Consider the following 144,179-nt stretch of genomic DNA (forward strand, 5'->3'; position numbering starts at 1 on the left):
CTCATTGAGAATTATATTCCACATTAATAGCTACCTACATAATGAACGTATGAGGCAACTTCTACTTTAACAGCAATCTGATACTATGATAATATCTGCAATTTTTGCAATGTAGATGTTTTTGAAATTATGTAGTCATATTTTACTGAAGAATATACGTGATGTTAATTCATTTGATTGCTATATGGCTTTAAATACCTGCAGTGTAGGTGCCTGTAACACACCTAATATTTTTAACACAATGAGCAGTGTAAATTCCTATTTCTAGTGTGCCTGGTATGAAAGCTATCGCCACTCATTTCCTACTTTTTCTCAATGGGATTTGCTCAAAGAATTTCTACAAGGAAAAAAGGTAAGGAAAGTCATTAATAAACATCGATCCCTTTCAAAGTTTTATTAGTGTTCTATTTAAAAAATCAGTATCCAATGTAATATTGCTGCCATGAGAGAAGGGGAGAAAATCAAACAGGCTTATAAAAATTCTTTACTCCATTTTAAGGGCTCAGCAACTGAGGACAAAACCATCATAATTATTTTATAACAAAAACTCTTGTGATAACAGAATTTTGATTGCTTCTATTGAAAAGGATAACATGAACATTGCCCTGTGACTACAATATCATCTGCAGATTATTTGCATTACATAATAGTACAGGACACGATGATGGTTAATAAAGAAACCTGTCATGACAGAAAGCACAACAGATCTACATGTCTGATGAAGTAGCTAGGATAACAGCCAGCATGGGTTTTGTTAGGAGCTCTCAATCTTTGTATTTCATGTTTGTTTTCTCAAAGCCAATTGTAGGAAACTGCTTTGCATACTCTTCAACATTATGTCGAAGACTTGCAATTTCACCTTGGAAGTGTGAGCTGGTTTGGATCGTGGCATTGAAGTCCTTAAGCTTTGTACCACCTGTGTGATAAACATTTAATTTCTATTGTATCTTATGAAACAATCACCCCATTTAACGCAAGTAATTTCCTCACCTTTTGTTTCAGACTTGACTTGTATCGCTAGTTGAGCAGCACCATCAAAAAATTCTGCTACTTTTGCAAAATCATCCTCTGTAAAGCCTCTAGATGTGAGAGCCGGTGTTCCTGCATGCAGAATTACCAAAAGCTTGTTAATAAGATCGGTCAATAATAATGCATACAGACCAAAAAATAATTCAATGCGAGACATAAACTCAGTTTTCACTATGTCAATAAATGGTTAACGAATCCCTGTAGTTGAATTACAAATAGGATAAGTGCCTTCAGTGTACTGATTACGACTTCCCTCATAAGGTTTCTCATCCCATTTTCATAAAATGCTCACAATGAGAAAACTGTCTTACTGTTGCAACTTGTAAAATGGATAATTTCTGTACGTGGGAAAGAAGAACAAGGTAGCAAGAAGAAAAATTACCTTTTGAAATACTATGGTTAGGACAGAAAAAAAGATACAGTAATTGTATATTTACATTATTATGATTTATAATAACTGAAAAAAAGCATAATTAGATTAAATTATTATGATTTATAATAACTGGAAAAAATCATAATTAGATTAACAGTAAACTCAAAATTATTATTCATGAGAGGCATGTGACATCAAGTTTTAAGATATATTTAAAGATGTAGTAACCATTTTCACAAATCAATATTTGGATATTATTTATCACCTTAGCACTCTATGGTATTCCGCATATTGTTTATTTACGACTGTAATCATTGAAAAGATATACATGTTCCTTGACGTCCAGAAGCAGCTAGATCATTCACATGGATTCTGGAAACATCACCTCTTTAATTAAAGAATTGCCTAGTTTTATAGCTCCCCTAAGATTTATTCACAATTTTATGTGGTGGAATTAAAACATCAAAAATATAATGGATACTGCAATAACTACTGTATTTGGTAACCTTGAAGAACAGAGACATATGGTGATATAAGTTAAGAAAGGAATTGGCTTTCTCCAATAAAGTTTAAAGAGGAGTTGAATGCACCAAATTTTTAAATTATTACCCATGCGAATTCCACCAGGAACCATAGCAGAAATATCTCCTGGAACTGTGTTTTTATTGGCTGCAATATGAACCAATTCCAGGACTCTTTCAACCCTGGAACCATCAATTCCCTGTAATTCACAAGAAGATAACAATTTGGTACTTCAACATAAAAGAACATGCAGTAAATGAATCTTTACAAAGAGCAAGTGAGAGCTGCAACTAAATTTTACCTCAGAGAAAAGAAATTTAAAAAGGCATGTGCAACATAAAAAAAGAGACTAAGATAATTAGCATATACTGACAAACTTCTTGGATTGTAACTGTGTTTTTGTTTGTTATCATATGGAACAAATAAAATGGTTGGAAAATTTAAGTAATAGATATCAAGTAACCTTTGAATCTCACAAGTGTCCAAAAGCTACATCTCTTTGTTTTTCAAGACCATCCATTAACACTAAGAAAGATCTATTGTATGTACTAGAAACCTTCTTTCAACTAATCTTAAACCAGTGTACTTACCTTACTCTTCAAATTCACCAAGACCAAATGGTTGTCTGTTCCACCAGAAACAAGTTCATACCCTCTTTCACCTAGGCACTGCCATGATGAAATTGATATATGGTTAAGATCAAACAGTATATAATCCTTGGTTATAATGCATTAATTACAGAACTGCATTATCTATTGAAACATACTGAACTTAGTTAAAACCACAATAAGCTCTCCAACAAATTGTAGTTTTCTTGGTGCATACGTAAACACTAAAAGAAGTTGCCAAAAATAATTGTCTTTCTGTGAAATACAGTTTAACAAATGTGTTCTCAGTACATTAACATAAATTCATGTGGTAAAACAGCATACCTTAGCAAAGTGTGAACAATTGCTGAGAACTTGTTCTTGATATAATTTATACTCTGGTGTAGTTGCCTGCATATATTAGTGCATGCACATAAAGTCAGTGTATGGTGAATCTAATTTGAACATGCATTAGGCCACAAACATTACAAATTCTCACTAAACTAACGAATTAGAATGTTTTATAAGTAATGTTATACACTGGAATGAAACAATTTTTTAACTATTTTTCTAACTTGTATTACATGGTTACTGTCCGGTGAAATAGAAAACGCATTGCTATTACCTGCACATCTGTTAACCACAGAAATGTGCTGATCCATCTCTTGTTTAATATGCATATTTAAATATTAAAGGAAATCATGATTGATAGGAGATTTGTAATAATGGCCTGGTAAGATCCATCGTCTTGTACCCTATTAAGCTTAAGGATATCTTTCGTAAAAATATGTGCCAATGTTGCATAATGTAAGTAAATGCATGCCTCTAGTTATGATAAATCTCTCCATAATTATATTACTGACCAAAAAAAAAATTTCTCCCCATAATTCAATGTTAGTCATTCCTTGCATAAGTACATGTGCAATGTATCACAGGCTTTGAGCACAAATGTACCGTTGTAAACACATGACCCATTTCAAAAGGTGATCCCATCTCTTTTCTCTTGCTTTCTAGCTTCATGTTTTTCTTAGTTGTATTTAGCTTGGCAACAATTTTGGATTTATTAGTCTCCGAGATCATAGGGATGGGCAAGTCAAGTCAACGATCCCTAACTTTACATTTAGAATGAAAAAATTATGCAAGGATTGAATCCCAGTGAAAAATACAAGTTTGAGGATTTCCTTTAGAATTCTACCTCTGGGTCAAAGTTCCCTTTCAATCCTTGTAATGGTTGAGATGATGCTTATTTTTTAAATCCACCTTTGAAGTATGAAATTCGAAATTGGGATGCAGAAGACCTTTTTCAAATTGTGAAAATTTAACAAAAATATAAGATTGTGAAATATTGGCAAGGTGTTTGAAATATGAAATTTGTCAAATTGTGATGCGAAAAAATAAGAATTCAATATTTGGAAAAATGCTAAGTGAGGAGAAATCTCACTTAGTACTATTGGATTCCTCAAGCCTCTTCAGCTATATCACTCTTATCATCTTTATGTCTTTGGGCATTTTGGCATTTATCACATCCCCTGTCTATCAAATCATTTAATATTCTGTCTATTTGTTTTTTGATCTATCAATGTATCTGGCTGTTGTGTAGATGAAAACACTAAAACAAGGGACTTGACTGAGGTCTCCAAACAGCCCCAACCAATTTTCGTCTTTTGTGTGTGCACATTTATTGAAAACATTTGACCCCACAAGGGATTGCATGTGTATATGTATTTTATTTTCATTTATATTTGGTATCTAGTATTTGCTATTCCATTTATAACTTTTGGGTTTTGCAAGTTATCTAAAGAATGGAATTGGGTTTTCTCCACATTATGAGTGGTTTTTGTCACTCTTTGTACAAAACTACAGCGCACCGCGCAGATGTTTGTGTGCTGCAATCGCATCCTTGGCCGAGACGCTCAGATTTGGGCAAAAGACTCTTTGTCATCTACACTTACCAATTCTATGATCAAAATCTTTCTTTTTCTTATCTATAGTTAGATATCTTCACCAGTTTAACTACTTGGAGATATCTGAATGTATGTTGTGATCAAAGGCTCACTATTGTCTACACTTTCCATTTCTATAATCATAATCTTTATTTATCTTACCTATACAGATATCTTCTTCACCATTTTAACTAGTTGGAGATATCTAAATGTATGATGTGAAATTGACTCTTAAAGGAACATAGTTTCCTTCTGCGAGGTTATTTTCCTCCATTATTGATACAGCAGCCATAGGTGCATTACTTAGGATAGGGATGTTAGCATGAATGCTGATGATATTCCTATGGGGGAGTATCCTAACATTTGGGAGATCGATAGTATGATCATTAGTTGCATTCATGGTAATGTTTGTCATTGATGTCAACATACTGAAGACTAATAGAGCAGCAAACAGTGTTTGAGGTCGTACGGTTCAAGGATTGCAAATGAGGTCGAGTGCAATTGAGGATATATTCTACAAAATGTCTTGATTCCGTTGGTTAAGAGCGTATGCATAAACTTGAAGACTGGTGTTGATGCGAGTTTTGTATCACTTACATAACATATTAGTAATTGGATATCTAATACGGAGTATCAAGCATACAATTCCTCTCTTGAAAAGTTATTGCTCATGGGATATGAGAATAACTCCAATGTTCCTTACACTTGTGGATACTCCCTCAATTTTATCGATGTGATTTGCTGGTAATCATGTAGGCGGCCTTACGCTATTCATTCAAGGATGACTTGGGCTTTGGTGTGATGATGGAGATGGTGGTTTGGTGTGAATGCTAGATGATGTTGATGAAAAGTGATGGTGGTGGAGGGTGAATGGTTCTTACGACTGGTGTTTTCTAACTCTCTTCTCCTAAGTTCTAAGTCCTAAATTACTTGCTATCCTACTCCTAATCCTATGGATGGAAGACTAGCAAATGGACTAGGATCGAACCTAATGAAAGTTACCTAGCGGCCTCACTTCCACAGGTGCAATGATTCAAAGGAAAGATGAACTAGTTTTCCACGCAAGGCTTCCCAACAAGCCACTAGGATGCTAGTGGTCTAGTATTGATCCCTATCAAACACCTACTAATGCTACCATGCAACTATCCATCTACTTTACTCTTAGCAACTTGAAATGAAATTTGCTTCAACAACTTGAAAAGAAATCTACTCTAACTTTTTGGAAGTGGAAACCATGCAATAATACCAAAGGCCCTTAATCACCATGCAAGTCATAACAATGAGAAAGAAATAGCGAATTTTGGTATTATCTTATGCAACAATTTTCTCCGACCCTTACAAATGAGAGCAAATGGCCTTTTATAGATGCCAAAATTACAACCGACGGTAGAGATCAAAAGCAAAACCGACGATCCAGATTCAGTCCTAAAAACCCTAATTAGGGTTGCCACCCCACCGGTCAATGAGAAGATGCCACCTCGTCAATGGACCAATGAAAAAAGTGTAAAAGTGGCAACCAATGAGAAGGCACCAAAATGACGGCCAATCAAAAATAAACACTTGTCCTATTCTAGAAGAAAGAGAAATTGCCACTTGGGCTTACATCAAATGATCTTCTAATATAACTCTCCCCTTTTCTTTCATTCTTTTAGCTAAGGCAATGAACCTAGCTAATCTTTTGTTGACTTCCTCTATAGGAGGACAAGGTGTGTGCTTTCTCTTGAGCTCCGCCGATTTCATCACGTTGTTTGCTGCTTGTAGTGTCTTCTCATGATCTTTCTCATACTCCTTTGTGAATCCAATGAAAGCATTTAGGGAGGAAAGGGTGCTCAAATGTTTCTTCTTGATGGCAACCTTTCCTAGCTCATCAATCTCAATCCAAGTCTTGTCTCATTGATATCCTCTTCTCCAATATCTTCAAAATCAAGTGCCATCCCAACGTCGCTCATCATGGTTGAAATGGAAGTATCGACGCCTAGGCTGTGATGTGCAACCGCCTTCTGTATATCTTCTTTGCCAAAGGGGATTGTCCTTCCTTTAGTCTGTCCTTTACCCGTATCATGTCTACTGTACCGATATTGGTGTTGGTTATTCGCTTCATTTTTGAGAAGAAAAGTGTTTTGGGCCTCATATCCTCTTTGTCTTTCTTAGTGTCTGTCCCCTTAGGATTCTTGCTTGTACTAACATCCTCCATCTCGTCACCCTATTACGAGATGGTAAAGTGGTGGACAATGAATGCAAGAAGAACCAAGGGAGACAATATCTAGAGAAGAACGAAAGAAGGAAATCAGCTTAATGACCCCTTTCAACTCTAAATGATTTGAAATTACCTTTACCAATAGCCAAGGGAGATTGTCCTTCCTTTAGTCTGTCCTTTACTTGTATCATGTTTACTATACCAACATTGGTATCGGTTATTCGGTTACTGTCCTTGCATTGGGTCGGAGAAAATTGGTGCATAAGATAATACCACAATTTGCTATTTCTTTCTCATTGTTGTGACTTGCATGGTGATTAAGGGCCTTTGGTATTATTGCATGGTTTCCACTTCCAAAAAGTTAGAGTAGATTTCTTTTCAAGTTGTTGAAGCAAATTTCATTTCAAGTTGCTAAGTAAGAGTAAAGTAGATGGATAGTTGCATAGTAGCAATAGTAGGTGTTTGATAGGGATCATCCTAGCGGCTTGTTGGGAAGCCTTTCGTGGCAAACTAGTTCATCTTTCCTTTGAATCATTGCACCTGTGGAAGTGAGGCTGCTGGTTAACTTTCATTAGGTTTGATCCCAGTCCATTTGCTAGTCTTCCATCCATAGGAGTAGGAGTAGGATAGCAAGTAATTTAGGACTTAGAACTTAGGAGAAGAGAGTTAGAAAACACCAGTCGTAAGAACCATTCACCCTCCACCACCATCACTTTCCATCAACATCATCTAGCATTCACACCAAACCACCATCTCCATCATCCCACCAAAGCCCAGGTCATCCTCAAATGAATAGCATAAGGCCGCCTATGTGATTACCAGCAAATCACATCGATAAAACTGAGTGAGTATCCACAAGTGTAAGGAACATTGGAGTTATTCTCATATCCCATGAGCGATAACTTTTCAAGAGAGGAATTGTATGCCTGATACTCCGTATCGGATGTTCAATTACTAATATGTTATGTAAGTGATACAAAACTCGCATCAACAACTGGTAACAGTTATTCCAGATTTACAGAAGACAGTATATAGACAAAGTTCCTAAGAAGTGGTTTCTGGTAATTGGATTATATCTCCTAATAGGGATAGAATTTGGTTGAGCACAGTTAGATGGAGGAAGAGGATATCATCATGATGACATCAATGAGCACGCAAAGTCCAAGGTCACACGTGTGAAAACTGTAAGCCGACAGTGTTATGTAATTAAGAAAAGATGTAATGTAACGTGTATTGTTTTATCTTAATGAGGTCCTATTGTAATTGTAAATTGGGAAAGCCTCAAGGCCGATTCAATAAATTATTTTGAAGACTTCGTATAAAGGAAAGCTGTTTTCCTTGTGATTATGTATGTGATAAATGTAAGAAATGTATTTGAAGTAAGCAGGTGAATTGCAAGTGTGAATTATATGTGAGTAAGCAATCTAAGGGATTCATGTGATGCGAGTTTGCAAATCTGGTATTGAGATCTAAGAAGTATTTGGTGCAGCAAAGGCACAATGATTGAGCGAAGTGATTATATTTGGCAGAGAGTGCTAGTGGACAGTTGATCTTTTGGTATTGTTCTAAAAGGAATAATATTGAGGCCAATTAGGCAATGAGTTCGGTGGTCTTGCCCCTAAAGCTGTTTGGACAGTGGGTCCTTCTGCCTTCCACAACTCCTAACAAGGTTGGAATCTCCTCATAGGGATTCAAAGTCTCCTAATAGGGACTAATATGTACTGAATGTATTTCATTGACTTCTAACAGGGTCCATCCTCTTACAAGGAACTTATATATTAGTACATCATTTTGTGGGTACTATCCCCACCACGGTTTTCCCTCTGATCAAGGATTTCCCTAGTTAACAAATCTGGTGTTATTGTGTATGGTTATCTTCTTGTGGTTATTACACTTGCTGTTTACATGTTTCAGATTTAATAAGGATAACAAAAGTTGTTTTGATTGCATAACTGATTCATCCCGCCCCCCTCCCCCTCTCAGTTATCTTGGTGGACTTTACTTTCTAACAGAAGTGTCTCAACAAACCAGAAGTATAAATGGAGTTCAATTCCTTGGGATTCAATTGAGTAAAAGTAGAAACAACTAAGAAAATGTTGATTTCCCATCCAACATACCCAAAATTAATTTGAAATTTTGCTTTTTAAAATTAAAAGTTGGGGTTGGGACAGTGCCCTCAATAGGGTCATGGGATCGGATCAAGTGGCAACACTCCTTGTGGAGGTTAAGGTGCAACATCCCTCATGAAGGTGTAAGGGTAGTACCCCCAACAACATTTACGCAATCTCAATAATCTCCAAACCCTCCAAAAAATGCTTGGCTTTCAGAGTTTTACATTTGAGCATTCAATATTTTATTTATTTCTGATTTTCAAGATTTTTTTGGCCAAATCTTCCTAGTGGGACTCACCAATTCTAAGACGTGAGATCTTGGGCCTCATTTGGGTCCTCCCACCTTAAGACTCACCTCATCTAGATGAGTTCAAGTGAGTCCGATAACACTGATCCTAACAGTTGATTCCTATACAAAATTATTTCTACAAAGAATAAATCCAGTTTCACATAACTCAACATGATGACCTGACATTTATGTAGGATGAAAAAGAAAAGCATTTTTACCTAATACAAACTAAAATATGAAGTTACATAGAATTGTTGTCCAATTGTGTTTGTTTGCTTATGGGCATTAATAACAACCCAAACATGAGCAGAATGAAACATTGAAAAGAGAAATGCTCAAAATAATCATTAGAATGTTAAACAAGTACGTAAACCAATGCGTAACAATCTATCAGACAAACATGTATGACATTAAAAATAAACTTAGATGTAGATTTCCTAATAAAGTAAAAGAGACTGTATTGAAATAAAATTAAGATTATCCTCACAATAAAAATAAAAATCCAAAATTAAGTATCATAAGAATAACCTGCTTAAGCGCAACAGCTAAACCTGTTATAGTATGATTGTGAGGACCACCTTGAAGACCAGGGAACACAGCTGCATTAATTTTTTCCTCGAAATCATATTTAACCTTCAGTGAAAAGAAAGCACTTTATGTTGTAGCACTTGAAATTTTTAACATTTTTCCTCAAAATAAAAGGAAATAGCATCCATCATTAAATAACTTAACAAAACGAATACATTCCACAATAAAATCAATTTATTAACTGCTTGACCCAATAAATTTATCCCAGTTAATTTTTCTTCATATCTTATACCTCTTGCCCAAGCTTGTTAATTTCCTTGATACCCTTTCTATAAAAGATCATTGCCCCGCGCGGACCACGGAGTGACTTGTGTGTAGTCGTTGTCACTATATCCGCAAATTCAAAAGGAGAAGGTATCACACCAGCTGCAACAAGTCCACTTATATGTGCCATGTCAGCCAACAACACAGCTTTTTGTTTGTCACAGACCTATACAATAAAACAATGACAAGTTATCAAGCAAGCAAAAACTCTAGTAATCAAAAACATCCTTTAGAGATTTTTTTATTTTCCAGAACTTTTCACTACATGGAACTATTTTTAACAGTCAAGTCATCACTGTGATGACCTGTTTCAATGGAAAAATGGAAGACAACTAAAATTGGGGCGAATCCACCCAAAACTTCCATACCTTGCGCATCCGAGCATAGTCATAATGACGTGAATATGCACTAGCTCCAGCAACAATTAATTTAGGTCTGAAGAGGGCTGCACTTTTCTCCAACTACAGATACGCATTCCTTTAATTCACATGTGTGTTGGCATATTCTTTTGACACAAATTCTTGAATCCAAACATATATTATATAGAAGTACCATTATGGATGTCTCTTAAATATAGCTTTCGGGTTTAAAATAAGTGAAGATAAATGAAAAGAATGAAGGATAATAATAATCTTTTAACTTGTCAAATCAATGAAATGCACTCTGACAAAATGCAAGAGACAGAAAATATAACAAAGAGAAGTAAGAAAATAAATGTAATAAAATTAGTTTTCCTTTAAAAATTTAGTTCTGAGAAAATTTTACTACAATATTAAAATCAGTTTTCCTTCTAAACGAGTTGTCCTGAGAAAATTTTGCTCTAATATTAAATTCAGTTTTCCTTCTAAACGAGTTGTCCTGAGAAAATTTTGCTCCAATATTAAATTCAGTTTTAGCAATTACTCGTCAGAAACTTTATGCATAAGAGTGTAAGTGAGAGTCTGAGACCAAGGGAATAAAATCTAAGAATTAAAAGACTTCTAAATAAGTAGTATTAGAGGAAAGATGACTGAACTCCTATTTTCATGCAAGGATTGCAAATTTGTGACAGATTAATAAACATAGAAGAGGCAACAAAGAAAGATTATTCAGAGATAAATGTAATTCCAAAATAGTAACATGTATATGTGATGATAAGACTTCTGAAACAAGTATGCTTTAAAATGAAGGCAAATTTAGCAAGATGTCCAAGAAACTGCCCAATGAGCTGCAACAAAGAAAAACATATGAAAAATGCCTCTTGTAGGAAAAAAGGATCGATCAGTCTAAAGTTTACAAGAGACAGGTTAAAGATGCTACAGTATCAAATGTACTTTTTACACCTACCAATAGAAAATTGAATATCAATGATATTGATGTAATCTCATAGAACAATGAATACTTTCTTGTAACATAAGAATCTCTTTAATGATTTGTTGGGTACATCTAGGTGTCACATGTCATAAGAGTCTAAGGCAAAAACCAATCTGTGTTGTTTCCTACCTTAATTTTTGAAGAGTACTCCTTTTTCATAGGCTGAAAGATTCAAATGGATGTTTATAACATTTCTAGTCCTCATTTTTAAGTTCTGAAAAGTATCTTGATAAGTATATTAGTATTTCCATCGCATTTGCTTCAATATAGAAAGATTCTAGGCTGGTGGTTGTAATAGCATGGTTCAAGGAACCAGCAAATAGAAGGATATCAATTCTGTCAGTGAAAAGGAGTTGGTAATAGCACCCTATAAATCTTGCAACTAAGTAATCCTCCATTGATCCTAAATAAAAAGGGTACTGACAGCCCTGGATTAGTTGCAAAGTAGGATAGGTGTACGATCCATACTACTACTTGTAAAAATAAGGTGAAATTGCACATCTGAATATTTCTAACCAGGCAAGTGGAATCCCTCTGCATATTATCTGCTACCAATGGAAAGTGGAATTCTTAGATTTTCAAAACAAATGGTATGCATGGCCTAAGATTTAGTGATAAGCATTATCACCTTCTTTATTTCATGATCTTGCCAAGATAAGCATCTTCAAGTGAACTTTCAGTCGTGGAGCAATAGTGGGTATTTCATGTAGAGAAACTCGGTTGTAAGGGCTCTTTTAGTTTTAATAGACTGACCATAAGAAACCAGGAGTCTAGAATTCTCAGAGAAGAGGCAGGATTTTATTTTTTAACTCGGCCTTATCCTTTTCTTTCCAAATCTACTCCAGTTCCAACAAATTCAGGCGACTTCCAGAACAACTATCAACAATGAGTTGATGACAAACTTGTCGAAGTGCAGGAATTAGACTACTACATATAGACTGTTAGAACTTAGAATCCTTAAATCCTAAGTTTCTGATATTGTTATGAGCAATGCAATAATCATATTTGAGCTTTAGCTATTTAATTAACATCACTTAAGTCATTTATATCATATTCGCTACATGAAGTTGTAATTTTGACAAAGTCATATGCATGCAATTTACCAACCCATTTTTGCTATCTTTTGTGTTGAGTCATTTTGATTTAAGTATCTCAGACTATTATGATCTATTCTTAGCATGTTTTTACCTCCAACCATGCATTGCCTTAATTTAGCCAAAGCATGCTTGATGGCTAACATCTCCTTATCATATATAGAAAATCATCCTCTATTTCTTTGAGCTTCCTACTCTCAAATGAAATATGGTGTTTTTTCTACATGAGAACAACTCCTATGCCCTCACCTCCATTGCACTCTAACATTGAATGCTGAGAAAAATCTAGGCATATCAAAATTGGATACAAACTCGCGATCTCCTTGAGTTTGTCAAATGCTTGTTCCATTGACATTGTCCAAGTAAAAGACCCTTTCTTGGTCAATTCTATTAATGGTGACTCCGGCTGTGAAAACCCCTTTACAAATCTCCTAAAATTTGTGCACAATCCCACTAATCCTTAAGTGGATCAATGTTTGAAGTGGTGGCCAATCTGCAATAGCATCAATCTTATCCATGTCAACCTTGACCCCCTCTACACTAATCACAAACCCCAAATATAAGATCTCTATCATCTGAAATTTACATTTAAACATTTTTGCATATAATTATTGTGCCTTCAACATTCCTAAGAGCTTATTAATGGGTTTAACATGGCCCTCCTGCCTCTTACTCTAATATTAGAATGCCATCAAAGAAGACAAGTACAAACTTAAGCAACTGCAAGTCGAAAATATGGTTCATGTATGATTAGAAAGTAGCAAGTATATTGGTCAACCCAAATGGCATGACCAAAATCTCATAATGACCATAGTGAAATTTCAATACTGTTTTAAGAATGTGCCCCTACATGACCATAATATGATAGCATCCTAATTGAAAGTCATTCTTCAATAGTAGACTGCCCCATGTAACTCATCAATCTTGGAAATAGGACCCCTGTTCTTAATCGTCTTCCAATTGAGTTCCATGTAGTCAATACACATCTGCATCATCCCATCGTTCTAAACCAGCAACACTTAAAAGCAAAAGGACTAGAGCCAGCATTAATATGCCCCATGTCAAGAAGTTCTTGAATTATCTTCTCCATCTCCTTGTGCCTATTTGAATGATGACAAGGAATGGTGATGATGGGTTTGCCTCCTCAAGCTCAATAACATGCACAAAACCTCATTCATGTGCCCTACCAAGAGGAATGCCACCTAACACTAGACAATGCTTGTCCAATAGTGATTGTATATCAACATGATGACGTCTTTCACTTTTGTCAAGTCTTGGTAGACACAAAAAACTGGGTTGTCCATGCAACATCACCATGCCTTAGAAGAGCCTCTGTCTTCTTCACAGTGAGTACACTTAAGTGTTCCATTCGATATACCCAAAAGTACCACCAATTTCCCATCTACTTTGAGTTTCAATTCTATCATTTGAAAATTTTGCAAATACTTTCCAAGCGAATACAGCCACCAAATCCCTAGTATAACATCTGTCTTTCCAATCCCAACTACTTAAAAATTGTCAATCACTATATGATTTCCCAACATGATGCTCATCTATAATATCTTTTTCATGAAAATCATAGTAAATTCATTTACAACGATTACATTAAACCTATCGAAATCTTCTACCTCAAGGCCCCTCTTTGCCACTAGGCCCTCATCAATGGAGTTTCACACTGTCAATCAAAACAATCTCTCATTGCCCCTGCAAAACTCCTCACTCTACCAGAATTATATCTAGCTGTACCTGGTAATGTAGCAACGGTTACTCATTTTGATCCCTTTGCTTCAATTGTTTCATCTTCATGTTCAATACCCAAGTCATTCTCCTCTTTTTCTTCTTCGCTATCTAAGACAGCCTCTATGTGGTGCACCTCATCACCCCCTAGAAACCTATGTCTTGGCTTCCATGGCTCTTTGCATGAAAAACATAATTTTTCTTCTGTTCATCATCCATGGTTGCTTTCTAGGCCCCTCTTTTTAAAAAGGCTTCTTACCCTTCCTTGGTGAGAACGACTCGGGCTGAAATTTGGTTTTAGGTAGAGAGAAATTCATATTTTACACCCTTTTCATTGCATCCTATAAAGTAGGTGGGTCAAACCCATCCTCAATGTGGTTCTATCAGCCCCTCAATAAAAAACCACAATAAGTCTCCTCTCTGAAACATAATCAAAAGCCTTTGAAGCTCAAATCCATAACTATCATATAAACCGTATGCTTCCACTGTGCTATGTGAAGTCCCCAGCCTCACCATGTCAACCTAGTGACTCAATTTTGTGAAATCACTGAAGAGACAAAATTGCAATAATGAATAAAATATCATACATGGAGAAGTCAGATGTGTTACTAATGATGGTTTAAAGATATTAAACACGAAAGTTAAAACCATTAAGGAAAGAAAAGTAAGCACGTCGGGTTAGCGTAATGATTCAATCAAGAAGATAGAAATTATGCCTTATTCATTCCAAGAAAGACATACTCTAAATGAATATTCAGAATAATGAAAGAAGAAGAATGTTGCCACTTTGACGCCGCCAAATGTTACTCACGGCCATAATTCTCCTCAGGTTGGGAGCAAATCCTCTTGTTAGCTGGATCAAAGGATTTTTTTTAACTTTCTTCCTCAAGAATTCCCTACTTCTCTAAGGATTTGCACCTTTTCAAACTTGTAATTCCTTGTTTTGCTAAGGAATTTCTAACTTCTAATTCATTTGTATCTAAGGATTTTCAATTTGAACTTATGTAATTTCATCAAATTATTCCATTTTTACCCTTGATGATTTTCAGCTCTCACCTTGCAATTTCTTATCTCATCAAGGACAACTTTTGATCCTTATTTCACTAAGGACTTCATGGTGTCGTGGACTTTCAACTTTTGATCATCACCACAATTTATGCAATGACTAAATGAGAAACTTGGCCTAGAGGTGGATTTCCTTCACTCAAACTTGAATTTTGTTAAGTGAGACTCAATCCTTTGAAAATTTCTTCTCTCCAACTCTTGAGCTAGGGCCTCCTGACTTCACTCGCCCATTCCCCAACTGCTAGGAGCATAAGAAACCTGACAAAAATGTTGCAAACCTAAGATCAACTAAACCAAACACAAAGTTACAAAGCAAAAAGAAAAGAGGGGGTCCCCGTTTGCAATGGGGCGTGTGTTTACAACACAATAGGACGTTCAAGGGATGCAACCTTTGGGGCTTGCAAGATGTAAATAGATATCAAATCTGTTCAATCAGTCATCATTCTGAGCATTTTATCTCTTATACATCCAGATTTAGATCTGCTCAATTGAGCAAGTTCCTGATTGGCATAAATCAGTTGCAAGTATATAATTGTAGATCATGGATCGCACTAGTGATTGAAAGTGTATATCAGAAATGGCATCAACTTTTTAGTTGCAAGTTATTATATCAGATCAGACATAGCGACAATATCGCTATATGTGACATCTTTTATACTGCATGTTTTCAGAGTTATATCAAAGACAGCATATTCATATTACTATAAGCAATATCATATCACATTGTTATAATTGACATAGAAAATATCAATTCACTTAGTGCAAACCATATTTTCACTTATAGCATATCTGTTATTGTTCATATCCAGAATAGCAAGTGATATTGTGCATATTCTATTTCTTAGTTCAAGTGCAAGAAATTGAAGTGTGAGAAATTGAAATAATTGTCCCGATATTCTAACTGTCCAAGATATTGCAAGAAACTGAAGTAATTGTCCCACCAATAAGTTATTGCTCGTATTGAGGTTCATCTGTTTAACAAGTTGCATGAACTAAACATTGTAGTAAGTATTCATAAATAAATTCTTCAACTTTTCAATTATAGCATTGCACATACAGCGTGATTAATTTCATTACATGGTCAAATAGGAAACAATGTTCCAAACAAATTGGATCAGTTCACAGAATCAAATATTTCCAATTGATTTTAGAACTAAACTTTGTAGTTATATCTTCTTATAGAAGGAGGTTTGTGATGCACTGTTGGGTCATAGTTAATTGATAGCAGAAACACCAATCATAACTGGAAAAATAATCCACCTTCCATGGAGAACCAAGGCAAGAGATAGGTAATTAATCTCAAAAGTTAGGCATTAAAAAGTATCCAGCATCATCTAATTCTTCAGGTTCAAACTAAAAAGAATGTGACCTTCACCAAGCAGCACTTAATTCGGATGATGAAATGTTTGAATTGCAGCCGTACTTCAATGATGAAACTAATTCACCTAGTACCATTTTCATTAGAAATTGATAGATTATAAGATGTTCTATCCTAGCTATTATGGAGATAGAAGAGGCAAGCTTGGTCCAAGATAAATGAATAAAAGTTGTTTATGCAAAGTTCTATCTGGCTTACCCTCTAGAATATACAGAATAAACCAAGCTGAATGATAAGTCTTTTCATAACAATGAAAGCATTATTTGTGGCAAAAATATGTTTTGCGTGTAATTTACAAATAATCCTAAGGAGATGCCATTTTTTAACAGATTAATCTTCATTTAGATTGCTTCTTGAATTTATTTATCTTTAAGAATCATCTTGGAATTTTGCAAAATTCTAATGGTAAGTCACTAATTTCTTTTACCTCAAATCTTGATTTTTTTTATTTCACTAACCATTTTCTTCATCACTAGACAATTATTGATGCCTCCTTTCATTTTCTTGATATCTAAATCTTTTGACTCAGACTCGGAGCAGTATCTGTAAGTTGCAAATTGTCAAGTGCACATAAATTTCTTCATATGATATCAATAGGGAGGACTGTTTATATCCATTCATCATGTCACCCAGTGTTTTCATCAACGTCTTCAAGAAATCAAGGCATGAAAATGATTAATTTAAGTAGCTTCACTAATACGCTGTGTGTATCTTTTCTTCATCCGTGTTTGATCAACAATTCTTTATGCAACAGCTATTAAAACTGTAGAAATGAGGAATGAAAATCTAAAATACCTGATCATAATCAATATAGCCAGTTGATTCATCCAGTCTATAAGGCATTGTCTCAAAAAATATTGAAACTGCTGATATCTTTTTAGTGTCGGTCTGTTAAGAGCGAAAAAACAAAAGTATCATCCTCAAATAGTCAAAACCCACCAAAATAAGCTTCAGTCCTTAAACCCCATTAGAATAATGTGGAGTTGTAGAGTACATAGATTTGAAAGAAAAAAATAATAGACTCAGCAGATATGTATTGAACATTTTGTGTACTAATCAACTTCAGAGTTCATAAATTCAAATATTCTTTGTGCAAAAAACTCAAGAAAGTTTATCACAATTTAAAGGATTTACTTATTGCATAAAGGTTAAAATGGAAGTGTAAGCATTGAGTGTACTTGTATAAGCTTTGATGCATCCATTATTCAACACACCAAGTGCCGCTCAAAAATTAAAGATTGGTTTCTCGTTGGTCTTGATTGTTATTCAATATCTATTGTTTATTCTTGTAGAAAACTCCTCCTGCAAAGTCCTTATCAAGACCACGTTCTATAGACTCAAGTCATTGAATTTGAAAGTGGATTGAATTAATATATTGCATCTATAGCTATGATAGTAAATAGATAAATAAGTGTTAAGTAGATAAAGTTTTTTAAGTGTTAGACTAATAAATAAATTAGAAGGTTAGTTGTGCAGGAATTTCCCATAGGATTACTTGTTAGGTGGAAAAGCAAAAAGAATAATAGCTTTATAAACCACATATTTGTTATGGTTTATTGATATTTTATTAAATGAAGGAAATGAAAGTTCCTTATATAAATTTACAAAGACAATGTTTCTAAAAGAAACAATCGTGAACTAAAGATGAAAATAGAAACTACCTTATAATCTAAAGACTAACTAAGATGACCATTAAAGAAACATTACAATATTCTAATACCCTCCTTAATGATCATTTAACTACCTTATAGAAGACTATAGATGTCTTGTGGTCATAAGTTCTTTAAACATTTTGCTACTGTTCAGACCGTCCCTAGATCTACAAAATCTTAATGACCAAGAAGCCATCCAATCTGATGTTGGGTAACAAATGTATTACACGCTATAGCTAGAGACACTGAGATGAAACTGAAACAACAATTTTGAGAAAAATCGCCAAACCTTCTTTGCAAATGAGCACTACACCAAAAAACAAATTGCAAGATGATTTACCAAGAACTCTTACAGATGAGCACTAAAACTCAAATACATTGCAAAAAGCCACCAAAAAAAAACTAGACATGATTTTTGAGGTGAAAAATCGACCAAAACTAGACAATAGAATCCAAGATACGGATTAGAGAATACAAAGCTTCATTTTTTGATTAAAAAAAATGTAAAACCCAATAGACAATTTCTAAAGAAAAATTATTTAAACCCAATAGATAATTATTAGCGAAAATTTGTATTAAAACCCAAAAAATAATTTTTCAGGAAAATATTATTAAAACCCACCAGCTAATTTTTGAGGAAAAAAATTATTAAAACCCATCAAAGAAACCTTAATGCAGCAAAACACAAGACTTCGCGTGGTAAAACCGCATATGCAAGCAACATGCAATTACATGCAAATACTTTGCTCAAACCAAGAAATTGCACAATGAAAACCCTCGAAGGCAAACCACAAGATTTACATAAAATACCTCCAACATATTTTATTTTGAAAAACTAAAAAACAAATTTCAGGGAAAATTTCCAGATCAAAAGAGCTCGAATTTTTCTTTAAAAAATCACCGAATTTTATGAGATCTCATTAACCCGCTTTGATACCGTGTTATGGTAAATCAATGTTTTATTAAACAGAGGAGATGAAAGCTCCTTATATAGATTCACAAAGACGATATTTCTAAAAGAAACAATCATAAACTAAAGACATAAACATAAGCTACCTAATAAACTAAAGACTAACTAAGATGACAATTAAAAAAATATTACAATATTCTAATCATATAACATTGTAATTATCCCAAAAAAAATCAACATTTCCTTTTCATTATTGGCTGCAATTGTGGTGTAATCCATTATTGGCTGCAATTGTGGTGTAATTCATGCCTGTGTGCTCTGCCAAATTCAATATGGTTTGAGAGCAGTTGTAAAATGAATCTTGGAGAATATGTAGATTGCATTACCATCATGCAAGGCAAGTGACTGTACAAGGTATGGGTAATGCATTAAAAGGCAGAGTTGTTCTTCATCTTGACACGTCGAACAATTGAATGTTGTTAAGAACCAGGCTGCATCATACACTAGTGTTGTACTTCCAGTATTATGTGTGATTCTCTTTATATAAAGGTGTATGGACAAATGAATAATGTAATATGATTTATATATTATGACAAATGGGCAAATCAATCATAGTGCCAATAGGCAGTTTACTCACACCAAACATAGAACACACAAATATTTTCATTTAATCTACAACAAACCAGCATTTTAATTAATATTGTTCTGTTATTTTGTGAAAGGCACAAATATATTTGCAAGAGATTGAATGGCATGACACAGCCTTTACATTATCTTAGATAAGATGTTTGAGCCTTTTAAGGTATTTTCTAACATATAAAGAGCATTACCATTTAAAATAAGTTTGGAGTAGAGGTGTTTTCTATGCAAGTAGAAGATCTCAATCTTTCCCACAAAAGAGGTCCATTGGACAAGACATTTAAAATGGAAGCGAGAGACATCGCAGATAAATAATTTGTGTTGTATCTATGCCAATGATCTTCCTTTCAACTTGGCAAGGTCATGATATTTGATGGGAAATGGTGGTGGCAATCAATAACGAAGCTCCTAGTTTCACTAGTCCCAGGTATGAAAAGGTGTGGACCACCTTATTGGGAAGAGAGAAAAAATTTGTGGAGTAGTCACTCAAACCAATTAGAGATTCTTGGGTTGAATCAAGAGTATCTTTTGTTTCTAATGGATGGAAAACTATAAAAAATGCTCATTAATAAATGTTATTGTAGTGTCCCCCAAAGGGACAATGTTTTTGAGGGTGGTTGATCGCAAGGAGAAAATCAAACATGCATAGTTCATTTCTAAAATCCTCATTGAGCAAATAGAGATAGTGGGTCACAAAAATGTTGTCCAATCAATATAGACAATGCAAAAAATTGCAAGGCTGTGGGTGTTTTGGTTTAACAAAGATATGAGCACAATTTTCAGACAACACACAGCATACACTCCCTTGACTTTGTGATGCAAGTAATTGACACTCAAATAGAGTGGGTGAAAGAAATATACCAAGAGGGTTAGGAGATCCAAATGTTTTTGACAAACCACCATATGCCAAAAGACATTTTCTGGACTTCCTCAAGGTTGAGATTGTTGAAGGTAAATTTAATCAATTTATTTGACTTTACTTATATCAAGTTTAAAATGAATATAATTTTTTTGTAAATTTTAATGTGTTATTAACATATTTTCTACACGATCCAAGGTTGCTAAAGTCCAATTTGGATTAGATACAATTGTTTTAAGATGACTTCTAAAAGTGCCAGAGGCATTGGGTGTCATGGTTACTAGTAAGCAATGGAGTGTTTGGAAGCAATCAAATTCAAAGAAAACCCAAAAGGTCGGATCATTGATCCTAGATGATATTAGGTGGGCTAGTGTGTAATATGTTTTGAATTCCACCAAGCCTACCAAGAGTATGATTAGGTTTGTTGATACACTTACACCATGTTTGGGGGAAGTCTATGATGGCACAAACTACATGATAGAAAAAATGAAGATCACATAGCACAAAAAGAGAATGACCCTGAAGAAACATTTTTCAAATGGGTGGTAAAAAAGCATCAATCATTGTTGGAACAAGATGAGAACACCATTTGCACCTCCTTGCATATGCATTATCTCCCAAATAGTATAGCATTGCGGTACTTGCTTTGCTACAAATAACTCCACCATATTGAGATAATAAAGTTTCTATTGTGTACAAGTGGGCATTTGCTAGACTCTTCATAGATCTGAAAGTAGTGGATTATGATAGGAGAGATTTTGGCATGGAGATTTTACTCTTGGGTCTGCTGCCTAGGGGACAAAGAGGTCACTCGACCATTCTTTGAGTCACACTAGATCTGTGAGGCCTCATAGAGGGTACACTCGACAACTTCACCCTATCTCCAACAACTCCTTGAGATGGCCCACGGCTCACACACACCTCTGCCTTGGACTGTATCCTTCAGTTATGGTCTACTTCTCTCCTTTGAGGGGTACATAGGTTTCTCTTGGTTTGTCCTTTGGCTTTCTTGTTTGTTGTTTCTATGGACACTATTTGGTGCTCCCGCTGCCAGTTGCAGCCTCCTTGTACACTTTTCAATGCCTTAGACCTGTTTGTGGTCTCTTGTTGGACATTAATAATTTTATCTTATCTTATCTTAGGGAAAGATTGTAGCCCTTGTGATACTAATGACCAATCTGAAGTAAATGCCTGTACATGGCGGTGCCTCAATGATCAAGATTATTTGTTCCTCCAACCTCTTGCAATCAAAGATTCTATCACAACTTCTTTTTTTAACATTTGTATTGTAGACTTTAGTGCTTAACATTCTTTAATTCATTTTGCCTATTTATTCAATTTATGTTGGTTCTCTCCAATTTCAACAGATAGCAAGTTCCTCTACTAAATGAAACTGGAGTAAATATTATGTTATCCACTTAGTAAAACAAAATCAATCAATTGCAAAAAAAGTAGAAGACTTGGTTTATGTTCATTCCAATTTGCATCTTCTATCACATAAGAAAAAACCACTACAAGGATTAGGTCAGCAAAACATTGGGATGTAATTGTTAACTATTTCTATCCCCTTCCTAATTTTTCAATCATTCAAGGTGACAGCCATGTTCACGTTTGTCGAACCATTTATTAATTGCCATGCAAGCCAATAGGGATACGACATAAGACTTTGACTTTTCTTTATATCCCTAAGCCCTTATTTTAATTTTTTTGCATATCGAAGGAAGGATTCTGAGTTGCGACGATGCGAAATACCCTCTTCGCACGGTCACAGGCAGTTAGGGCTTAACCATTGAAGAAACCGCGAAGGCATGACAGTTAACTTCACTGGCTACGCAATTTCGCAACCTGCTAGGCTCATATTCAATTTCAAGTGGCAATGTTGCAATCTTCCCTTGTTCGCACAGTCGCAAGGGATTCAATGCTAACCAGAGTTCAACTGCGAAGCAGTGAAATATATGCAATACACAGTCACAAGAGGTTAAAGGTTAACCAAAGTTTAGGCTGCGATGCAACGATTATATTGGGCGTAGCATCGCAGGGTTAGCATCGAAGTTAATCAATTAAGTTGTGATGGCGCGATGGCGGTTGATCTGACTGTTTTGCATGATTGCAATGGTTATATAAGAGGAGTAAATGACAGTTGTGAGCAAAGAAAATCAAGCAGTCACGATGGCGGTCTTTGTGTCGTCATAGGTATCTAAGCTGTAGTCCATGATTGAGTCGCGACCATGCGAAAGTATGCTAGTAGTTAAGTTCTCAACAATTGCAGGGTCGCAAACATCTTATGCCAACCAGGAAATAAGCTGCAAAAAGGCGACAAAGGCAAGATGACTAATTTTGCATTGCCATACAATTAGAAGATTGTTAAGTCTAAACCAGGGCGATGGTGCGAAGGGCCAATCTCATATCGCTCACAGTGTCACAACAATTAGAGGGATAATGAGGAAAACAAGTTGCAAAGCTACGAATGTAGAGCAGTCCACAGGACAACAAGAAAATAGAAGATTGGGCAAGGTGGCAGAATGCTTCAGTGATATTGGGCCACGTGGAGAGTTTGACAGTTGAACTGATGACATTTCTGATCTAGCGCATCGAAACACTATCAAAAGCAACTCTTTAATCGTGAACTAATTCATGGATCAACTACAACCACCTTTTGATGCTCTCCATGCATGTTTGATACAAAGGGCATTCTATTGTTGCCCTGAATTATTCATTCACTCAACCATGCAGTTATGGTTGCTGTTTCTGTATCTTCGAGGTCAAAATTGGTATGAACGATATGATTTTCCACATATGAGCACACACCCGATCAAATCTTCTTTGGATCAACAGTGATTGTTCTCTGCGAATTTAATGGCAGTAGTTGAACTTTGGCTTAAGGCAGAAGTCTTCTCAATTATGCTTGAACTATAAAGGCAAGTTTTGTAATCTTTCCAAGGGTCAGTCTTTTCTCTGATTCCATAGCAGTTGCATCATATGCTCTGTTACTGTAACTTCCTTTGCCTTTGAATGAATATAATTTCTCTGATGTAGCACATTCTTCCATTAACACGTGCAAAACTTTCTTGTCTTTTGTTGATGTAACGCCTCCATTCTTCAACCGTATGACTGTATCTATCTAGTCTTGAATGATATGGAGTGAAGTTCCTTCCTCATAGCATTTCATTCGTCTTTGATCTACATGTGATTGTTGGATTAAGGCAAAGATCAAATCTGTGTATTTTGAGATTATATTCATGAACAATGCATTTCTAGGCAGAGATAAGACTGAACATACTATTTTGATGTATCACCCCCTCCAGATTAGATTAGGTAGTTTGATTCCCATGATCTCCTTCTCTCTTTTCCCCCTAAGAATAGTTGGGTGCACCTTGATAGTAAGGAAGTTGGCCTTCTCCGAAGACTCAATCTCATTGTTCAAGTCCTGCAACTTGGAGATTGTTTCCATGTTTCACAAGATTGCCTTTAGGTAAAAACTTTAGGCAAGGGTGCAAACTTTTGTGACAACAGTTTTTAGCACACCCAGTGGGACAAATATTGAAGCATTTCTTAAGTCTACTAGTTCACTAGTGCCAAAGAAAAGAACTTCAAGTTCATGCTGAGGCGATAGTGTTGCTCTTAGCATTTCAAGCCTTCAAGGGGCTCTCATTCAAGCACTTGGTGACTCTACTTCTACATTTTGGTTTCAAACCAAAATTGTTGTGATTCATGCCCAAAGCTCAAATAAGGGCATCTTCTTTCATTTTCAAATCCTAGAAGAAAGAGAAATAGATTATCTCTATCACTAGTTAGGAGTTCAGCAGCAACACATACACCAGCTAGATCTCTTCTTACTCCTATCGATAGATCATAGCCTAGGGTACCATCTTTTCATCTAAATAGATCATTGTTCCATATGGCTCTCCCTAGAAATCAAGTTTTTGCCACCTTCAATGGTGGAAGTCCTCTTGTCCTAGCTCAAAGACATGATATCCCAGTAGCTGCTCTCAAAAGCCTACCTGATTTTACTGGTGAAACTTCCATCTCTCCTATAGAGCACATCCAAGAAGTCTCAAATATCTACAATATACATGGTGTTACAGAAGATGATATTGTTGTTAGACTTCTAGGTTCATCTTTAAAAGGAAAAGCCTTACAGTGGTATAGGGGATCACCACACAATTCTATCACTAACTGGGATGAGTTAGGTGAAAGACTTTGTAAACATTTTGAAGATAAAAGTGATCACCTCTCACTTTTAGAACAGCTAATTACCATTAAAAGAGCACCTCATGAATGTATGATAGATTTCAATTACAGATTTCAAAAGACATGGGATAGAATACCTACTGCAGTCAAGCCTACTCCTGGTAATGCTTTTTTGCATTACCTTAGAGCTCTCAATAGTGATATTGCTACCACAGTGCAAACTATGAATGGTGACACTTTGCCTGTTGCATATGAAATTGCCATAAGGGTAGAGAATATCCTAATTCAAGGGGGGAAATTGGCTCCAAGGCCTCCAATGCCTTTCTTCCCAGACATGCCTACTCATCAACCCACAGTAGCCCCTATCCCTACCACTTCCACAAGTCAACCTCTCGCAATAGCCCCAATAGCCTCTACTTCCTACAATGAATTAGGAGAGTTGAAGGACATGATGCAGGCTCTGATGCAAAATATAGACAGGAAGTTGCAAGACCAAGAGAAGAAGCTAGAGGACAACCTCTCAATGATGCAACAGATGAGCAACAAGGTGGTGACCTTGGAAAGGCAACATGCTCAAAACAGCAGGCCTTTTCAGCCTCATTACCAGTATCTCATATATAGGCCACCAAATCAAGGTAGGGGTTATGTTCCACACAACCAAAATAGACCAGGGGGTAGTGCCTCTGCAGCAAATACAAGCACAAATACAATAAGGGCATTAGTTCCTCAAGACAACCTTGCTCATGAATAAGATTTTTGTCCTTGTAATTATTCCTATGGGTGTTGCATATGCCAAAGGATAGAACCATCTCAGGCATTAGTCACACAAGACCATGTAGTGCCAGTCAATCTACTAATGCTTCCCATCTGCAGCAACAAAGTGATTGTTCTTTTATGAACCATCAGCCAGAAGAGCACTGCCATGCTAATCATAATAGCTATGATGTCATTGCTCATAACACCAGAAGCAAAAGGAGAGCTATCGAAAATGCTACACCTCCTCCATCAAATCAGGCTTTAACTATAGATGTTGCTCATCAGCTTCCAGTTACAAATGCACAACCAAATGTTGCTCACCAACAAAAGCAAGATGTCGGCAACAGGAGGTCTACTAAACCTCAAACTGCTCAAATTCAATCAGCAGTTCCTACCAGCCCCAAAGCTCCAGTCAAAGTAGTTGGCACTCCTCTCAACATTGTAGATCAAATGAAGAGGACCAATGTTAGTATTCCTATGTGGGATGTTGTTACTACTATGCCATCATAGTTGGAATTACTCCAACAGGAGTTGAAGAGTATAAAGATGACAAATCAATCAATCAGTGAGGATGGTGCAACAAGCCTAGTGCAACCAACAAAGGAAGGAGACAAAAGTAAGAAAATCAGGCCTCCTCCCTTTTATGTCTCTTTGACTATAGGGGACAAGCTAGTTCATAATTGCATGATAGATTCTCGAGCTAGTAGTTCTGTGATGCCTAAAAGTATAGTTGATCTCCTAGATATTAGGTATGAGCCAATGGTTAGGGATGTCCTTTAATTCGATGGTAGCTCTGTTTAGAGTTGTAGGGATCCTAAAAATGTGGAAATGGCATTACATGCTTGCCTTGGTTGTACTATCACTCAAGACATATCAGTAGCTGAAGTTGAACCTTATTTTGCCATCTGTCTTTTTAGAGACTTCACTGCACAGATAGGTTGTCATATTGCAGCAGATTGGTCCTATATGCTCTTTAGGACAAGATATGGGACTAGAGCTTCTTTAAGGGCAAAGCCTCTGGCCCTTAATCACATAGAGACCTACACACCTAGTCCCATAAACATGAATTGTTTGATTCATGAGATAGATAAGAGGCATAATACATGAACCTACCACTCCCTTAGCAGAGGTGCCTAATTATCTTTTGGATGAATGGGCTACTAAATTTCAGTTTGATCCAGCACAGGAAGCTCTAGAGACAGGCCTTGGCACATACTGTATATTGGAAAAGGGTGCTCCTATTCCTAGTCTCATGAAAACAGAGGACATTGATGGATTATGGAGCATGTTCTTTGATGGCTCAAGAAACAAGAATGGCTCAGGGGCTGGTGTGATGTTGGTCTCCCCTAGTTTGGAGAGGTTTTACTTCTCTTATAGACTCCAATTCAATTGCACCAACAACATAGCAGAATATGAAGCATTGATTCAAGGCCTCCAACTTACTCAGAAGAGGAGAATCAAAGTTTGAAAGGTCTTTGGAGACAGACAACTAAGAAGCCAGAACATCACCAAGAATAATCAGCTCAAATCATATAAACACAGAGTTTGGGATCTACTTGAGGACTTTCAAGAATTCAACATCCAAAGTGTCCCTAGGAGAGATAACAAACATGTTGATAGACTTGCAACAATAGGTGCTCACTATGATGTACTAGAACATGTTGAGGACAAAAGAGATCAACACATCAAACTGGTTGTAAGACCTGCTGTTCCAGACAATCATACCAATTGGCAGGTGTTTGACTCTAATGTACAAATCGTCAACCTTCTGCAAAGTGAAGCAAAATTCTCTGAGCAGAATCAATCCAAGCTACAAGGCCAATATGGTGATCAAATCATGAATCTCAGTTTCAAGTTGCCTAAAGGTCTAATCACCTTAGAAAGTATCTTCAATCCTGATGATCAAGCAAGGAGCAAGGGTCTGAACCTAGCTGCAAATAAAGATGATCATATACCAGTGGCCATTGCTGATGGAAAGACTCTCAGTTTGGGAAAGGTATGCTCTAAGACTAAACAAGAAACTTTTGTTCAATTAAGTCAAGAATTCAATGATGTATTTGCATGGACATACGATGATTTATAAGGTTTTGACCCAAGTTTGTTTCAATACACCATAGACTTGAATAGTGATGCAAAACTTGTCAGACAAAAACAAAGACCAGTCAACCCTAAGATTGAGCCTATGATGAGAAAAGAGCTATCTAAGCTAATAGAGGCTAATATTATTTTTCCTATTAAGCATTCCTCTTGGGTAGCCAACCTTGTTCCTGTTGGGAAGAAGAATGGGGAAGTTAGATTATGTGTAAATATCAAAGACATATAGGGCCTTTCTTAAATATCACCATCCTCTCCCTTCTATGAAGCAAATCTTATCCAAAATCAGTGGCTTTGAAAGATTCTCCTTCTTAGATGGATTCTCAGGTTATAACCAAGTGTTAGTCCAAGAGTCTGATAGATACAAGACTACTTTCACTACTAAATGGGGCACCCATGCCTATAGCAAAATGCCTTTTGGACTAACCAATGCAGGTGCTACTTTCCAAAAAGCAATGGAGATGGCTTTCAAGAGCATGATTGAAAAATTTGTGCTAGTCTACCTTGATGACATAACATTCTACTCCAAGAATGTGGCAAATCATTTTGGTCATCTGAGGCAAGTGTTCATCAAATGCAGAAATATGGTGTCTTTGAATCCAAGCAAGTGTGTGTTTGCCACCAATCAAGGAAAGTTGCTAGGACATATTGTGTCTAAAGATGATTTAACCATTGATGCAAAAAGAACAAAAGCAATCCTTTCTCTTCCACTTCCTCGTCATAAGAAGGGGCTACAAAGCTTCCTTGATAGAATCAACTTTGTAAGAAGATTCATTCCTAAACTTGCTACCATGGTCAAGCCTCTCACAGCCATGTTAAAGAAGAATATGATTTTCACTTGGACAAAGGAGGGGAGAGCCAATTTTCAAGAGATCAAAGCAGCAATAGCATCAGCTCCTACCCTTGTCAACCCCAACTTTGATAAGGATTTCATTCTCTATACACTTGGAGGCAAGTCAAGCATATCAGCTATCATGACACAGTTGAATGATGCAAGTGAAGAACAACCTATAGCCTTTTTTAGTGAAGGGCTAAAGGATTATGAAGATAAATACAGCTATGTGGAAAAGCAAGTTCTTGCTGTTATAAGAGCTTTAAAGGAATTAAGACACTTGTTATCACATAACAAGGTCTAGCTCCTAGTTCCACATGCAAGTGTAAAAAATTTCCTCTTGAACAAGGATATCAATGAGAAAAGAGCTGGATGGATCACCAAAGTCATGAAATATGACATAGATATCAATATCACCAAGCTGGTAAGAGGTAAAGGACTGTGTGAGCAGATGATTTCATCCCAGGAGACAACTGAGGAAGTTGCTCTAGTTATAGAGGATGCAAAACCAGCAGGGGATAAAAATCTGAATCGTTGGATACATGATATGACAACCTTCTTGTTGGGAGGAGGATATCCACAAGGATTAGATAGAGCTAAAAGAAGACAATTAGATTGCAGTCAATTCTTTTGTCCTAGTGGATGGGATTCTTTTCAAATGAGATCTCAATGGAGCCCTTTTAAGGTGCATTAACCCTGATCAAACTGATAGAATGATCAAAGAGTTTCATGATGGCCCTGGTGGTGGCCACTTCTCAACTAGAACAACAACCATGAAGATCATGAAATCTGGTTATTATTGGCCAACTGTGTTCCATGACTGTCATAAATATGTAAGGAAATGTGAGAAGTGTGATTTCTTTTCAAGTAAACAAAGACTAGTAGCTCTTCCCCTTCATCCTATTCAAGTTCATCAACCATTTGCCCAATGGGGGCTAGATTTTATAGGTCCAATCAATCCACCTTCCAGCTCTGGTCACAAGTGGATCTTAGTTGCAACAGACTACTTTACAAGGTGGACAAAAGCAGTAGCTTTGAAGGATGCCACAGAGACTTCAGTAGATTCCTTGATGGAATTGTTACCAGGTTTGGTGTCCCTTCAACAATAATATCAAATAATGTCAAATCCTTTGTTGGAACTCAAATTTGCTCCTGGGCAGCTGACCATGGTATTTATTTAAGCACTTCCTCAAATTACTATCCTCAAGGGAATGGCTTGGCTAAGTCCTCTAACAAAAACCTAATCGGGATTATCAAAAGGACAATTGAGGACAATCAGAGGTGTTGATATTCAAAGTTAAGGACAGCTCTCTAGGCTAATAGGTTTACACCTAAGAGAGCAATTGGGAGCTCACCTTTCATACTAGTATACGGAAGAGAAACAAGGCTTCCTGTTTCACTTGAGTTCCCCTCCCTTGAATTAGCTCATCAGTTCGGGCTAGTTGAAGATGATGCTATGACAATCAGGATGGCAGAATTGATTGAACTAGAAGAAAAGAGACAACAGGCTATGCAGACACTTGAGACACATCAGCAACAGGTCAAAAAGAGTCTTGACAAAAAGGCTAAAGCTAGGGTTTTCAAGGAGGGAGACCTTGTTCTCAAGTGGGATGCAGATAGAGCTAAACCTGGTAGGCACTCCAAATTTGATGCTATGTGGAGTGGCCCTTATGTTATCACCAATTGTAAGGAGGACGACGCTTTTCAGCTATCCAAGCCTAATGGTGATGCTCTACCAATTCCACTTAATGGAATTCACCTTAAACCTTGCTTCTAGAGAAGGTTAAGGTTTCTTGTGTATAGTGAAGTAGTATCCTATTTTTAATAAGTGCACGGGCACAAGCCATCTTCGAGAGATGTCAAGCTTTGAAGTTTTGCAGTTGCAGAAGAGGCAAATTTATGTGCAGATTCAGACAAAATACAGGGTTCATCTTTTGCATAGTAACGAGACTCGCCGTGAGTTCGATGAGTCGTCTGAGTCAACGAGTCAAGTTACCTCAACTGGGTCATGACCCTGGCTCGGCGGGTCAACTCGACTGGGTGACTCAGCTGACTCGCCTAGGTGACTCGGCTGACTCATCTGACTTGGCTGATTTTTATTTTTTTTGCCTTTGTGGTTACGTAATCAATGTATGTTACGTATGTGATCAAATTACCTTCTATTTTATGATGTTATTGTGTCTTTAATCTTTATTCAAGAATGGGTGCATGGAATTAATTTAAATCCAAAAAAATCTCTAAATTTCAAGGGTTTTATCACCTTGTCGAGTCACAGGCGAGTCCGAGCCAGGTCACTAGTCAAGTTACCCTTGTTGAGTTCGAGCCGGGTCCGAGTCTCGTTACTTTGATCTTTTGTGACTCCAACCCAATGGATTGCTTAAAGGTCACTAGTCCATGCTTATCAGGCAAGCACCCCCTTTGAGTCATGTAATAACCCCAATAGGTTATAACTTCTTCAAACACTAAAAATCTTTATACTTCAATTGTTTTGACATTTCGTCAAACACTTTGCAAGCAAAGCTCTGATACCACTGTAATGACCCTCCTCAAATCTGCTCTCAAAAATGTTGATTGAAGGCTCAAAGAATTTTGTCAAACAATTCACATCCAAGGGACATATGACTGATATAGTATTTCAGCTTGCTTTAAATGACTCTTTCTTCAATTTGCATCAATGAGAATCTTGTGCTAGAAGACTCAAAATGGACTACACAATGACCTAACATGAGTGTGCTACTAATTTTGACAATATCCAGTGCATATATATGATCTAAGCATGAGAAATGAACACCTACAGCCAACTGACATTTTTACAAACAGTTGGTATGCAAACTAACTAGCTGATAAATAATGATATTGAATTGCTTAAATGACACCAGCAACTATTATCTTCTTAATTGCAATGAAATTTCTAATACAATGCTCATGAAATATGGCCAAGACTTTGGCATTTACATGGATTACAAAATGACAATGCTGGTATAATGCACACATAGAGCTGAAACTTATAATACCCTAAAAAAACAATACTAACAAAGGAACCTGGTTGTAGATGGCTGTAATAATTTTCTTCAATGCTGCCCCTTCTGCTTTGCTTTTTTTTTAACTGCTTTTTCGGCCTGCTTTTTCGGACTGCTTTTTCGTACCCGCTTTTTCCACCTACTTTTTCAGTTCCGCTTTTTTGGACTTTTTTTTGTATCTGCTTTTTCGGATTGCTACTATGTTGAATCTCAAGACCATATCTTTCAATGGCGTCAAGATTTCCAGCTTGAAGGGATTTCGTCCTTCAAACTATTGAAACATAATCTTCAGAAAATTCCTCAATTTCTTTGATATTTCCAAGCATGAATAAATGAGAGCTATCTTTTAATCCCTTCCTCGCTTGCTCCACGCTTCCGTCTTGCCAATGTGGGATAATACATGAGTTTTAATATTACTTCTTTTTTTCCTTTTACAAAGTCCATGCATGTACTCAAAAGGGGAACTCTTGATTTTTTTATAAAGTGACTTTATAAAATATTTTATAATTCAAGTCACTTTATTAAATTAATTAAATATAAAGTTACCTTTTAATATTTATTTATTTGATAACTTTATAAATAATTAACTTAATACCACTTATTTATTTAATTAAAATAATTAATTAGTCATCCTCATAAAATATTCATTATTTTGGACAACCTAATTAATTAAATTAATTAAATCAAATTGCCTCCAAAATGGGGACATGACAGTCCGCCCTTCCTGAAATTGCTTGTCCCCAAGCAATGGCTGAACAATAAACCAATCAATCCGCCTGGATCCCAAATGTAGTCATGAACTATACCACTGTTAATTAACATAGGCTCCTGCAATATCCTCTGCAATATAACCAAGAGGAATCCATAATCAAATTGATAATTATAGCTCAACCAAACTCCAAAATCACAACTGCCACTGTCAGAAACCCACGAGACACAAACTCTTAGAACATCAGAACCCAAGTAAAGTGGGCAAATCAAACTGCCAACACAGTAAATACCATCAACGCATCCCACTGGCCTATACGGAATGTATAATGCAACTCTGCAACAATGGTGAACGCTCCCGAATGAAACTGTACCAAGTATGGAGAATCCACACACTGTACAACTCCTGCAATCAACACAACTCTGCAGATCATCGGCCACTGTCTCATAACCATAACTCCCATGCATCGCTGATGGTGAAAAGACATCACAAGATAAACAACAAGAAATGGAACCCAAACCAAATTTGTCTGCCATCAACTCCTCAACACAAGGATCAAATGCTAACTGATGTACATACCCTGCAGTATAATGCTGATAAAAAGAACCAACCTCAGTCAACAGCTCACCATGAACAAGTGATACAACCCACTGTGACTGATCACCAGCTAAGTCAGGAGATGTCATAGCTAAAGGAGTAGAATCAACAACAACAACCGCTGAAGCATCACTCCCAAACTCCTGCTCTAAGTCATGTATTATCAAGCTGTCAACCGCAGAACCTATCGCCATGTCATGTCCATCACAACTCTCATCCTGAGGCGTCAAACCGTCCCATAACTGATGACAAGCACTAGGAACCAAAGTACATCTTTGTATCATCATCTCATCAATATGGTCATCAAAGGTAAATTGATGAGCATACCTCACAGTGTAATGCCGATAGAATGCACCAATCCTAGTCAGTGGCTCAGACTGCAATCGATCATTAGCCATGTTGGAACTGACTGCTACCTCCGAAGACATCACCAAGGGAGTAGTATTACTAGCAAGAACCATGCCAACTGCCGGCTCACCAATATCACACATGATCTTTGATACAACATCTCTAGTCTCCGTGCCATCAGTACTAGAGGCCACCACCATGTCAGGCATACCACAACAATCTGCTGCAGCACCCAACTCAACTGATCCTGACTCTAGTGGGAACGAACCCAATATGCCAATGTTAGTATCAAGGATGGATGCATTCCCATCTCCACCGTCTTTGACAATCTCGACCATGGACATCCTCGGATCACCAGACACCACAGCTTGTGACTGTACAGAATCTGGTAAAGACTGCAGCCGCTCTAACTCCACGGTCACCTTGGCCAAATGAAATTGTAACTCCTCGAAAGCCAACTGTGTACTCTCAAGAATCTCAGAAGTCACCTCGAGCTGCTGAGTAAGCTCACTCACCTCATCTTCCTTGGCCAATAATGCTTCGTATGTTGTACTCCCCCACTCCATAAGATAATCTCTGTTGGCTACCAACTGCATATAATTTTGTCTCAGAATCCTGATTGCCTTCCATAAAGAGTGGATCTCTGTCAAGGAAAGGTAACTGCCTCCCTGCTCATCACTAGTAGGAGACCCCCATCCATAAACTGCTAACAACTGGCGAGCAGCATCAAAATGTTCGCACACAATAGCAATGTCTCGCTTGCCAACTCTCAGCTGACTAGACACATGATTGTGCCGATTGGTCGAACTCCTATACTCTATCCCTGGTACACTGTCCAAAGGAGTAACCTCAGAATAGCTATCATCTGTAATACTCAGATCTTGGGACTCTCCTGTAAACTCTGTCATCTCTGAGAAATCATCAACATGTGACCTGACTGTAAAAGAAAATTGAGTCCCTACTATATGCGCTAACTCCCGAACTGAGCTCACCTCAAGACAAAGCTCGTCCACGTCTCTCAGAATCCTAGAGAGCCAACTGAATACACACCAAAGAATTCCGAGTATCCTCTAGCTCATGAGAAAGCCGGTCAACCTCTTCCTCCTTCTTCTTCAATGCATCTAAATAGATCCCTGCAAGATTAAGGAGATGATCACGATCTAAAAGTAGGTGTACGTAACTTACCTTCATTGCCTCCATGCCTTCCTTAATCTGTTGTAAGTCGTCGCAAGAAGAACCTGTTGTGGCTCCTTTCTGTCTCTCCTGCAGTTGAACCATCCAAATGTGATTCTCAATCAATCCATGCATCCTGTCATGATGAGATAAAGTCGCGACAATATTCTTGTCCCCGTCTTCAGCTGGCTTGCCAAACCAAGTGAAGAGCTACTAGCCTCTATCTCATGTGAAGAAGCATCCAACTGTGCCTGATACTCATTTTCTGCAAAGTCCTGAATGCTCACTTTTTGATCAACTGTACTATCCTCAAACATGACAGTATCCTCAACTGCTGTAACTTCATCCAGTCCAATTGTGCTATAATCACTATCATTGTCAATCACGCAATCCGGTGTGTTTGTGATATCACCTTCTGATGCAACTGGCTCAATCTGCACAACATCTGTAACCCCTTCTGCCTGTGAAGATGATGCAGATAAAACATTACCTAAAGATGTGCTAATGTCTCCCTGTATCGAATCAACATGTCTATTAAACTCCTCATACAAGTTTTTGCCTATCATAGGGAAGGTACGATCCTTAGGCCTATCAAAACTTTCAATTAGTCTCTCCTTAAACTCCACATATGAGGTAATGTGTGCATGACCCGTAGTGACCATACCATGATGCCACCACTCGTGTGCTAACCCATCTAGGTGAATTGCTGCATACTTAATAGCTTCTTCCTCAAGCATAGGGTTCATTTGAAAGTATGGGTCAAACCTTTGAACCCAAGCTCTTGCTGTAGACTTCCCCGAGCCATCATAATATGGTAACTGAAGTTTCCCTACTTTCTTTCGTAGCTCATAGCTCTGGTTCCTGTCATGTCCACGTGGCATATGCTTCATCCGCACATCTATATACTCCCTAAAGGTAATTGCAGCAATAAAATCTGGACCTCCGGCTTCCCAATCTCTCCTCAGCTGGTCCTGTATATTAGTGATCTGGGGCTCTAGTACGGGCTGCTCTGGAGTTCTAGGAGGAAATGTGGGAACCATGAGCCTTGAACTCATTGTCCTAGTTTGCTGGGGTGCATGACCGAAATTGTTCCCAACTTGTTCGCCTCTATTATGTATCCCATCTTGATTATTACCACTCTGGTTATTACCATTCTGATTATTTCCTCCACCCACATTAGCATTCAACCCCATTTGACAAGCCATCATCTGCATCATAAGCTCAAATCTCTGACTCTGTTCCTGTGCTCTTTGCTCTGCTGATCGCTGTCCCTGTGCTAAGGTGTCTAATAATTGTAAGAATCTTTCCTTTCCCTGATCTGGACCGGCATTCATTTTGTCAAACATTTTTCTCTCTATCTGGCTATTCCAAATTCCCTATAAGACCTCCACAGGATGGCAGGACTTATAGCTTTGATACCACTGTAATAACCCCAATAGGTTATAACTTCTTCAAACACCAAAAATCTTTATACTTCAGTTGTTTTGACATTTCGTCAAACACTTTGCAAGCAAGCTCTGATACCACTGTAATGACCCTCCTCAAATCTGCTCTCAAAGATGCTGATTGAAGGCTCAAAGAATTTTGTCAAACAATTCACATGCACGGAACATATGACTGATATAGTATTTCAGCTTGCTTTAAATGACTCTTTCTTCAATTTGCATCAATAAGAATCTTGTGCTAGAAGACTCAAAATGGACTACAAAATGACCTAACATGAGTGTGCTACAAATTTTGACAATATTTAGTGCATATATATGATCTAAGCATGAGAAATGAACACCTACAGCCAACTGACATTTTTACAAACAGTTGGTATGCAAACTAACTAGCTGATAAATAATGATATTGAATTGCTTAAATGACACCAGCAACTATTATCTTCTTAATTGCAATGAAATTTCTAATACAATGCTTATGAAATATGGCCAAGACTTTGGCATTTACATGGATTACAAAATGACAATGCTAGTATAATGCACACTTATAGCTGAAACTTATAATACCTTAAAAAAAACAATACTAACAAAGGAACCTGGTTGTAGATGGTTGTAATAATTTTCTTCAATGCTGCCCCTTCTGCTTTGCTTTTTTTTTAACTGCTTTTTCGGCCTGCTTTTTCGAACTGCTTTTTCGTACCTGCTTTTTCCACCTGCTTTTTCGGTTCCGCTTTTTCGGACTGCTTTTTTGTATCTTCTTTTTCGGATTGCTACTATGTTGAATCTCAAGACCATATCTTTCAATGGCGTCAAGATTTCCAGCTTGAAAGGATTTCGTCCTTCAAACTACTGAGACATAATCTTCAGAAAATTCCTCAATTTCTTTGATATTTCCAAGCATGAATAAATGAGAGCTATCCTCTTTCTTTTAATCCCTTCCTCACTTGCTCCATGCTTCCGTCTTGCCAATGTGGGATAATACATGAGTTTTAATATTACTTCTTTTTTTCCTTTTACAAAGTCCATGTATGTACTCAAAAGGGGAACTCTTGACTTTTTTATAAAGTGACTTTATAAAATATTTTATAATTCAAGTCACTTTATTAAATTAATTAAATATAAAGTTATCTTTTAATATTTATTTATTTGATAACTTTATAAATAATTAACTTAATACCACTTATTTATTTAATTAAAATAATTAATTAGTCATCCTCATAAAATATTCATTATTTTGGACAACCTAATTAATTAAATTAATTAAATCAAATTGCCTCCAAAATGGGGACATGACAAGTCACCAGAAATGTTAACCATTTTTGTCCCCCTTCCGAATTTTTCACTTATTCAAGGTGACAGCCATGTTCACGTCTGTTGGACCATTCATTAATTGTCATGCAAGCCAATAGGGATACGACATAAGCCTTTGACTTTTCTTTATATCCCTAAGCCCTTATTTTATTTTATTTTGCATATCAAAGGAAGGATTCTGAGTTGCGACGATGTGAAATACCCTCTTCGCACGGTCGTAGGCACTTAGGGCTTAACAGTTGAAGAGACCGCGAAGGTGCGACACAGTTAACTTCACAAATGATGCAGTTTCACAGCCCATTGGGCTCACATTCAGTTTCAAGTGGCGGTGTCGCGATCTTCCCTTGTTCGCACAGTCGCAAGGGATTCAATGCTAACCAGAGCTCAAACAGCGAAGCAGCAAAATATATGCAATCACACAATCGCAAAAGGTTAAAGGTTAGCCAAGTTTTAGGCTGTGATGTAGCAATTATCTTGGGTGTAGCATCGCTAGGTTAGCATTGAAGTTAATCAATTAAGCTGCAATGGTGCAATGGCGGTTGATCTGACCGTTTCGCATGATCGCAATGGTTATATAAGAGTAAATGAAAGTTGCAAAGTTGCGAGCAAAGAAAATTAGGCAATCGTATCATCGCAAGTATCTAAGTTGTAATCCATGATTGAGTCGCAACCATGTGAAAGGTATGCTAGCAATTAAGTTCTCAATGATCGCAGGGTCGCGGACATTTTATGCCAACCAAGAAATAAACTATGAAAACGCGACAAAGGCAAGATGACTAATTTCGCATTACCGCACGATTAGAAGACCGTTAAGTCTAAACCGCAGTGATGGTGTGAAGGGCCATTCTCATATTGCTCGCAAGGTCGCAACAATTAGAGGGATAATGAGGAAAACAAGTTGCCAAGCCGCGAACGCAAAGCAGTCAACAAGAAGATAGAAGACTAGGCGAGGTGGTAGAATGCTTCGGTGATATTGGGCCACATGGCGAGTTTGACGGTTGAATTGATGACATATTTGATCTAGCGCATCGGAACACTATTAGAAGCGGCTCTTTAATGGCGCACTAATTCTTGGATCGACTGCAACCACCTTTTGATGTTCTCCATGCCTATTTGATACAAAGGACGTTCTATCGCCACCCTAAGTTATTCATTCACTCAACCATGCAGTTATGATCATCGTTTCTATCTCTTTGGGGTCAGAATTGGTATGAAGGATATAATTTTCTGCATATGGGCACAACCCGATTAAATCTTCTTTGGATCGGCAGTGATTGTTCTCTGCGAATTTAATGGCAATAGTTGAACTTTGGCTTAAGGCAGAAGTCTTCTCAATTATGCTTGAACTATAAAGGCAAGTTTTGTAATCTTTCCAAGGGTCGGTCTTTTCTCCGATTCCATAGCAGTTGCATCATATGCTCTGTTACTATAACTTCCTTTTCCTTTGAATATATGTAATTTCTCTTCTATACCACATTCTTCCATTAATACATGTGCAAAACCTTCTTGCCTTTTGTTAATGTAACGCCTCCATTCTTCAACTGTATGACTGTATCTATCTGGTGTTGAATGATATAGAGTGAAGTTCCTTCCTCATAGCGTTTCATTGGTCTCTAATCTACATGTGATTATTGGATTAAGGCAAAGATTGAATCAGTGTATTTTGAGATTATATTCATGACCAGTGCATTTCTAAGCAGAGATAAGACTAAACATACTATTTTGGTGTATCACCCCCTCTAGATTAGATTAGATAGTTTGATTTCCATGCATCTCCTTCTCCCTTTTTCCCCCTAAGAATAGTTAGGTGCACCCTGATAGTAAGGAAGCCGACATTGTTCAAATCCCACAACTTGGAGATTGTTTCCATGTTTCACAAGGTTACCTTTAGGTAAAAACTTTAGGCAAGGGTTCAAACTTTTGTGACAACAATAACCCCTCAGTGTAACAATATGAATGCAACAATTGAAGAGCTTGCTAGAGTTACTATGGATGGTCATGATGACATACTTACACATGATGTGCCTAGTTAAAGTGGCACTGCTTTGAGTTTAAATGATGTCGAACTTGAAGCAAACAATGAAGATCTTGATCTAGACATTTTTGATGGTTGATGAAGATAGGAAACAATTATTATATTTGATTGTCAATTTTGTATTGTAATGATTCTCATTTGAATCTTGAACCTAAGTATACATGATATATATTATATGGCATATGACATGTTTTTGAAATTCTGAACTATTAATTGACATTTAATATTTATCTTTGTCCCTACCATTTTTCCATTCGGCATTGATAAGTGATGAAGTATCATACTATCAAATGTATTTAGTTTTACAATTCTGTATATTTCCTTCAAAAAAAATTGTGTATGTATGTATAGATGTATGGATGTACACAAACCTACATACACGAAGGACAAAAACAATAACCCATGCCGAGATACCAAGTTCTTTTATTTGTTCCCATACCCATACCAGCAACTTAGGTTATAAAGCTTGACATACTATTTTAGCTATAGCCCATGCCTTTTCTGATTAAACCCACACTAGGGTATAAATTAAAAGAAAAAATCCCACTGTGGTTTAAAATTTTACTCCTAGAAGAGATTATCCAAAGTGTAAGAAAAATTAAAATACCCTAATCGCATACAAGAAATGTTAAATCTGTGATTTCTTTGTATTCTTGTAAATGCACAATGAGCCATAGGAAATAATTATATATTTTTATACACAAAAAGAATAATACATAAAAATCACCTTTTAAATAGTTCAGGAAAACTCAAGGAAATGGCATGGGAAATGTGGTGAGTAATTATTTCTAGAGGTTAATTGTAGGTTTTTCAAGTCTAATGCTAGCAACGGACACAATGTAAATTACAACCAATGTCACATGACCCCTCATTTACAAAATTAGCAAGTGCACACAGCTAAAATATGCCCATTTTCCCCCATCTTCTCTTTACAACAATCGTGATGCCAATTAAATCATAAATGCGAAAATACAATCCTGAAAGAATAATTTTGTATTTACCTGGTAACCATGAGACAAGTGGCCTCCATGTGGAAGATCAAGTGCCATGATCCGTTCATGTGGCTTCAATAAAGCGGTGTAAGCTTGAAAATTAGCTGGAGAGCCTGATAATGGTTGCACATTAACTGCAAGAGAGATGAGAAACATGTCAATGCGTGCTTCTAATAAGGCCATAAGCATACAATTAACTCAATATATTTTAACCTGAGTAAAGAAAAACATATGTTGGTAAAAAATGATGATGAGCATATAAGCAAAAAGTGCTAGATATAAAATATTTGAATTTTCATAAATATTCTCCAATGAGGAGCTCGCCCAATTATGATAAATAAATTCACATATTTACAACCCCTTAAAGCAGCAATTAATTCATTTTTCTTTCTCCTGCTATCCTGCGGCATCTTCATGATGAATCAGGAAGTGTGATTCGAAACATGAATGTTAATAATTGCACAGAATCAAATCCATAAACAAGAGCATTATTCCTATGGATTGTGGAAATCTGATAGCTTTAAATTGCCACTTTTTTTCAGGAATATGCATTTCTATTTATCATGGAAAACCCACGCACAAATTGCAGAGCTAGAGCTCTTTTGAATAGTCTTGTTGAAGCCTTTAATTTTCAAACTAAAGAAATAAAAATACAGGACATTAAATGCTCATCATGAATTATATTTAAAAAGGTATGCCAGATAATTGACTATTGGACAAGGTCATTTGAGATATCCTTGATCTCTTAAATCGTTACAGTCCAATGACCTCAAGGACGGGTACAGGGAAGATGTGTAATGGAAAACCGACTTATAATCTCTTAGATTGGATATAAATGGTGGATTAAAAACATGGCAATGCAACAAGGTGTATACAAGGACTAAGGATTTTTGCATTTTCAGGCATGTGAATTGGAAAATGTTTTAGAATACAGAGAAAAGTGTGAAAAAGAAAAAATTGTCGATCTTTCCAATCATAACCATGTAGATAATAACAAATTTTCTTGTAGTTTAAACTTTAATGAATTAATGTCAATAATAAGGCAGACACATGGAGATCAAAACATAAAGCAACCATAAAGAGAAATTTAATAGATGTAGGCATAGATTAAAATATCGCAGATATCTGTGTGTTAAGACATTGTAGCTTCGGTCAGATATTCAAGGAATGAATTATATAACTAATTCTATCACCTCATAGCAGAATTGAAACTCTATCTGCACTTACAAATCTGAGTATATCTATCCTCTCTTAAACATAATTGTATTAGCAGATCAAATCATACGATTGATGAGCCTCTTTGTGATCAGGAAATGATCTATAAGGCTATAGCAGACCAGTGATTTGCCTAGAGCTATATTAGGCAATGTATTAACTAAACAAACTAATGATTACATTAACTAAGTTGTTAAATATAAGTCATGTCATGAGCAGACATGGGATATGTCCACTCCTGACATGCCTTTTGTAATCATGCCTCTTTGAGGTAATATCAATATCAAATCAATCACACCAATAGAGAACATCGAAATCAATAAATGTTCTGCCTTGTTGGGGATCGAATAAACACCAGTTCAGATTCAGACCTCTGAATCTATATTCAATGTTTTTCAATATTGATTTTGTTGACAATTTGGCTAGGTTAGACATTTTGATGTTGTCATTTATGGCAACTTATTAGTCATATAAAATGGGCAGATCAGGAAGATGAAGTTATGGCATGTATTCTTAGAAAATTGTCTAGGTATCATTCAGTTTATTTGGCCGAACAAATAGAGTTTTGGTTGGTGAGCTTCACATGCTTATCATGGACACGTGCGAAATTAGGTATGGCTACCTAACACTATGATGATGACGTATGTGAGTGCACAGGATTGTACGGACTGTACGGACAGAGTTATGGCTAGATTACCAATTATAGCAGTATACAAGCATAACAGAGCATGATAAAGAAATGGGTATTTTGGGTTAAGGAATTATTTTGTTTACAAAGTTTACAAAATAATTACTTGACTAATTAGGGACGAAATCGTAGATGTTAACCCTAAGAAGGCAAAAGTTAATTTTGTATTTTGTAAAGTGTATAAAGGCATAAAGGCTGACTAGGCAGATAATTGTAAATTAGCAAGGTATAAAGGAAAGATTGTGAATGCAAAGTTAAGTGTGTAATCAAGTAATGCAATGCGATATTGATGTAATGGTATGTGATGAGAATTATGATGTATGATCAGAGGAATGCAAATTACATGATGAGCAGCAAGGCAATATCAGATATTGAAGATATCAGCAACAGTGTAAAGAAGTTTCTATATCCATCTCTTTGTATTAAAGGAACTATATTGTACATTGCATGTTTGGGCAGTGGGCTCATCTTGCATACATTTTGTATTTGTATATATCAACTCTTAACAGGGTTGAGACTTTTAACAAGCACCGAGACACTATACGGATGTAATAGACTCGTAACAGAGTCAATATCTTTCACAGGATATTTTTGATTAGTGGATCATTTTGTGGGTACTATCCCCACCGGAGTTTTCCCTTGGCCAAGGTTTCCCTAGTTGAAAATATGGTGTTACGAGTTCTTTTATTGCATGGTTATATTTACTGTTTAGCATAGTTAGTTTACTTTCTTATGCATGTTATAAAGTTGTTAAAGATATTCAATTTTTGGCTAAAGTTTATGAGATACTGATACCCACCACCGCCCCCGCCCCACCCCCCCCCCCCCCCCCGCCCTTCACTATTTCCTATTTCTAACAATTGGTATCAGAGCATAGTTACTCAGAAGAGGCTTAACAGCTTGAGTAAATCCCTATGGATATGGAACAGTTGCAGAAGAACCTAGAAGAAGCTCTTGAGCATATTGATATTCTTATAGAAGAAAGAGATACTTTGAAAGAAAGATATGAATATGCTAAGGATTACATTGGAAGTTGAAAGATAAGATAGATCATCTCAAATCCAAGAAAGAGCTTAAAGATCAAATTAAAGAAAGTGATGAAATTTCTAGACTGAAGAAAGAAAATGAGATCCTAAAACATGAACTTGAGATTACAGATCTAAAGTTGAGCCTGAAGAAAGATGATAGCAAAATTGAGTCAGATTTGAAATTCGCGAATGCAGATCTGAGATCCAACCTCACTAAAGTGACATCTGAGCTAGAGTCTACGAAGTTGCAGTATGCAGAACTTGAGAAGTATAATACTATTGTGAAGGAGAGTTAACCTAGTCTAACCAGTGAGAACATTGATGAACAAATGTCTTTTTAGAGAACTTATGATAAGACTAGTCTTAGATATTTCATTGGAGAAAAGTCAGCTAAGAAATCTGAAGCTAGAAAAGAACTTACTACTGAAATTCATCAACCTATGCAAGATAAAGAAGATCTAAATAAGATTGAGTCAGATCAATCTAATAGTGCACCTAAGGAGGTTGATCAAGTCAAGCAACTTGAACAAGTTGACAAACCTAAAGCAACATGAGCAAGTTGAATCACCTAAAGAAGTGAGATATGAATTCAAAGGTAGATACTATGCATTTAATGAGATTGGTCATATGAAAAGGGATTGCATAGGTAAGTCATTTAAACATGTTAGTAATTTTTATTGGTATAATTGTCATGGCTTTGATCATAGAGCAGCTAATTGTAAGAAACCTAAATTTGATAGTAGTAATACCAATAGTAGAATGTTTAGAGGGACTAACCCTACAGGAAGAATATCTGACGAAGGAAACAATGGAATAAGAAGCAACATTGTGTGTTACAAGTGCAACAACTTTGGACATATTGCCAGAAATTGCAGAGCATCTATTGACCAGCCTGGAGCCAAATTTGGAAATAATGCACCAGTATGCTAGTTATGTAACAACTTTGGTCATATAACAAGATTATGTAGAATGGACATTAGGAACAACACAAGGAATCCAAACTTTAGAAGGAACATGAACAGAAATGCCAGAAGGAATGATAACAACAGTGACAGTCAGAAAGACAATATAAGAGAACATGTAGAAGAATTCAAAGAAGCATCTGTCAAAGCTAAGGATCCATCAAGTTCACATGTAGTGTTGGAAGAGCACTCAAATGAAGTACTTGAAGGCAGATTGAAGTCAACAATTGTATTTGATTCATCTTATTTGAATTAAGCACTTTTATAAAAGATCGGGCATTAGAAAGGTAGAAGGAATGTCAAAGAGCGAGTTAAGATATGCGCAATTAGTATGAGGTAGAATGTGATGTTTTCAAGCTAAGGCTAAGAGCGCAAAGGTTTTGGAGATCGTATGTGATTATACGAAGCAAAACAGGATACTAGTAAAGAATAAACAACTTTTTGCGGATTGCGGATTGCGTATTTGCGCAATTAATGGAGTAGGTAAATGGAAGGCATTTGAGGGTCAAAATTGAGATTTTGAGCATATTTTGAACGTGTGACAAGTTAAGGATTAAATTGAGAGTGAATCCAAGGCAATCAAAGAAACATTAAAGCGAATTCTCCAATAAACCCTATTTCTGTAAATTTGAGGTATTTTACGAATTTCAGAAGTTCAAATTGTGAATTTGAGTTCAGAATTTATAGTAGACATGGATTGAAGTTTGATTCATAATGCTGAGGATGAGGCAAAATCTAAGATGAAGATAAACCCTATTCAACCCTTGGAAGAAGACCCTACATCAGCATTTTTAGTTATCCAAGACAGAGTTTTGTATTTAGAAAACGTTGGCAATTACCTCAAAAGTAAATTTGAGACAGTAGGAGAAAGAAGTGTAACTAAGGAGTTTGACCTAATTTACAACCAAAACATGAACTTTACGAGTGGATATGAGCACCTGGAACAGAATGAGTTAGTTAAGTTCTTGTTTTCACGTGATTTTGACAATGAGGATTGGGCAAAGGTAATACTGAGCAAAATTCGTGATGGACGGTTCTGGTTGGGAGATAATATAGTAGACATATCAGCTGACCTAATTCATGAAGTAACCGGATTGTGTAATGAAGGATCAATGCTAGTGAATGAAAAGAATGTAAAGAAACTTGTGCTACATAATACTAAGTTTGAGTACAATGGAAGAGGAATTGTGATCAGCAAGATTACACAAAATGATGTAAGATTCATATGGAGAATCATGGCATCAAAGATTTGTGTCAGCTCTAGAGAGGATGACATGGCAGTAGGATTCATCCATGCGGCCTATAAGATGTGTGTAGAAAGAGTAAAGGTGAATATGTGTGAAATCTTGAGAGTGCAGTTGATAGAGAACTTTGAAAGAATAAAGAAAGTTAAGAATAGCCAATTCAGATTTAGATCTCTGATAACTTACATGTTTTTCCATTCGATCATTAGATTTCCATTCTTATCTGTGACTGAGTTGCTTAACAATGACAAGCGTACTATTGAGAAGATAATTGACTTGTACAGAAGATATCCTATTGACAAGATTGAGAGCAGTGTGGATCTAGTTGTGAAGACCTTTCAAGCAGAAATGAAGCAGAGGTACAGGATTCCACCCTCAGTTGTAAGAAAGTATAGGAATGACATATGTTTTATGGTTGACACTGACTTTACCTACATAGAGCCAGTTATATATAGAGCCTCTCAGTTATGAGGTCACTGAGGAACAAGTTAAAGGATATGTGAAAGTTATACTGAAATTAGAAAGAGATGAGGAATTCAACAAATTTGGAACCTTTGAGGAGATCATGCAAATGACTAATCAAGCTCAGCTTGAGAAGTCATCAAAGAAGAAGGTAGAGGCCACCATGAAGAAGATCATCGACCCCTGATGAGGCAGCAGCGGTAAGACAGACTATAGCTGGAATGAAGCAAAGTGGACAGAAAGGTATCATGTATGTGCCACCACTTGCAGCAGCGGGACCATCAGAAGGTGTTACAGTTGGAGTACCATCAGCACAGACACCTATTGCACCTTATGCAGCAGTTTCACAGGTACAACCTCAAGCCATACCTGTTGTCACACTTGAAGAAAAAGAAGAAGAAACAGAAGTTATTGAGGTAAGAAAGTCAGCTAGATTAGCTGAGATTAAGTAGGAGCCAACATAACCTTTAAAACATAAAAGAGTAAAGCAAATGGCAATTGGGTGGGGAAAAAGGCAAAATAACTTAAAGACCTTCGAGGGAAAGAAAACGCAAGGTCAGGTAGAGACACCTAAGAAAGCAGAGGAAACTGAGTCAAAAAACGCAGAAAAAGAACAATCAGAGAGTGATCAAAGGAGGAAAGGCTTGGAAGCCTAAAATTGAGAAAATGAATTGCGTGATCATTGATGAAAGTAATTTTGTGTAATTAAACAAATATTACCACTTATACATTGGCATTGAGAAATTAGAGCTTGAGAATGTCATTATTAGACATATGATCCTCTCTAATAAGAAATTTGAAGATATTCAAGATCAAAATCCTAAAAACCTATATGACAAATTAATTAACAGAAAGAGGAGTAATTGATGAAGACACGAAAATTAGAGAAAATATGATAATGAAATTGTGTTAAGTTAAGAATGATGAACATATTGAAAATATAGTGAAGGGTACTAAGCCCTTACTAAGAAACAAGAGAAGAGCAATTTTGATAATGGGAGGAAATTATGAAGAAGTGAACAAGGAAACTGAACAAGCTATTATAAAATTCATGACCTTCACATCAAGCCAAGAATAGGAAGCAGCAGTAACAGTGTCAGAATTAACTCCGCAAGTTACTATAGGTACTGATACCATGCAAGTGGACGGTACAAGAATCACCTTAGACACAGCAGAGGATCCATTTAAGGATTATGGTACAAATGTTGACAATTTGGTCACCTACAAGAATTCAAAAGATGAGGAAGAGAAAAAGAGCAACGACAAAGAAAAAGAAGAGACTTGAAAAAAGGAGAATAAAAGAAGAAAAGAAAAGAAAGGAAGAACAAAAGACGAGAAGAGGAAAGCAAAAGAAGAAAAGAAAAGAGAAGAAGAAAAGATGAAAGAAGAAGAGGAGAAAAAGAAAGAAGCAAGAAGAGGAGAAAAAGAAAGAAGCAAGAAGAGGAGACAAAGAACAAGGAGGAAGAAGGAAGAAGAGAATAAAATGATAGCAGAAGGAAAGAGAAAGGAGGAGGAAGAGAAGAAGGAAAAGGAGGAAGAAGAAAAGAAGGCAAGTGTACCTAGTTCTTCTAGGACACCCTTTACAATATCAGTGCTTACAGGAGCAGATGATGATGATCAAATAGAATTGATCTCACCACTTAGCAAAATTATTGAGAAGAATATGAAAGTGAAGAGTCTGCAAAGTTCACTGATGGAAGTGACAAATAGACCATAGAACACCATATCAGTGCAGATGACAGAGGCAGATCCACAGGACAAAGCAAAAGCAGTAATTCAAGCAGTTGTAAAAACACAAACTCTACATGATGCAACGATATTCAATAAAGTTTGTGACAATTAAGAGGAGACTTGAAGAGTCTTGATGAAAAGATCAAGGAACTAAGGCAATGCCTATCAGAAGGAAAGATAGTATATGGGAAGTGTGTTGGAGCACACACTTTGATCAGGGACATATCAGATGAACTGAGCACCAAATTCGGTGAGTTAGAGGCACTTAAAAATGAAGTACAGAATCCCTCAGCTAAGATCGTTGATCTTGAGAGCAGAATCAGCAAAACTATTAGATGACATCAAGCTTTTGGAGCTACAGAAGGAGATGAAGTTGAAGAGATTTTCTTTGCTAATTGAAGATTGATCTTATACAGAGACAGCTAGAAGAATGCTTGGCAGTTAAGGCATCTATGACAAGTTTGCCTATACAGATTTAGATGCAGTAGAGATAGAATGCTATGCTCCATGTGCAATTTTGAGTGTGGCAGAAGTAGTGAAGGAAAAATGGGACATAGAGCTGACCATGTTGAAACAGAACTTTTATGATTGCATCCCACGGATTTCCAGCCAGCAGCAACCTTGAAGGTAATGCAGCAAAATTTTGACTTGTGCATAGGTGTTGACACATTTGCCATTGATGTCAAAGGGGGAGTGATAAGGAAAATTGTATATATAGACATAAGTAAACAGGAGTTAGAATTATAATCAAAGGAGGAGTTATAATGTAACTAGGGGATATAAGGAAAGATGGTTAATATGTAATGATCCACAATTTAAAATTTTGAAATTTTGTCAAGGCCAATTTTAAGAAGTTTTGTTTTTGAAGACTTAGCCAATTTTGTTGCCATCAATGCCAAAGGGGGAGATTGTTGACAATTTGGCTAGGTTAGACATTTCGATGTTGTTATTTATGGAAAACATATCAGTCATATAAAATGGGCAGATCATGAAGATGAAGTTATGGCATGTATACTTAGAAAACTATCTGAGTATCATACAATTTATCTGGTAGAACAGATAGGGTTTTGGTTGGCGAGCTTCACAGTCTTATCATAGAAACGTGTGAAGTTAGGTACGGCTACCTGACACCATGATGATGATATATGTGAGTGCGCAGGATTGTACAGACTGTACGAGCAGGGTTATGGCTAGATTACCAATTACAACAGTATATAGGCAAAACAGAGCATGATAAAGAAATGGGTATTTTGGGTTAAGGAATTATTTTGTTTATGAAATAATTACTTAAATAATTAAGGACGACATCCTAAATGTTAACCCTAAGAGGGCAAAAGTTAATTTTGTATTTTGTAAAGTGTATAAAGGCATAAAGGTCAACTCGGCAAATAATTGTAAAATAGCAAGGTATAAAGGAAAGATTGTGAATGCGAAGTTAACTGCGTAATCAAGTAATGCAATGCGATATTGATATAATGCTATGTGATGCGAATTCTGATGTATGATCAAAGGAATGCAAATTATGTGATAAGCAACAAGGCAATTATCAAATATTGAAGATATCAGCAACAGTGTAAAGAGGTTTTTGTATCTATCTCTTTGTATTAAAGGAACTATATTGTACATTGCAAGTTTGGGCAGTGGGCTCATCTTGCATACATTTTGTATATGTATATATCAACTCCTAACAAGGTTGAGGCTTCTAACAAGGCCTAGTCCTCTAACAAGGACCAAGACACTATACGGATGTAATAGACTCCTAACAGGGTCAATATCTTTCACAAGATACTTTTGATTAGTGGATCATTTTGTGGGTAGCATCCCCACCGAGGTTTTCCCTTGGCCAAGGTTTCCCTAGTTAACAAAATATGGTGTTATGAGTTCTCTTATTGCATGGTTATGTTTATTGTTCAGCATAGTTAGTTTACTTTCTTATACATGTTATAAAGTTGTTAAAGATATCTAGTTTTGGGCTAAAGTATGTGAAATACTGATTCACCTCCCCCCTCTCAATATTTCCTATTTCTAACAAATTCAGCATAGTCTTCATCATGGTATCAAAGCAAAGCTTGGGATGGGTAGATGAAAAAGAAATTTCTAAGTCCTAAAAAAAAATTGATGTACGTGTTTTGGTGTTCGATGAAGGAATGAGGCTGAAATTTTTTCATCACCTATTCTTGTCAAGCAAGCATACAAGGAGACCTTGTTATTTTAATCAAATATTGAGTGGAGGCATTTTCCTCTATATTATTTTTGTCAAATCCAGCAGATGAAATCGGCAACCACAGAGGTTCCTGGATTCAAGTCTACAGAGGATATCAGCATAATGATTTCGTGGCCACAATATTTAATCAAAATATTTGGTGGTCGTGGCACTAATAAAATGACTCACTGAACACATAGGAGACACAATGAAGTATGCTTTGGAACACATGGTTAAAGTCGACTACCATATCCGATGTGGAAGTTGAAGCCAAATTTGTTCTCAATCATAACATGGTAACATGTCATCGGATGTATATATGGAACAATTTTAAAGTGCTAGCAGTCTGCTAGGTTGAATAAGCGTGTAACTTGTTTTATTGGGTGCAGGTTGCTTGATACCCATTCAATACAAACTGTTTTAAGAATAAGAATAACTAGTCTACATCATGGTATCGAAGTGTGTACTAAGAGACACAACTTTGTTTCGTTAATAAAGGTAAATCAGCAGCAAAAAAGGCTTTAAAGACTTCAATATAGAAGTGATTCACATTGTCGATAGCCTCTACAAATATTGTTACATGAATCAAGATTACTGTTATCTCCAAAATCTGCACCCTAATTTGCGTTAAGTCCTAAAACCCTGAGCAATTTTGGAGAAACATTGGATCAACCAAAAGTTGTGGGTAACCTATGACCCAGTTGAACCTTCGGATTTTAGGCCAATTCCTATCTGATATATTTGATACCTTACTTATGCTAATGGAGACATGAAAACTTGTATTGGAAAGGGTAAAAAGATTAACTTGAACATGAAAAGCCAATAGATAAAAATAAGGTGATACACCAGAACTGATGATGCAAAATCTTGTTATACTTGAAACACAATGAAAGTTTTGACAGATAATCACAAAACCTTAGCTTGGAAGAACTGCTATTTCATATCAATATTTTAAGAGAAGGTTAGAATTTGAAAATATATGAAAGGAAACTAATCACGATCAAATATATCAATAATGAAAACACAACTCAAAACCTATGAAAACAAATATCAGATAAGGAAGATGCAAGACAAGACACAATTCATAAGGTCTATCAACAAAACACAATTGAATAACGTCAATCACCTCAAAGCATACAACCAAGTCCCTCCAAAGCTGATTCCAATGAAAATTGTATTCCAATCAAAGGCCCAAATAACAATATCTCTACATAATAGCTCAGAATAATCCAGAAAAAGATACCAAGGACAAAATCACATAAGCATCCTTCTTCTCTCAAAATCTGAACCCCCTCTTCCAAAACAAGAGGGGGTATATAACAATCTCCCAAAACAATACCACTTTCCATCAAATCAGGAAGTCTGGGTCGAAATAATGAGTTAACTATTTATCAAGAACCCCTAACAGCTCCAAAAATATGTTTCATATATCTCAAACTGAGCCTTGACCAACCATGCATAGAAAAAGTCTAAAAAAGACCCCAAAACTGCCACAAAGAACTCCATAATTGACTCCAAACTCCTGAGTCTGAACTAGGCTTCCAAAAATAGCAACTGAGGCTCCCCCTTGAAATTTGGCTTTAAAAAATGTTAACACCTTCTCAACTGTTTGACACTCCTAGTTAAACTCGATATTACAATGCAACTCTCTTTTATTAAACAAACTCTCCCCTTTTTAACTTACTATTTAATTGCATTTTAAAATTATTATCATTTAGTAGTTGATTTATAATTTATCAACTAAAAATAATAATATTTACAATTTACTTGAAATGCAATAATAATAATTTATTAAAATAATAACATAGACATTAAAAAATAAAATCTATATTACTTATTTTAATAAAATATAAAACACCCTTATTATGCGCATGGACCCGAAATTTTATAGATGGCAATTAAGGAATGCATAAAAATTGGAAGTCGAGAGTCATTTGTTATCTTAAGTTTATGAGAAAGCAAAGGCAAAACACAGCAGGGTTATTTTGAAACCCTAGCCACCATGAATGGCTCAGATCCTGCAATTTCTTAGCTGAAAAACACCATTATCTTGTGATTTTTGCTGCTGTTTAGATGCCAAATCTGTTCTTTTTTGTGGGTTTTCTCTTTTATGGGTTTTTGTTTCACTTATCCATAATTTTAATAATGCAACTTTAGATCTGAATATTGTGTGATAACCTCCAGCAAGTCACTCAAGACAGCATGACAAAATTCTCTTGGAGCACATAATTCGAACCTAAGCAACCTGGGCCATTGAAAAGGTCCACAGCATTTTCTACAAGCTTAAACAGCACCATGGCATGATTACTAACAATTGGTGCAGGTAGCTGCTTCAGCAAATAATGAACCCCAACAGAAAGAAAATGAGCATTTTGAGTTTTGATTGAAAACATTTTTCTGAATACCAAAACATCTAAGAAGATGAATTGTCTTCTCCTGATTTGGATGATAGAAAATGCAATTTACAATCCATTCAATCACAGGTTCCACTAAATGGGCATACATCTTCTTTTCATTGTATGATTTATCTGATGCTTAGATTTCCAGAAAGAATCCTTTGAAATATTGCAGAACAGTCGCCAAGACTGTCAATCAAAAATCCTGCTTTTCTATTTTTTGAACAACAGATACAAAATCAAATTTGAACTGTGTTTCTTTGTAAATAAGCAGCAACTTTTCAAGTTCTGGATATAACCCTTGATTCTTGCTGTGTGAACTTAATCTCTGGAAATTTTGCCATGTGTGCTGGTAATTTCTGATCTGATTTTGCATCTCTTTCTTTTTCTTTTTTTTTACCTCATTTACTTGAATATGCTTCTTTATATTTGGGTTTCTGCTGGAGCTTGTTTGGAATCTGCTGAATAATCAGCCTTCAATCTGAATGATTGTTAATATGCTTCCAAGAAAACTGCAAGTACTGAATTTTCACTTTTTCCTTACATCACTGTGAAACAAAAGGTTTGGAAACTTTTTAGTTTGTCCCTTTAATGTTTCATTTTCTTGATCCTGATATACATATTAATCCCACTTGGCCACGTTTACTCTATTTTCTTCAGTTATTATCAGCAAAAGGTTTCAAATCGAAGTGACTTATCCCTTTAATACTTCTTCTTTTCGTGATTGGCTTCTCTATCTGCTGATGTACGTCTTTATTTTGCTGAGATGAATAGCATGTAGGATGATGAATGTGAGGTGAAGTGAGTTATCAGCATTGCTTAGATCCATCGGATCTAACCTATTCTTTTTTGTGGATGCAAGTATTGGAAGCATGAAAAGGGCAAGATTCAGGACAGCAAAAAGATGGATGCGGATGGATGCCACTCAACCAATCATTATAGGCAATGACTGGTGCCTATGACCTTTTTCTCCTTTTATTCCTCTTTCATGTTACTGATTTCAGTAGAGTACGGATGTATATCAGCATGTGTGAGAGAAATTTACTTTCAGCATCTTCTTTCCATCATGATTTGTTCCATCATACAAACATTGTATATTATTTCAATATGAATTAAATGTTTTCCTTTAATGCATTTCTGAGTATTACTTGAAAGTGATAAGCATGTTGCCAATAGTGGCATGTTGTGATGGTTAAGTTGTTGTGTTGTTATCCTTGCCATCAAGGTTCAAATCTCATGGGGATGAGGTCCCCCGTTTGTGGCCTCACTGGTTCATAGCTCCAGGTCAAAGCGTTTACCCCTCTTTAAAAAATTTTAAAAAAATTTTTAAAAAATTTTAAAAAAAAGAAAAAGTGATAAGCATGTATGTTTTCCTCCATTTGAACATGTGTGAAAATTGAGTAACAATTACTACATACTGTGTATACAAAATTCAATGGAGAATTCGATTTCCCTCTCCCTATGGGTTCTTTTAAAGACATACGTGAAAAATGAGTATTTGGTAAATATTTGGGGAGGGGTTGCACGATTCCAATGAAAAGAAGCGGAAGCAACCATATCAAACTGATATATTCCTAGCAACGTGTCTACAAATATTGGTTCCTAAAGATGGTAACCGCAGTATTAAAATGTTGAGCAATGAGTTTCCCTATGTTCCTGCACATGGATTTGGAGTTTGGCATTGAAATAGCCATAATATGATAGGCGGTTGCTTCTTACCAGTTCTTGAAATATTATATCTGGATTAGGAAAACAATGAAATAATCCATTTCCAATTATTATATGATAGTTGATACATCTTTGATGTCAAACTAGACTTCTGCTAATTCTTATTTATTTGCAAGTATCATTTACAGGAGACAATTCGATATTTTTTATGGAATAAAATAATAATTGAAACTTTGAAGGAGCGATAATTATTTGATGGAGAACATTATCTCAAAAGAGAAGCACGATGTCTATCAAAGAGTTATCTCATATGAGGCAGAACATTGATTCCATCTACGTAGTGCAAGAAGAAAGATGTCCAAGAACAATGCAAATGCATTTGCTAGTGTTGTGTTGAACTTAGTGAGGGAGATATGTCAGTCGCCTAAACTGCCCTTGCTAGTTGGCGAGGTGAACCCGGTCCATATGGAAGGGGTAGACCACATGAGCATTCCACCTGACTGGAAGAAGGCAATGGAAGCCATGGAATGAAGCCACATGGATGAAGTGAGGACAACAATTGGAAAGGTACCTTGACAGTTGGTCAAGTGACGGCAGTGACTCGAAGAGAAGTGAAAGTAGAGTTGGACGAGTCGAGCACTAAAGCGAGAGTGGAGGAGAGTTCATAGTAGGAGGCGAACAACATAACAATAGCTCCTATTATGGACATTGGATATTGGGCACCTCCTATTATACTCACGGCAAGTTGAAGTCTAACCAGCATCGGTAGCTGATGTAGACTCTCAGATTCTAAAATTGATGTCGGATCTGAAAAAGAATGATGTTTTGGGCACTAGTCTTCATTATAGTTGTGAATGTAATGCTTGGAAGCATCAATGTTTATGGAGTTGAACGGAAGATGAAGTAACAAGAATAATTAGGTAGTGTTATGTCAATATAAGCCCTGAGAAATAAAAAATTTGCAGTTCACGTAGGGGGAGAGAACGATTGATGAAGCCACACCAATATAACACGGAAATTTATAGGAGTGTTGTGTGACCATATCTGACTTAGAATATAATAATTCTTCACCCCTCTCCAAACATACGATCTGTTAGATATTAACTTCACTACCTCATACATTACATGAAGCATTTGTCTATATTACACTGAACTGCAAATTACTGCAGCCTGTATGTTGCAAAGGGAATTTGATAAGAGAAATATCAAAGGTTCAAACTGAAGATTTCATTCCTAACGATTGGAAGTTGTACTTTCTACTCGGGGCAAAGTTTTTTTTAAGTAGGGACTGTAAATTGTGATAACTATTGAAAGAGACTCTGTGCAAACATCAAGGGACAATTGGTTGTATGTGGTGATGTTCTTAGATATAGAGGTTGATGACTAATAACTGTTAGAGGTTGATGCATGACATTGAACTGAAAATTCTCTACAAGTTGGAATTTCACATTGTGGGGGGAATCATAACCAATGTTTCATTCCCATTTTAAACATCCTCAAAGGGAAGATGATTCAAAGGAGAGGTGTCTCTCAAACAATCTGAGAGTGTGGTTACTTTACAAATAAAATATTTTAGAAACCTTCATAATGACAACTGGAAACACATATGACGACTCAAATTTTATTTGACAAATATTGATATGAAGGCATTTTTGGATTTTATGTATACGAACCTTCTTTGGAGCAACTTGTATCAAGGATGTTGATGTGCAGATAAGTATATTATATTTGAGTATTACATTGTATTTCTAGATGTACTATAAGTGTTATTATTGCCTTGATCTTTTCCTTTGGGGATGTTGTTGCGGGAAAAAAAGAAAGGTACATTTGAGGGAGCAGCTAGAGGAGCTGATTCAATTGATCTTTGAGGATAAATGGATAGTTAAATGCTTACAGTCAAGGGACTAAGTTAATGGCTGAGACATTTTCAAAGAAGAGGAAAATAGCATTATTTTATAAGCAGTCTTGCATGAGGAGGTCAAGAGGTTGACGAATGTACTAGGAGCTTTAGAAGGAAGCCAAATTAGCATGAATGCCTGATGTAGCCAAATCTAGGGACAAATCCACATTAGATTCACTTGTGTTACAATGGAATCAGACAAGTACATGCGTGTATGGGAAGTTGCTTTTATCAAAATAATAAATCATGTGCCTAATGATGAGTCCATTGGAACAAGAGATTTTCCATGATTGGAGTATATGAACAAGACATGCCTTCGTCACAGAGGGAGCAGCTTAAGGATCTACATTTGTTGGCATCCAATGATATTGATTCAGAGGGAGTTAACCATGATGGGATGGTTTCTCTAACTTTTAGTTGAGGTACATTATCACTGAAGAAAAAATGGCCGACAATGCTCACTAAGCCTCATGCTAGAGAGAAGTTTTGTGTACTTTTGGGACAAGCTTGATATGTTGGAGAATGAAGTCGTAGCTGAAAAAGGAACTTCAACATCAGTGATCTATTATTTGTGTCCTTGCATGTTTCTTCTTTGAGAGAGAAATTTTGAGGTGAAAGTCATTGTTTTCACCCCGTCGATTGAGCCATGATGGATCCACCCTCTAATATGGTTCATGGTGGATGTCATGTGTGTGATGCCATGACATCACTATGTGAGAGAATCCATAATGAATCTATGTAAACTCTTTTGTCATATGTGTGACTCTATGACTTTATAGGCCCCCTGTGTACATTACTAAAAGGTGACAATCTTTCTGATAATGTACAATTGTATTCAACATTGTAAGGTGACGACTTTACAATGTTCACTATCATGACGAATATCATGCTGACTTGATATTCATGGAAATGTCTTTGATAGTTAATATCTCTTGGATGTATTGATGGATATCATGTTGACTTGATATCAATTGTGACTCAATATGTTCTTTATGAAATAATCATGGTGGATATTATGTGACGTAATATCCTTGGACATGCATGATATGTTGTGGTTGACATCATGTGACATGATGTCAGTGCACATACCATAACTAGGAAATAAGAATGTCATGTGACTTGATGTTCTCTATATTCCTTGATATCACGAGTTATGTGATATCTAAATTGAGGTATACTTAGTTATCTTCCCTAGCTAAGAGGGAGTGTTAAGACATTGTAGCTCCGGTCAGTTATTCGGGTGATGAATTATAAGACTATAATTCTATCACCTCATAGCAAATTTGAAACTCTATCTACACTTACAGATTCTGAGTATATCTATCCTCTCTTAAACGTGATTGTATGAGCAGATCAAATCATGCCATTGATGAGCCTCTTTGTGATTGGGAAAATGATCTATAAGGTTATAGCAGATCGGTAATTTGACTAAAGCTATATTAGGCAATGTATTAACTAAACAAACTAATGATTACATTGACTAAGTTGTTAAATATAAAGTCATATCGTGAGCAGACATGAGATATGTCCACTCATGACGTGCCTTTTGTAATCATGCCTATTTGAGGTAATATTAATATCAAATCAGTCAGACCAAGAGAGAACATTGAAATCAATAAATGTTCTGCCTTGTTGGGGATCGAATAAACACTAGTTCAGATTCAGACCTGTGAATCTATATTCAGTAATTTTCAATATTGATTTAGCATAGTCTTCATCACTCTGAAGTTCACTTATTGCGAGAAGATGTGTGGCGTGAGAAGTTACGTAACTTTCTGGCAGGAAAATATTGCAGGAAAATTTCAAAATATTGCAGAGAAACTTGCAAAATATCAGTAATAACTTGATGTTTTATTGCGATAAGTCAGAAACTTATCGCCTGTGGACACATATACACAGCATCAGTCCAAAAAAGGGCAAAACAGAACTTTTTTATTGCAAAAACAGGTTTGGAGAGGACAGAAAGGGTGAACTATTTTGATATTGTACTTGTATTTGCTTATAGTTTTACAAAGGCAATTTTCTATTTTTAGTTTTCTTCAGAGTTTAAACTATCATACTATGGCTACCAACCATCAGCATTCTACATGAGGATGCGGTTTTGTTACCTGTTTGCATTTATATATATCTAGATCAGCTTATTTGTTTTGTTTACTCATTTACCCACTCATTAGATGCATCGTCTTATTGAATTTTGCAAAAAGAAATGCATTTCTAATTGTATTTGAACAGTGTTTTAAGTTCTCGATATTTTCCCGATAAGTTTCAGACTTATCTCTGATATTTCCCAATACCTTGTTTTCTGCCCTTGGTGATAAATTGCCAATAACAATACTTTGAACTATGAATGAACGATATTATTGGGAAATAAATGAGTCCATTCTTGTCATTCACTCCAGCCCAGATCATTCTGACTGCAAGGCAATGGGCCTTTGGAGTAAGGACTATGCTTTGATGCCAAAATGATTAATCAAGATGGAGCAAATGAGAAGCCAGCAAACTTCTAAATATACAAGTCAGACTTCTGCTGGAAAAATTTAGAATTCTCTTAACAGTACTAAGACAGCGCAAGTTCTTGCACAAGTAGTGGGATTCAAATAGAGGGAGGCCTGTAACATGGACTTCGCACCATTTTTTTATTTTCTTAAAATTTGACTAAGCAACTGAAATTGCTGATTGTGAGGATTGAAGAAATTGCACTGTTGAATCTGCACTGGTAATTTTAAAAGTATGCTTACAGAAAATATTCAAAATTTTGGGTATTGATTATTTGAGGTTTTCAATATTGGTTTGTGAAAGCTTCTACCAACGCCAACAAAAAACTTACTAACATACAATTTACTTAAAAACATTTCAAGGTGCCACATCTAGGGAATTGTTAGATGTTTGCACTAGGTTGACAGGCAAACGCTTCATAAGCAACAAGTCCATATAGACATATCAAAACTCTCAATAATCAAAACTATTATTCAACTACTCGCTGAATACTCAGCAAGACACTATGTACTTGAAGTTGCTGGGAAAGAATTTGAGTGAATTTCAATGCCAAAGTCGCACGAAACTCAGAGTCTGTAGGAAAAGCTCGTGCATACCAAGCTTTTTCCAAGCAGAATTTTTGGCCCACCAAGTCCAAGTGCACTAACTATGACCAAATTACTTACCATTAAACCAAAAGTAAGCTAGTAATATTAAGAAACACCATACAGTTGTAGTCTGACATCTGTCAGTGGAAAGCTAAATAAAGAAAGCAAACAAGACTCAACTGTAAGACCAGTACAATTCCATGAGTTTTGGGTGGAGTGTGAATTAACACACAGAATGAAATAGATTTTTAGATTTGAAGACCCTGCTCAAAGCCAAAATTGGGTAGCTACCAACCTCCCCATTTTTCTGGATCCAGCCGAAATGCTTGCAAGGCCCTTTTCTGGCATAATGACTCTGCCATGTCTATAAACCTGTCGTTTTTCCAAAGTAGTTGACAAATATGTTAAACAAATTTATGTGATATGGAATATCGCATAATTTAAGTAATCAAGTTGAAGCATAAGGTATAAAGGCCTCACTCATTTCCTCCATAGTATCTTGCACCAGGATAGCCTTCACTATATTTGTTGGTCATAACTGATCCAACAGCCTGCATGACTGATAATGAAGTAAAGTTCTCTGAAGGAATGAGTTCAAGGCCCTGTAACAGATAATGCAATTATCAGTACTGAGATACAAATCATCTCCTATCTACATGACTTCAAATAATTTGCAACTCTGTCAAGGCCCAAATAATTTTACGGTTAGCAAAATTAAAGATGATATCCAAGTAAAATTTCTACACAGAAAACAGCTTCCAAGTCTTACACAAGCTCAAACTAGTATATACTAATTTGGTCAAACCATCAAAAAAATAAGATTTTACAATGCGAAACATGTGATTACAATTGTTACAGCTAACACCTGAGACATACATACGTTTAGAATGTAGAACTTCCCATCTTGTAACCTGGAAGCTACAAGCACAATAATAAAATGGATGATACATGTTTCATTATCTGTGTCAAATTTAGTTGCAATCTCACTCAAGCATTTGGAATATGTAATTATTAATTTTTAACTAACATTAATAAACATGTTAAATATAATACAATGTTGGAATTTTTCTTACACAGGCATATACTGCTTATGATAATAACATAATAATTAATAGCATCACATTAGTAATATCCAAAAATGTAACTTACACAATTTAAGTCGTAACTATCAATATAACTTCCCTGTGGATGCATAAATAGACCATAGACAGTGTGTGCCACACAATTGTCTCAACTTCTGTGCATTTATTCTTCTGAATTTGGTATCAGAGCAGAAAAGAACTAGACATCAGAAGAATTCAGGAACCATAAAAACTAAAAAGTTAAAACTGTATGTTAAAGGGCCAACAAAAGGAAGAAAATAATGATCCTAGCAGAACTGTCAAAGTAATTGTCATGCAAGGACTGAGTCGAAACCTGTTGAAACAATGTTGAAGGAAGCTGAAATGTTGAAAACTCTGTTGAAGCCAAGTTTCTTTCACAAATAAATACTCTGAAAAAAATGCTGCACGTCTGGAAAGCCCTAACCCTAGCCACATGAAAGAAACCTTAAAGTGGGACTTAGTGTTGTGCATTAAATCTGCTGTCAAATCTGAGATTTTGCCAACTTCAGAACATTCTAAGAAAAACTCAAGTTATTTTATGAATAATTTAAATTTTCCAAATCCCAATTATATATTCTCAAAGTTCCCAAGTCTGAAACTGCATATAAAACCCTAGGTAGAAACTCTAGTTATGGTCAATATTCAATATCTTATTTTGCCTGGAAGCCAGAACTTCACAAGCCAAAATATTAATCTCAAGTCACAAAATACTTGCAATCATTCAAAATAAAAGACGTGATAAAATAATCCTCAAAACCAAAACCAGATCGACTACCTTTTGCTGATTTGGATAACCATCAAAAGGAAGCCCTTCTGCAGTTAAAACTTAAAGTCTCTGATAATTTAAATCCTAAGATCTGAAATGCCACTTCTGCTCATGAACTTTGGGAGAGGTTGAAAAACAAGTACTGAACATCTAAAAAACATCAGTCTAGTTTTTGAAGTTTTTGTACTTATCCACAAAAGTAAGTGTGGGTCATTTTCTATGCATCTTCTTAAGAAGAAAGATCAAATAGATTAGCTTTCCACCATTACCAAAAAGGTAGATGAAGAGGATGGGCTGCTCATATAACCTATAGTCTGTCAACACCATTTGAAACTTTTCTGGAGCCCTTGCATATATTGGTCAGTGTCAAGCTCTCACCTTTGAAAAAGTTGGCTCATTTTTATTGCAAAAAAAATGAGACAATTATAAATGGCAGAATCCAATTGTAGACAATTTTCACAGCACATCCAAATGCCCGGGATGCACTTCTGGGTGGAATCCACAAGGCACCTAGGCGCTTCCTTAGGCATCTGCGGACCCAGCGTCTATTCAGATGCCTTTTTGCAAAAGATAACAACTTAAAGTTAAAGCAAATTATCACATGTGCTGATTAGACTTTTTAAAAAAAAAAATTGCTCCTAAATCCTAAAACGTCCCTAAAAGAGGTCATTCAATCATTTTACATCCCATTTCATTTGCATCTAGGTTCTCTTCTAATTTGGTTCCCATTTCGGCATTTTGAAGGCAAGGTGATTATTTTCAATGAATCACGGGGACTTGCACCCCCTCCCAAACCTTGGAGTACCTGTCCTCCAGACGTCCCCACACCGGGTACTTGGAGTACTTGAATTTTTATTTGATTCTTACTTTTTGAATGTTACTATTTGGTATGTACTATGTTACTATGTTGAATGTTCAATGGTTCAAGTTTGTGTTGCAATTTTTCTCTTTTCAAGTATTTCAATTTGCTATTTTATACTGAAACATCATCATAACTAGCATTTCAAGTTCTATATGTATTGTATACAACACCCCTACTTGCCCCATTGTTCCCTCAACGTCGTCCCTTGGTCGTCCCCCTGCCATCCCGAAATTGAGGCCCATTGTCCCCCCGTCCTGGAAACTCATCTTGACGTACCCTAATGTTGATGTTACATGGATTATTTTCGAAAAGGATCGTTCGTGGGGTGAGAGATAGCTTTCACAAAGGATTTTTAAGCACCTAAGGTAAGCATTTGATCCCATTGTTGACTTCTTTAATGAAATTTTTTGAGAATTTGATGAATGCTTTCAAGTTTGGGAAGAAATTTTTCAAGTTTTTTTCATTCTTTTAAAAAAAATAAAGAAAGAAATTTAGCTATCTATTTTTATATTTTTGTATCATTTTTTTGCACTTGTATGCTTTATGTATATAAACAAATTCTAATTTAAATTTATTTTATTTCCTTTTGTAGCAAGAAATTAGATAGTATTGTACAAGAATGGTTGTCATCAATAGTCAAAGTCCAGTGGGAGGGCAAGGAGCCGATAGTTTCAAAATTGATGTAAGACCTCCTTAATGGAGACATACCACAAGACTATAACAAGTTTCAAAAGGTAGCTCAAATCTTTGGAAGTGTAATTATTGTCAAAGTAACAAAGGCAAAGTATTCAATAGCTCATATTCTCAGGTCAAACTTCATTTTATGGGCCCTGGTGGCCAAGGAATGGGCATGTGCAAAGGCAAAGATGGGAAGGGGATGTCTAATGTACACATAGCTTTATATATAAAAGAGCAAGAAGCTATTGATAAATTGGTTAAAAGATCAAAACAAAGTTCTTATCTACCTCTGTGCAAAAAGAAAACAATGCAATTACCCACTGAACCAAGTGTATCCTCCAAACATCCATTCTTGCAAGTACCCATATTGAAGAGGACAAGGAAGGAGTAGAAATTATTGCCTGCAAAAGAGGTCCATTCAAAAAGGAGGCAACAGAGATTGTTGATCAAGACATTGCACATTGCTTCTATTCCAATGGTCTTCCTTTCAACTTGGTGAGATTACCGCATTGGAAGGAAATAGTGGCAGCCTTCAATAAAGCACCGGCTGAGTACGCAAGTGTCGGGTATGAAAAGGTGTATACACAATTAAATCCTGATAGCAATATCACAGTTTGACTTGTTGTGGAAAATATCTACTACTTATCAATTTATGAGCTTAAGGGGCTTTCTAATGAATGGTTCATAAGGCACAACACTTGGTGAAGGTTTTGCAAATGGGATTGCAAGCAGAGTGGGTTTAACCATGGAGGGAACTCCATAGTTAAGCGCGCTCGAGCTGAAGTAGTACTGGGATGGGTGACCTCCCAAGAAGTCCCTGTGCTTCACCTCTGTGAGCATCACCTAGATTCAATGAGTGATAAGTGTTCTATTTATTCTCATGAGAGATGGATTCAAGTGTGAATAACTACTCATGATATATGGGTCAATGAGTTTGATTCAAAAACTACACAGTTAAATCTTGATAGAAATATCACAATTTGACTTGCTATGGAAAATATCTCCTACTTATCAATTCTTTAATTTGTTTTCATTTTTATGTTTAATTGTGTGAACATTGTCTAGGTTGCAAGTTCTACTGCTGAAAAGAATTGGACTACATGCTCCTTTATCCACTCAATGAAGTGTAACCAATTTGGTTCAAAAAATGTTGAGGACTTGGTTTACATTCATACCGACTTGCATCTTTTATCACATAAGGAGGATCACTACAAGAAAGGAGCAGCCAAGCTTTGGGATGTAGCCCTTGAGTGTGCCAACTTGAATGCAACATTTCAAGATCTTACCACAATCATAGAGGATGATGATAACATCACAACACACAGTGCATCTAGTAAAAGTGGAACCGTTTTGGGTTCAAATGATCTTGAACTTGCAGCAGTCAGAGATGATGAGGATGTAGATTTTATTGAGAATCCTTATGAATCTGAATCTTATTAGTGAATCATGAACTAAAGTTCGATTTTGTAATTCAAATTGCATTGGAATCGTGAACATAGATGTAGATGATATGGCTTATTAAGTTATTAATTATTGAACTTATTTCAATTTGAATATTTGTCAACTATCAAATATGAAATATCTTGATCCATGATGAAGTATCATACTATCAAATGCTTTAATGTTGTACATTTCTTGCATTCCTTTGCATGTAACATATATATATATATCCAAAATAAAAACAAAAAAAGCACGCATTTGTGCACCCAATTCTTGCACCCACATCCACATCCGCACCTAAATTGGTAACTTAGGCTGCAAGAAGTCATGGGATATATATATATAATGCATCCAAAGCCCAAAAAAAGAATCACACATCTGTGCACCCCATTCTTGCACCCACATCTGCATTCGCACCTAAATCAGTAACTTAGGTTGAAAGAAGTCATGGGATCAACTATTGAAGCAAAACAGGGCTCCAAGTGGGAAGAGTATGCTTTTATGATGATGCAAATAGTTGTTGATTCCTTGATTTTGGACCATCTCATTAAATCACCCTCCATAGGGCAAAATGTCAAATTTAATGTTGATGCAAATTCTAAAGATTTTGTTTCACTAAGTGAGAGATCTTATGCAAATGAAGGAAATGAGGCAAGGGTTGTCTTGAACGGTTCCACAAAATTCAAAGTCATGGATGTTATATTTGTTCTAGATCTACACAAAAAGAAAAAAAAATCTATCAATCAAGTTGCATATTGATATAAACCTTGCATTGTTGTGGATTTTGTGGTAAGATGTGCATTGTGACAAATGAAGAATGATTACCCTAAGCAATGGACAAGGTAGGCTATGAAAGCTAGTTGATCCTATCAAGGTATCATTATTGATATGTGTATATTAGTTGTGGAAAATATTGGCATCTCGCGGCATGAGAGATATTGATATCTCAACCTTCAGTCTTTACTATTTAGCAAAACTAAGCACATGTAATTTAGTGTAAGAGTGGCAAAGAACACTCCCCTAAACCAAAGCATAAGGAACGTGTGGAAGATGAGAGGGGGGTATTTCTATTAATGTTGGGAACTCGAAGAATCCACACTACAATAATAGAAAGCAACCAAGGCATGATGACTTGGACCAACAATATAGCTAGGCTATATGTAAATCAAATAAGCAAAAGTTGTGGGTCATGATACCATCAAAGAATATTACCAAATAAGATCGAATATGAATGTATAGGTGATCAAGAATAGCATTAAGTATATGTAAATCTTGGTAACTATTATTATTTAGTGTCATCTTAAGGTTCCACAACAAAGTAATTCAAAAGGGGTAGCCATAGGAGACCTTATATCATCATGAGTGGCAATGTTAGACTTGCAAATCATATTCTACGTCTTGTATACCTTGTGCATGATACAATGCATCAAAACAATATTAGTGAGTAGCATGTGGAGAAAGTTAACTGCCCTGCTTTTCTATAATAAGGTATTGTATGATGTGTGAAGATGATATTAATGAGCATTGTGTAGGATAGGTATATTGTCCTAATTTTCTACATTAAGTGCACTGCCAATCACTGTAGGATCTGCCTCACAGTTATTGTATTCTAATGTTGAATGATTCCGCAGAGGTTATCACTTCTTACTACTTAGGACTACCTGTCAGGTAAAGAACATTACAACTTCATATTTGATATTGGAACATTCTGCAAACTTCTTCTATTCTATTATTGCAATCTATTTTGTGTTCTTCATCATCATGCTAAATATTTATGTTGTAATCAAGTCTATCCTTTTCTTTATGCTGGATGGCAGTAAAGTAGATCTAAACTGGACGAGTAAGGAGTGGATTCATAATGAAAAGTGGATGGCACTTAAATCCTTCAATAACCAACCATAATTGAGAAAAAAATGCTCCTTGCTCCTCAAAGAGAGCAATAGTATCCATTTAAATTTACATGATGGATTAGTCATCTAAAATAATATTTTCATTGATCTCCGATTCTATTGATTCAAATATAAAAGCTCAGTTGGTCCATGATGTGACTTTCCCTTGACCCAATGAGCCAAAGCATGTGCACATAGAAACCAATTGCCAACAACATGACCAATACAGTCCATGACAATGTAAAGGATGTCAGCATTGTTCATAATATCTAGGAAATGATCCACATAATTCTGGAGCCAATAACTAGGAAGATAATTCCATGCAAAACAAAACTCGCCTTGTGTAGTGTTCTTAGTTTGCACATTTCTTGACAAAGAATTGGAGATGCATTGAAGAAACTATCAAAATAGATGGCAATTAAACAGAATATTAAAAAATCTAAGAAACAAACACTAGAATTATTACATCTTGTCATATGTTTAAGGTATCCAGCTTAATCGAACTTGAATTCTTATCACAAATAATTTAATGTATCTTTCACTAGAAATTGAAAATACAAAGGTTACTGTACAAATTATAATGTTTACATAAAAAAGGAATTGCAAAATGAGAATGTAAATTAATGCTACTAGAAGTTGTAGTCGAGGAATTAGACATAAACCTTCCATTGCCGATTCTTTTCAAGCTCTATAATGTTTGCAATCTCAGGATCCACCTCCTCCAATGGAGCATTCAGCTGCTTTGGCCACTGCATTACAATGTTTGCAAGAAGGAAAGCATTAGCTGCATCAAAAAATGCTTCAAATTTTAAGTTTCAAGCATAACCGAAGAGAATCCATCCATCTCCTTTATGTACTTATTCTCAATGGTGATGTATCTTAAACTCACAGTTCAGGTAACAGGCAATGGTGATGTATCTTAAACTCACATATTTCAGGTAACAGGCAATGGTGATGTATCTTAAACTCACAGTAATGCATGAAGCAATCCATTTTAATTAAAAATAAATTAAGAGCAACATTTTCTTATGTTTCTGATGTTTACAGATATCTATAAATTGCTCTGCCAACCAAGAAGTCGGCCTGTGAGTGCAAGTTCTCAGGTTGATCTATTAAAATCAGGGTTAAGGCTTGACACCCATTTCAAATGTTAATAGAGGTTTTTAACAATAAAGTTTCCCCATCACAAGTCAAAGTGTATATATCTTGAGACTCTGAAAGATTGGAAATACTAGTCCAATTCTCCTTAACCGCCATTTTTTACTACCATAATTAAGAGAACCATAATTAAGAGGTAAAGGCAACACCTACCAGACAACTATGGAATGGGTTAGACTGTACTGTTACTTTTACCTTCAACAAAAGTCCACCTTCTTGTAGAAACTAAAATCACTTAGTCAGGCTAAAAGATAATTATTCATCTTCACTCTTGTATCATATATTTTAATAGTACAAAATAGTTATATTTCAATTTGGTTGCAAACAATAGTGTAGCATCATCCCACATTTAAAAAAGATCTAATTCAATCTCATGTGAAGCAAGATCTGGTTGACAAAACAGCTAATTTGAATGCTTCATTCCTCATCTTGAAGCTTCATACATTGTTTTAGATTCAGCTAGTTTCCTTTTGCTTAAGTGTCTTTCGCTAAGCAGTAATTCAGTTACAAAATTATATAGCAGGCACTGAAACGTCATATTCGTAACTAAAGGGCCATGGTGGATTTCATATTTCAATCCTAGATAGCAATCAACATCTGTATGGTAGCAACAACGTTTTTTATTTCTCCTGGAAGAATAATCTTTACTTCAGATTTTGTAATACAGAGTCCTAGCATGCCTGACTAGAGGTCTTAGGTTTGAGTCCTTCTGGTCCTTGGAAAATTACCATGGTGTCAGAGATAAACATTGGTGCAATCAATCTTCTAAATACTGCTCTGGGTCAAAACTTCTAATGCTTTGCTCTCAGATGAAAAACTTGTATTTATCATTATCCGGTAATGATTTTTTAATCAGATCTTCTGGCTTTAATTCGTCTTTGTCAGATTGAAAACATGTTCTTATTAGATCTTGGTCATGCCAAAGACTTTTGAGGGCCCGTCCTTTTTTAATCTGCATAATTTTCTATGTAGTTTCTACTTAAGCATTTACATTCGTTTCATTATTCTGAAACTATTATGTGATGAACTAGTTTTGCTGCATTTCCAGGAGTACTCTCTCAATAATAATTGCAATTGTTATCCATTTGGTGTCCATTATTAAAGAGGTATTTGTAACAGTGAGATCAATTCTCTAATCTGTTGACCATCACTGGTATTCTTGGTAAAATCTTCTAATGCTTTACTCTCGGATTGTAAACTTGTATACATTGTTATCTTGGTCATGTTTTCTGATCAGACTTCAGGCTTAAATGTTTCCTACTCAGGTTTAAAAAAATTGTTATCACTAGCCTTTGGTCACGCATAAGTCTTTCCAGGGCCCCTCCTGTTTAAATCCCCATGATTTTCTATATAGTTTCTACTTGTGCATTCATATTTACTTGATTGTTCTGAAATTAAAATGTGCTGAAATATTTTTGGTGGCATTCCCAGTGGATCCTCTCTTGCTTGTAATTGCAATTGCTATCTATTTAATGTCCATTATTTAAGAGCTATTTCCAAAGCCACATTTCTATGATAAAATTTCGCTACACATTATACTATCCTCTATTTCAATGAACATGGCGAATCAATCAGGGGCAACAATTACGTAAGCTATGAAGAGAAAAATAAAAGAAAACACTCACGGTCACATGAGACTTCTGCCGTTCAAGACGAGAATAATCAGCCTCATTGGACAGAGCAACCTAATAAACAAGGCAACGACACCCAAAATAAAAATAAGACTTTAAAGGCTTCCACGCCCCATAATGATAGAGCAACTTCTGCAAAAGGCCAGTAATCAAATTTGAAAACCAGCATTAACGTGATCCATCGCCTAACATGAATCTTTAAGGCTTTTTTCAAGTATTGGAATTCGGAATCTTTATAAAAGCGTAGAAAAAGAGAAAAAAATATATTATGATTTGTGCGAACTACATACAGTAGATTGCAGGGCGAGTTGGGTGAGAGCAGATCCACGCCCCAACAGGGCAGAGGTGGAGATCTTGCGCATGGCCGCCCTTGCCATTGCCATGCTGTGCGCGAATGCAATGCAACAATATTCTGCACTTCACAAAATGGATGCTTAGGCGCGTGCTGTTCATATATAAGGCATCATATACTTCCAACCTGGCCACTTACTGATCTTCTCATTTGGCCCACTTCAAAATCAAATTCTGTCAACATAATTTCTAGGAGTGGCAGTTCTGCTATATTCTTGTTTTTCTTGGGTTCATGGTGTGAAAGGGATAGGAGTTGGTGTACCTATATTTCACCAACCTCATGGGGCCCCTTTGTTTGGAGAAGTTCCTAAGTCGCAATCCCAATATTTAATAAATAACAGCAGTTCCTACGAGGCATGAAAGGAGGGTAGTTTTGATTCATGGTTTTCATTTTAGAAGGGTTGTTTTTTTTCAGTTTAGGGAAATATATTTTAATATATTATTTGTTTTAAGGAATATAATATCTATTAATTTATAGACATAGATACATATTAAATATATAAGAGAGAGTTGTTTTTTAGAGTCACGTGGGTGGAATTAGAAAAGCAAGATGATAGAAATAACAATAAAGTCATTTAAGCACTAAGTGTTACGCTGATGGGAGGCGAAGAGGAATTTTAGTCATTTGATTTGCCACATACATCAATATGGTCTAAGGTGATTTTAGGAATGGATAACCCCCTCATTAATGTTAGTTTCACCCTCCTCTTTATTCTTGTTTTCATTCCTCACATGTGAAATTGCGAAAGCCAACCGAAGGACCTGTTGGGTGGATATTTTGCATCAATAGTTTTGATTAAAAATCCAGTCGCAAAATAGGATGACCAGCCACAGCGTGTGAGACAGAGTTTCTCCTACCTTAAAGGGAAGGCTCCCCCTTCTCACCGTTCCTTGGATCAACTCAACGTAAGCAAAAAGTTGAGAGATTTTGTAAAAAGGGTGTTACCAATATCCTTTCTTCTTAACATTTAAGAAAGAATCCACTTACTCATGGCGCGAGTAATGGGTGTAGAACAAGAATCTTAGTGTGCAAAGAACATTAACATTAAAGCAAACATTCACAAACTAAAACTATATTCACATATGAGATTAGACAAAAGAAACAATTAAGGAATGCAAACCCAAAAAAAGGAAATACTCCATGCTTCCTTGATTTTGTAGATGTGTCCTTTGATGTGGATGTATGCTCAAATGCTCAAAGTTGCTTCAATAGTGGAGATAGATAATAGCAAATTGGTAGCTTTGTGAGCTCTCAATTTGGCATTATAAGGGTATGGGTATGGCTTTTGGCTCTCAAAAGGGCATGGTAACTTTAGCTCAAAGATTGTTGATGAAATGGCTTGGGATGAGATTCAATTTATAGGCTAAGGGGTAGAGGGATGGAGGGCTTAGATGCAAGGATGGATGAAGGCTTAAGGAGGGCTAAGATGCACTCAAAGGGGAGCACATGGATTGTGCTTGTTTAGCACCAATGGAAAGGTGACACTTGTCACAAGGAGGATGAGTGTGAGAGGGTAGGGTAAAGGGTTGGTTAAAGGTATGATGAGTGGGGTTGAGTATGTAAGAGGGATGTAAGAGGAATGAGTGTGGAAGAGGGAAGAGTGTGGAAGATGGGTGTAAGAGTCATGAGTGGGCTTGTAAGAGTCTTTTATGTTTTGTAAGAGCACTCATGACTTAGTGGTTGGGCTTTTTGAGGGGAGACTTTGGTTTGAATTAGAAAAGTCTTAAACTTATTTAGGGAATGTGACAACATTAGGGGATGGATTAGGCTTGGGTTTAGGATTAGATTAGGGATGTTAGAGATGTACAAGTGGATGGCATTAATGAGGGTGGGTGAGTTAGTGGCTAAGCTTGGTTAGTATGGGTGGATGGGGTGGATTAGGCTAAATGGAGGATTAGAGATAGGTTAGGGGTTTTTGAATTTGAGGATTTTATTTATCAAACAGATTTATTTAATAAATGGGGATTTTTGGAATTAGATAGAAGAATAGGATTTAATTGATAAATAATAGATTATTTGATTTATCAATTAGGACTATAGATGATTAATTAAATTAATCAACTAGGGATGGCAAAGGATTAATTAAATAAGAATTTAATTAATGATGCCTTTAGAGATGGCTAAATTAGATTATCAAAGCAGTGTAATCAAATTTAGGTGTCTACAATGGGTAGGGTGAATCTCTAACTACACTTCTATCAAGAGCTGAAAACAGTGATACTGATAAACCTTCACTAACTCAAAGGCTAGCTGAAAATGTACTAGTTTGGCTCTAAGTCTGATCGTACTTCTATGTGAAAAGCTTTACAATTAGGGCACAAAGACTCCTAAAAGTAAGAATACTTAGCTATTTTGTGAATTAAGAAGAAAATATAAGCTACAGGCAAAGCTTCTAACTATACACTTTCACAATTGCTCTTGGTCAAAGCTTTGGCTTCAATTGCTTCTTAACTCATTTCTATTCAATTCACGAGATACAATTACCAATAACACAAAATAACATGAATCAAAGACAACTTGGGTGAATAATAGACAAAGCTTACAATTCACACAAATAACAATCTCACTCAATCAAAGTTAAATCTCTAATGCTCCTTTGTATTCACTTTCTCTCAAAATAGTGCTTACACAAACAAAGTTTTGCTAGCACAATTTCTCCAGAGCTCTCTTGCATAAAGATAATAATGATTTTACAATGAGGGGGCACTCCTTTATATAGGCACAAGAGTTGAGAAAAAAATGGAGGAAAAAGTGGCAACAACTCAACCAACTTTGACCTAGTCTAACTATAGAAGAAAATAAAGTGTTACATGCAACTCGCATTACATCCTTTTACGTACATGTAACTCGCAGTACATGTAATTATGCTTTTTCATGTAATGCATTCTTTACAACTACTAACATGAAATAAAAACAAAACAACAATCTTAGAGATTGTTTCTCGATGCCTTGAATTTGACAATGATGATACGCACTATGGGAAGATCAGCAATTTTCATAGTCTTTGATATGGCTTCAACTCTCACTGCATTTTCATATGTTGATTGCACAACTTTGGAACTTGTTGTCGTAGTATCTAACAACTGTTTTGTCAAGGATTTATACAAAACAAACTTGTTCATCGTATGTGAACCAAAATTTTTAAAATCTACATCAGCATTGATCATGTTGGTATATTATGAATTTACTATCTCTGTTGCAATAAGATTAACAGATTCAACAATACAATGACATCCCATCTATTCCAAATTAAAAGTGACACTTGTTTCAATTGTTTGACAATCTCCAAAAGCCACCTGCAACTTTTTGATCAGCTTCATTAATGTCTCCTTGTAACCAATGAGCCCTTGAAATTTGAAAAGCAGTTCACATGAAAGAATGTCACGTGAAACCAAGACATTCACATCGAATTTCACCATTTCATCCCAATCATCAAGGATTTCCTTCAAGGTATCTGCTTCTTGAGTCAAAGAAGAAATTAATTTTTTCTCCATTTCATTCATCTCTTTGACATGCCTAAGAACTGCAAATGTCTCTATGATGGCTCGAACTCCTTCAGAAATGATTTCCTGTATCCAAGACTTGGCAGCTTCAATCAGCCTTCTCTCTTTAGATGTTTGAGATATAACAACAACATTCTGAGAAGATTATTTATGGATAACTTCATTCAAATGAGAGATCTCTTGTTTCAACCGATTCTTCTTTTCCCAAAGTTCATGATTGATTTTCTATACATTGGCCAATGCATCTTGAGCATCTTGCAAAAATGTGATTCCTTTCCAACTTCCACCTTAGTAAACTTGTAGTCAAAACAAGTAAGTTCCTCAACAGGTTTATCTACCGAGGGCTTAGCAACCTCAACAAATTTGGTTTTATCATAATCAACCAAAATTTTGGAAACAATCTTATCTTTCAAAGATTTGATTTTAGTCTTCTTAACAAGAAGATTATCAAGAAGAACAACCACTTTCTTTCTCTTTGTTGTTATTTTACTCAACCATGCAAGCATGCTAAAACTTTCATCTGCAGAAGCAGGCACAGTGGAGACCATTGGCATTGATCCAGATTGTATATCCATAGTGACTAAACTAGATTCAGTTTGTACCATTGAAGGAATGGAAACATGTTGAGAAGACTCTGTCATGAAAAGTTCAAATCCTATCAAAGATGTATCAAGTTGGGAAACTTGACCACTAGTAAGAGTTGAAAAATCTTCAAACACATTTGCTAAGTGATCATATTGTTCATGTGCAAGGATGCAAGGAGCAACAAAAGAAATAGGAAAAACCATGATATTAACCTCCAAGACTGGAATGGAAGGAGAGAAAATAGTGGAAAATGAATCCACATCATTATCAACCTTATGCAAAAAGGGTTCTTCATGAATAGAAGACGTACAAGCTTGTGCAAGCTTTGGAGGAGATATGATCATGATTTCCCCTTCTTCATATGAATCTCCTTTATCAGATTATGTTTTCAATTCTTCTTTCAATTCTGCTACTGATTCTTGAATTGGCTCAAGAAATTGAGATGATTTAGTTCCTTTTCTACCCTTCAATTTGAATTTGAGGGAACTCTTGGCATTAGAAGATGAGGCACCATCTTTCCCTGTAATCTCTAGTTGTAATTTCCTGCCAGGAGGACCAAAACTTCCACAATCCAAGCCCATCTTAGGATTTACTCTTTTAAGGCTTTTACTTTTCAACCATTTGTTGGTGTTTACTAGAATGGATTGAAATCTGTCCATGATAGATGTACCTTCATTTTGTTGCCATTGGATAAGAAAAGGGCATTTCTTAACAAAGTTGGCTTGATGAAACTCTAAATCAAGGATGTCACCATATTTTCAACCTGAAAATCTGAAGGAATTTTCAACATATTAAGATCAATTACCTACTGCAAGGTTAATCTACAATAATCCATCTTCATGATGTCAAGTTATGTCATATCTATCCAGATGTCTTTGATGCAATGAACATGAGTGCAAGCTCTTTTCATTTGATAATTCATCTCTCGATAGTCAAAATCAAATCTAGCCTTGAACTTCTTCAAGGTAATCAATTGCAACTCTACTTCCATATTCTTTGCTTTAGGCACAAAAATGATTGAATAATTGCTAATAGCCAAAGGCTTAGCTGAAGTTATGCCAAAACTAGGCCTATGAAAAGTATGTTGATCATTCTGCATGTCCATGAGCTGTCTAGCTAGCTCCATCAGGATGATTTGATCTGTAGCATACCTAGGTAAGATATATGACTCTCCCTTGAAATTTCCAACTCTCAAGTATGTGAAAGTGGGAAACTAAAGAAAAATATAGTCGTATTGGTTCACCTTCTCCCATGTTGCATTAAATACTCTTTTGATAGACAATTGCTTATCGAACAAGCACCGAAAATGTCCAAAGAAGGCATCTTGGACTCTTCTGTAGTGGAATTTACTATTTTCCAAAGTGATTTGGTCATAGTATTCCCAAATAGGAACTTGAAGACGATCTTCTTTAGTAGAAAGACCAGAGAAAGATCCCATGGCAACAGTGATGTAAACTAGATAAGAATTCATGTAGAAAGGTGTTCATGTTCCCACATTACATATCTCCTGGCAGAGTGCAGTACTGATGAGTTCTCCCCAAAAGATGTGTTTTTTATTCTCCATAATTTGAAACATGAACTTATACATCCATGGCTCAAAATCAGTAGAATCTTTAAGGCCACAAATTCGACTAAGAAGGATGATGAGATCCTTATACTCTTGTTTGAAATTTGACCATGAATGGTCTTTGGCCATCTGGAGAAATTGCTTCTTTTATTGTCTAACCAATAAAAGTTGACATACTTCTGATAAGTACTCTATTGCTCATTCCAACTGGCCAATGATGATCTCTTAGTCAAATCAACACATTGTGATCTATGTGAAACCTTGAAGATTCGTTCTATAACCTCGGGATCTAGGCTAATGATAACCTTGCAATCAACATCTTTGATAGTTTTTGTCTTGGGAGTAAATTGTCATGCACATCCATAAATGAAGTCAGGTTCTATAGCTGCCATAGGAAATGTAGATACCAAGTGAATGTTGCTTCTCCTAATGCGCTTCATTTCATGACTAGCTAGAGCTTCAACTCTTTGTAGAAAATCAGCCACATCCACATGACCAATCTTCATGTCCAACACATTATCCAAAATAGATATAACTGAAGAAAGAACTGCATGAGCCAATTCTTTATTGTATTGATATTTCATTTTGCCTTTGGATTTGGATAGTGAGGACATATCTTGTGCTTTCACTGCAACACAAAAATCCCAAAACATAAATACATCATCAGAAGGGGTCTCCATACAAGTGAATTCTATATCAACAATGAAGATTCAAAAATGGATTGGAGACTTCACAAATCCGTCAAAATGACTTCAAAGAGAAAGCATATGCATATGCAATGGAATGGAAAGTGAAATGAAATGAAATGGAAGTGAGAAAATGGAAGATGAAATGAAATGAGAATGTGTGAAGGTGAAATGTATGGGAATGCGTGCAAATGAAAATTGTCAATTTTAAAAGTGATAGTGTTTTCAAAGCATTATTGTATGAAAAATGCGTACATGTAAATGCAACATGTAATAGGAGGTGGAGGGTGAAATGAGATGCAAATGCAGGTGAAGAATACACTTCACATGTATGTGTGAATGAAGGTTAAGATGGAAAACATGGAAAGATGTGGAAACGTAAATACATATGAAGGGATGGAAATGAAAAATGGAAGTTAGATAATGAGTTTTATAGTCACTTTTGGTGAAAAGGAGAAGTCAAAGTACATGGGAGGTGAAAATGACATCTTTTTTACTTTTCAAAATGTGACTTTTAATCAAAATCAAACTTTTTTTATGCAATTACACGTAAGACATTTCATGTAATCATGTCGTGCGAATGGAAGCAAGAAGTGAGATGAGTGAAAATGGAAGTGGAAAATGGGATTACATGCATATGTGAATGGCGAATGAGATGGAAAACATGTAATCACATTTAGTTGAGTGAGAAATGAAGTGTTGTGACATGGAAATAGAATGTGGAATATGATGATGCTTTCACATGTAATGAAGCAAAAACAAGTTCTTGGGAAAGAACTTGTAATTTCTCCAAGAGGATAAAACCGGCAAGCAAGCACAAAGCACAAAACACAAAAGAAACAACGTACCTTTAGAAAATAACTCAAACATGCCAAGATGCAATGCACTTCAAAAATAAAATTCAAAATTGGGACTTGGGAAAGAACCAAAAACATGAAAATGAATAAAAACTTCATATTTAAAAGGAAAAATGCACTTTCCATGGCAAAGATTTTTACAAATAGCAACCATCAAGTAATTTCATGCATAAAATTAGCAAGATAAGCACAAATTAAATAGCAAGGAAGAAGAAGTCTACTTACATGAAGATTAAGTGTCAAAAATGAAGGAAAAAGATGCTCCAATGTTTGAAAAATTCTCCAAAAATGGTAAGACCTTTTCCAAATTTGCAAATTTGAATGGGAGAGGGTAGTAAGCAAGGAGTTATTGTTAGAAGATGACAAAACGTGCCCTAAAAATACTCCTAGATCCAACGTTTTGCAAAAGGAAACTCAAGGCATGTTTTTTGGTGAAAAATGTGTTTCATCAAGGGGCATAAGTAAATTGATTTGGTGTTTAAACACCAAAATGTTAACCAATATGCAATGTAATCACCAAATAAGACCAAAACGATTCATCCTCATGCAAAAATGTTGATAAAAATAGAGGTATTTGGATTTTTCTTCAAAAAGGTGACCTAGGATTGAGCTCCCAAAAACAATTTTCAACATGTTAAATCCATTATTGATGCAAGGAAACTCTTTGCTAAGTAAGAATGCCTTCAATGGAGAATATTTCATACAAATCCACCAAGTAAATCTCTCACAATGAGAAAAATCAGGTTCTTGGGGAGCAAATGCATGCATTTTTTCAAAATCAAACTTTTTAGAGGGCACAACACATTTTAAAACATGTTTTTGATCAAAATCAGACCTTTTGGGTGCATAGCATGTTTTAAAATATGCATCCAAGTAAAATCACACTTTTTGGAGGAGAATGCATATTTTAAAATGTAACTCACCTTTTAAATGTTTAGACATAAAAACTTCACTTTTCATTTCATAGCATCAAAACGGTCCACTTATAATAAACTTTTGATGTAATGACATCAAAAAGGTCCACCATAGTAAACTTTATATACAGTGACATGTAAAAAGTCCACTTTTGATGGATTTTCCATGTTATTGCATATAAAATGTCCACTTATGAAGACTTTTAAGTTATTTAATTCACTTAAAATTATAAAAATGTTACAAAATGAGTCATAAACAATATTTATTTATCATATTATGAAATATAATACATAAACATCATTTTAAATTAACATTTAAATAAGCATTTGATTTTTAAAAGTAAAAATTAAAATGAAACTATATAGTTATATAGTTACTTTAAGTGAAAAATTAAAAAGTAACTCAACTTAAAATTATAATATAAAGTGCACTATAGTCACTTTAAATAAAAAATTTAAAGTAAAAGTAACTTAAAAACATAACAAAAAGTGAATATAATGTTATATTTTTCAAAAAGTGAATGTCAAATTGAAAATATAACATCATATTTTTAATTTATGTTGTTGCACCTAAAATGTCCACTTTTGAGGCACTAAAACGGGCATAACTCTTGACTAACAACTTTGATTGACCTCTAGGTTAGACCGAATCAAAGAGAAAAATGAAAGGCATGACATGAGCAAAATCAAAGGACTAAAAACAAGCAAATGCAAACTCAAAAATAAAGAACAAACGATGAAGGCTTCAAAAATCAAGCAAAGGCTCGACAGAAAGCAAAACAAAAAAGACTTGATGAAAGCCTTCACTAAAATAATTTGATATTTGAATTGGAATGGATCAATCGATCAACATTAAACAATTAAATATCAAATTCAAGCTTAGAGAAATTTGAAACTAGCTTGGAAAAGTATTGTGTTGTTACCAACATTTTGTGGTGACAAAATGCAGGACAACAGGACCACTTTGAGGTGCCTTACTAACTACCCATTTCCCTAGTCAACAACCAACCACTGCCACTACAAGTAGACAACCTCCTCGCCCACTCAAGGATCACCTGGAAGCAAAACCATCTAGTAAGGGTGACACAAAGTGGGATCAAGTTGAGTTGGAATCACTTCTTCCATTTGAGTGGTGATAAGGAACCTAAGACTTGGAAGTTTGAGAGTGTTGAACAAAATAACTTGGGTCACACCTACAATTACAAGGTGAAGGGTGATTGCGAGAAGCAAAACTATTCAAGGAGGCATCTATGAATATATTTAATAAAGTTTATATATATATATATATATATATATATATATATATATATATATATATATATATATATATATATATATATATATATATATATATATATATATATATATATATATATATATATACATATACATATACTTATACATATACATATATATGTATATATACATGTATATACATATACATATATATGTATATGTATATATATACATACATACATACATATGTATATATATATGTATATATATACATACATACATACATATGTATATATATACATACATATATATATACATATGTATGTATGTATGTATATATATACATATACATATATATGTATATGTATATGTATATGTATATATATATATATACATATATATATATATACATATGTATATATATATACATATGTATATGCATATACATATATATACATATCTATATACATATACATATATATATATATATATATATATATATATATATATATATATATATATATATATATATGTATATGTATATATATGTATATGTATATATATGTATATGCATATACATATGTATATATATGTATATGCATATACATATGTATATATATGTATATGTATATACATATATATATGCATATATATATGTATATACATATACATATATATATGCATATATATATATGTATATACATATACATATATATACATATGTATATGCATATATATATATATATATATGTGTGTGTGTGTGTGTGTGTGTGTGTGTGTGTGTGTGTGTGTGTGTGTGTGTGTGTAGTATAAAATTCACAAAAAAGGGTAGGGGGTAAATGAAATGCCTATAAAGTCTACCAAAATTACAATATATTAGGGATCAAGATCACAAAAATTTAAACATTCAAATATATGTCAAATAGGGGAGAATGATTTTGATCATCAAAATTCTGTCGAATACCATTGGGAGCAAAATTATGAAATGACTCTCATCCCTGTCGAATACCATTGGGAGCAAAATTATGAAATGACTCTCATCTAGTGAGAGGGGTAATGTCATTATAATCCACCTTGAAAGCATCATAAGACCAAAGAAATGGAAAGTTGCAAACAAGTATATTTGCCAATATTTGACTAATTGGTATTTTACCTAGGAATGGTCAACAAGAAAACCAACCTCCATTGGGAATAAAATCCCTTAAAGGAATTTTTTAATATCTCAATTATAAAGATGAAATGTAACATTAATAAGAATTTTTAAATTGTATAGTTATTAAAGAAGAGTCATAATTTTTAATATATAAGTGATTACTTATTGTGTCAATAGGAGGGTGATTGTATTATCATGTGAATTAAATTTTTAATTAATGAGAAATTAAATTTTTGCATAATATATGAGAATTTCTACTTATAGTGCACGATGGGAACTTAACCATTAAAAATACATGCAAAGAAATCAACGAGATAAACTTAGAAAGCTCTACTTAAAGAAATAATCCCTACCTCCTCCAATGAGAGAAAGTAAATAGGAAATAAAATGCACAATGTAAGCAATGCAATAAAAAAACAAATATAAGTGATTTAACCATAATCTCCCTTGGCCTTTTCTTCTCTGTGTTACTGTAGGCTCTCAAATTTGCACCTACATGTTGTACAGTAGGAAAAGGGAAGCAAATATAGAGAGGTAAATCACTTCTCCTTTGTAAAGTTGCACATTCAAAGAAAGATGTTCCAATAGGAAAGTGAAGATCCCAAGTGTTGAATGGGTCAATGGCCTTTACTAAATATGCAAAATTGAAATAAGAAGATATGGTAAGATAAGAAATGAAAGATGTTCCAATAGGAAAGTGAAGATCCCAAGTGTTGAATGGGTCAATGGCCTTTACTAAATATGTAAAATTGAAATAAGAAGATATGGTAAGATAAGAAATGCAAATTAGGGTGGATTTATATGTACCTCAAATTGAGATAGGATAAATGAAGAGTCAAATTTGAATTTTCCATAGATAGAGTACCAAAACTACCTATAGCTATTGGTATAGAACCTAAAGACTCTAACGTGTATGTAAACCAAATTTTAGCTAATTTTAGGTGGTGTGAATTGCCTAAAAATTTATGTACCTAGGAATAGAATGCCTAAGTCATTTTTTGACTAAGAGTTTTAGGGATGCTCTGACAGTGCTTGATCTGCCTGAAAAGGTTTTGGTAATTTTGTAACTTGTTTTGCATGCACATAGAAAAGTAGGGAAGAAATCTAAATAAAGGGGTTTGGGTCAGTCTAAGCCCTCTTTAGGAATTGACCTTGAAATAAAATAAAATAGAGGAAAGTATAATGTCATGTAGCAAAGGTTGTAGATCTAATAAATGAAGTATATCATACCTTGGAAACACAAATTCTTCATTAAATATGACCAACTAAGTTGATTCAATAGCTTTAATCTAACACAAAAATCCAAAAGGAAACCATGAAAAACAAAAAATGTCATGTATGGTTGTTGTAATTTTCCACAATGCTTGTGGTGCAAGAACACCCTCTCTAATCATGGTTGATCAAGGTCAATTTTTTATTTTCTTACTATAATAAGGCATTTGCCAAGTTCTTATAGTCACGTTGTCATTATTTGTAACATGGTTTATGACCTAACTCTTTGTAATGTCCTCATTATACCTAATTGAGCAATGGTGATCAACTTTGGGCAAACCATTTTATAGCTTGGCTAGAAGTGTCATACAGTCCTAGGATGTCATTTGTTTGATAACAAGGTCTTTGAGTTAGTTCGAAGGTCAAATTGCTAAAATGCTCCAAGATGTGAAAAGTTATTATAATGTTGCAAAGTTGTCAAAGTGCAACTTTAACAAATTTTTGATCATTAGTTTGCATTCCAATAGTTAAGTAGTTCAAATGTTGCTTGGAATAGTTTGGAAAATGCATGTTTTAGGGCTTTAAATCGATGTATGGTGTAACTTGGAGGTTTGGAAAACAATACAAGGAATTTTGGTGTTATTTAGTAAATTTTTTTAGAGGCTTGTCATTATTTTTTGTTGTTCGACATAGATGTATAGATTGCTATGAATTGAAACTTTGAATCTATGATCATGAATGGATATCCCTATGAATTAGCCTGCTATTTCATTTGGTTTGAGTTTATTTGGTTATCATTGAAGGAAGTTATAAGCAATTTAGTATAGATTGGTCTAAGAAAGTAGTCACAACAAGGGTTACAAAAACATATGGATTTTTCCTAATATTCCACCATAGGAGTTTGATGGTCCTTAATTTTTATCGTGATGTCCTAGACTTGGCATATCATGTTTGTGTGAATATTGCTATCTCTTTTCATGTAGACTATTTTGATTATGTATTGCGGGAAAGATTTTTGTTCAAGGGGAGTCAATTGTGTGTTCCCAAATGTTCTATGAGGGAGAACATTATCAAAGAAAAGTACAATGAAGATCTTGGTGGACACTTTGGTCTTGATAAGACCTTGGAGTAGGTTAAAAGGCACTATTAGGTCCAAGTTGTAAATGTATGTGAGGAACCTCATAGCAGGATGTCAAATTTTCTAAATAGCTAATAGTGTATCATTTAACGTAAGGTTGTACCAACCATTGCCCATACCTTCTAGACCTTAGGAGAGAATTAGCATGGATTTTTTACTTGGTCTTCTAAGGACTCTTATAGGATTTGACAATTTTTTTGTCAGAGTTGACAAGTTAACAAGATGACCCACTTTATGCCTTCTAAGTGTACCAATGATGCATGACATAGTGTAGGTTTTTTCTTTAAAGAGGTTGTAAGAATACATAGATTTCCCTTATCTGTATTCCCATATAAGGATTCTAAATGTGTTGGCCATTTTTGGTGCATGTTATGGAGGAGACTTGGTACAAATTTATCCTTTTCATCTGCCTACCATCCCTAAACAAATGGTCAGACAAAGGTGGTTAATAGATCCTTAGAAATTTTGTTGAGATGTTTAACCAAATAATATTGCATGGATTCAAATTTAGTTATCAATAAGAAGGGCTTTCCTTCAATGAATCTATCAATGGAAAAGCATGGAAAAGAACATTTTTGAAGTGTTTTATGGCTATCATCCTAGGGGCATCTTAGAACTTAGAGATTTATAGGGTGTTGAGAAAAAAGTGCCCAAGCTGAAGATTTTGTTACTACCATCAAGGAAGTACATGAATAAGTAAAAAGGACCTTGGAAGAGAATACCTTGAAATATAAAAACAAAGCTAATCTCAAAAGGAGAAATGTGCAATTCAAAGAGGGTGATTTGTTCATGACATTCCTCAAGAAGGTGAGGTTACCTAAAAGGGAACCCACTAAGTTACTCATGAACGAAACAGGGCATTGCAAGATAGTTCACCAATTTGGGCAATTCTTATGAAATTGAATTGATCATAGGATTGGGAATCTCCCATATTTTCAATGTTTCAAATTTGTTCCCTTACAAGCCAACACAAGGTACAAAAGGAGATGCTCAATGAGAGCATGTAGAAGATGATGTGTAATGGGTCAAGGACCTTCCACCCATTAAGATAATTTAGTTGGAGAGTGTTCTTGACACCAAAGACATCAAACAAACTAGAAGGGGTGCCTATAATGAGTATTTGATGAAATGGGTAGGTTTTCTCAAGTTATAAGTAGTTTGGATGAATAAAGAGGTCATACTCAATCATGGAACCTCCTTACAGCAATTGGAAACTCAATGGATGTTAGTTCTATTTGTCTTAGGGATTATGGTATAGGAACACCCTCTCTAGTCATGGTTAATCAAGGATCAACTTATTTATTTTCTAATTTGTATTGTAATAAGGCATTTTCCAAGTTCTTATAGTCATTTTGTCATGATTTGTAACACATGGTTGTGACTTAACTTGTTGTAATGTCCTCATTGTACCTAATTGAGCAATGATGATCAAGCTTGGTCAAACCATACCATAACTTGGATATAAGGGTCATAGGGTCCTAGGATGTCAATTTTGTTTGATAATAAGGGCTTTGAGTTAGTTGGAAGGGGAAATTTCTAAAAAAGCTCCAAGATGTAAAAAGTTTCCATAATATTGCAAAGTTACAACTTTAACAAATATGATCGCTAGTTTGCATTCCAATGGTCAAGTAGTTCAAATGTTGGCTGGAACAATTTAAGGCATGCTCTAGGCCTTTTAATCGATGTATGGTGTAACTTGGAGGTTTGGCAAACAATAAAAGGAATTTTGGTGTTGTTCAGTGAAGTTTTTCCATTATTTTATGTTGGTCAACATGGTTGTATAGATCAATATGAATCAAACTTTGAATACATGATCACAAATGGCTAACCCTATGAATTATCCTACTATTTCATTTGGTTATAATTGAAGAGAATTATAAGCAATTTAGTATAGATTGGTTTGAGAAAGTAGTCATAGCAAGGTTTTCTAAAACATATGGATTTTTGCTGACATTCCAATATAGGAATTTGGTGATCCTTGGAGGAATGTTAAGTCACTCTGTATACTACATAATTCCCTTGGTTTTAGAGAAGTACAATCAATCCCCACTTTTTTCTATAATGTCCTAGGCTTGGCATTTAGATGTGAGAAGCATATTTGAAAGGGAATTTGGAGTTACAGAGTCATTCAAGGTGTGTAAATGCCAAACAATTGTTGGTTTGGAGTCCTTAAACATGAAAGAGACTAGATAAAGTTTTATTTTTCCCTAATCAATCCATTGAGGATTGTGTGAAAAAACCCCTACTATTTAAGGGTTTATAAGTCTTTTTAGCCCATTTTTGGCCGACCTAGTCAATGGAAAAACCCACATCCCAAATTGTGAAGTTTCATTCTTATCCCAAAAGGGTATCATAATATGTAGTTTATTTGGAGGTTGTTAAGGAAAATTGGGAGATAGATCAAATTTACTCAATTAGCAGGGTTAGTTATTTTAGGTCTCTTTTAGGCATGCTTACACAAAACATTGTTATGCATCTTTGTCTATGCCACCAAGTGGGTCAAGGGGGCTATAATGGTCCAAGGAGAGTATGGAGGACACTCACACACATCTTACATGCTTTGTTGAGAATATTATAGGTTGCAAGTGAAGGAAGTTTCCCAAGAAGGTCTTAGGGAAGTAGGCTTTGGTGTGAGGGTTTGGAACCCAAGTGGAAAGTCAAGTTACTCTAGTGAAGAGGGGGGTCTAAAGAGTGCCTAGGAGTAAGTATAAATGAAAGATAAACCTTCGAATGGTTGAAGGGAGATAGGATCAATTTTGATGCCTAAGAACATAACCTTTTTAGTAAAACCCTAAGGATTCTTGTGGAACTTCTTGTCACTCTACATCACCTTGATTGAGGGAGAAAGAAGAATCTTAGATGAATGTGTATCATATTCCTTGATAGAGAACTCCTTTTCTTTTCCTTTAATGATGGAAATAATTTAGATATATGGAGAAGAACAATTTTGAATTCTTGAGAATGGTAGCTCTTGAACATGATTTTCTTCTTTACACTTGATATCTTAAATACTTGATTACTTATAATTTCTCATGAATATATTATAAAAGATGGTGGATCCTAAAATGAGGAGAGATAGGGTGTTTATATTCCTCTCACAATATTTTAAAGGTTAGAACTTAGATAGGTTAACTATGGGCCCTAATTTCTCACCCAAATCCTAACATGAGCCTCTAGTTCAGTTTTGGTCCACTTTAGGTAAGTACATAAAACTTATAACATTATGTACCTAGGTACATATTATCCCAACAATTGGGTACCTGTATGCACCTAAAATTGGTCAACAAAAGTCAAGTAGTAAAATTATGTCAAAATCATCAAATCAATATCAAAGCAAGTGATTAATTAAAGTTACGCTATTTGGATTAGTTAAATCCTAAAAATCAAGTAACTATATAGTTTATTTAATCAATTAATTGTATAGTTCATTTTAAAAACTAAATGCAACCCCTTTAAATCATGTATATGACTAATTAATTAATTGTTTGAATTAAATAAGTCTCAAATCTCTCAACAACAACATTTGGAAAAATAACATTTTAACCAATGGGAAAGGAGGATTTGGAGCACATGGATTCACAATAGGCTTTGCTATGTTAACTCAACCATCATCAAAATCATCCCTTACCCATTGGAAAATCCTATCAACATGAAGCATTCTAATATAAAATCATCCACTTCCATCTTGCATCACCAGTTTAGTCAAATTTACATCCACTTTCGCCATAACATCACCATTATAGTTAGTTGAGTTCATGTTTTAGCATAATTTTAGAGCATTGTAGCATTGGTTTAGCATACTTAGCTTCATTTTTCATCATAACTCATATTGTTTTAGTGTATTTTGCATATCATGTAGCTCAATATGTATTCACATGCTAGGAATTGTCACTCTAGGATTGCTCTTGCAGATAAGAGCACTATTCTCTTCTTAGTTACAGATCCACATGAAGTTTTTTCTTATATCAAGTTAAATGTTGAATTCTTATTAAATATTTATTATTCTACTTTATTTGAATGATATAATGTCCTATGAAGGTAATTTTTGATACACTGTACCAAAGGAAATGGACCAAAAATTGGAGTGGTTGTTGGAATGATAGGGTAGATGCAAGATGATTAGGTATAGTTGATTCCAAGGATGAGATGATCTTAAAATCCACAGATAGTGATATAGGAACTAGGCAATTAAATGAATTATGGATTGGAGGAAAAATATAGGAGCACACTTAGAAATAAGTGCTTTACCCAATTTTAAGGGAGATTGCAATGAGAGAGGACCTGTATTTGAATTTAGCTGTCCATTAAGTGTCATGTGAGGTCTTGTTATAGAAAATGCATTAAGGTGGGTGCATAATAGTCCTTAAATTATGCACTAGTTATGTGCTCACATTTGAGGATGATGCAATTATCACACATTTTAGTGGGAGCATAAAGCAACCTCATGCTCATGGTAAATGAATGAGAAAGAGATAATCATGAAAAAGTGAAAAGAGATGAAAAATGACAAAGTTAAAGGACACAAGCCCCCAAATAAGGGATCTCAACTCAAACATCTATCTATAATGGCCCAAAAAACAAAAAACATAAACAAAGGGGGGCTAGTACTTTTTAAAAATTACAAATCAAGCAATAGAAGATACCTTGATCAATACATGTCTCAACCACTAATATCCGTTCTAGAAAGTTATTGCAAGAGCATAAGTGACCACATAGAAAGGACAAGAGCATCACCAAAGATAAGGCAAATCTCCATGGCCTAATCCACTAGCATAACTATGAGAACATAAAAAGAAGAGAGAGGGGCTATGAACCCAATAGTCTAGCAAGTGGTGTCATACTAGGTGATTCATAGGAGAATAAGACAATGAGAAGAAAATGATAGAAAAATGTGTTATCCTAGTTCTACTCATCCCAAAGAAAGAGGGAAGGAAAATTGATGGAATAGCAAGTTGTATTATGCTAGTCCATTCTACCTTAAAATGTTGTGCATAGGGGTGGATTGTAAAATTGTATGCTCAAGAGTGTCGTTAAGGTTTTGCACTCAAGGTCAACTTATCATATCAATCTCATGGAAAGCATTGTCTTTGTGAAAAAATGATCAATCATAAACAAATAATTAACTCCCTAGGGATCAATAAACATAATCAAACCTAAAGAAATAATTATCTCATTATAGATCAATAAGGATAATTAGATGCAAGGAAGTATTATCTCCTTGGGGATCAACAAGGATAATCCATCCTAAGGAAAGCATTATCTCCTTAAGGATCAATAAGAATGACTAATCCTAAGGAAAACATTATCTTCTTAGGGATCAATAAGGTTGCATAGTGTACATAGAGGCCACATATATACACCACTCCTTATGATGGTGACATAGGACTATGATGATGTCATAAGGAAAAGAGAATAAAGATACCTATTACCAACAAAATATTATCTTCTTAGAAATTAATAAAAATGTTACTCTTAAGAAAAACATTATCTCCTTAGGGATTAGTAAGGTTGCATAATGTAAAAGGAGGCCACATATATATCCCACTTCTTATGATGGTGACATAGGACTATGGTGGCATCATAAGAAAAAGAGAACAAGGATACCTACTACCAACAACAAGGAGACATTGTTAAATCAATAATGTACATTAAAAAAATAGCAAAATATGAAAAAATTTATTAGCTAAGGAATAAATAACTATGAAATGATGTGTGCAAGAGAGAAAAGACTTTGAAATGGAGAGATCCTGCCTACTAAACATGTGTCTTCGATTGAAGTTTTTGAAAAAAGATAACATCTTAAAGACAAAGAGGGGAAGAGAATAATAATGCACCTTTTTATCCCCCTATTTATAGGTAAAAAATGGCTTCTTGACAAAGGACAACATACTCTAAGCCCCCAAATAAGGGTATTTGTTTAGGTTAGATACATGTTTTCCAATAAAGAAAAATATTGTAGCTTAGGATCTAAACATTGTTAAAAATAAGAATATCCTTATGTGAACAAATAATCTCCATGCATGATATGAAATCATGTGACAAAAAAATGCCACATAACCAAGAGAAAATGAATCCTCATAAAGGAATAAGAGATTAAGAAATTAAACCTTGTCCCCTAGAGGTGAAGGCAAGGGAAAAGATAACCCATTAAATGAAATTGAAATGAGGAGACATGAAGAGCTAAGAAATTAAAACTACGGAAGAATTTATATGAATATATAGGAGAAAGAAACACTTGGATCTAAATTTTTGATAGAGTCCCAAAAATATCTGCAACTAGTTATTTAGAACAGAAAGAAAATAAATTTTCTATAAACCAAATTTTACCTAATTTTGGGAGGTACATAACACCTACAATATTTTTTATATAGTAATAGGATGTCTAAGTCATTATGTTCCTTAATTTATTAATTGAGACTTTTAGGAATGCTCGAATAGACCCTAATCTATTTAGATAAGTAGTGGTAGCTCCATAACCCACTCCTACTCACATAAAAATAGAGAAGAAGTTGAAAAAAGGGGATTTCTTTAGTCAAATTCTTGTTAAGGAAGCAACCTTGATGTGGAATGAAATAAAGGAAAGAGTGTTGTCACATATAAAAGGTTAGATATAAGAAATGAAGTATATCATACCTTGGCAATGCAAATGCTTATTTGAATGTGATAAAGTATGTTGATGCAATAGCTTTCATGTAATACAAAAACCCAATAGGAAATCTTGAAAGGAAAAACCTCATGCAATGGGTGTTGTTTTATTTGCCACACAATTTGATTGAGGGAGAAAGAAAAAGAATGAGATGAATGTGTATCTCCTTACTTAATAGAGAACTCCTTTTCTTGGTCTTCAATGAGGTAAAGAAGATAGATTTATGTAGAGAAGAACACCGTGAATGTTTAGAATATTAGATTTTGAATACTTAGACTTGATGGTAACACTAATCTTTGTAGTATATATTATTTTGCCTAACTGGATGGTAAAAACATTTGTAACCATATCCAAACCCTAACCTAATCATAACCTTATTTAAAACCTAACCCTAACTAAGCCTTAATCCTAAGCCTGTTCATAATTGAACTCAAAATAATGTAACCATAACTAAATTTGGCTCCCAGTCAAACATAGTTAAATGCTAACCCTATCTCTAATTAAAAGTAATCCTAAACCTAAGTAGATCCTTACCCATCCCTAATAAAAAATCTAATTGAACCAACAAATAAATAAATAATTGTTGATCTGAGATTGTTTTTGACAAGTGAGTGTCAACACACTTAAGTTATTTATTTAGTTCATGCCAAACTAGTAATGCATGTCGAGCACAACATGTAAATATTAGACCATGGTGAGTCACAATGATTGTCGAGCCACTTATGTGTCAAGTGACTCAAGTGCTGAGTAGATAGACCATGCCGAGTGATTCACAAGCCAAGTAAACAGTGGATGCTGAGCAATATAGGTGCCAAGTCATAGAATAAAGATTAGTGTATGCTGAGCATCAGAGACTTCAGATGCTGAGCAAGACAATTTTGACAATTTTTTTTGTAATGGCACAAAAAACTATGTAAACTATTTTAAAGCCAATCTAAGATTATATTTCGATATTTTGGAGATAAGGATGAATCTCTAGTTGGATTCCCTATGTAATTACATGCAACCAATCAGAAAATGGGAAGGATTATGTGGCAAAATGGATGAATCTCAACTGTAGGTTCATACCTAACCATAAGCCACCAAAGTCTTCTTAAGGAGGATGAAACCCTAAAACTCTTCATATTGAGTGTGTAAGGAATTGAAGGAGTGAAGAGGATAGTTTGCATGCACAAATAGAGCATTCATGGTGACTTAGAAGTTATGAAGAAACTACATTGTAGAATCAGTTAGAGCAGAACAGAGGATAGAGAAAGGGATACAACAAAGAGACATCTGATTAATAAGGATCAAGAAGACATTGGTTAGAGGTGATCTGTTATTAGACAAGCAATTGCCAACTACAGGATCTATGCTAAGACAAGTGATTTCAGTCAAATCTCTTAATAGAGTAGTCCTAACATGTTGTATGAATTCCTTTAACAAGGTGCTTACTTAGTTGTAAGTTAAAGTCCTCTAACCAAGCACACTTCTAATAGGGTGTTGAAATCCTCTAACAAAGTGAGTCCTAACAATCTTTGTAAGCCTTTAACAAGGTAGACCTCTCATAGGGTAGATCATGTTTCATGGTCAAAACATTGTAACCTTCATTGGATACACTTTATTGGTGTAGTAGTGAAGATTTCTGGGTGTTATTCCTACCCCAATTTTACCTTCTCACTTGGAGGGTTTCTGGGTAATCATATACGGTGTTATTTGTGTGAATGCTTACATATGTGCATGATTTAGATGTATATACTTTACATGTTATTTAAGTTTACTCATTGAATGCATGAGATAGATATGTGATGAAAATTTTATGGGTCCAAGTTTAAAACTACTGATTCATAACCCCCCATCCCCCTCCCCCCCCCCTCCTCTCAGAAGTTTACCTTTCCTATTGTAATTTCAAAAATTAGTATCATACCCTTGTTCTCTAAAAGAGAAGCTTTGCAGCTTTGAGGAAAGATCTTGAAATGGAAGTCTACAAGTTGGGAAAGGCCATTGAGAATGAGGAGATTGAAATACATCTCATTCTACACCAACTAAATCAAGCAAGAGAAGACTTAAATAATTCCTTGAAGAGAAGGAAAGAAATTGCTATTGCAAAGAATGAAACACAATGCAAAGAGATAGACACTACTAAGCTATTTGCAAATGGAGACTCAAATGAATTTGATGCAACAGTTGCAGATCTAATGGAAAAGAATAGAGTCCAAGCTAAGGAAATCAGAAATCTCAAGTTAGAGCAAGAATCACAAGCTATACTACTATGTGAAGTGGTTGAACAAAAGAAGAAAGCTATGGAAGACAAAGCCATGATTGAAGAAGACAAAAGAATTCTGGCCAACAAACTGGAAGAGAAATCAATAGAGTTAACCAATATTTCCAACATGCAATTGGACACTCTAAGTCAAATGATGAATGCCAACTATGAACTAAATGTCAAGAACATTGAGATAACTACATTGAAGTTGCATAATAAATAATTGTAGGATGATCTAAAGAGAGAAAATGAATTTTTTGAAAGTTTCAACAAACCAAATGAAGCCATCAAATACTTTGAGCAATTATTGAGATCCCCTAGATCCAAGAATGATACATCAAGACTGGGTTACACAAGCATTGAAGAAGGAGAATCATCCAAAAGTGTAGAAGAAAGGAACAACATAGGTAAGAACTCCAAACCTACTTGTCATAGTTGTGGTAAGAAAGGACATACTGCTAATGTGTCTAGGAGCAAGATTACAAATTAGAATGTTAAGCCTAAGAACATGTTTCACTGCCATAAGTGTAACAAGCAAGGTTGTCAAGCACATGAATGTAGAACCAGGACCATGTATACACAAATATTTGAAGGATACTACTACAACTGTCAGAAGTATGGACATAGAGCTTTTGAATGCAAATCCAAACTCATGTGGTCATCAATCAAGCAAACAAAGGTAAGGAACAATGACAACTCTTATAACTGGGATTATAATACAATATATAGTTGTCATTATTGTCAAGAATATGGACATGTTCCTGAGAATTGTATTAGGACACACTTCATTGGTAATTACAAAAGGTGGTTGAGTTAAACTACATGTTTTAGTCGTTTGAAGACTGGTCACATTAGTAAATATTGCCCAACTAGGTCAAAGGCACCAAGTTGTGAATTTGACAAGCCAAAGGCAAGGTAGATGTTGAACACATCAAAGATGAGATGAATAAGACATGGAAGAGAAAGAATGTTTGCAACACATCAAATGGAGAAGGGATCACTTCACCCAATGGGTCAGGCGATCACACTTCATCGAACTAGGAAACCAAGAGGTATGTGGGACTAATATTTAAAGGTTATATCATACATTAGTTCCAAAAGGAGATATTACTAAAAAGATTGCATTAGCATGAATAAAGATGTAAGATGTTGATAAGAATTCAAGATAAATCTTTAAGTTTTGCATTCTATTATCGAGCATGAAATAATTTATTATATGTGTCAAGTGGAATGTTAAAAGATGCTGAGCTATCAGATTAGGTAGTTAATGCCGAGCTTACAACTGTGTAAGCACTCAGCATTAATTGCAGGGTTTTCCAAGGGTATTTGATCGATTTTAGCTCATCTTTCATCATTTAAAATTTAAGAAAGGGTGAGCAGAGTAGAAGGTGATATGGGAATTCATTCCAAGCATTTGCCGAAGATTCTAGCAGTGATCTTACATCCATTCGTCAGATTTCACAAGGTAGTTATCAAGAGCCAAGCTACGCAATTTTAAATTTACATAAACCCTAGTTTCACACAATGGCATCAAATTCAAAGAATGTAGAGGGGAAGGAAGTTTTAAATGTTTAGTTAGTGAGTAATGAAGTTAAGCAACCTATTTTCAAAGCTATCTGTGACATTGCATATAAACAAGACCCCTTTGGCACATTGTCGATGATTCTGCCAAATGTAATAATGGTGCAAGATGTCAAAAAATGCTATCAATGCAAGATATGAAGCATTAGGGATATGGAAATTAGGGATGCATACAACAGGTTATGTGATAATGGTGTTTTTAAAGAAGAGTTCGAAATTGTTGAGAAAAGGGGATTAACACGAGCCCTAGATTTTCCAAATGTGTTTAAGACAAAGTGGATTAGAATAGTGCTTATCCAAATCCATGATGGTTCCTTATGGATGGAGAGCTGACCTATCAAAATAACTAAGAGAGTAACCCATAGGCTCACTAGCTATCCAACCATAGATCAGCCCAAGACACTGAGAAGTGATTCCGAGGAAATGATTGAAAAGAATACTGGAGCTATCTGGAACAAAAGAGGTATGACAATAGACACAATCACTAATCCTCTAATAAACTTTGTTGTAAGGGTAATATCACACAAGTTCTATCAATCTAGTAGATTGAATAGTGTACCCTACATAGCTGTGGATGTTGGATACAAGATTGTTAAGAAAGATCATACATATGATCTAGCAGAACTACAATTGCAACAACTGATGGAGAACCTTGGAGCAATCAGGAAAACTAAGAGTGCACAATAAAAATTTGGCTCTATATTGATTTGTATATTCTTTTAAGTAAAAAACACATTCCCCTCATTTGGTACTATGGGATGGAAGACCAATAGATCAATTGTAGTGTAGATTGGTGAGTCCATTGAGCAGCTAGGAGAGAATTTTGAATCCTTAATGACTAGTTATTGTGAAGATTTCAAAGTGTCAATGAAGGAGAGACCAAGAATACCAATATCTTTAGATGAAAAACATTATAATGCTATATTTTTTCTTGTGGATGCTGATTATACTTTTGTGCAAGCTGCCACACCAAGGGTAAGATGGTTGAGACCCTTAGACTATGAAATAAATGTGGATGAAGCCTCTGTAGCTATAACAACTTTACTTGCAGAAGAGGTAGATAAGAATGCAAAGATCTTTGGAAATTATGAAGTGGCAAAGTCCAAGATCACCATGGAACTAAAAACTACTTTAGTTATCAAAATGAAAGACAAGCTAGTAAAGAAGTTGAAAGCCAAATTTGGAGAGGGTGCTAAGGAAGAAGAAGAAGAAGAATAGGATTAAGAGGAAGAAGGAACTCAAACACAAGAACCTCTAACATTGACATAGGGTATGGGAGAAGATAAAGAAGAGGAGGGGACTGAAGGTGCCAAGGGAGAAGAAGCTGAGGAAGCACCTACTCCTATCGAGAAAAAGAAGAGGAAGGCCAAGGCACAACCTGTGGCAAGGACTGAGAAAATTGCCAAAACAAGTCGGCCAAAGCCCACTGCACCTACAACAAGAGCCAACACATGTTCGACTACCCAAAAGGCCAAAGAAAACTCAAAGAAAATAGAACAAGGAGATCAAGAGCAGAAAAGACAAATAATAAAATATGTTGCACAACTAGATTATGAAGAGGATAAAATAGAGTCAAATGACAACAACCAATTTAAGGTGGTGAATCATAACCCTCTTTCAGATCTTGAAAACTTATGTGAAAATGTTAAGAATAATGTAGATCTATCAAGATTTAGTCATGTTGATTTTGATAAATTTGTAAAGAGGAGAAAAAACCAAGTGGAAGAGGCCCTATATGCCATGATGGCAAAATTCAAGACAACACCACTAGAATTTTCCAACTCTATACCTAAGAGTCTATATGACTTAGCTGAGCAAAAATGACATTATTGTCTAAATTTAGAAAGACAAATTAGGGAGACCACACTAGCCCAAGTAATGTCTGAGTTAACTAAGGGAAACATTGCTAAGGCTAAAAAGAAGTATGCAATTAGGTTCACACCTAAATACAGAGCATTTAACATTCTACAAAATAATATTGAGGATGTCGTTAAGATGTCAACACAGATATGGAAACTCATTTATGGGTTAACCATAGTAAAGAAAGGAGAACCTGAGCCTTTTGAGGTCAAGGATGATGTTGAAGAAGATGATGACAAAGATAATACAATTGGAGGAGGAATAGAAATGAAAGAAGATGACAAGGCAATAAATGAGCCTAATTAGCAAGAAGAACAGAGTGTGTATGATACATAATTATCGAGTGTCAGTCCTCCACATGACACAACTAAGACAACTGAAATAATAACTGTCAAGGATGTCTTTAATCTATCAGCTCAGAACATCAATCCTCTTACTGAAGAAGATTTGAAGAAGATATTAGATCAGTCTGCACTACAGGCCAAACTTTGTGGCAATCCAATTTTGGTAAGTGTAGATGAACTACAAAAGTCAGTGACTGATGTTGTAAGGGAAAATGTGAATCCACAAGAACCACCTTCTATCATCCCTTCAGTCACTAATGTACAACCTTTGGTCCCAATGCTAGAAGCTACATCTACCAAGGTTGATACAATTGTCAAGATTGATACTATTGAGAAGAAGACAATAGAAGAGCAAGCCACCACTGCAAGATAATAGGAAACAGGTCAGATAGATTTATCTGCACCTACTACACAAGGACAAGTTGCAAGTCAAGTCATAGTGGCAGAATAGGGCAAGCTTGAAGAGACAAAACTAATACCTAAGGTAAAGGAACAAGTTGCCATTCAAGCTCTAGTAGCTTTACCGACATCTAGCACTCCTTCCACACAAACTCTTCAGAAGCCAAGCATAGATGCTACTCCATTATAGATCTTAGTGCCGAGCCTGAGTTCATCAAAGGCTAAAGAAGTAATTCAATATGGAGATGTGAGCCTTGATGAACAAATTGTTCTACCCAAGTTTGATTTTGATACTATGACAATAGAGTGAATGGGCATATTGCAACACACCCTAGCAAAGAAAAAGCATCAAGAAATGCTTAGGAGAGAACGTAAGTAGAAGTAGACATTTCAAGACATTAAGGACATTTTTTTATATGCATTTAGTCTGCCAACTCCTGATGAGACAAAACCACTAATGGAACAACTAACAAATATAGTGGAGAAGGTCAGTAATGAAGACCTTGATTCAAATGCCAAATTATTAGAATGGTTAGAAAAGAAATTCCAAAACAAAGTGAATGAGAAAATATCTGCATTGGCAACTAAGGTTGAGGATGTGAAGAAGGTACTTGAGAACATATTCTCATTGTACACATGATTATGTAATCCAACACTCTTCACCCAAGAGACCATAAGTCACATTTTGAGTCTGTAGGGCCAAATTTTTGCATCAGGTGCAAGACTACCAATGAATCCATCTTAGAGTGAGAAGCATTTTAGGACATTGCTTCAAACGTAGAGGTAGTTAGCTGTATTAATAGTAGATGAGGCTAACATAAGAGCCAAACTGACAAGCATCCAAGAAACCCTCACCGCACATATGGAAATTTTGCACAAGGAGCTAGGTTGTGCTGAAACTCTACTAAAGAAAGACACAATCTTTCTACTTTAGATGGTCTAGTTCACCTTGTTGTCAAGCTTGCCATCCAAATCAAGTCATTGAATAATGCATGTGATAACTGGGATGCAACCCTGAAGATAATAATGGATGTCCATAAATCTTTTTTGGGCAAACACACAATAAGTGCATAGCCCATTTGACATAAGTGTCAAAAAGGGGGAGAATAAGATAAAGCTGGAAAGGTAACAAAGGGGGAGATCATCAAAATAAAAGAAGTATCAGATGAAAACGTATAAGCATTGAAGTCAAAGTGTATCAATAGAGACACATTTACTCAAAAGGAGTACAAAATTTTGGTTATAGAATGGACATATCAACTCAGAGGGAGTTATCAAATTTTGAGGTATTTAAGTTATTACAAAATTTTGATATTTTGAAGTTTTGTATATAAGCCAAGTCATGGATATGTTATGCTCATAAGATTAAGAATGATAATGTATACTCAAGTGTTTTTGACACTCATGTCAAAGAGGGAGATTGTTGATCTCAAATTGGTTTTGACAAGTGAGTGTCAACACACTTAAGTTATTTACTTAGTTCATTCCAAACTAGTAATGCATGCCAAGCACATGTAAATATTAGATCATGTCGAGTCACAGTGAGTATCGAGCCACTCCTGTATCGAGCCACTCAAGTGCTGAGTATATAGACCATGTCGAGTGATTCAGGAGCTAAGTAAATAGTGGATGTTGAGCAATATAGGTGCTAAGTTACAACAGAAAGATTAGTGTATGCCAAGCATCAGAGACTTTAGACGCCAAGTAAGACATTTTTGACATATTTGTTTGTAATGGCACAAACAACTATGTCAACCATTTTTGAGCTGACTTAAGATTGTATTTTGATATTTTGGAGATAAGGACAAATCTCTAGTTGGATTCCCTATGCAATAACATGCAGCTAATCAGAAAATGGGAAGGATTAAGTGGCAAAATGGATGAATCTCAGCCGTAGATTCATACCTAACCCTAAGCTGATAAAGTCTTCTTAAGGAGGATGAAACCCTAAAACTCTTCATAATGAGTGTGTAAGGAATTGAAGGAGCGAAGAGGATAGTTTGCATGCACAAATAGAGAATTCATGGTGACTTAGAAGTTATAAAGTGAAACCACATTACAAAATTAGTTAGAGCATAATAGAGGATAGAGAAAGGGATATAACGAAGAGACATCTAACCAATAAGGATCAAGAAGACATTGTTTAGAGGTGATTTGTTATTAGGCAAGCTAGTGCCAATTGTAGCATCTATGTTGAGACATTCTAACAGGTGATTTCAGTCAAATATATTAATAGAGTAGTTCTAACATGCAGTATGAAATTGTTTAACATGGTGCTTACTTAGTTGCAAGTTAAAGTCCTCTAACTAGAAACACTTCTAATAGGGTGTTGAAATCTTCTAACAAGGTGAGACCTAATAGTCTTTGTAAGCCTTTAACAAGGCAAACCTCTCATAGGGTAGATCATGTTTCATGGTCAAAACATTGTAACCTGCATTGGATACACTTTATTGGTGTAGTAGTGAAGACTTGTGGGTGTCATCCCCACCCCAATTTTACCTTCTCACTTGGAGGGTTTCTGGGTAATCATATCTAGTGTTACGTGTGTGAATGCTTACATATTTGCATGATTTAGATGTATATAATTTATATGTTATTTTAGTTTACTCATTGAATGCATTAGATAGATATGTTAAGAAATTTTTATGTGTCCAAGTTTAAACTACTGATCCACAACTCCACCCCCCCCTCCCCCCCCGCCCCGCCCCACCCCTCTCTCAGAAATTTACCTTTCCTATTGTAATTCAAACAATAATCACATATTTTTTAGTCTAAAAAGATGAGGATTGAATGAGAGAGTTTATTTTTTGCAATATTATCATATCAAATGGATGTGTTATTCTTTCATTTAGTTTTACTTCCACCATTTTTAGCAAATGGAGAACAACATTCATTTGTCTATCTTGTTACAAAAATTACCCAAAGCACTATCCAGTCCTCATAAACAAATAATTACAATGAAATCATATTTGATTGCTCTGTTGGTTCATAGTTAACAATGAGTATTAATAATCAATACTAACAAATTTGAAGTCATGTCTATTAAATATTGAATTAAATTATAATCATAACCATTAAAACATAGTCAAGTACTTTTCCATCAATAGTGCTTATCTTTGAAACATTAGATTAACATATAATCACAACTTTTTAAATATATCTAATCTTGCTTCCTTAAAATAACATAATTTAAATTGTGTGTATGTATGTGTGTACGTATATGTGAGAGAGAAAGCTAGATGCAACTACATAGTTGAAAGAGACATGTTCATTTTTCAATTTAAAGTTGATTGAATAAATCCAAATGAGCATATGTCCATATCTCTATCGTAATTTATATAACTTTTAACTTCTAGTACATTTGTGCTACAAGCATGCAACTCCAACTATCATTGCTTTCGATGGTTTTATTTTGGATATGATTTGTATCTTATATATATAATTGGTACTTTACATAGTAGTAGTACTTTGCTTTGGTAGATAAATTAAGATAAACATATACCATTTATGGTATTTTACGATGAAATTCAAACATTATAAACTACTTACAATTTTTGAAATTGTCATATCAAATCATAATATGCATTCATATATGTACCAAATATTCATTTATGATGTTTGTCTTTGAACAAGATATATGCCCAAACTTGTTAGATTTAGGTGAGCAAAGCATTATAAGGAAATTCTAATTATTAACTCAATCTTGATCGCCTTAATATAGTTGATCTAATTCTAAACATCTTTGCGAGATTTTAGGGAATTGAATTTGTTATTAATTTAACAAAGAAATGTTTAGAAACATATAATTGTTAAAATGGAAGATCTCTAAAATGGAAAACATCTCACAAACTATGAAGTTATAGTGAACTTTTTGTAAGGAAACTTGGCAAGAAAGAATATAACCGTTTCCACATAACCCATAATAGACCTAAAATAAATACGGAATTAAAATCCACATGCAAGAGAATAGATGACATACCCACAAGATTGTGACACAAGATATACCTTGGGAAACCCTCATTGAGGGAAAAACCCAGCCTCCAAAAGCATCCATCACCATGTATTATTTCAGCAAAAAATACCATTGCCATACAACCATGGAAGCCTTCATGGCCATAGCCACAACCGAGCAAACTATGTGAACAAGCATGAATCCACACATCCCATGCCATGCTTTCAACCTTCACAAATGTTCCCTTGGCTAACCTGTCAAGCCTTGTCCCACTCGACTCTTTCCTTTTGTCTTCTCCTTGTCACTCTCTCTCTACAACAACTACCCTTGTGGCTGCTTATATAGTAGCAAGTCCCACAAAACCACTAAGTGGTATTACATAAACCATGTGCTAAAACCATGTGCTACCTAACCCACTGACCCCACATTTAATATTGGGCTTTTAATTCTTTTCCCCAATATTAAATAATTACATAAAATATTTTTACAATGTTACAATACAACTCATCAAGAATATTCCATGGGAATCTTTACATGTTGCACGTCCATCTAGACACAACATTACATAACAAAATAAAATATAACAATATTATGCAATGTGTGCAACACCCATTATCTCAACAATCTCCCACTTGTTGTATACATTGCATAGGGTCAATCCGTAGCCACATAAATGAACAAGGGAAGAATCCCTACTAGCACATCCACCATCATGGATCAAAATACACCAAGTGCTCCATCCTGGTACTCGTGACAAAATCAAAGTATCTAGCATCTCAAACATGAATGATCTCACCTCCTATTATGCCACTCCCACTGGACATAGATAAAAGCCATCCAAAGAGAAAACCACCCAACCTGTCACATTAGAAGATCATAAAATCTTGTACCAACTAAAATTCCAAGCACAATAAACCTGATCCAAAGGTAATCACATGTATCCGTAGTTGTCAAAATATCCATAGCTAAAATAGCACCCACAGCAAGTGCCAAACCCATCCAACTATCCATACCTCAAAGGTATAACAAGTGAATCTCATATCACTAACATATCCAATCTATAACCTGCAATCACAAGCCTCAAGAGCAATACCTGCCACATATATACCAAGAAGCTCCCATTGCAAAAGATAATGTCAAATCTATAACCAATCCACTCAACACATCTCAAAGAAGTGAATCCATGTAGTATCAAGGACATCCACAATACATCAACTGATAACCTGCAAGAACAATTCTCATAACAAGTCTCCAATGCTCTCCCAAGTTCTCCACAACCAATAGAGGAAAGAGATAAAGTAATAACCATGTCATCTCTCACATGACATACATGAGCACAAACCAGTGATCAAAATCTTCAACCAATCTCAAATCCAATGTAGGTAAAATTGAACATCCAATAAGATAACCAAAACCAGAGAAACCATGCAAATCATAACCTGTATCATGTCCTTCTACACACACCTCTAGATGTAAACTGTGCAAGTATGATCTCGTCCATAAAACCCCAACAAGAAGCCTCAACAACACCCAAACAATACCATATAGCTAATCATGGATGTAAGCCTCTCACAAGAAGATCAAACTCAATAAACCATTCCTAAACCAAGGAATAACCATTCCTAATCCAAGGAAAATGCCCAATATAAAACCATCTCCCAAACTCAACCAGCATAACAACATATGCACATGGAGATAACCAATGCTAAACCATCTCTCAAATGAACCCTCCAGAACTAACTCATGTACCATAGCTCAAGATCCATATCCATGAAAGACAAGCATAAATATAATGCAACTGAGAGAAACAATGGGCTATACCTCTCAAGTAGCAAATCGCCGAGTAGACCAAGAGTGGGGAATGAGAATGCTCATCAAGATACCCAAGTCTCCAACCAAGACTCATCTAAGAAAAATCTCCTCTCAAGTCCATATCAGGTGACTGCCCCTCGGACTTCTTGCTGAAACTATTAACCATCCCAACAAATACTTCTCTAATCCAAGAGAAATCAGCGTCACCACCATCTCTAAGTATCCATGAGCACCTGTAACCAATCAATCCATGCCAACTCCAAATGCAACATAGCAATATCATGAAGTATCCAGCTTATGATCAGTTTACTCAATACCAAGAAACTAAACCAAGATCAATTTCAAAGTTCCAACCATGGCCTCAGGAACATAAACATGACAACATGATCTTACCATCTCAACTAAAGAGATAACATGCTCCACATGAACACACCATAACATGTCACAACTCTAAACGCATATCAAGAGTATACTATGACATAATAATGAAACCATCCTCACACCAAGGATAACATGCCAAATAAAAGCATAAACCACACCTTTGCCAAGAACCCTGTGAGTCCTCAAGATGCAACCATCTCCACACACTATGAAGAAAACCATCTCCACATACCAGGAATAACCATCTCCACATACCATGAAGATAACCAAGAACTCCATGAGTCTTCAAGATCTAACCATCTTCGAACACTCCATAAATATATCAATGCCAACAAAACTCCCACTCAACCGTGGTACCAAGTCACCTATGGCATCATAAAATCCATCTCCTACTTGAAGATCCAAACCAAACCAGGAACTAATCCTGCATTGTCACCCCATCACTGTCACAAGCTCCCACTAAACCGTGTATCGAAGCTATCCATGACATCATGATGAAAAATAACCATCCTCTAACCATGAGAATCAACCAAGGCATCAAACCATAAAAGAACTCAAAGTGCACATCATGAGCTCCTTAAAAGAAACTAAATAACTATGATCCTCAACCAAGAAGATATACCACCATAACCAAATCAGAAAATCCAAGCTAATGAACATGAAGGATGTACCTGTATAACCAATCATGTCATGCCAAAATCCATGGCACCATGATCAGATCCATGAACCGAGCATCTGGCTCTCAAAGTATGTCCAACCTGTCAGCATATTCAACCACAATCCTCCACCATGATTGTACCTGGTAACAACATCTCATCCCTTCTACATGAAGAATATAGTAAATCATATGACTTAGGGCATAGACAACCCAAATCCAAGCCCCCAATCTGAATATGCATCAATAATGAAAGATCAATGGGCAAAGACAACCCATAACCAAGCTATAAATGCAACCTGTAAGTATAGACCGCTTACAACATTGCACAACTTGTAGACCCAACAAGTCATCATGCATATCCAAATCAAACATTGATAACCATATCATCATGATACCAAACTTGAGTATACAATGACATCAAATCTTAAATCTCCAATGCCATAAAATCACATTGTTACCATAGTCAAAATATACCTATAAATTGTTTAGATCAATATTTCAACAAATAAATCATACCAAACCTGCACCAAATCTAAACCAATGTGTAGAGCTCTCCAAGAGCTTTCCGTTGACTACTCGAAGTCTAAAATCTGACTCTGTATGCCCAAGTTATGCCCTAATCTATGCTCAAAATAAATAACATCTAACTTTAGGGCTTTTAAAACTTGACAAAATATCAAAATCATAGAACCAAACCTACACCATGTTGTAGTGCTCTGAATTAGCTTTCCAACGCCTGTAAGAACTCTGAAATCTGATATTCTGAGAGAAAGTTATGGTCGTTTTACTAAGATAGTCTTTTTACCATTTTCAGTACGATTTTTCATTTTTTATTTTTTCAGTGACGAAAATTTCGACGAGATTAAATTTGACGGCCATCATGGGCTGAAACTGAAAAACTCTTTCATTTCCTCTAAACATGGCCAAACTAGGGCATAATATATATCAAATTTTATGGAAATGTTGACCCGGATCCAATGGTGAGGTCTGTTTTTACCCAGGAGGTTATTTGTACATGCTACCCCCCAAAAAACCCTCATTTAAATGAAACATCCGAAAAATCTTTTTCTCTAACAATTTCACATGCCCAAATCTTTTAACATCCCATCATAATAGCAAATCCAAAAACCCTCAGATCTGCAATAAATCAGTCATATATCTTGCCCTTTCTTTTATCCTCTCATGCATTCCCATGGATTCAATCTAGGGTTACAATAATAAAACCATAGCTCTGATACCACTTGTAAGGAAACTTGGCAAGAAAGAATATAACTGTTTCCACATAACCCATAATAGATCTAAAATAAATACGGAATTAAAATCCACATGCAAGAGAATAGATGACATACCCACAAGATTGTGACACAAAATATACCCTGGGAAATCCTCATTGAGGGAAAAACTCAGCCTCCAAAAGCATCCATCACCATGTATTATTCAATAAAAAATACCATTGCCATACAACCATGGAAGCCTTCACAGCCATAGCCACAACCAAGCAAACTATGTGAACAAGCATGAATCCACACATCCCATACCATGCTTTCAACTTTCACAAATGCTCCCTTGGCTAACTTGTCAAGCCTTGTCCCGCTCGACTCTTGTCTTTTGTCTTCTCCTTGTCACTCTCTCTCTACAACAACTACCCTTGTGGCTGCTTATATAGTAGCAAGTCCCACAAAACCACTAAGTGGTATTACATAAACCATGTGCTAAAACCATATGCTACCTAACCCACTGACCCCACATTTAATATTGGGCCATTAATTCTTTTCCCCAATATTAAATAATTACATAAAATATTTTTACAATGTTACAATACAACTCATCAAGAATATTTCATAGAAATCTTTACATGTTGCACGTCCATCTAGACACAACATTACATAACAAAATAAAATATAACAATATTATGCAATGTGTGCAACACCCATTATCTCAACACTTTTTTCTAATATAAATTCTAATATTGTTTTGTAAAAATGATATTCTTTTTTTCAATAGGCACTACATTTTGAATCTATATGTTTAGTGATTAATGACAAAAGAAAATCCAACTCATAGTTGACATATTTGGTATTTGAATTCATTATAATAATCTTTATCATCAAAATATCCAACTAAAAATGTGTTTCACAAGTGCAAGTCATAAAGGATTGATAGTATGCTAGTTAACCATAATTACTAGGGATACCATTTTAAAATACACATTTTCTTTTTCATTGAGGCATTAAACTCAATCATTTGAGTGAGTAGTTTTTGATTTTCTTTTTGCTTATTTTTTTATCAAGTAATCATAACTACCACATCTAATAGAATTCCTCTAATATGAGGCAATTCATAACACATTTTATTTATGATTGAGTGAACAATTGAACCTGTCATCAATATGAGAATCTTGTATTACAAATGTAAACTCTTCACATTGACTTTGTTTTGCTAGTGAGAAAGCTCACAATCTTCATGATTGTCCAAAGTTTCTTGTAGCAATATGTAATCTTCTTAGAAGTTTGTAATGTCCCAAAGGAGAACTCAGCCTAAAGGCGATCTCAACCCAAAGGCAATCTCAGCTCAGAGGGGATCTCATTCCAAAGGGGATCTCTATTCAGAGGCCATGTCGATCTAAAGGCAATTTTATCCCGAAGGGGATCTTGACCCAAAGGAAACGACTTCCTGAAGGGGATCTTGACCCAAAGGCAATTTCTTTGATACCACTGTAATGTTCCATACACATAGGAGAGGGAAGGAAACACACATGAGTAACCTAGAGTAGGTTGTACGATAAGATCAAGTAGGTCATACAATGAGAGATGGGGAAGCCATACAAAGTTGTTAGTCATTTGTATAGTGATAGTGTGGATAGTCTTTCATACATGGTGAGGGAAGGTGACCATACAAATTATTGGTCATACATGATGGAGGGACTGATGGCGTACGAGAGTGCAGAATCGTATGAAATGATGAGTGTCAGGAGTGGAGGAGTGAATGAAGGTTGGCTAGAGGGATTATACTTCCTTCATTGATAATGCAGGGGTTGTCCAATCACCAAGATATCAATGCAAATAGAGAATAAACATGATATATCACAATCAATCTATATTCCAAACAACAATGATATTTTTAATAGAAGTAATGCTCTAACTTGCCAGATCTAAGCCAAGAATATAGAATGGAATAGGGTGAGGGTTGAATCCCACTGAAACTAGAAAGAAAATTAGGGAAGATCTTTCACTTCTAAAATGAAAAATAATACTGAACTCCAACAGGAATTTGCAGTACAAAGAAATAATCCAGAATCACATACTAAAAAACTACCTATAGTTGGTCATAAATACCCCTATGGAGAAACTTCCCAAGGGTTTACAAGTAACACTGATATGACAACATCTACAAATAAAATAAAAGATGGGTATGAGATATATATAAATCAATCATAACCACAAATACAAATATTATTAACTTGGGCCCCATATTTATTAATTAAAGTAATTAATTAAATGTCATTTTATTATTTTATTTAAATTTTAGGACCAATTAATTAATTAATTAATTAAATTATTACATTAAAATTTGGGGACATGACAAATCCTTGTTGCCCAAAGATTTATTTTCCTTAAGCAATCTGTCATCAGGCAAAAGCCTGATAGCTCCAAGGTTCCAAATCAAATGCGCAAGTGAGACGAGTGAAATGACATCAATCCTCCATAGCAACACATTTCCATCAAACTTTTGTTGCGCGGATCTAATATAAATATTGTTGTGTCTTGAGTCACCAGGATGCCAAAGATGTCAATCAGAGAATACATTGATATCTTAATGTTCATCAATATATTCTAGAAACTCATAACTTAGGTAGACCTTGTTGCTCTCACACAAAAGTCCCTCATATAGAAAGATTGCATTATACATGCCTTGAGTACAGTTGGAGGATAGTATCCATCATCAACCAATGATAGTAATTATTCCTACAAATAACCTTCATGCCATTCTCTAGGTTCATGATTCCATTTATATGACTCTAGATTATTATCCATGCTCTCCTATAGGTTAGAAGCCTTGCTTTCATCCCACACACTAAGAACATTATGGGGGTTCACTTCAATATTGGTTTTTTTGTTAGCACCAGGATCCCAAACCAAGCACATAGGCAAGATGAGTGAATTATCATCAAACCTCCCTTATACCACACTATCGTTAGGCATCCATTGTGCCACTTTGATATAAATATTGTCGTGCCCTTCAGAAAGATCAATGAAATCTTTCATGCCATTATATTCAAAAATCTCTTTGGGCATGGTCATACACATAGACATCAATGCTAGCACAAACTTAGCCACATACACAATCACAATGACCACTATTATATTCTCGACGAACAAAACCTTGATGAAGAGAGCCTTAGTGGTGAGAATGTCAGTGAAGGGGGGCTCAACCATGAGAACCTTAGTGATAGGAGCCTCAACGAAGGGTGTCTTGGTGATGGGAGCCTCAATGAAGAGTACCTTAGTGATGGGAACCTTGACAGAGAGTAACACAATGAAGGGAACCCTAACCATGAGTATCATGGTGAAGGGAGCCTTGACAAAGAAAGCCTCAATGAAGAGCACCTCAAAAGCAAACAAATTTTTAGTTGCAGATAAAACCTTGGTGGCACACAAAAACCTTGACTAAAGCCTCAATGATTGATAGAGCCTCAACAACAAGAAACATCCAGGGATAACTTTAAAGAACCCCCCCTCCCAAAATTTATAAAATTGTGGCGAATCACATGTCATTTGGGTGAAAAAAAAAAAAATAGTGTTGGCGAATTATGCGTCAATGGATGGATATTTGGTGGTGATTTTTTTAATAGTTTAGACAATTTTTATAAAATAATGGCGATTAGAATTTTAAAAAAAAATAAAATTATTAATATTGATGGCGAATTATGTTTTGAAATATGGATATTGGTTGGCGAATATTTTAATAACAGATACCTTTTTTATAAAAAGGTGGCGAAATTATTTTCCAAATAGTTGAATTAATTTATTTGTTATGGTGAATGGTTTTCAAAAAGTTATAGTTGGTATGGCTATTTTCAAAAGATGGAAAATAAGTAGCCTAACCTAACATACCAACTTACATAAATTATTGGCAACTGGCAAGTGATGGTTTAAAGACATGGTTGTTTGACCGAAAATTATGGAAGCATAATCTTTGCCACTACCACTGTAATTATGTTAAATATATTATTTGAGAACTCAGACTGTCTGATGATCCAAGATCAATGGTTGAGGTTTAATTTCAGCCAACATTTCTCGAAGGAAGAAGAATTGTCGAGGTAGTCATCGGAATGTTCACACGTATCAAGGTAAGTTGTATGCGGAGTACAGTGCACCCGAAAAGAATTAAATGCCATGTCAGTGATAGCGACATTCTCTCGCTAGTATGCTACCAAACATATGGAATGAAGCCTTGACCTTGTTCAAGTGTCCGAAATGGTGACACATTTCTATCCAGCATGTATCACTTAAGTTGCAGGAGATAGTATATTGATGTCTTGTCATTGTTAATTACAATTTACTATTGGCCTTTTCCATTGGCTAAGCGGCTTCACACGCATTACAGGACATGCCACAACCCACTAGCAGTAGTACTATTAGTCTTAATTACAAATTTACAATTGGCCTTTTCTATCGCTTAAGTGGCTTCACACGTATTACAGGACAATGGACGGTATTAGTGTTTAATTACAATTGGCCTTTTCGACACGTACTTGCAATTATGTTCAAGATTTGAGAATATTTGCTAATTTAATGTAATTGAATTGGCAGTTAGACGGAAACAAACAAATAGCTTATTTATAGGTGATTGAGCTACTTCTTTCATCATTGCTCATCTCATTTTTGGTAGTTGATAGGTTTGGTTTGTTTGGTGTTAGTCTGCTAGAACTTAGAGTTTGAACTTTGCAGTAAAGATGGACAACCCTATTCGCCTGAGATGCACTTTGGAAGAGGAGCAGAAGGTCTTTCTAGGTCGCATTCCTAAGGAAAACCTCTTGTCAATTTGCAATGAGGTTGTTCCATGCTCTAGTGTGAAGTTTGTTATTGCTGCTGTCAAAATGGTTCTGGGCTGTGAGTTTTTGAAGAATGAGAATCAGTATCGTGTCAACAGTGACATTACGTCACAATTTCTAGCCTTCTTGCTTGACCTCGGAGAAGCAAGGGCTGAAATTCTGCTGCTCCTGAGGAAGATTTTTAAAGTAGTATATTTGGGCGATGTCATTGAAATTATCGCTCATGCAGTTTTAGGAGTGGGGATCCCTTGGGCGGGTGAAATCCACAAGCTTCTGGAACTTGGCTAGAATGTGGTCCTGCAACCATTTTTACTGGGCTTGACTGCTGGGTAGTTGCAACACCATAGGAAATGTGCAAGAATTGGGTTGAATTTTCTTCTACAATGGTTTTTCTTGGATGAAGTGGAACATGGCAACAACTAGCTACAAGAATTCACAACCATGGTCAATTCTGGTGGTTTCTACGATGAATAGTACAATAGTTCTAGAGTCTAGGGTTTTCCCCTGATTTTGTAAATTTGTAAATTTCAAGAAATATCAATGAAATTTCTAGAGTTTTAGTTTCATATAAAATTGAATTTCATTGTTTTAACTTCTTATGCTTACTTATGCAACATTGCAATATTTTGCATTTTTGAATTTTTTATTGAATTGTTTATAAAAGCCTATGTGAATATAAAATATTATTAGTTCCTGCCTTTGGCAGGAAACTAATGAAATCACCTAATTCCATATTAGTTCTATAATCTAAAAATTTCATTGATATACCAATATTTACAAAAAGTTTATTAATTTGCATTTTTTTTGAAATTGAAAAATACAAATTTTTTAAAACTTTATTGGTTCATGATGAAAAAGGCAATGAAAAAATTCAATTTTCTTCATAAAAAATACAACTATTTTTTTCAACACCTCTATTAATGCAAGCATTAATTGCAACCTTATATTTTCTTGTGACAAGTGGATAGACTTTTTTTTTTTAAACAATCATTTGTCTAACACCTCTATTAATGAATGCATTAATTTAAATTTTATCTTTTTCACATTTGTGACAAGTGGATAAATTTTTTTAAAAAAGGACAATTAGTTTTAATTGATTTTTATCTTTGTAATTTGTAAAATGTTATTCAAATATAGATATTTTAATCAAATATAGACATTTTAACTCTTTTAAATTGTCAATTTTCAAAAATTATTTTTTATATAGTTTAATTTCATATTTATTTTAATTTTAATTTGTATATAAGTTTAAATTAGAATTTAATTATTTTTATTTTTACATATCTACACCAATGCTTTTAATAAATTTTTTTTTATTTTTTATTTATATATATAATTTTATTAGATTATACATTTATTTAACATATATAATTTTTACTATATTGATATTTTTAATTTATACTTTAAAATACATAATATTAATTTTGTATCAATTTTAATAAAGTTCAAATTATTTAGCTTGGTATATTATCAACTTTATTTATTATAAGTGTGTTTGGTTTTTTAAAGCATAAATGTTATTTTAAAATTAATTTATGTTTTTTGTTATGCATTATATTTAACCTTAAGAATATTGTCCAGCTTCTGCAATTGGATAAATTTATCACTTGAACAAGATATATCAAACAATTTAATAATTGAAATTAATCAATTTAACTCTTTTTAAAAAAAATTATACAATTTTATCTATATCCCATGTATAATTAGTTGATAAATATCTTTGGTATGATAAACGTTCTTTAGGATGTCATCTAATTTTAATTTAGCATGATACTATAATGTTTATTTATATATTCTTTTACTATTTTAATTAATATACATCATTGCAGTTATATAATTTAATAATATACTAACTATGCTCATAATTAAATGGGAGGGGGACCCACGACCCACGGGGCCACCACACCATTCACTGGTGTCGTTGGATGTCTATAGATCAACGACTGAAGTTGAGTTTCGGGATGAAAGGAAAAATAAACCCTGTAATTTCAAATGCATCCCGGAATCATGACACGTGTCACTAAACTCCTCGGTCGACAAACAAATAACAACGTTGTTTCAATTTGGTGATGACGTGACACTGACACGTCTGACTCGTGATGTGAGTCATCCTTATACCTGACTAGCTTAGTTAATAGGAGTGGGACCAATGACCCACGGGGCCACCACACCATTCATTGGTGCTATTGGATGTCTATAGATCAACGACCAAAGTTGAGTTTCAGGATGAAAGGAAAAAGAAACCCTGTCATTTCAAATGCGTCTTGGAAACATGAAACGTGTCACTAAACTCGTCGGTTGACCAACAAATAACAATGTAGTTTTAATTTGGTGATGACATGACATCGACATGTCTAACTCGTGATGTGAGTCATCCTGATACCTGACTAGCTTAGTTAATGGGAGTGGGACCCATGACCCATGAGGCCACCACACCATTCACCGGTGCTGTTGGATGTTTATAGATCAACAACCAAAGTTGAGTTTTAGGATGAAAGGAAAAAGAAACTCTATCATTTCAAATGTGTATCGAAATCATGACACGTGTCACTGCTCAGTTAACACATTGACATAATCACATTCCACTTGCAGTTAACAGTGACATTATGAATGACATTAATACATTATGACGGGTTAGGTAACACTAGTGGTCCACGATTCCACTCACATTTAAACTGAAAGTGTACTGTGTGACAAGTGTGATGACTATAAACTATAGAGTACATATTGAACAATTTTGGCGCGTTAAGTTTCTTTAATTTTGCAGTTATACATTGTCTGTAGATTTAGAAATTAGAAAGAGGTTACAAATTACAATTTACAAAGTTACAGTGCAACAAAGTTACGGATTCTTAATTTCTAGGTTGAGGATTGTGGTCCGAGGAAAGCAACAAACTATAGTCTCTCAGCTCTCTACAAAAATTGAAACTAAGGGTAACGTGAACGTGAATGGGTAAGTGTAACTACTAAAATCCTAAAAATTTACGTCCTACATTTTAAATTTTACAACTTTAATGTTTATATTATATAAAAAAAATTAGTTTGTAAGGTTTTAATTTTGAATCACCCTTGTAGGCTTGTAGCTGTGTTTAAATATTTACTAGGATGGGAAAAAAAAATATCACAAATAACATGGGCAAAATAAAAGAATTCCACAATATTCTTAAAACACCAGGTTTCAGTGATTTATTCCATGATATACACGATCTTGTTATTCATGGAAATAAGGGTATAATGGAGATAAGATTTGCACTTGAAAACAAGTGGAACGATCCAAATAAGGCTTCAAAATTTTGTTCATTTAACCCTAGTGTAAATGCAACTGCAAATAAAATTGCACTGTGGCTAGCTGGGTCGACACACATGGCGTTACCTCAAGTATTCCCTTGCCCAGAAATTGTTATGCTCTGCGCCAAAAATTATGATGAAAATAGAAAAGCAATTGTGAATAAAATTACTGAGGAGGAAATTTTGTCCATAACTGAGAGTGAATTTGCTAGTCTGTTGAACCTAGGGTTTCAACAACAACAGTCAAACGTACATATTGACCTAGGAAAGCTGGCAGATGATTATGAAAAATTAGATGCGGAACAGAGAGATTCTTATACCAAATGAATAACAAGCGGTTGTAGGCTAAGTCCAAATCACATGCCTCCTTATGATTTTGAATTTTTTGTGCCATGGGCACAGGATAGTATTTCCTTGCTAGCATTTTGTTTGGGATTGGATAGTAACAAACAAGTGGATGCCAGCATTCTTGAAATGCCTTATCATATTCATTTTAAAAAAGAACCAGTAAGATATCATTTTATTGAGCACATTGTTCGTTGCATGTAAGATCAATTACTAATGATTTAAAGAGGTTCAGAGAAGACATTTAGATTCACAACCTACTTGTGCTATCTTCTCCTAGCAAAGCATCATGCATTATTTGAGGAAAACAAGCTTTGCAGTCAGACTCAAGGCCAAAATCCAATATATGAGTGGACAACTCAGATAAGGATGATTGATAATAGAAGGAACTACAATTTTGTATACTTCTTTTTGGCACCAATGTACCATAAAATTACAGGCACTCTAATGCCTAGATTGCCAGTTACTTGTAGAAATTGCGTTCAACTTGAAAGTGAACTACAATTGGCTGACTGGTACTTAATGGAAGAGTACACTATGTTAAGGTTTTACGGTTCATGGGTAGAACCCTACAAACTTCCAATACATGTAACAAAGAGGGTATTTGCATTGGAATATGTACGACAAATGGAGAGCACAGATGTACTCTTTCATGGTCAGCAAAAGAAAATGATATTTCCCTCCTTGCCATTCTCCTTTGGAGGGTTCGCATTTGAGAGAAGAGGATTCAAAGTGGTAGAAGCCATTTTTTCAATTTTTCAATTTGATGTTGACAATCACTGGTAGTATGATCCATTGAACATAATTGGAGCAAGGCTTAAGGGCATTGGGACTTCTGCAAGCAAATATCAACATGAAAGTATGCCTTTGATTAAAAAATTTAAAAACATGGACTCCTAGGAGGAGGTCAAAAAATAGATGGAGAAATATGCTGCTGAAAATAATATGTCAATACAAGAATTGTCATCACAAATAATGGCATTGCACAAATAGAAAGGAAAAGTGCAGGGCATGACATCATCCAATTTCTACAAGAAAGCTAATAAACCATCTACAAAACCTATTCCAAAAGAGCTAATGAATGATTGTATAGATGCTAGATGGAGTCGAAGCAAAATTTCTCAATTTTGGGAAATGAGGAAGAATCTTGGTGAGCCAAAGACCTCTTTAGATCGTGATGAGGTTGAAGAGGATAGAATATTTGACAAATTGTGGAATGAGGAGCATCCACCTGAAGCACATCATAGTGATACTGATGATGATTATGATGACTAGGATTCTTTGAATCCCTCATCCAGTACACAAATTCAGAGAGGAGTTGATGCATCCACCAAACTTCTATATAGCAAAGGGGCAGAAATTGTAGAAAAAATGGGCTACCAAGGTTCTAGTGGTTTGGGTCCCAGTGGAGAAGGGGTTTGGTTACCACCTCAACCACCAGTTGTAGCACCAAAACATGGTCAGAAACCAAGCCTTGGGCATGGAGATCAATCATCAACTCAATCAATTCCATCCACATTGGATTCATCTCAGTTAATTAAATTTATTCCTGCTTCATTTACAGTTCCACTTTCAAGCACTCAGATTCAATCCGAATCAATTATCACTCCCACAACTATAGATATCATGGGTACAACTACAACTAGTGGTCCGAAAAGGACATTGTATATAGATGCGAAAAAATTTGGTCCTAGAGATCAAGAAAGTGTAAAGAAGCAGAAGGTTATGACAAGTATTAGTAGTACTACTAGTACAACAACGCCAATGGTGACTGTGAGTCCAACAATTGCCCATTCTTTAGGACAAAACCCTCAGAATAGTCCACAAACCCCACTAATGGATCTAGGTGTTGGTTATCCTCATGGTATTGGTGGAAGCTTGTACATCAGAGCAAGTGCTACTGCTATTTCACCATTCAAACATTCAATTGTCTCACAAAATCCTGATTTTTGTTACAATGAATTTGTAACTAACTATGAAAAATAAAAAAAACAAGAATAGACAAAATAGTAAGACAATGAAGATGGAAGCAATTGCTGCAGCTCATAATGCAAAACCTACAACCAACAGGTTATTTCCCACATATGATGCATATAAAGATATGATGGAATTCATGGTTTTTATGCCCCCAGCTAGAGATAACAATCCACTAGAGAGTCAGTTAGATCCATCTGAATTTCAAGTTAGCACCCTCCAAATGGATTTATCCAAAATTAAAAATGTGGACAAGATAAATGTATCCAAAATGACCAACCAAGTGGTCTACAATTCAGTGATGAAGTTGGAGAGAGAGAGAAAGGAAAGCTTCAAGGCACAATAGATAAGTTAAAGGCAGACCTGACAAATGTAAAGGCAAGTGAGAAAGCAACAATAAACAGGTGCAAAGAATTAGATAAAAGGATAAAAAATTCATCCTCTGGCTCTAAAGAAGCAACTGAACAACAAGAACAAATGGACGCATAACTGAAAACTCTGAGGGAAAATTTGGAAAAAATGGGAAAAAAACTCCAGGATGAAAAAGACTCTTCAACAAAGTTATACAGAAACTTGGAGAATGCTACAAATGTAAACAATTTTTTAAATAAAGAATTGGAAAATGAGAGGGTAAAAACAAAATAGTGGGAAGAGAAAGCAAAAGGGTGGGAAAATAAAGCAAAGCAAATAAGAAAACATGATGAACACCAGTACTCAGAAATGAAAGAAGACCTAAAGAAGGCAAATGATACTATTAAAAGATATGAAAACAACTTGAATGACCATGTAAATAATACAGTAAAGCAAATAAAAAATTACTTCTGGGGGAAAATAAAGACTTCTACTGATAGGTTGTGTGATTGGTTCGAACTCTACGAAGCTCTTACAAATGCTTTTGGAAAGCTGAAAGAGCAACTTAAGGAGAACAAAAGTTTTGGTCAGAGACAGAAAACTGCAAAGTGGATTATGGAAGAAATCAACAGCATTGCTGACAGGCATTTGGCAAGCAAGGGAATTCAGGACCGCATTGATTCAATAATAAAGGTGACCTCTGTATTTCATAAATGTCAAAAACTAACAAAAGTAGAAGAAGTTCTTTCTTTATTTGGGCCAAAGCTCGCCAAGATCAACAATAAAACAACAAAATTGATATCTCTTGGTTTACCGAGTCCTGGACCTGATTTCTCAACAACGGGTTTCATTGGAAGAGAAGTTTACAAAAAAAAGTTGGAGGACCAAATAACCTCTGATTTAGGCAACCTTCCTCAGGACATAACTCATGAAGGCATTTCAAAGTGCATCAAAACATTCACAAATTTGCATGCACTAGTGGAACGAACATTGCTTGAAACTCACTCTTCCAAGTATGGAATGTTGACGAGAATGCAGGTCATTTACCATAACATTAAATTTTTTTCCCTTCCAACAGAAGAAGAATGGAGCATACTACAAAAACTTATAGTCTGTATGTGAAAGTACTTTCAGTTTCAATCAACTCTATATCTTTACTATAAATGAATATCTTTCATATTATCCTACATACTATAGTATAGACTCTAGAATTGAGTTTAAAGTAACAAGTTTGAACTTCATTTTTTGAATAGGATCAATGTTGCAGTCTTGCAGATGCTATTGCCTATGCTAAAATTGCTAATTTACTAAATCGGCATGTCAAATGCAAAAATATACAACTAAAGTTGTAGAGATGTTGTAGACTTGTAGATGTCTTACTGATTTAGATTTTGAGACTTCAGATTAGGCAAATCGACCTGAAGCTGTTGTTGCTCCCTTGTTTCTATAAAAGGGAATTCAGGGTCATTGGCTTACAAGAATTATACCATATTAGCTGAATATTGCAAATGAAAACCATTAATAATTATTAATTGTGGAATTGAATATATGATTCTATCTAATTTTCATGTTTTCCAATTCAATGTATGTTGAATAAATGAATAAAATAGAAAACAAAATTTCATTCAAGAATTTCAAATTCAAATATGAATGATCATTGATGACATGATATAAACTACACTCTACATTAATAATACTCTTTGTTCTCAAATTTTAATGATGAAACATAATACATTCTAATTTCTTGCTTTTCTAAAATGAACATTGAATGATAGGATATCATATAGTAGTTAATAAGTTCAAAAATTACCTATTGGTTGCCACTGCTAATTTAGCAGAAATTTCCTAAATTTTCCAATTCATCTCTATGTCGTCATCATCATCCAATTCTGGTAGTCCAGTTGCTTCATTGTTCTCTTCATTTTTGTTTTTGTCTTCTTCAACTTCAAGTTCACTCTGACCTCCGCTTCTATGACTCCCAATCCCATGGCCAGTGCCACTGCCAACTATACTTGTCCCACTTGGAGACGCTGTAGGAGATTGGTTAATGGTGTTTCCCAGTCCCATCCTTCTTCTTTTGCATCTTTTCTTCCATATTTCCATTGCTTTTTGAAAAGGAAAAGTATTGACATTATACCTAGATGTGTATACCCTCAAACATGATTCCAAATTCTTGTCTAGTTTGTTTCTTAGCTTTGATTTTAGGAATCCCAAAGCACTAAAAAATCTCTCATCCTCCACTAAACCCAATATCATGGTTTGAAATAGATCAGCAAGCTTGAAGTACTCTGAAATTTCTTCACGCAACAATGTGCTCTGTTTTAGTTTTGTCCAAAGCTTTGTTGCCGAGCCCTCTTCATGTGGGTTATGCATTAATTGATATTGATGCTTCATGGTCCTTACAAAGGTGCCTAATTGTTGTCTAAGAAGACCCTCATCTAATATTCCATTGATAGTCACTCTACTGAATTCTATAGATTTGCAAAATTCCTTTATCAAAATCAAGAGCCTTCTACGATAATCTTCCTTATTGTTGAAGGACCAATATTGAGGAAACACAATTGCCATGGCCTCAAGTAGTTGATCATATGGGAATCGTGATATTATTTTAGAGGAAACTCTATAGGCTATGTCCCTTGCAGTAGATGCTATAGACTCGACGATCTTGGTAAACTCTTCCCTTGTAACTCTTGTAGCTCACTTCTTTGGGGCACTGTAGTACATTGGTATCTGAAATCCCCTTACACAAACACGTAAATCTCCATTTTCAACGATCTTTAAATAATTGTCAGGATCGTCCAAATCTGTTAGTTTTCACCAATGATTAAATCTATCATTGGATAAATTTAGGTCAGTACGATAGAGACTATCGAGGGCTCGACATGACATTTTACACAACTGAGCATATTCAATATACATGGCTCTTTGTTGGGCTTTTTTCATAATTAACCTCATTTCTTCTAGCATGGGAAGAAGAGATGCCAAAGTCAAAAGTGTCTCTATATTGCTTAACCTTCGAAGCAGGTCGCCACATCTCTGATTTTCTGCATTATCTCAATTTTTGTACATCAGTCCAATCAAAGATTGATATTCAAAAAATACTTGATGCGCTGGTCCACCCAAAGAGATCCATCTGGTATCAACATCTTTTAGAAGCTTATTTCCATCGATAATTCCATCAGCAAAGTGCTGGAATTCCCTAAAATGCTTGGGACTTCGACAAAAATATGCATACAACTCTCTTACTAAATCTTCAACCTTGTTTACTGAAGGAAACTTCTTCACAACTCTAAAAGCAAGATTCATCCTATGGGCCATACAGTGAATGGCAACAACATATGGTGAACAAGAAGCCTACATCTTTGTGCAAAGACCATTCCTTTGACCTTGCATTACTGAAGCTCCATCCGCTCCAACATAGACCAACTTCTTCGCTATTGTCAATTCATCCATAGCTCCATATTCAATTAAATTGCTCTTTACTAACTGAAATAAAGTTTCTGCTATCGCATTGTCTCTCAATTTAGCAACAGATAGTAGATGTGGTTGGCAGACATTATTCTATATAGTATAAACATGCATGCATACCCTTGATGTATTATCTATTGCCATAACTTCATCTAAGGACAATGCAATAAAAGTTGACTCTTTTATTTTTCTTTGTACATCCTCTATTTCAACCTGCACAATACAACTTGCCCATTCCCATCCACTGTTTATCGACCAATGACTGATAGGATAGTTAGGAACTTTCAGAAAGTGTAAAAAACCACTCATTTCTGGATAGTCTATCATTGGACACCCTCTGCTCAAAATATAGAAAACATTACTTAATTGAACAAATTTTCCACATTCTTCTACTTCACTTGCTTTTGCAAAAATAGCATTAATAGAACCTTGAACTTCACCAGGCTTCATCTGAAATTTCTGAAACATATAATATTCTTCAGCATTCCTTTTATGTTGACATTGCTCCTTTTTTTTATATCTTACCACTTTTATTTCCTTATCATCTACAGTTGAGGTTTCGTAAATCTTACCAACATGTTTCTCTATGGTGTCTAGTTTAAGTTGCAACCGTTTTTCCTTTTTATACTTCCAACTAAAAATTGCACATCTGCATTCTGCTGGTGGCTCACCTACAATTGGATTGTCCATGGGCTCAATGATTGGATACTTTGCATCCCAATCAAATTTAAATCTCTTGGCCATCTCCCACTGATGATCAATTTTTTCTTTCGATTTTCCTCTCCCTTTAGTGTCACTGTTACCGTTAATTTCACCATCATCATCATCGAAGTCAATTGATTCATCCTGGTACTAGTTATTTACTAGATATTCTTCTTCAAGGGCATCTTCATTAGAGATATCAAGTTCTACAACTCTGTCACCAGATTTATTAGGCTCCCCAATTTGTTGAATGGACTCTTGTGTAGGTTGAAATTGTATAGGCTCCTTTGATGATGTACCTTCCTTACTTTGACCAACATTGTTGCGTCTACCCCCGCCAAAGTATGAAGATATATTTTTGCATTTTTTTGACCTCTCTTGGACATCTCCACCTTCATTAGTCCTACTCCTCTTCTTATTTAAATTTGACTGTGACATCTCCATCAAATTAAGGCTACAATAAAATACTATGGACTCGTAGTCGTAGTCATTCCGATTCTCTACTGATCGCAATACTATGAAGAAGGCTCCTTCTTTCGGCATGTTTCAATAATAAAACTCATGTCTTAAATAGACAACTACAAATAAACTGTTTTCATTTTGGTGAATGGGCCGACCGTTACATACAATACGAACTAATATTTGGCAAAGCTCACATAATTTCAAGTAATTGAGTGGGAGAATAGGGCGGGAATTTGGGACCCCATTGTGTGTGATGCATGGAAAATTGGGTCCTAGGACAAATAAAAATTTCACATAGGAAAATGGAAATTTGGCGAATGATGATTGTCGAAAGAGACACTCAATTGATTTCGTGGCGAATAAGAGTAAACATTAAAGAGAAATATGGGTGAAGAACCTGACTACCAAACTGAAATTACATAATAATAGTGGTGAACGTTTCGACCACTATATGAGTATTTTATAAAAGTTGGGTGAACTGGTCAACTAGTATACGGTGTTTTTTTTTCCAATTTTTATAGCCCGATTGGGACATATTCGCCAACTGGCGACTAATTGCCACTAAAAAAATCCCTAGCAATGTCTCAATGGTGACAAACATAGCTACTGTGATGGACACAACCACAATGACAAACACACAATAATAATAGAGACATCCAAAATGGTATTGACAGGCACAACTACAATGATGAACATAGACATGACGATAGACTCAGACTCAAAGACTTTGGAGATTATATGTGTGAGCTTAGATTTGAGGGAGTTGGATTATGCAATCTTAGATTTGGATTGTTGGATGACAAGTGGACCTAGCCTAAGGGTATGTAATCTTATGTTCTCATATGAGTTAGTTATGCATTATAAACTTGGGGCTTGTCCTAATTATTTAGTTATTTCATGTATTTAATGTTTGTTTCCAAGCCAACTTTTGGCTTGGGTTTATTTAATATGAGAGAGTTTATTTAATGTAACTTTCTAGGCCAACATGTGGCTTGGTTTAATATAAGTAGAGGGTCTTGCGATTTCTAGAATGATTATTTTGTCCAACATGGAGAACATGGAGTAGTTGAGAGGAGGGGAGTTGAGCAGAGCAAGTAGCTAAGTGTGGCCTTGGGAGATAGAAGGTTGCTTGGTAGCTTGTGAGCACACATTTAGATTTCTTGGGGTTTTCTACCAAATTGTGGATTTGGGTTGGCTAGAGTTTGGATCTTTGGAAGTCTTGCAAATTGTTATTGTAATTGCTTTGTATTTGACCTTAACCTGGAAGGCCTTACAACCAGACATGTTGAATATAAACCTTATGATTTTGTTATGAGAATATGTGTTGCAATTGATCTAAATCTCTTTGTTATTGCTTATATTCCACTATGTGGTTATTTTTTGGTGGTTAAGAAATCTCCTTTGGGGATTCTCCTACCTTGCATTGCATCAAGTGGTATCAGGGTGGGGTTTTGATCTAGTTGTCAAGAGAAGGTTGGAGTAGAGTTTGATCTTGTGGTGGATTGTTCTAGAGTCCTAAATATATTGGGTGTGAGGTGACAGATCATGGTTTTGACTTACAACTGCAAAGGACTCACAAATGGATCTTAATAAGAAGAGATGGTTGTGAAGATGGAAGGTTGATCTTGTTGAGTGAAGGTTGGATTTGGTTGGAGATCTATTATAGAGGAATTGAAAAGATCTTGGAAGATGCCTATGAGAAGATTGGACCTTGGGATGATTTTAGATCTCTGTGATATGGTGGAGATGAAGGTAATGGAGAAGTTTGTTTGGTTTGAAGTTGATTTAACTAATCAAATCAAGGAAATGATAGTTGAGTTTTGCAGAGATTACTAGAGTTGGAATGTATCAATCAAGAAGAAAATTGTATGGCATATTAGAAGGATTGTTCAAAGAAGAAGACACTTTTCTATCGAGGAATAGGTAAAGGATAACTTTGCTGAAGCTTAAGAGGTATGTGTGGTTGGTTTTGTTGATCAGTTTGTGGAGCCTAATATGAAACCCATAGAGAAACTTTTAGTTGTTGCTGAGATACATGAGCTTACTGAAGAGATTCCTAACCTTGTTGAGACTAGAAAGGAGATTTGTTCTCATGAGTAGATGGATGAATCTGACATGGAAATTGCAAAACATCTTATTTTGGATAATGATATTGTTGATTATGATAATTTACATGTGGATGATGATTCGCATATGGTTGCTGATATGGATTTGAATTTATATGGTGTTGTTAAGATTATTGAAGATGTACTAGTTATTGCTGATATGGATGATAAGGGTTTGTATATTATTGTTGATGCGAATATAGTTTTGGATTCATATGTTGTTTCTTATATGGATGAGGACTCTATTGTTGCTACTGATGTGTAGTTGGATGTTGCTAGTGTGGATTCACTAATTGCTAATGTGGGTGAGGATCTGCATGATACTGTTGATTTGGATTTGTATGTTCTCAATGAGGATTCACTTATGATTGACATGGTTGAGGATTTACATGTTGTTTATAGTGGATTTGGGTTTACATGTTGTTGATTTGTTTCTGGAGCTACATGATTTCATTGACATGGATTTCATGTTTGAGGATGTTATTATGGTTGGTTGTGATCAATTGCTAGAATTGTTGGTGAAGCATTATGATGTTCAGTTTGTTCTTGGGAGTGAGCATGTTAATTAGGTTGTTGAGATTCATTTTTTTTAATGTTTGAATGGATAAAGTAGAGATGGTTGATGTGTAGATTTTTTCTTTTGAGATGAATTTGAAGCCTTTGGTGAAGATGAAGTTGGTTGCAAAAATTTGTTTTGGCATCAAATTTTGTGATATACTTTTCTATCTACTCGAGGAGTTTGATGCAAGAGCATCTAGCTCCAACTTTATGAGCCTTATAGTTTGTACAATTAGAGAAGTGTTTGTGGCATATTGGTAGAACTTGTCCTAAGTGTGCATAATGATTAGAGTATTTGTGTTGGAGTTAGAGCCTTTTTGGTGGTTGTTGATAGCATGTTCATGATTTATTGATAGACTTTGGAGATTATATTCATGAGCTTTGATTTGAGGGAGTTGGCTTATGCACTTTTGGATTTGGATCATTAAATGGCATGTGGAACTATGCCTAAGGGTACATACTTTTATGTTCTCATATGAGTTAGTTATGCATTGCAAACTTGGGGCTTGTTCTAAGTATTTAGTTATTTCATGTATTTAATGTTTATTCTCAAGTCTACTTGTGGCTTGAGAGTTTATTTAATATGAGGGTGTTTATTTAATGTAACTTGTTAGGCTAACCTATAACTTGGTTTAGTATAAGTAACATCGAGAAAATGGAGTAGTTGAGAGGAGAAAAGTTGAGCAGAGATAGTAGCTAAGTGTGGGCTTGGGGATAGAAGGTTGCTTGGTGTCTTGCAAGCACAAGTTTAGATTCTTCTTGGGGTTTTCTACCAGATTTTGCATTTGGGCTAGCTAGAGTTTGGATCTTGGGAGGTTTTTCAAAACTGTTATTGTAATTTTTTTTTATTTGGCCTTAACCTGAAAGGCCTTACAATGGGGCATATTGAATGCAAATATTATGATTCTTGTTACCTATTCAACATACCTCCTAAATTTCTATGTTATGCTTGCCTTTATACTGAGCTAGGTGTTTTAAGTTGTTGAGCATAAATATTATAGAATGAAATGGATGTAGAAAGTAAAGTATAGAAATCAATAAAGAAGAAAAATTGATCATTTTTATTCAAGATACAAGTACCAAAACATTACATTTTATTGAGATATTCAAAACTATTTTGATAAGGTACAAAGTGTTCAAAATTTAAATAGTACTTAATACAATACATTCATATACCACACAAGCATTCTTAGCTCCTAACATAATATCTAAATAAACACACTGTATAAATAGAAAAGTACTAATAAGATTAGGGAAAGGCCTCCATTGCCTGAATGGAAGGATCATTGTTCTAAATGTTGAAGGTTTGAGTTTGCATCTCCATCTGGGAATAGACCTATAAAAATGAAAAAAAGAGGAGGGCCAGTTCATACGAAATAAGCAATGGAAAAATTTTCAATTATCTCTACAATACTTAGTGTTCCTACAACACGGTTATTCAAATAACTACATTAAAAGATGTGAAGACAATAGAGATATCTAAAAGCAAAATAGGTTTTATACTAATAAGTTTGTTTCATGTGAAAATATAGGTATGCAATTTGAGGTTGTTGAAGGATCTTGCATAAATTACACGCATGAAGCCTTTCGACTGAATCATGTAGAGGCAAAGAGTGAAGGACTGAGGAGAACAACGAAGGGACACACATAAATTACAAGTGTGAAACCTTTTAGCCAAATCATGTAGAGGTGAAGACTAAAGACATGGGGAGATTGTTGAGGGGGCATATGTAAATTACAAGTATGGGACCTTCTAGTTGAACCATAGCAGAACATTGAAGACACAAAGAGATTGTCAAAGGGACATACATATGTTACAGGTATGAAACCTTTTAGTCAAATCATGAAGGCATAAAGTTTTCAAGCATGTACAACAAAGAAGATAACATTCAGAAATAACAGAATAAGCAAACTAGGTAGCAAGTTATAGGTGGACTCAAGGATTGATCAACATGGTTGTAAAGACATGAATGTGAATATGAAAATAAAAATGCAAAGGATAAATACAAAGTGGATTGGTTATGGTAAAGAAACAAAGTATGAGTCGCAATCAGCAAGAAAATACAGTCATATTACGGGGCATATATTGGGTGATTGAGAAGGAATCAAGATAAACAATTTTTGGGTTATGACCAAAATAGAGTGATTTAGGTAGTTAAGCAAATATAATCCCTAGAAAAATAGTGAAAAACGAGATATCAATTATTTTTTGAGAGCATCATTTTCTGAATTTTACATCTGTTTGTAAAATTTAACATGAAAGATTCTTAGAGTTTCAAATAAGCCCCATTCTCAGTATGAATAGATGCACATATAGAAGAAAGCTTCAGAATTAATAAACTTTAATTTCATATGCATTAAGGCAGCTACAATCATGCTCACAATCATTGGCAATGTTAATAGGCTACAACATAAACAAAAAGATGTTTATGGTTTACAACAAGGAAATTTTAGTCAAGATCAACTTGTTTTTGCTACAAGGCTCTATGAATGTAGGGATGGAATAACTCACATAGAGGATTAGAGTACATGGTATATTTTTCCAAATAAAGTACTATTGCAAATTTTCTAAGATGATGCCTACAAAAATACATGTGTTGCGGTCATTTGTCAAAGGTAGACATCCTTTTGTTGAACACAGTCTCGCTACTATACTTAGTGTTATTACACAAGCAAAGTTAAAAGGGACAAAGGCAATAAATATTGCATCAAAGCCACCACTCCAAGCTCCTAATGAAAAAATAGATAGGGAGATGCCATAGATTGATAATCAACCTTTAACTATATCTACTAATACAACTACAAAAGATATTGTGTCATATTCTCAACCCCACGATGATAATCTTTCATCAAGTGACTGGTTGGACATTGAAATTACAATGTTCTCTGGGAATTTAGGTGATACTAAAATGATAGATAACAAAGAAAATTTCAGATTCATAAATGATGGAGAAAATCATGAATTTTTTGTTATATAATTTGTTGTAGCAACAATTAGATTAATAAAACCATATGCTGAAGCTTCTTAAATATTGATGAGACTAGAAGAAACAAATACATTTGAATCTATGGTAAAAGGAATTTTTTAGAGGACCATCAAACTTTTCGATGGTTAATATGATTATTACAGTAAGTACCAAGTAGAAAATCTATAAAAAAATCTAGTCATAAGCAACAAGGAAAACTTAAAGATCAAAAGAACAATATGCTTGAGTTCTTTGTACAAATTTGTGGAAAGCAATGATAGCTTGTGATAGGAGAAATAAGTGGTATCATTTTGACTATCTTTATCTTCAAGAGCCAATCAACGGTGGTAAAGAGTGTGAGCTTCTAATATAACAAAAGTATGGATCGATAGTCATGATCACATAGAACATATACAACCAGCGCAAAGCTACAAGCTAAACAAACAATGGAGAATGAGAGCCACAATATTTAATAGTAGACTGATAGTAAATATGAAATGAAGTAATTCTTGTAAACCTTCCAATGACAGCAAATAACTTACAATAGAGAAAATAATGAAGTAAAAAGAATAACAGTCCAAGTGGAATTTACGAAATAGCATAAGGAAGAACTCATGACTATAACCAGGCATCAACCATGGAGTTCACGCCGACAGCTTACACATCAACAACCACATGAAATAACAGTAATAGCTCATGAAATCAACACCAAAAGCTCATGACATCCAACCATAAGAGGAGATCATGAAATCAATAGTGGAGTTCATAGAATGGGGAAACCCAATAGCACTCATGACAAGAAACCTAGTCAAATACTCCAACATAAATGGAATCCGAATACTCTAGCACAAATGGTGTCCAATACAAACAATAGAAAAATCACAAAGAAAAGCTAGAAACTTCTTTATTTGCGGCTTGGGTTTCAACCCTCTATTTAGCTCTTCCAAAATTAGAGTATTTGAAATGAGGGAAATGACTATACTTTCTCTGTTTTGATAGCCCCTCAACCAATTTTGATAAAATTTCAGGTCCATCCTCAAGAATTTGGAAAATGAAATAACATAATAGTTTATTTATTAACATTAGAGTCATGTACATGTTAGTATATTTATTATTATGTTATTTTTGTTTAAAGAATTATTATTTTATTAGTTCATGCTTTACAAAAATCAATTAATTAATAACGATTTTTACTTTAGACAAAAGAATTTATTTATTATTCCTTGCATCAAATATGTAATTAATATTAATAAATTGATAATAATAAATCAGTTTATTAATGTTAAGTTAAGTGCAATAATAATAAAGAGGTTAAGAGGGAGTTAATATTTTTTAAATGCCTAAATGTGAGGGGAAAGGTTTCAGTTGCTATTTTTGGACTTGTAGTTCAGACTCAGGATTTCGAGTCAAATATGGAGATATTTTTGGCATTTTTAGAGTCTTTTTCAGAATTGACTGCATGCATGATTGGTCAAAGGGTAGTTTGAGTTTTCCATGCAGCGATGGAGCACTTTAGTGCTATTTTTGGTGATGCATGGAGTAGTTAAGGCCATATTTGCATGCAGTTCATTATGGGAGCTTGTTTTATGCATACTTTGCATATTTTTGAGGAGTTTTGCATGCTATATTTTTGGGTTGATTTTGAAATCCAAGTTAGGGTTTTATGCATGATTTTGAGGAGTTAGAGGTAGTTTTCTAGTTAGCTATCAATTAGATAGGTGTTTGAGAGCAGTTCTCAGGGGTTTCATTATTTGGATCAATTTTGACTTATTTTTTCTATGCATGATCTCTAAATCCAAATTAGGGTTATGAGCTCTATTTATTGTACATTCACCTCATTATGAGGGATCTTCTTTCAGACTCAGATTTTTGCACATTGCAAATTTTGAGTTGATTGTAAGAGCAATTTGTAGCAGATGTTTTTTAGCATTGGTTATATAGATTCAATAATTCTTTCTCATTGATTCTCATGCAATACTGTGGATTTTTTACTTTTATGTTGTGTCTATCCTTCATTTAAGTTGTATTCCTTATTGCAAGTTTGAATCTTGATACATGTGATTATAGGTCTTTGTTTGTGTCCTTATTCTTTTGTAGAAAATTGGCAAAGCCTAGGTTTTTCTTTTGAAGCAGAATATTATGGGTCCTTGCATAGAATCACTTTTGTAGTTACGTGTTTGTTTGAGTACTGTGAATCATTTGTATCTTGCATAATTTGTGTTGATTTGATTAAAGTTACATGCAAAATCATCGGTGTATCACCTCATTTAGGCTAGTATTAATTATTTGTCATTCACTTCTCATCCCTTTTCCCACATATAATTTAGGCTTTAGGTGATCACTATTTAGGAACCAGCCTAGCTTTCAGAGATTCATCTCTTGTTCTAGGAAAACCCACCACTCGAGAGAGTTTCCATGTTTCAACAAGATGGCTAGATTTTGCATCTTGCTATAGGCGCAATCCTGATTGACGACAATTCTATTATGAGAATATGTATTGTAATTGATCTAAACCTCTGTGTTATTGTTTATATTCCACTATGTTGTTATTTTCTAGGGTCTAGGACATCTCCTTTGGGGATTCTTTTGCCTTGCACTGCGTCAAGATTTGATTAATAAAGAGCATTTGAAGAAAGTATGATGATGACATAGTTGATAAGTATGGTATTCAATGGGCACTTGAATGAGTTGGATTGTGATAATGTAATGCTAGTTTGATTGTTTTACAATTATGTAATGTAATGATGAAGTCTATGTATTCACAAAGCTATACAACTATACTGAGTAACAAGGTGAAAGAAGGAATATCTAGTGTTCATCGAATGACTACAGTTTTCACTGAGAAGTTAGAAAAAGAGAAGTTAAAGTTCAGTGTTAACTAAGTAATTCATATGTTAACTGAGTGATGTTTTACTTGAGTGAAATGCAATGTTCATCAAGTATGAGCCGAAAGAATAAGTTAAGAAAGATAAGATCCGAGGTTGACTTATGATGATAATAAAGAATATTTGAGAAGTTTGAAGGTAAAAGCCAAAGTTAGTTACAAGATCTATGACTGAAAAAATGTAATGAAGATATGATGATGGAGATTGAAGCAAGATAAGGATGAACACAAATTTCAATAAAAATTCTATTTTCTAAGTGACTAAATACATTGCATCAGAGATCTATGGATGTGGTTATGAAACAAAACTTGGAAGAATATGGGAGAAGAGAGTTTACTATTTAAGGAGATGTTCAAACAAGTTTTGGTTATTGGTCATTGTTGTTAAGTTGGTGATTTTTGCAAAGAAAATAGAAGGAAAGAAGCACGGTGAACTGAGTAGAGAAGAATGAAGATCAAGCAGAGTTAGAGGAAAGTGAAAATGTGAAGAAGTGTATCAGCCAAACATAGATAAGAAGGATAGCAGAAAGAAGAAGATAGAGCAGAAGAAAGATCTGAACAAGAAACAAAGATTACTTTAGTGACGAATCTTCACCTTTTGGTGATCCTATCTCATGGGTCGATCGTCATTTGGAAAATAGCACATGTAATGTAGGTCAACAACATCATCGGATATTTATCAGATATGGGTCCAACGCCCATGGTAGTCGCCCATTAGTTATCACATGGTTGGTCAAAAATATCGATCCAATCACCAATGTAATATATGTTTTGGATACATTTATTTTAAAATTTTTGCTATCCTTTGCATGTTGTTTCTTATTGGACAACTTTCTTTCACCATTACTACAACCAAATAATTTTTCCTTGGGTTGGGCATTGCCTACCATTTTCTCGACATGTGTCGACCACCAACCTCTTTTAGCCAACTGTTTCCTATTGTGGGCTTGTATAAGAAGGTGTATTTTGCCTACATTTGAAATTCCCACTTGTTAATCCCACATAATTTTCCAACCTAGATTGGATTATAAGATATTATTATTCTACATAATTTGTTCTTTTCTAGTCTGGAGACTGGCATTTCTTATTGCTACCGAAGTTTTAGAGTGCTAAGTGCATTACCCATTGACTTGTGGATCATGGTTTTCATAAAAGGTAAGTGATTTTTTAATTTATTTTTTATGTAGACAGTGGTACTAATACTAGTTATTTTTTTTAATTTTATTGCCCAGTGTCCACTGGTGACTGGACATCTCACATGCTAAGATAGGTTTGCAAATTTTATTAGGTAGTATAGTCGACTATAGTACCATAGTAGTAGTACCTTTTTATGAGAATGAATCATATTATTGTTATTATATGTAGTCTAAGTAGTCTACTCTCACTGTTCACAGTCTTTGACTCATCACTATTTGAGTCTTTTGTTCAACAAATAAGTTGATTTTTTTTGTAGCCTTTATTAGTTTCCAATGTCAAACAAGAGGGGTAGCAGGGGTTCCGATAGGATCCTTGAAAGCTAAGAGAGGCCACCATTACCAAAATGCAAAACCATATCCACATATTTTGGTTGTGGAAATGTTGGCAACCTATAAGATTCACAAGTTAGATCTCCAGTGCTTATTGAAAAAAGAGATTCATCACAAGTTGGAGACCATATTGAGGAAGTTCAAGTTGGTGAACCTGATATCTCAGTCGAGGATGAACTTGAACACAATTTGGAGGCACTTCCTCTAAGTAGGGAGTCACAAACTGATATTATAGACTTGGATTCAATTAATGACTAGTTAGGTGAGAAAACCAAAAGTGATTCCATAAATCATGTTCATGCACAAAAGGGGAAAAAAATTGGAATAAAAAAAAAATCCATCTCGCTGGGATCTATCCAAAAGGAATTTTCAATTAGAATGGGTGGAAAAGTATTGGTTCATTGAACTAGTGGCCAATCCAATTGATGGTGAGCCTCTTGTAGGATGTAGATGTAAGATTTTCATAGAGATAACAAAAAAGGAGAAGAGGTTGCAGCTTAAACTTGATACCATAGAAAAGCATGTTAGTAAAGTTTACAAAAAGGAAACTATAGATGGAGTTGAAAAATCCATGCTAACTTGGAAAAAAAAAGACAACTATCTGTATATCAAGAATGCTGAAATATACGAGTTACACAAGTAATTATGGGAGAAGTGTTCTACAATAAAAGGTTCCATTGAAGATTTCATTGGGAAAGCAATGAAAGTGAAAAATATGAGAAAAGTAGTTCAATTAAGTGTGGTCTTTTATATTTTGAGTAGAGGATGTCCTATGATGGACTACCCTTTTATTACTACTTTATTGCACTTTTTAAAAGTTTGAAACTATCTGAACAGTCATTGGTTAGTAAATAGTGGGTTGGAATGGGCTAGTTGTCTTGCACAAGTTGAAAAAGATGATATGAAGGAAAAAATAAAACACTCAAATTTCATTGCATTGTCTTTAGATGAAGTTACAAAAATTGATAATGCTTCCTGGGTGTGCATGCATATTTATACTATAAATGATCTTTGCATCAACCCTTTCTACTATCTATTACTAAATTGAATTGTAGTGCAATAGCTGAAAATTTATATGATTTATTAAAGAGTACTCTAATTCGATTATGCAAGGTCATAAAGGTAGTCTTTGCAAAAATATCAAGAATGATTTGACACCCTACACTATTCCCATTCATTGCATGGCCCATGGAATGAATCTAGCTTTTGGAATTGTCAGCAATTTTAGTTATGTAAGTAAAGTGGAATCTCTAATCAAAGAGATTTACCAATACTTTTGTCAAAGTCCAAAACGAGTCTATGAATTTCAACACTTTTCTCAAGAACTTACTAATAGGAGGAAGCTTCTTAAAGATAATGATACTAGATGGATCTCTTTGGATGGACAAATGCATCAAGTATTCTCTAAATATCCGTCATTGCTTGGACTAATCCACTCTATGCGAGATAGATTCCCTTGGCTATATTCAAGTCTAACTAATGTTAAGATACTCTTCACTTTAGCAGCTATTTTCCCCATGCTACAGGACATGAGAAATATTATGAAAAATGTTCAACAAATAGCTATGTACATTGTAGAATATAATAAGCTGTGTAAAATGACATGTAATAGCCTAGATAATATGTATCAATTACTACCATTAGATGAATCAAAGTTTGCAAAGTGGATAGAAATCACATATTTGAACAATTCTGGGAACTTTTTACATATTGGTGCAAATGATGAGGTATGTGTCAGGGTATGTGCAGTTGACATACCAATGCAGTTTTATGCTCGTGTTGACCTTGACTCTAACCCCAACGAAGCAGGAAGTAAAGTAGAATTAGAACCAGAAAAAGTACTTTCACATGTTACAAGAGAAGACTTCAAGAAGATCAAAGATGATGTTCTTGACTTTGTCAAGTGATTTTGCTACAATCTTTTGTCACAAATCAGATTTAGATTCCTTCTAGAGGAACTACTTGAAGCAATGTCTATTGTTTTTCCTCAATATTGGTCTCTAAACTATTCGATTGATTTTCAAAGAAGGATGATGAATTTGATTCAACATTTTTGCAAACCTAAAGTAATCAATGGAGTAACTATAAATGGAATTTTAGATGAATCTCGACTAAGAGATCAATCATATTCTTTTGCAAACATAATGAGGGAATAATATGATCTTATGGAGAGTCCAAATGAAGAGGGAGAGTAACAAAACTTTGGGAAAACCTTAGTTAGAGTAATCAGTTGAGAGATTCAATACCAAAATATTTCAAGCTTACCAATTTATGCTTGAAAATGATATTGGGTTCAATGGAGGATGAAAGAGTTTTCGGTATTTTGGGCTTCCTAAAGTCAAAGGTTAGAAACAAATTAGACAAAAATTTGGATAATTTTTTGAGGCTCTATAATTCTAGGTATGAGGTAGATAGTTTCCTTTATGATAGGGCTCTTAGCATTTGGAGAAACAAATGTGGAAGAAGAGGGATGGCCAACACTTCAAACCCAAGTGGCAATGACAGTGGTGGTGGTTCATGTCCTGATATTGGAAGCAATAAAGATGATGTTGAATTTGGCATGCATACAGACACTGACAATGAATTTGAAGAAAACATAACGCAAAATGAAATATTATATGCAATAAATGAGGAGGATTCTAATGATAGTGATGTTGAGCTAGTCTAGGCAAAGTAGCAACTATAGCAGCTTCTCAACTTCAAGTTGTAACTTCTGCATGAGTTAAGTAGTAGGCTAGTAGCTCTGGTCTAAGATTCTATCTACAAATTAATTATGTTTGTGGAAGTTAATTTATAGCCTTCATTCACTATCCTTTTATATATGCTTAATTTTTTTTAAACATGTTGATGTTACAAACATACATGTTGAGATTTTCATTGAAACTAGTTTTTACTTTTAGAGTCTACACATGTTGAGATTTTCATTGATTGCATTTTTTAAACATGTTGAGATTTTCATTGATTCTAGTTTTAATATAACAATACATGTTGAACTCGAGATTTTCATTCATTCTAGTTTCTAGACATTTTTAGATTTTCATTAATTCTAGTTTCTTTAAGAAATTGTAACATAATGCATTTAATAGAATAAGCTTTATTTAAAAAAAATTGTATTATAATTCATAATTATAAATCAACCTATAACTTAATACATTTAACAATTACAAACAATTACAACCCTTTACAAATGACTCAATGTCAAATGACCCTGAATTCCCTTTTATAGATACAAGGGAGCAATAATAGTTGTAGGTCGGTTTGTAATTGTATATATAATTAGATTATCACTACATAATACATTATGTATGTACAATCACATTTCCAATTGTACAATTTTTTAAAGTAGGAGTAGGGAAATTTTTTCCATATGCTCTATGTAGTAATAATATGCCAGTGACTAGCTGTCCAACTATCTTGATATGATGGCTATTGATTCTTGTAACAATTAACACTAAACAAAGTTGAAATTAAATCCAAAATTTGAAATAAAAGAGCAACAAGTAATAAAATGATTATAGTACTATCACTTACTAAGTTCTTGCTTCTTAGTGCTATCAGCTATGACCGTCACTAATAGTAACAATAACAATTTGAGAAGATGACCTAGCTCCAAAGATGTTCTTTAGGGCGCTCCATTCTACATCATTTGGAAGCTCTATTTTTTTGAGGTTGTAGCTAAATAGTTGTAACCTCATCAACAATGAATACTTTGAAGAGATATTTTTACATGAATTGAGGAAATAATTTATAACTACATTCATTGTTGATAGTGGTTTAATGCAACTTGCAATTCTTTCTAAAGTGGTTTCCTCAAGCAAGTTGCCTAAATTAGAATTCATATTTTTGTGCAAATTTTTCACGTAATCTTCTTTTCCAATGAATTTTCTGTTTGAGTAAGCTGAATTTGGCAATCCAACATTTAGCAAGTTCAGTATATTGTTATTCATCTTCATCAAGTCTCTAGAAGTAGATTTGAGAGCTTCATCTATTTCCATTAATTGTTCACAATTGTGATAGACATCAAAGGTCATTACAGAGGCATCCAACCAGTTGTTTATTCTTTAGTTTTCCAAATCCCTATCACTGGATCTCTGTACTTTATTCAAAATTTGTTTAGCAATATTTTTTAAGGAATTGGTGAAGATACTTCTTTTACCCTCAACATTTTTTTGCTACATTTTCAAAGACAACTCTGAGATTGCTATTTAAATCAAGCTATTCAAACAAACTATCACTGTTCTTCATTATTTTATCCTAATTTTCTTGTTTGATAAGCTTTCGAAAGATGTTATATCTTGTGCAATTACATTCTCCATCTTTTTCTTCATTTTAGACATCTCTATTTCACTCTTTTTTTGTATTTCCTCTAGTTTTCCTTACCAATTAGTTTCTCTCTTCCTCTCATCCTTCAATTTCTTGTTCAAATCTTGGATTATCTTTGTAGTAGTTACCTCTTTTTTCTTCTCATCCTCATGTTCCTTTTTCAAATCATGAATTGTCTTCGCAGTGGACTCCTCCTCTTTCTTCGCATTGTCCAATTCCTTCTTCAAGTCATGGAGTGTTTGAGTAGACTCCTCTTTCTTCGCATTCTCCAATTCCTTCTTCAAATCCAGGATTTTCTTTGCAGTCGACTCCTCTTTTTTCTTTGCATTCTCCAATTCCTTCTTCAAATGAAGGATTATTTTTGTAGTTGACTCCTCTTTTTTCTTCATATTCTCCAATTGCTTCTTCAAATTATGGATTCTGTTTGCACTAGACTCCTCTTTTTTCTTCTCATTCCTCAATTCCTTCTGCAATTTATCAATTATCCTTTCCTTAGACTCCTCTTTTTTCTTTTCATTCTCTAATTCAATCTTCAGATTATTATTTTCCTTGACAACAAAGTCCAGGTTAGTTTTCAATTTATTGTTGACCTATGCACTACTCTCTACAGACTTGAACAACAATGTAGCAGAGGCTTTTTCATGCTAAATTCTTTTTTTGCACTAATCCAATTCTTTAGTCAATTTTTTAAGTTGTTCATTCATCTTTTCTTGCTAGACAATTTCCTGTATAAATAATAATTTTTTATCCTGTTTTGCAATTCTTTGAACCTATTGTTTGCTGATTTCTCCTTGGCCTTCACATTATCAAGGTCTGCCTGTAACTTTTCTATTTGCTTTGCAAGCCTTTTGTTTTCCCTCTCTACTTTCAAAAGTGTAGAGTAGACCATTTTGTTGCTTTCTTTTGATATATTGATTTTGTCAATATTTTTCACTTTTGAGAAATCCATTTGAAGAGTAGTAATTTGTACATTGTTACAATTTATTACATTTTTTGGTGGATTATTATCTCTAACCAGGGGCATAATAGCCATGAAGTTCATCATTTCAGTGTTTGGATCATATGTTGGAAATATATTATTAGCAGGTCCCTGATATTTAGCAACTGCATCACTTTTCAAAGTCTTCATAATTTGCCTATTTCTTTTGCTTGTCTGATCAAAATTTGATGCAAACTCCTTTAAACTAAAATCTGGGTTTTTTGACACAATCGAGTGTTTGAAAGGTGAATTATTAGTTGTATCATTGTATTCTCCTCCAACTCCAATTAAACTTACTCCACCTACAATTGTATTTTGAGGATTGCCAACATACTGAAGAAAGCCCATTCCAAATCTTGGCATTTTAGGACTATTTTCAAGGTTTTGTACAGAAGCTATTGGTGCATACATTGATGAAGTAACTCATGACATTTATTATGTTTTAATTGTCATAAATTTTTGCATTTTTGCACAAGGTTCATCCATGCTAGTGCCAGTGCTAGTGGGATCAACTACAACTAGATTTGAAGATTTAACAAATATTGTGTTGGGATGACCTTCAGAAGTAGAAGTATAATTTTTTTTCTCTCTTTTTAGATGAATCATCTTTAATCTCATTGGAGAGTCCAATGATTGGTTTACTTCATCTTTTGGGTGGGTCTGGTACTGTAACTAGATTCCAAATCCCTTCACCACTTGCACCAATGGGCCCTATACCTGCATAACCCATTTTTTGTATCATAGTTGCCCCTTTATTATATGTTTGTTTAATAAAATCACTCATTTGAAGATTAAAAATATGTCTACCCTTGGTTGACCCTAAATCCTAAATACTTTGAATGTCTCCACTAGACTTGAGGTCCTTTTGTCTTTGAATATCACTGTCACTGCAACTGCCTAAATCATATAGTATAGTTGGATGCTCTTTATTCCAATAATTGTTGAAAAGTTCATCCTCCTCAATTTCCTCAAAACTTGTTGATGTCTTTGGTTCACCCAAATTTTACCCCATTTTCCAAAAATCAGTCATCTTGGTTTGACACCAAAATTCAGATGTGCATGCCTCTTTAATTGCTTTTGACATAGACCTCTTAGAAGGTTGAGATGTTTTCTTGTAGAAATTTAAGTATGTTAGAGGCTTTTATTTGTGTGACTCTGATATGTGCAATGTCATAATTTGGGATGACAATTCTTGCATTGAAATATTATTCTCTATTGCACGTTTCTCCATTGCTTTCTTAACCTCATCCCATGAATCTATATTTTTAACTTTTCTATCAATGGCATCTCCTGATGTTGATATTTTCTTGCAAAGTTCCCATTGGCGATAAGTCTTGTTTTTATTATGTTTAGTGGATCATAATTCTAGTGACTGACAAAGTTAAAGCCAAAAAAGTTACCAATTCATTTGCCACTTTGAAAGCCTTTCTCTCAAATGTGAGGCCTCCAATTGCGAAAGACAAGGAAATATCAATTTCTTTCATTGTCCAGTGAAAAGTCCATCTACACTCTCCATCTTCCATACATATTCTAGTGCAAAAACCCTTTTTGTAACTTGTATTGGAAGTTTGCACGGTTCAACCACTTAACCGTAAAACCTTAAGATAGTGTACTCTTCCATGAAGAACTAGTCAGCCAATTGAATTTGACTTCCTAGTTGAATGCAATCTTTACAAGACATAGAAATTATAGGCATCAAAGTACTTGTGATTTTTTGGTAAATAGGTGGCAAAAAGAAGTCTACAAAATGGTGTTGGTTATTATTGTTAGCAGTCATCCTCATCTTATGTGTTCACTCATATATTGGACTTGGAGTCTCTGATTTCTTCTGGGTTTTCTCATCAAACTTATAGACTTCAATATCAAGTTTGTTGTTCTTTGTCTCAAATATTGGGTGATGCTTTGCTAAAATAAGGTAGCACAAGTGACTTGTGAACCTAAATGTCTTTGTCTTTCCTATAGTTGTACTTTTTTTAGTCATTAGTAATTGTTGTTGCATAGATTCAACAATGTGCCAAACAAAATTATATCGTACATATACCTTCTCAATTGACTGACCTTGACAATGGATATTATAAATCATTTCAAGAACACTGGCCCAGACTTCCTTGTTATTGTCCAATCTTAGACAAAATGATAACAAAGAAATAGTATTCTGAATCCATGGCACAAAAATATCATACTGATAAGGAGGCTTATGATCTATGTCTAGTGTAACAGTAACACTAGTAGACGACTATGAGTTTATTAAACCCTTAATATATGAATCTTGAAAAAATCTTTCCAGTTTGTCATAAGCCTATGCTAGTTTATCTAAGTCAATGAGCTAGTTAAAGCCTTTTGGTTTAAACCCTAGCCCTAGATCTAATAGAGTGAAAAATTCACTCTCAGTTATGGATAAAATTTCCTCCTAAGTGTTTTGGTTTACAATTTCCTTTCTATTTTCATCATAATTCTGAGTGCATAGCATTACAATTTCAGGGCAAGAGAGTACTTTAGGTACAACAAGGTTTGCCAATCTAGTAACCAAATCAACTAGTTTATTTGTATGTGCATGAATGTTGTTGTTATATTTGTAATAATTTCTCCCCTTTTGTGGATCTTTCCACTTATTAAACACTGAATGTCTAATTCCCATGATTCCCAAATCTTCATGGATAACAGGATAAAAAATATCATGACATTCATTGGTAAAACCTGGGGTTTATAACACTTGCTCGAGTTCTATAACGTCTTTCTTTTCCTTTATGCTTGCACTCGTACTGGCAGTTTTTGACTTTATTTTGCCCATGCCTACTACTAGTTATTACACAAAATTCTTCTTCAAGCCCTATTTAAAAAAAATGTAAAGTGTAAACCTAAGACAATAAGAATCAAGATTTCTATTGCTACAAATTACACTAATTTTTTTTTTAAAGATTTAAATACTTGGAATCAAGAATTGAGATTTGACAATACTGGTGCTAGCAGATACTCAGATAATTGGTGTTGTCCTGTGATACCCAAGTTTCACACTTTCAGTCTTTAGAACACAAAATGGAATTCAGTTAGTCTTTGAAAAGTTAAAATTTGAAAACCCTATCATATTAGACTGTTGACTTAGAGAACTTTGAATTTCATACTCTAAAAGCATAAAAGGTTAATAGTTAAAAGTTAAAACATAAGTATTAAGTAATTAATGGTTTTAGGTACTTTACTAATACTATGTACAATGTACATATAAATGACATAAAGACTCAATAATGTACATAACTATAATGATAAAAAAGTAAAAATTTATTAAATTAATATACATTTAAATTTTGAAATTTTTTCATTTTAAATAAATAGATTAATAAAAGTCAAAATTAATAAGTGATATGATTTTTAGGTCAATTTGTGGAATGCTATCACTGTTGTCAAGAGTCATCTAGAATCATGACACTTGTCAAGGACACGTGTCACAATTCTGGATGTTTCTTGACAACAACGATAGCATTCCCAAGATTTACCCAAAATTCATCTTAGGCCGTTGATTTGTCTTTTACTTAATAATCGCTGAGTTGAGATTAAGAAATATTTTTTAAAAAAGACTAAACATAATTATTATTAATATTAACTGATTCTTGACATTTAATTGAGGTTTGCAATGACTGAACACATGTCATGATTCCGGAAGAATCTAGGCACATGAGTAAACATTCTCCAAATCGGTCTGAAATTCATCTTAGGCCATCGATCTTTCTTTTAGTCAATGGTCGCGAGTCAAGAGTTGGACATAACTATAACTTATAAAAAAGAATCTTCGACTACACGTGTCCCGATTTCAAGTAGAAATAGAATTTAACTTCAATCTTTTAAAATTTTGCCTGAAATAGAGCCATAGTCGTTGATCTATCATTCATTGAACAGTCTAAATCAAATTGTGAATCGTTAAACCTTTCACATAACTATTATTAATTATTTAAATTATAATTTAGGGGAGAGGACCCAATAGTTGGGCGGGGTCCAATAGTCGATCACCCTATCATGAACATAGAGTCCAATCTTCCAACACATTTTTATTATATTGTAATTAATTGATCTATTTGTACATATAAAAAAATCCAAACGTTGATAAAAAATATACTAATACTTGAACACATGAAAACTTATAAATGTTATAGAAAGAATAAATATATGAATTCATTAATGAGTGAAATAAATAATTTTCTGTCTCAAATAAAAATTAAAATATCATAGCTATTTCATAAATGTGTGTCACTCAAAGCATAATATGCTTAATTAAATAAAGATTGATATCTTAGTGTACAAATACTACTCCTATGTGTACAACTACTGGGGTAGCAATGTATATGCATAGAGTAAGTTATATCAATAATATGTATCATCAAAAATATAAAAGGTGAATACTAATAAATGCTTTGTATTTCTTATGAAATGTGTGAGATTGTCAAAAACTTTTAGTGTTCAACTAATGATCCCTTTGTGTTGGTTATAGGTTGTGTTTTATATAATAATGGTGTTATTTTTATAACAACAAATAATTTTTGTTGTTGTTGAAGTATTAGTCATTTTGTGTTATAAATTAAAGTTATATATAACAAATATTTTTGATTAATAATAACTATTTGGTCCATTTAAGTTACATATATGTTACATTTCATATAGTTATACAATATTCTATTAACAAAAAATAATAATTTTAAATTTAATTATTAGATATTTTTAGATTAAGCTTTGGTCAAATGTTTAAAAAGTCATTTTTTAGACACATTTCACTAGGTGCACTATTTTAACGAGTTGTGTGACGAGTCATAGCTTTAAATCTTAGTTGTAGCTTGTAGGTAGTTCAATATCCATTTTACTTTTCTTAAAAAAATGAAGGTCTTACGATATCCCATGTACCGGCTACATGTTGACGAAGTTAGCCCTCACGACTATTGGTTTCTCTCCCCTATCTTATTGTTGCACAATGCAAATTAAAACTTAAACCACAAAGTGCAGTAACCAATTGCAAACATACCAATTATTTGAAGTTCTTGACAATTTCCAAAATCCATGATTTGGATGAATAAAATTAAACATGTAAAATTAATGAAACATCAAATTTTCAAAAACATAAAATTATAATTTATAAATTGCAATCAATTATCATTCATCAATTATTAATTGCTTGATAATGATAACTTGATTTAATAATCGTAGCATTTTTACTTAATTAAAATTGATTTAGATTATAATTAATATTTGCTAAATTGCTTCAACTTACTAATGATAAGTGAACTTAATTTCAATAACCGTGGCATTTTTCATTTAATTCAAAATATGATAAAAAGTTAAAAATATTATGATGATAATGATATTTAAATAAATTTATATTTCAAAATAAGAAGAAATGAATAAATAAATTAATATTCAATATTTTATATGAACATTTATATAAGTTATAATTTGAACTTTTTATTTTCATATCAAATTTCAATATTATCCATACAATTTAAATTGCATGATCATTGATAGGAGGATTCATGATTCATGATTCATGATTCATGATGTTACATGTATCATAAGTTTAACTTTAACAAACTATTTTTTTTTAATATTTTAAAATAAATTAATAATAGTTAAAACTATTATAACTAATAACTATTAACTTGCATGGCCCTGGCCCCTGTGTTCATATATTATCGAATTTTATAGGTTTTGAAATTTAAAGGACATACATATAAATATTACAAATTTACAAATTTTCATTGGATAATTTTCAATTGAATAATTTTTTACTATAAATCGTTAATCAAATATGAAACCATAAAGGGATTATTGAAACCCTTTTTTTTTCTTTCTAACTTTATAACTATTAATAGTTAATTTTTTATAACAGAGTTGCAGACTAACATTTCAACAGTGCATTGAGATGCCAAAAACATAGTCATAGACTAACAGGAACAACAATTTGAGAAGTCAAAAACTATTATTTTCATTGATAATATTTTAGAGCGTACAATATACATAATATTGATTCATAGCATAGATATTCAAAATAGCTGATTAAATTAGCCTAGTTTTACTATTTTGTAATTTACATTAAAGGGCAAGGTCCAATCCGAAGAAAAAACATATATCTTAAAAATATTTATTTGCCTAAAGGGCAATAGTCAAGGAAATAAGATTCAAGAAATAGGGAACAAGGAACTAGGGAATAGGGAGGCTGGAAGCATCAGTGGGCTGAGGGGCCAAGGGCTTGAAACCTTTAATTAGAAAGATCTTCAAGCCCCTCTACGAGGAATCAGTGGGAGAAGATGATGTTGCTGAATTTGTCTAGCCATGTGAAGTCAGTCTCACTGACATCATCCAATAACAACCACTTTCGTAGAAAATCCCTTATGAGCCATGCCCACTTCTGATGGTGAGTCAATTGTTGTTCATTCATGTCAAACATGAAGGGATGCTTCTATACAATGCTCCCTATGTCTTCCTCCCAACACTTTTCTACTACGTCTACAAAAGGGATGTCAATGCCCGACCTAGGTATTGGCTCGACCAATACAAGAATTTTGACATCGTCTTCTATAAATGTTTCCTTAAAAATGTTAAGCAGAAGCATCAAAATGTCTACTTGATTGTCTCTAAGGTCGAGAAGAGATGTGAGGAAGTGGGAGGTAATATCTGTGGACACGTGGTACCTCTTATCATTTCTTAAGAATTCATGGCCGAGGACTATGAATAAAGCATGGTAGATAAAAGGGCCTTAGGCATCTTCCTTGCAAACCATGGCTAGGACATCATCAGGTATCATGCCCAAAAAGGGCTTTTGCAGACCCATTGTAGTACATTTTAGGCAAATTAATGCATCCATGACTAAGAAACTCTGTAAATTGAAATTAGATTCAAGAATATGAGAAATGATAATGAAAGAGGAATTGAAGAGGTTATTTAACAACAGTTGCATTAAATTGTTTGGAATTCGCGATCTTTCATATCTTTTTTTGTTTTCCTATTAATTTTCAAGTGCGTGAAATGTACTCACATTAATGTCAGACAGTTGAAGTGCTTGCCAAGGTGGCTGTAAATGGAATGTAATAATTGTAACTGTTAGTACCACATTTATGATTTTAATCTTGATGTGATGTTCACTACATTGAGTACATTCCAGTTAATGGTTTCCATGCAAAACTTTCCACGTGTCTCCATTCCAAAGAATTTCATGTGACTCTAGGTCTTTTCAAGCAACTAGCCCCAAAATGCATCTTCTTTTGTTGATCTCTACTTAATCAACAATCAATAAAACTATTGTATTAACAATACAAAAGTGACAGTAGCCAACTTGGTAATGGTGACACTAACATAATGACATTATTAATAATGGACCTAAGACAATACAAAAGTTGAAGTGACTACTTAGTAGTCAGTAAAGTCAATACCTAATACACGTGCAAATTCACTTTCAGATTAAACAATTTTTCAGTTTACCACTAAAGATTAGCTAAGACCATTATTATTCATTTTCCTATAAAATAAGTAATTCACCTCTGACATTATTAATTCATTTTTGGCAAGGGAAAAAGAGCCATCATTTATTTAACTCTTAGTAAGAAAAAAAATTAATTCGCCACATTTAAAATGATTTTTGCTAGGGCAAGAAAAAAATCACCAACATATAATATTTTATTTCCCTATATGGAACAAAAAATTTGCCCTCAACATTAAAAATTTTCTGCCCACAAAATGTTAGATTCGCCAGCATTTTGGCATTTTTTTAGGAGGGGTTTCTTAAAGTTATCCGTGACAAGCAAGGTAGTGCTAAACCTAATAGATCATTTGATTATTACTTTCTTACCATTGTAGCAAAAAAATATATTAACCGAGTGGACATAACAAGTCTGTGAAATTTTATATGGTAACATCTATTAGTGATGTTTGTAAGTCCTTAGAGTAGACCACTCTTTAGATAGGATCAAGGAGTAGTAAGGTCTAGATGATCTTTATGTTAAAACCGTCTAATTAGGTTACACTAAAAATGTGCATGTAATTTTTAACAAGGTTAGCTCCTAGTAGAGCTCACTTTAGAAGAGTTAAATTATTTGGGTTGTCGGTCTTAGGTGGTTTTTCCTTTTATAGTGATTCCATGTTAAATCATGGTATCAAATATTTCATCACTTTTATGTTGCAAGATTATTTTTCATGGTATTTACGTAATACCAGAATTGGGTAAAAACTAAGTTATATTTCTGATACTTGGTAATAATAGAAATAGTGAGATAATAGTTTGAAGTAAATTGATTACAAGATTGAATTGTGAAGTTGATAGAGATCACCGAGTTATTTCTATTGAATTTTATGAAGTTTGAATTGGTACTAAAGTGTTTGGAAGGCCTGTAGGATAATTGGACATAACTGATTCACCCGCCCATCCCCCTATCTCATTTATCTAACTATTGGTATTAGAGCACAATGCTTGGAGGAAGAAGTTTGAAGGAACTTGAGCTAAAGATATGAAGATGTATAAGAGAGAGGCACCAAAGCTGAACAAGAAGAATTTCCCCTCATGGAAAAATAGTATAGGGCTATATTTGTCTAGAATTGATCACAATGCTACATACTAGATTGATAATGAATACACTGCACGACCCCTTTGTATGACCTTAGAACAAATGGTCGAGAATAAAGATCATAATAGTTTGATGATCGAAATTACATTTGTGCTAAATGATCTTGAGTTTGATGATGTCAAGAACTAAGCTAATGATAAACAAATGTGGGATAAGTTGGAACTTGTACATGGTGGAAATCCATGTGTGTTGAGAGCTAAGGTAGAAAGTTTAAGAGGAAAGTATGATGACATGCGAATGAAAGAAGGTGAGAATGGTGCACACTATGTGAACCAAATCAAAGAAGTTGTGACTACAATGAAAGCTGTTGGAGGAGTTATTAATGATTATAATATTGTAAGTAAAGTTCTCAGAACTCTTCTACCCATCTATGCTATAAAAGTTTTGACAATTCAAAAAGTTAGAACTATGCCTGGTAATGTTCTGACACTTGATGGTTTAGTTGGTCAGTTGACTACATTTGAGTTAAACAATTATGATAATAGTTTCGTTACACTTGGAAATGCTTTCAAGTCTTCACTAACCATTGGTAGTTCAAAAAACAAGAAGAGTGGTAAATATGAAAATGAATATGAATTTGAAGATTATATGGATGATATTGAAGCATTTCTTGCAAGGAGATTATCAAGAGGAAAAGGTAAATTCAAAGGTAAACTACCCCTGATCTATTTTAAGTGCAACGAGGTTAGTCATTTTGTAGCTAAGTGTCCTAACAAAAGTAAGAGTGACATAAATGAGTAGGAAGATCACAAGTATCTGAAGAATAAGGACTACAAAGACAAATAAAAGAAATCATGCTACATTGCTAAATAAGAACACATCGAGTCCAATACTGATGATGAAAAAGAAGTAGTTGATATGGTCTATGTTGCAATTAAGGAAGATCCAAATGAAGAAAGGCATGAGAATAAAAAATCCCTTATTTCATACGTTAGCAAGAATGATGCATGGATCATAGATAGTGGACACTCACATCACATCACAGGACTGGTGACATAAGTAAGAAATTAATGATGCACTAGTACATTTTGTTGGAATTCTTTTAGAATAAATAAGAGTGGGGGTGAATTAGTTATTCAAGGTCCAGATGTACAAAATAAAACCTTTCTCACAATTCAGTGAACCCATAAAATATTCATACCCATGCATGGATTCATTGTGTATCTACTAAAACTTATATATTACTGTCAAATCAACTTGCATAAATATAAAGCATGAAACACAACACATTCATCGACATATTTGACACAATGATTTAATTTGGAAACCCAATTTGGGAAAAACCACTAGTAACATGTTACTCTTTTTTCACTATTCTAATGTGATGCCCTATGAAAGGCCAACCCTATTAAAGGTTACAATACACATTGTTAAATGTGACCCGATTAAGGGATTTCAATCACCCTATTAAAAGTGAGCCTTGTTAAAGGACTTTAGGCCATTCACTTGGAATACGAACCTATTAAAGGATTTTCTAATGACTATAAAGTCAACCTTAATCCAAAGGATTTACCCTAGATTGATACAATTGTTAGAGAGTAACAATAGAACTTTGATCTGATACAACTTACAACTTCACTTGCAGATTATAGATCTCTATTCAATCCTCAATTCTGCTTGGTCTTCATTCTTTGTAGCTCTAATATCTTGTTCACCCTTCAAGCATTTATCTCCTTAAGCCTTCTTTCTTAGCACACCATTGTAGACACTTCTCTTGGGTCACTTGATGAAGCAAAACCCTTAATTCCTTCTCATCCTTGGGTTCTCACACATGACATTAATCTCTCTTACTCTTTTGCTTCATGACTAGACATTCCTATATATAGGAAATTAGACCATTTTCCCTCTCATTATCCATCATCTAAATTAAGGTTTTGGATAGATTAGGTAGGATACAATATATCTACTCCATATCTTGTCTTCTCTAGAAAATTCTCTTAGAATCCATTTGAATTTGCCTCCAAAATGGCTTACATAAAATTCTATGCCACCAGCTCATCAATCTTATCTTCCTTTTGGTTCACAAGTTTCAAGAAAACAAACTTGTTGGCTTTTATTTGGAAAATCTTTGATCTTTTTCATAATGCAACAACTCGACATTATCAATTCTTTGATGCTCGACACATACTAAATCACTCAACATCAGCTGTAAAATCACTTGGCATTAATTGGATTTTACTAGTGCTCGACATCAATTGAAATTTACTTGGTGTCTACTATCTTGCTTGGCATCCACTAGACTTTTCTTTCACTCGGCTCCAACTGAATTTCTGCTCAGTTTGTACTAACTTTGCTTGGCACCTACTATCCACTCAATCAAG

The 144,179-nt window shown here is 34.7% G+C and overlaps 1 protein-coding gene and 1 long non-coding RNA gene across 3 annotated transcripts; both read right to left on the reverse strand.

The window, feature by feature from the left end:
- Positions 1–510: 510 nt before the first annotated feature.
- On the reverse strand, positions 511–68,732 carry LOC149551141 (serine hydroxymethyltransferase, mitochondrial-like). 2 transcript variants are annotated; one of them, XM_089786711.1, is made up of 15 exons: positions 68,488–68,732; positions 68,192–68,251; positions 66,071–66,157; positions 59,151–59,272; positions 58,966–59,042; positions 40,100–40,224; positions 17,326–17,418; positions 10,272–10,364; positions 9,872–10,069; positions 9,580–9,684; positions 2,857–2,922; positions 2,515–2,592; positions 2,012–2,123; positions 991–1,101; positions 511–916 (listed from the first exon to the last, which is right to left on the reverse strand). In XM_089786711.1, exons 1-15 carry the CDS (start codon positions 68,578–68,580, stop codon positions 765–767), a joined length of 1,572 nt encoding a protein of 523 aa, XP_089642837.1. In that variant the 5' UTR covers positions 68,581–68,732; the 3' UTR covers positions 511–764. The 2 variants fall into 2 exon arrangements, with proteins under 2 accessions (XP_089642837.1, XP_089642838.1); XM_089786712.1 differs by lacking the exon at positions 68,192–68,251.
- LOC149551142 (uncharacterized) lies at positions 59,550–60,200 on the reverse strand. The gene is made up of 3 exons (XR_016352674.1): positions 60,087–60,200; positions 59,820–59,923; positions 59,550–59,588 (listed from the first exon to the last, which is right to left on the reverse strand). It is a non-coding gene; the product is annotated as an uncharacterized LOC149551142 (long non-coding RNA).
- Positions 68,733–144,179: the final 75,447 nt, after the last annotated feature.

The sequence above is a fragment of the Cupressus sempervirens genome, chromosome 6, assembly GCF_028749045.1.
Source record: "Cupressus sempervirens isolate cs-2001-9-10 chromosome 6, ASM2874904v1, whole genome shotgun sequence".
NCBI lineage: Eukaryota > Viridiplantae > Streptophyta > Pinopsida > Cupressales > Cupressaceae > Cupressus > Cupressus sempervirens.

Bases quoted from the DNA above. Each gene is read 5' to 3' on its own strand.
- LOC149551141 (XM_089786711.1), bottom strand. From the start codon at position 68,580: ATGGCAATGGCAAGGGCGGCCATGCGCAAGATCTCCACCTCTGCCCTG. The intron at 17,419-40,099 runs GTAAATACAAAA...CGCTCTTAACAG, and splicing joins ACTTGTCTCATGGTTACCAG to ACCGACACTAAAAAGATATC. The intron at 9,685-9,871 runs GTATAAGATATG...TTTTCACTGAAG, and splicing joins TTAACAAGCTTGGGCAAGAG to GTTAAATATGATTTCGAGGA.